Raw genomic sequence first — 144,179 nt, 5'->3', positions numbered from 1 at the left:
CTATAATTCTATTTATCTATTTTGATGCTATTGATGCCTGTCTACTTGTTTTGTTTTGTTGTCTGTCTCCCCCTTCTAGACCGTGAGCCCATTGGATAGGGAATGTCTCTGTTGCCGAATTGCACTTTCCAAGAGTTTAGTACAGTGCTCTGCACATGATGAGCGCTCAATAAATATGGTTGAGTGAATGAAAGAATGAATGTGTGTCTGGAGTTCAGAGGTCCAAGAAGAATATAATGAGTCAATTAATATATCATGAGAGTGAGAAATGGAGCAGGAGCAGTTTTGGGGGGTCCAAGGAGACGTGGCATAAAGGGGCTCCTTCAAAGATGGCTCTCACAGCTTTTCTGGGTTGGTCTTGGTCTTCCTCCTCGGAGCCAGGCTTGGAAATACCAGTTCCCACTAGGGTTCTTGCTTCTTCTCGCCTTTGGTCTTTTGATCAGCAGGCTTCGTCTGAGTACATTACTTCTTTTTCTTTTCTTCTATCTGTTGTTCCTCTTTTTGTGTTCCTCATCCTTTCTCCTTTCGCTCTCGCACTGATGATGGCAGCAGTCCGGCCGGGCTCCGGGCTCTCTGGTATCCAGAGCCTGGTCAGGGGGGTGTGGTCATCTCTCCAACTGTGATAGCCCACTCCAGTCTATTGACCCGGGGCCAGGGTCGAAATCTGGGGCCCATGTTGGCGGTGACACCTGGTGATGCGTCGAGCAGAAAGAGCGGGGAAGAACCAGTGATGGCAGGTAGGATGGGAACAATTTCCAAAGTCCTCCTAACATCTTTCCCTTTTTAAAAAAATGATACTTGTTAGGCACTTACTATGTGCCAGACACTGTACTAAGCACTGGAGTATATGCAAGCTATTCAGGTTGGACCCAGTCCATGCCCCACGTGGGACTCACAGCCTTAATCCCTATTTTCCATATGAGGCACAGAAAAGTGAAGCGACTTGCCCAAAGTCACATAACAGACATGTAGTGGAGCTGGGATTAGAATCCAGGTCCTTCTGACTCCCAGCCCTGTGCTTTATTCTCTACCCATTCTGCTTTTCTTGCCATTTCACTTCCTTTCAATATCATTCAATTCCCAAATGGACAGACTGGTGAGATCTGCTGGAAGGTAGAGTGAAGAACTACTTTAGAAGGTAATAGGGGAGAGGGCACTGCTCTCAGCCCCACATCCGACACACATGTCCTCAAGGAGGCTGGCAGAGCCACTGAAATTTTCTCTGCTAGAGCCAGTGAAGCCAGAGTTTTCCACAGCCAAGCAAAGTAGCATCTTAATTGAAATATTTGCTGGCCAAATCAGACCTTTCCATACCCCCAGTGGATGCACCACCATTACTCCTCTCCCTGCCCTCAACAAAAAAGAATTCCCTAATTCCTACTCTACTGCCAACACCACTGGGGATTTTTTATTCTTCATCTGCCTCAAACTGGATCTGGAGATGCTCAGTCATGGGCCTTTTTTTTTCTGGAAAGAAGTCCTGAAGCAAACAAAATCGCTATTTTATAATGAATTGTCATACTAATGTCAGAGGAATTAAGGCCTGCTATTTTCTTGTTCAGTTATGTAATCATTGAGCCCACTGTTGGGTAGGGACCATCTCTATATGTTGCCAACTTGTACTTCCCAAGCGCTAAGTACAGTGTTCTGCACACAGTAAGCGCTCAATAAATATGATTGAATGAATGAATGAATGAAAAAAATAAAATGCAGAGGAGTGGTGACTCTGCCCTGTAAAATGACTGGTGGCCATCCATTTCTTAAACGCCAGGCACAAAATGGAGGATGTAGCAGCTCATTTCTTGGGGAAGGAATATTAAGCTCTTGATATGGAGGAAAATTGTTTTATTGCATAATTAATTCTTTTTAATAGAAGAGTCATTATGTCTCTTCAGATTTAAAGGCTAATAATCTGATTTTCTCTGTCAACAATGACGATCAGTTGGGAAATAGCTTTATTGCCCGACAGACCAGGAGTCAGGGACTTTACAGCACCAATCATACAACATGAGGGATCTACAGAAAGAATTCAAATCACCTCGCGGGTGTGGTATAAGTCAATAAGCCCTATAAAACACTCAGGAGATGTAAACTGACGCAGCTCTGTCCAACATAAAAGCGTATTTTTCCACATTTCCGTTTTATGATTGCGGCTCTTTGGGTCATTGACCGTTTCAGGAAAATAATTAGCTCCCGGAGAAAGTGACCTATTGCCAATAATTCAGGTCTTTAATGAATGGTTCCATTTTGCCTTTAGGAGAGAAATCAATCAATCAATCAATTGTATTTATTGAGCGCTTACTGTGTGCAGAGCACTGTATTAAGCGCTTGGGAAGTACAAGTTGGCAACATATAGAGACGGTCCCTACCCAACAGTGGGCTCACAGTCTAGAAATGAATTAAGTTCATACAAAGTATTCTAGTAATTAGCTGAGCATCCTGACTATATGAGGTGAACATTGAAAAACAAATTTCTAAAGGAAATTGGTATAAACATGACAGCAAGGAGTCACCTGCGCTGCACTAAGCACTTAGTACAGTGCTCTGCACACAGTAAGCGCTCAAAAAATACGATTGAATGAATCTGAGTCAGCTAAAAGCTAAATTCCACCCCCGATTAGATCTAGACCAGACCCCCCGATCAGATGAATCTCCAGGTAGCAAATGACTTGGAGAATTCTAGCCCCCGGAATATGCACTGTCTTCAATCCCCTAGATATTTCATCCAAGAGCAATTATTTGGGCCTAATTTAGCTAGATAGTTCAGGTCAAAGAGTGTTCTCTGGCCTGAATTTTACAGATAAATGAATAAATCAACCAATCATATCTATTGAATACTTACTGTGTGCAGAGCACTGTATTAAGCATTTGGGAAAGTACAGTGTAACAGCATAACCGACACTTTCCCGGCCTATACAGTCTAGAGGGGGAGATAGAAGTAAATATAAATAAATGAATTGTAAAAACGTACACAAATGTTATGGGGCTGAGGGGTTGTGAATAAAGGGAGCGAATCAGGGTAATGCAGGGGAGAAAAGAGATTGAAGGAGTCCTCTTGGTGGAGATGTGCCTTCAATAAGGCTTTAAAGGTAGGGGGAGTAAGTGTCTGATATTCATTCATTCGTTCAATCGTATTTATTGAGCGCTTACTGTGTGCAGAGCACTGTACTAAGCGCTTGGGAAGTACAAGTTGGCAACATATAGAGATGGTCCCTACTCAACAGTGGGCTCACAGTCTAGAAAGTGGGCTCACAGTCTAGAAGACATGAAGAGGAAGGGCATTACAGGCCAGAGGCAGGACGTCAGCAGCAAGATGGATGAGATCAAAGTACAGGGAGTAGGTTGGCATTAGAGGAGCAAAGTGACTAGTCTGGGTTGTAGTAAGCGAGTAGCAAGGAGAGGTTAGAGGGGGCAAGATGACTGAGGGCTTTGAAGTCCATGGTAAGGGCTTTCTGTATGAGGCCCTACCTCCTTCCCCTCCCCACAGCACCTGTATTTAAATTTGTACAGATTTATTACTCTATTTTACTTGTACATATTTTCTATTCTATTCATTTTGTTAACGACGTGCATCTAGCTTTGTTTCTATTTATTCTGATGGCTTGACACCTGTCCACGTGGTTTGCTTTGTTGCCTGTCTCCCCCTTCTAGACTGTGAGCCCATTGAGGCTTCTCTATATGAGAAGCAGCGTGGCTCAGTGGAAAGAGCCCGGGCTTCGGAGTCAGAGGTCATGGGTTCAAATCCCAGCTCCGTCCCTTGTCAGCTGGGTGACTTTGGGCAAGTCACTTAATCAATCAATCAATCAATCAATCGTATTTATTGAGCGCTTACTATGTGCAGAGCACTGTACTAAGCGCTTGGGAAGTACAAATTGGCATCACATAGAGACAGTCCCTACCCGATAGTGGGCTCACAGTCTAAAAGGGGGAGACAGAGAACAGAACCAAACATACCAACAAAATAAAATAAGTAGGATAGAAATGTACAAGTAAAATAAATAAATAAATAAATAAACAGAGTAATAAATATGTACAACCATATATACATATATACAGGTGCTGTGGGGAGGGGAAGGCGGTAAGGCGGGGGGATGGAGAGGGGGACGAGGGGGAGAGGAAAGAAGGGGCTCAATCTGGGAAGGCCTCCTGGAGGAGGTGAGCTCTCAGGAGGGCCTTGAAGGGAGGAAGAGAGCTAGCTTGGCGGATGGGCAGAGGGAGGGCATTCCAGGCCCGGGGGATGACGTGGGCCGGGGGTCGATGGCGGGACAGGCGAGAGCGAGGTACAGTGAGGAGATTAGTGGTGGAGGAGCGGAGGGTGCGGGCTGGGCAGTAGAAGGAGAGAAGGGAGGTGAGGTAGGAGGGGGCGAGGTGATGGAGAGCCTTGAAGCCCAGGGTGAGGAGTTTCTGCCTGATGCGCAGATTGATCGGTAGCCATTGGAGGTTTTTGAGGAGGGGAGTGATATGTCCAGAGCGTTAACTTAACTTAACTCCACTTAACTTCTCTGAGCCTCAGTTACCTCATCTGTAAAATGGGGATGAAGATTGTGAGCCCCCCATGGGACAACCTGATCACCTTGTAACCTCCCCAGCGCTTAGAACAGTGCTTTGCACAGAGTAAGCACTTAATAAATGCCATCATTATTATTATATGTTGCCAACTTGTACTTCCCAAGCGCTTAGTACAGTGCTTTGCACACAGTAAGCGCTCAATAAATACGAATGAATGAATGAAGATGGGCAACTACTGAAAGTTCTTGAGGTTCTTTAGATAATAATAATAATAATAATGATGGTATTTATTAAGCGCTTACTATGTGCAAAGCACTGTTCTAAGCACTGGGGAGGTTACAAGGTGATCAGCTTGTCCCATGGGGGGCTCACAGTCTTAGTCCCCATTTTACAGATGAGGTAGCCGAGGCCCAGAGAAGTTAAATGACTTGCCCAAAGTCACACAGCTGACAGTTGGTGGAGCCAGGATTTGAACCCATGACCTCTGACTCCAAAGCCTGGGCTCTTTCCATTGAGCAGCACTGCTTCTCCTAGTGGATAGAGTACAGACCTGAGAATCCAAAGGGCCTGGGTTCTAATCCTGCCTCTGCCACTTGTCTGCTGTCTGCCAGTTGGGCAAGCCACTTCACTTCTCAGTTCCACCGTGACCTCATCTTTAAAGTGGGGATGAAGACTGTCAGCCCCACATGGGACATGGACTGTATCCAACCTGATTAGCATGTATCTGCCGAGCGCTTAGTACGGTGCCTGTCACATAGCAAATGCTTAACATATTACCGCCCTCAAAAAAAAAATATTTCTGACTGGCCGTACCCAGAGAAACTACAGGCAGGCCCTACTAGATAAAAATAGTAATGATGGCATTTGTTAAGCGCTTATTACGGCAAAGCACTGTTCTAAGAGCTGGGGAGGGGTTTACAAGGCACTGTTGATAGCAACAGTGGAAGTGCCAAGAAGGTAACTGGAAATTAGGTAAATTTTCTAGAGCCCCTCAAAAAAATCAAGTGATATCATACAGTAAGGGGAAAATGCAAAATGCTCATTGTCTAAAAATCACACTCGCCTCGGGTCAAATCTGCGGCAGGTTCCTTGGAGAAAGAAAACCAAACACACTGACAGGGAATAGAGAGAAGTAAACTTTCATTCGATTGAATTTGATATTCAATTGGGAAAACCAATGGATTACAGGGGAAATAATTGATTTGCAATTGGGACTAGCGTTAGATTCTGCATAACCAAGACCACTACTTTGGGGTCAATTAGGACTGCAACCTGAGGAATTTTTCTAGCGCTCAGAAGAGTCATGATGATGGAGATGGTGATGATGATGATGAAGATAGCAACGTACCTGATAGGAATCTCATCCCTTGCTTGATGATTTGATGAGAATAGTGGAGCTATTTGGAGTTTAAGGGGTCAATCAATCAATCAACCATTCATATTTATTGATGGTTTACCGTGTGCAGAGCACTGACAAACATCAATATAAATTAATAAATTACAGATACGTATGGAAGTACTTTGGGGCCGAGGGAGAGGTGAATAAAGGGAGCAAATCAAGGTGACAGAAGGGAGTGGGGCAAGAGAAAATGAGGGCTTAGTCAGGGAAATAATTACATATCTGAGGTCAAGGAAATTATTTCCAGGAAAAAAAGATTCTTCAGTGATTTTGTGAGAAGTAACATGGCCTAGCGGAAAAAACAGGAGCCTGGGATTCAGAAGAACCGAGTTCTAATTTCAGTTCTGCCAATTGCTTGCTGTGTCACCTTGGGGAAGTCATTTAAATTCTCTGGAGAAACCTGTGAAATGGAGAAACCTGTTCTCCCTCCCACTTTCATTCATTCAACCATATTTATTGAGTGCTTACTGTGTGCAGAGCACTGTACTAAGCGCTTGGGAAATACAAGTTGACAACATATAGAGACGGTCCCTACCCAACAGTGGGCTACTTAGACTGGGAGCCCCATGTGGGACAGTGACTATGTCCGACCTAATTAACTTGACCTTACCACACCATTTAGAATAGTGTTTCACACAGCGTGGCTCCGTGGAAAGAGCATGGCCTTGGGAGTCAGAGGTCATGGGTTCTAATCCCGGCTCCGCCAATTGTCAGCTGTGTGACTTTGGGCAAGTCACTTCATTTCTCTGTGCCTCAGTTACCTCATCTGTAAAATGGGGATTAAGACTGTGAGCCCCACGGGGGACAACCTGATCACCTTGTAACTTCCCCAGTGCTTAGAACAGTGCTTTGCACATAGTAAGCGCTTAATAAATGCCATTATTATTATTATTAAACCACTTAAGGGGATTTTGCCTTTGACCCTGATTGTAACCTCCCCAGCCCTTAGAACAGTGCTTCACACATAGTAAGCACTTAACAAATGCCGTTATTATTATTATTATTATCATAAGCTCTTAGCAAGCAAAGTGCTTACAAAAAAATATCTGTTAGGATACTTAAGGTGATGCCGAGTTGGTAGAAGGAAGAAACCCACCCGCTGTTGGGTAGGGACCGTCTCTATATGTTGCCAACTTGTACCTCCCAAGCGCTTAGTACAGTGCTCTGCACACAGTAAGCACTCAATAAACACGATTGAATGAATGAATGAAACCTCCTTCCATCATTCTAGGTAAAACTTGAAATTTCTTCCCAGGGGGAATTGTTCTTCGAAGGGGGAGTTGATCTTCATGGTTTTGCAAGATGTGAAATTGACACTGAGATTAGTAATTGGATAGAGTCACTGGATTCCTCAAGCTCCCTTGTGAATCATGTATGTTACGAAGCAACGTTCTTAGACGTAATTTTCAATTAGTGCAAATAAACGATGGAACAAGAGCAGGCATCACTGAACTTTGAGTCCAATGACGTAGGATAATAGTGTCCTCTTGTGGATAGAAAGATGTCTTTTCTACATTTTCTGTAATTCGCCAGGTATTGATCAAGTACCCAATGTATTCATTCATTCATTCAATCGTATTTATTGAGCGCTTACTGTGTGCAGAGCACTGTACTAAGCGCTCGGGAAGTACAAGTTGGCAACATAGAGAGATGGTCCCCACCCAACAACGGGCTCACAGTCTAGAAGAGGGAGACAGACAACGAAACAAAACATATTAACAAAATAAAATAAATAGAATAGTAAATATGTACTTGTCAGCTGAGTGACTTTGGGCAAGTCACTTAACTTCTCTGGGCCTCAGTAGGCCTTCCTTTCTTCCTTTCTTCCTTCAATCGTATTTATTGAGCGCTTACTGTGTGCAGAGCACTGTACTAAGCGCTTGGGAAGTACAAGTTGTCAACATATAGAGACGGTCCCTACCCAACAGTGGGCTCACAGTCTGGAAGGGGGAGACAGAGGACAAAACAAAACATATTAACAAAATAAAATAAATAGAATATGTACAAGTAAAATAAATAAATAAATAGAGTAATAAATACGTAAAAACATGTATACAAGACTGAGACCCCTCAGTCTGTTGTCTGTCCCATATCCCTCCTACCATTCCTTTCCAAACTCCTTGAACGAGTTGTCTACACGCGCTGCCTAGAATTCCTCAACAACAACTCTCTCCTCGACCCCCTCCAGTCTGGCTTCCGTCCCCTTCATTCCACGGAAACTGCGCTCTCAAAGGTCACCAATGACCTCCTGCTTGCCAAATCCAACGGCTCATACTCTGTCCTAATCCTCCTCGACCTCTCAGCTGCCTTTGACACTGTGGACCACCCCCCTTCTCCTCAACACGTTATCTGACCTTGGCTTCACAGACTCCGTCCTCTCCTGGTTCTCCTCTTATCTCTCCGGTCGTTCTTTCTCAGTCTCTTTTGCAGGCTCCTCCTCCCCCTCCCATCCTCTTACTGTGGGAGTTCCCCAAGGTTCAGTGCTTGGTCCCCTTCTGTTCTCAATCTACACTCACTCCCTTGGTGACCTCATTCGCTCCCATGGCTTCAACTATCACCTCTACGCTGATGACACCCAGATCTACATCTCTGCCCCTGCTCTCTCCCCCTCCCTCCAGGCTCGCATCTCCTCCTGCCTTCAGGACATCTCCATCTGGATGTCCGCCCGCCACCTAAAGCTCAACATGTCGAAGACTGAGCTCCTTGTCTTCCCTCCCAAACCTTGTCCTCTCCCTGACTTTCCCATCTCTGTTGACGGCACTACCATCCTTCCCGTCTCACAAGCCCGCAACCTTGGTGTCATCCTCGACTCCGCTCTCTCATTCACCCCTCACATCCAAGCCGTCACCAAAACCTGCCGGTCTCAGCTCCGCAACATTGCCAAGATCCGCCCTTTCCTCTCCATCCAAACCGCTACCCTGCTCATTCAAGCTCTCATCCTATCCCGTCTGGACTACTGCACTAGCCTTCTCTCTGATCTCCCATCCTCGTGTCTCTCTCCACTTCAATCCATACTTTATGCTGCTGCCCGGATTATCTTTGTCCAGAAACGCTCTGGACATATCACTCCCCTCCTCAAAAACCTCCAATGGCTACCGATCAATCTGCGCATCAGGCAGAAACTCCTCACCCTGGGCTTCAAGGCTCTCCATCACCTCGCCCCCTCCTACCTCACCTCCCTTCTCTCCTTCTACTGCCCAGCCCGCACCCTCCGCTCCTCCACCACTAATCTCCTCACTGTACCTCGCTCTCGCCTGTCCCGCCATCGACCCCCGGCCCACGTCATCCCCCAGGCCTGGAATGCCCTCCCTCTGCCCATCCGCCAAGCTAGCTCTCTTCCTCCCTTCAAGGCCCTGCTGAGAGCTCACCTCCTCCAGGAGGCCTTCCCAGATTGAGCCCCTTCTTTCCTCTCCCCCTCGTCCCCCTCTCCATCCCCCCGCCTTACCGCCTTCCCCTCCCCACAGCACCTGTATATATGTATATATGGTTGTACATATTTATTACTCTGTTTATTTATTTATTTATTTATTTTACTTGTACATTTCTATCCTACTTATTTTATTTTGTTGGTATGTTTGGTTCTGTTCTCTGTCTCCCCCTTTTAGACTGTGAGCCCACTATCGGGTAGGGACTGTCTCTATGTGATGCCAATTTGTACTTCCCAAGCGCTTAGTACAGTGCTCTGCACATAGTAAGCGCTCAATAAATACGATTGATTGATTGATTGATTGTTGTGTGCAGAGCACTATACTAAGTGCTTGCGAAGTACAAATCGGCAACATATAGAGACGGTCCCCACCCAACAACGGGCTCACAGTCTAGAAGGGGGAGACAGACAGCAAAACAAAACATTTGGACAGGTGTCAAGTCATCAGAATAAATAGAAGTAAAGCTAGATGCACATCATTAACAAAATAAATAGGATAGTAAATATGTACAAGCAAAATAAATAGAGTAATACATTAATGCAGTGTATAGTGGGTGCCATCAAACAATCAATCAGTGGTGTTTATTGAATGCTGCCTATGTGCCGAACACTTTAAAAAGTGTTTGGAAGAGTACAATGCAACAAAGTTAGCAGACATGTTCCCCACCCATAATGAATTCCAACTTTCATGGACGGCGATTCTCATGGTTAGTAAATTCACCAAGGATTGACTGATTCAGAAGGGGCTTTCCAGAGTGACTATTCCCTTTCCCAAGTCTACTAAAGCTCCATTTTGGCACTGATGGTGAAGAGAGGGAGGAGAGCTTGGGGGAAACAGTAAAACCGGTCAAACTGTGAGCCCGTTTCTAGACTGTGAGCCCGTTGTTGAGTAGGGACCGTCTCTATATGTTGCTGACTTGTACTTCCCAAGCGCTTAGTACAGTGCTCTGCACACGGTAAGTGCTCAATAAATGCGGTTGAATGAATGAATGAATCAGAGAAGGGGGTGGAAGGGGGAGATTATAAAACAATGCTTTAACTGGGAGAATCCGCACAGCAGAGGTGTTTGTGAAGGCTTCCATTTGTCCTTGAGAGTCGTAGATGGGCAGAGGGAGGGCATTCCAGGCCCGAGGGATGACGTGGGCTGGGGGTCGATGGCGGGATGGGCGAGAACGAGGCACGGTGAGGAGATTAGCGGCAGAGGAGCGGAGGGTGCGGGCTGGGCTGGAGAAGGAGAGAAGGGAGGTGAGGTAGGAGGGGGCAAGGGGATGGACAGCCTTGAAGCCCAGGGTGAGGAGTTTCTGCCTGATGCGCAGATTGATTGGGAGCCACTGGAGATTTTTGAGGAGGGGAGTAATATGCCCAGAGCGTTTCTGGACAAAGACAATCCACGCTGGTAGTCTCAATCAAGATGAAGTGTATGTAGCCCTCTATTCTGAGAGTCCAGGTACCTCAACTCTATTCTGCGTGAGCCTTCATGTCCATCCATCGGTCAATCACTAATATTTATTAAGTACTTACTGTATGCAGAAGATCGAACCTTGGGAGAATACAATCGAGCTATTAGACATGATCCCTGCCCCCAGAGATTCTAGAGGGGGAGACAAATATTAAAATAAATTACAGTTAGGGAAAATTACAGCATGGAAGGATGGTTACATACATAAATGCTGGGTGGCTAAAGTGGGGTCAATATCAAGTGCTTAAGAAATACAGATCTAAGTGCAGAGGTGATACAGAGGAGAGAGGGCAGGTAGGGGAAATGAGGGCTTAGTCAGGGAAGATCTCTTGGAGAAGATGTGATTTTAGGAAGACTTTGAAGGTGGGGAGAGTGGCAGGCTGTAGGATAAGGAGGGAGAGGGAGTTCCAGGCCAGAGGGAGGACTTGGGCAAGGAGTAGCTAGTGGGATAGATGAGATCAGGTACAGAGAGGAAATCATCTCGCTTTCCTCCTACCTCTCCAGCTATTCCCCAGTTTCATTCACTGATTCCTCTTCTACTTAGCCTCCCCTAAATGTGGATGTCCCACAAGATTCTGTTCTGGGTCTCCAACTTTAGGTGGATGACCCTCACATCTACTTCTCTGGCCTTGACCGCTCTCCTGCTATCTAATTTCTTTCTGCCTCCAGGACGTCTCCATTGGGATGTTCTGCCTGCAGCCCAAACTCACTGTGAGGGCCGAGGGGTTAAGGCGTTGGACTTGAAATCCAATGGGGTTTTCCCACGTGGGTTCGAATCCTGCCCAGAGCGAATTTCTTTCGACTGCGGAAGGGTCAGTATTGCCCTCAAGTGCTTAGGAGTGTCTGTACGCAGTAAGTGCTCAATAAATACGATTGAATGAATAATGGCTTGGGAGGGAAGATGAGAAGTCTAAATTGGACTTCTCGTCTTCCCTCTGAAACCTTTCCCTTCTCCTGACAACCCCATCTCTCTTGCTGACATCCTCACCTCCTAAAGCCAGGGGTTATCCTGCCGACACTTCCTCTGAAAGATTTCTGCATCCTCTTCCTCTCCACCCAAGCTTCCACCACCGTGGTTAACACTTTCATCATATTATGGTCAGATGACTACATTCTCAACCTCACTGGTCTCTCTGCCTCCAATCTCTACTGTTTCCAGTTCATGTTCGGCACTGCTGCACAGATCGTTTTCTTGTCTTCCCGAAGCCCTCATTCAGCACTTATCTCTCCAGTGTTTCAGCGGGTCCCCAACTCCCTCCACATGAAAGACTCCTTACCAATCACTTCAAGCTGTCCCCCAGTTTGATCACGTCATCTCTCTTCATCTGCTATTCCCGAGATCACCTCCTAATTGCCCTGTTCTTGCCTCTCCCACCTCCAGCTCTTTGCTCAGGCTGTCCCCCCAACCCACAGACTAAAACTGCCTTCCTCTTCCCCCAATTTTTCAGATCTATGTCCTTCCCACCTTTAGAGTTCTCCTGAAACCCTAATTTCTTCAGGAAGCCTAGCCAACTAGTTGCCAAAACCTCAACTTATATGAACCCAACAGTTACACTTATCACTTTTGAATTTCTACCTATATTCAACACACACACCTATGTTCAATTGTTCATTCAATTATTTGATACTTAGTCTATTATTTCACCCTGCTATATATAATGGTAATAGTTATGGCTCTTATTAAGCACTTTCTCTGTGCTGAGCACTGTGGTAGATACAAGAGCAGAAGCAGCATGGCTCAGTGGAAAGAGCAAGGGATTGGGAGTCAGAGGATGTGGGTTCTAACCCCGCCTCCACCACTTGTCTGCTGTGTAACCTTGGGCAAATCACTTAAATTCTCTGTGCCTCAGTTACCTCATCTGTAAAATGGGGATTAAGACTGTGAGCCCCACGTGACTACCCTGTATCTACCCCAGCGCTTCGAACAGTGCTTGGCACATAGTAAGTGCTTAACAAATATGATAATTATTATTAATTATTATACAAGTTAATCAGGTTGGACACAGTCCCGGTCCCAAATGGGACTCACGGTCTAAGTAGGAGGGAAAACAGGCATTGAATATCTGTTTTGATTGGTGTCATCCTTGACTCTGCTCTCTCATTCACCCCTCGACATCCAAGCCGTCACCAAAACCTGCCGGTCTCAGCTCTGCAACATTGCCAAGATCCGCCCTTTCCTCTCCATCCATACTGCTACCCTGCTCGTTCAAGCTCTCATCCTATTCCGTCTGGACTACTGCATCAGCCTTCTCTCTGATCTTCCATCCTCGTGTCTCTCCCCACTTCAATCCATACTTCATGCTGCTGCCCGGATTATCTTTGTTCAGAAACGTTTTGGGCATATTACTCCCCTCCTCAAAAATCTCCAGTGGCTACCAATCAATCTGCGCATCAGGCAGAAACTCCTCACCCTGGGCTTCAAAACTGTCCATCCCCTCGCCCCCTCCTACCTCACCTCCCTTCTCTCCTTCTACAGCCCACCCCGCACCCTCCGCTCCTCCGCCGCTGATCTCCTCACCGTTAGGCCTCGTTCTCGCCTATCCCGCCATCGACCCCCGGCCCACGTCCTCCCCCTGGCCTGGAATGCCCTCCCTCTGCCCCTCCGCCAAGCTAGCTCTCTTCCTCCCTTCAAGGCCCTACTGAGAGCTCACCTCCTCCAGGAGGCCTTCCCAGATTGTGCCCCTTCCTTCCTCTCCCCCTCGTCCCCCTCTCCATCCCCCATCTTACCTCCTTCCCTTCCCCACAGCACCTGTATATATGTATATATGTTTGTACATATTTATTACTCTATTTATTTATTTTACTTGTACATATCTATTCTATTTATTTTATTTTGTTAGTATGTTTGGTTTTGTCTCCCCCTTTTAGACTGTGAGCCCACTGTTGGGTAGGGACTGTCTCCATATGCTGCCAATTTGTACTTCCCAAGCACTTAGTACAGTGCTCTGCACACAGTAAGTGCTCAATAAATACGATTGATGATGATGATGATGATGATGATGTTTCACTAACGAGGAAACTGAAGCACAGGGAAGTTAAGTGAGTTGCCCAAGGTCACACAATCAATCGATCAATCAATCAATTGGCCCTTGGGAGAGTACACCACAACAATATAACAGACAAATTTGCTGCCCACAACACACAGACAAGAGGTGGTGATGGGATTAGAATCCAGGTCTTTCTTCTCTCAGGTCTGTGTTCTTTCTACTAGACCGTATTTCTTTTCCTTGTCCATCTCCCAAGTGATCCTCATCCTGCCACCTGCTCCCAACATGGGTAAATTCCTCATTGGTATTTATTGAGTTAAGTAACTTGCCCAAAGTCATCCAGCTGACCAGTGGCGAAGCCAGGATTAGAACCCACAACCTCTGCCTCCAAAGCCCGGGCTGTTTCTACTAAGCCATGCTGCTTTTCTGTAAACTACTTCTCAATTATTTAGTACAGTTACTTAAGGGAAGCAGCGGGGCTCAGTGGAAATAGCCCGGGCTTTGGTGTCAGAGGTCATGGGTTCAAATCCCGGCTCCGCCACTTGTCAGCTGGGTGACTTTGGGCAAGTCACTTCACTTCTCTGGGCCTCAGTTACCTCATCTGGAAAATGGGGATCAAGACTGTGAGCCCCCCGTGGGACAACCTGATCACCTTGTAACCTTCTCAGTGCTTAGAACAATGCTTTACACATAGTAAGCGCTTAATAAATGCCATTATTATTATTATAGTTTTTGTTTTTACTGAGTAGGTACCATAGATTGACTGAGGCAAAATGTGTCCAAGGCCAATTCCATTTTGGGGGAACCGTAATCTAGCTTCCGGGGATGTGGCCATGTCCCGGGGAGGTCTGAGGGAGAGTGACGAGGTCATTCTAGGGCCCACAGAAATCTGCTTCCAGCCTGGCTGCACTGAGCTACAAACTCCCATTTACCTGAGCCTCAGAATCCTGGTCCGTAAAGTGCAATCAGATTTGTGAAGCTGAATTAATATTTGAATGCCCTTTGGGATGAAAGAAACCAGATGAACGTAAACTATCATTAGTATTTATGGGATTAAGTAATCATAGGGCAATGCTGAGGGTAGCTTCTCCCCGCCCCACCCCCAACCTCCCTTATAATAATAATAATGATGATGGCATTTGTTAAGCGCTTACTATGTGCCAAGCACCGTTCTAAGCACTGGGGAGGTTAGCTTTCTGCAGGGATCCTGAGGGATAAATGAGAGGAGGAGGTGGAGAAGGAGGCTGAAAGCTGGAGGGGAGAATCAACTCATATCTAAGCTATAAATTCAAGTTCTTCAGGCATCTTGGCTGTCTCTGTTTCTTTCAGTTTAAAGAGCAACCTTCCCCATTCACATCTCTGCCAATATTTGGCTCTTCACTGGTGCCCTCGGTTTGGAGCGGGTGCTTTGCAAAAGTCCAAAATACAGTGTGCCATTGAAGTGAGATGAAAGCATTGCAGTGGTTTCTGACCTTTTTCTAATGGTATTTGTTAAGCGCTTACTATGTGCCAGGCGCTGTTCTAAGTGCTGACATAGATAAAAGATAATCAAGTTGGACACAGTCCCTGTTCCACGTGGGGCTCACACTCTTCATCCCCATTTTACAGATGATATTATTATAATAAACAGATCTGATCCTTGGCCACAGTGGGTCCAGAGACTGCTCTCCGTTGTAAACCGACTTGTAATACCCAGAACACTGGCAATCCTGCCATCCACTTCCTGCCAGTCCCCGGCCTGCATGGACCCTGTGCTGTGAGCCCGCTGTTGGGTAGTGACCGCCTCTATATGTTGCCAACTTGTACTTCCCAAGCGCTTAGTACAGTGCTCCGCACACAGTAAGCGCTCAATAAATGCGATTAAATGAATGAATGAATGGGCTCTGCTCTGAGACTCCCAGGCTGGCAGAGGTATGGAAAGACAGGACTGTTGTTGGTTTTTTTATGGTGTTTGTTAAGCACTTGTTATGTTTCAGGCACTGTACTAAGCCCTGGGGTAGATATAAATTAATCAGGTTGGACAGAGTCCATGTCCCACAGTCTCACTGGGGCTCACACTCTTAATGACCATTTTACAGATGAGGTAACTGAGTCACAGAGAATTCAAGTGACTTGCCCCTGGCCACACAGCAGAAAAGTGGCAGAGCCAGAATTAGAATCCAGGTCCTTCTGGATGCTTTATAATAATAACGTTGGCATTTGTTAAGCACTTACTATGTGCAAAGCACTGTTCTAAGCGCTGGGGGGGGGGGGGATACAAAGTGATCAGGTTGTCCCATGTGGGGTTCACAGTCTTAATCCCCATTTTACAGATGAGGTAACTGAGGCTCAGAGAAGTTAAGTGACTTGCCCAAGGTCACATAGCAGACATGTGGCGGAGCCGAGATTCGAACCCATGACCTCTGATTCCAAAGCCCGGGCTCTTTCCACTGAGCCACGCTGCTTCTCATAAATGAAGTGACTTGCCCAAAGTTACACAGCTGACAATTGGCAGAGCCGGGATTCGAACCCACCACCTCTGACTCCAAAGCCCGGGCTCTTTCCACTGAGCCACGCTGCTAGGCTATGCTGCTTCTCTTGAGGGGTTGACTCAGATCTTCCAGTCAGTTGGCCTGGCATCCTGTTTTGTTTTTTTTAATGGCGCTTATTAAGCGCTTACTATGTGCAAAGCACTGTTCTAAGCGAAGGGGAGGTTACAAGGTGATCAGGCGGGATTCCTGGGGCAGGTTTACAGTCAAGATTAAGGCATCTTCTGCAAGAAGCTTTGCCTGACAATCTTCCCATTTCCCCACCATTATCATTCTCCCAATCGCGTCGTCTATATGCACTTGGATATATTAGCCCTTAAGCACTTTGATACTCCCCAAACCCCCACAGCACTTATGCATGTATCCTTCTAGAGAATCAATCAATCAATCGTATTTATTGAGCGCTTACTGTGTGCAGAGCACTGTACTAAGTGCTTGGGAAGCACCGCTAGAGAAGCAGTGTGTCTCAATGGAAAGAGCACGGACTTTGGAGTCAGAGGTCACGGGGCTGCCACTTGTCAGCTATGTGACTTTGGGCAAGTCACTTCACTTCTCTGGGCCTCAGTTACCTCATCTGTAAAATGGGGATTCATTTATTCATTCATTCAATCGTATTTATTGAGTGCTTACTGTGTGCAGAGCACTGGACTAAGCGCTTGGGAAGTACAAGTTGGCAACATAGAGAGATGGTCCCTACCCAACAGTGGGCTCACAGTCTAGAAGGGGGAGACAGACAACAAAACAAAACATATTAACAAAATAAAATAAATAGAATTAACATGTACAAATAAAATAAATAGAGTAATAAATCCGTACAAACATATATACATATATACAGGTGCTGTGGGGAGGGGAAGGAGGTAAGGCGGGGGGGGATGGGGAGGGGGAGGAGGGGGAGAGGAAGGAGGGGATTAAGACTGTGAGGCCCCTTGGGACAACTTGATCACCTTGTAACCTCCCCAGTGCTTAGAACAGTGCTATGCACATAGTACATGCTTAAAAATGCCATTATTATTATTATTACTCTGACATTTAATCTATGTGTAATTTATTTTAATTTCTGTCTCCCCCCACTGGACTGTGAGTTCTTTGAAGGCAGGGATCCTGTCTACCCACTTCAGGGTATTATACTCTTCCAAGCACTTACATAGTGCTCAGCACATTGTAAGAGCTCAATAAATAATAATAATAATTATGGTTTTTGTTAACCGCTCATTTTGTGCCAGCCACTATAGTAAGCACTGAATACCACTCTCCCTTCTGCATCATCTATGCACTTCAATCTGTGACCTTTGGACACAGATATTTGCCCCACCCCTAGCCCCACAGCACTTATGTACAAATCTTTAAATTATATATTATAAATTATTTATTCATATTGCCAGTCTCCCCGCCTAGACTGTAAGTTGTTGGGTTTTTTTGATGGCATTTGTTAAGCGCTTACTATGTGCAGAGCACTGTTCTAAGCGCTGGGGGGGATACAAGGTGATCAAGTTGCCCCATGTGGGGCTCACAATCAATCCCCATTTTACAGATGAGGTAACTGAGGCTCAGAGAAGTTAAGTGACTTGCCCAAGGTCACACAGCCGTCATGCGGTGGAGTCGGGATTGGAACCCATGACCTCTGACTCCAAAGCCCATGCTCTTTTCACTGAGCCACGCTGCTTCTATGAGCAGTGTATGTGTCAGTTAATTTTGTTGTATTTTACTCTCCCAAGTACTTAGTACAGTGCTCTGTACATAAGTGCTCAATAAATTGATTGATTGATGGATCAGCATCATCCCCATCATCATCATCATCATCATCAATCGTATTTATTGAGCGCTTACTGTGTGCAGAGCACTGGACTAAGCGCTTGGGAAGTACAAGTTGGCAACATATAGAGACAGTCCCTACCCAACAGTGGGCTCACAGTCTAAAAGAGTCATCACCATTATCATCATCAGCACATATCGAGATGTACTGTGTGGAGACCCCCGCTCTGGGAATCTAGAGTTCTGGGTTTTAATTCTGGCTCTGCAAAATAAATAAACGCCTTATGGGGCAAGGCCGACGGTGGCCACGTTTTCTTACTGAAGAACCAACTGAAGTATTCCATAAGGTGGATAATCAACCAGTCAATCAATGGTATTTATTGAGCACTCACTGTATGCAGAGCACTGTACTAAGCGCTTGGGAGAGTACAATACAACAGAGCTGGTGGGCATGTTCCCTGCTCATAATGAGAAGCAGCGTGGCTCAGTGGAAGGAGCACGGGCTTTGGAGTCAGAGGTCATGTGTTCGAATCCCGCCTCCGCCACATGTCTGCTGTGTGACCTTGGGCAAGTCACTTAACTTCTCTGGGCCTCAGTTACCTCATCTGTGGAAGGAAGATTGAGACTGTGAGCCCCACGTGGGACAACCTGATCACCTTGTAACCCCCCAGCGCTTAGAACAGTGCTTTGCACATAGTAAGCGCTTAACAAATGCCATCATTATTATTATTATTATTATTGTTATAATGAGTTTACAATCTAGAGGGACACACCCATCAAGAATTCTGACAAATAGCTGGTTAGTGTGGCCTGTGAGCACTGCAGCAACTACAGAGGAAATCGCCCTCCCTTCCTCTGACACAACCCAAGTCCTGATGATGCCACCTGTCTGCTGAGTGACCTTGGGCAACTCATTTCATTCATTCAATCGTATTTATTGAGCGCTTTCTGTGTGCAGAGCACTGTACTAAGCACTTGGGAGTATAAGGCGGCAACTTCGCTTCTCTGTGCCTCAGTTACCTCATAGTAAGCACTTGACAAGCACCACAATTATTATTATTATTATTAGCGTACACCTTTGACACAACCTGTAGTCACCAGAGCCGTAGGTGTGTCCTGCATGTCAAAAAAGCAGCATGGCTTAGTGGCAGGAGCACAGGCTTGGGAGTCAGAGGATGTGGGTTCCAATCCTGCCTCTGCCACTTGTCTGCTGTGTGACCTTGGGTGAGCCACTTTACTTCTCTGTGCCTCAGTTCCCTCATCCGTAATATGGGGATTAAGATTGTGAGCCCCACGTGGGACAACGTGATTACCTTGTAGCTACCCCAGTGCTTAGAACAATGCTTGGCACATAGTAAGCGCTTAACAAATACCATAAAAAAACCCTTGGCATATGCTTTGCAACATGCCATACCCCTGCCCACCTCCTTGCCCATTGCACTCCGGCCCCAGTGGGAACACAACTGGCACAGACTCGAGAGCTTAAGCGGGCCCTCGCAAACCACGACCTCTGTAACCCTCCGGGTGCGTTCTCAGACCCGAGGCTTGTCCGTCAGGAGACTCCTCGATGGCAGTTTCAGACCCCCATCCCATCCTTGCTATCGCCGTCACTGTGTAGAAAGCACCATCCTGAAGACCAGAAGAATCTATTAAATACGGAAGGCAGGTCCCCTGCAGTTGCGGAGCTTGTAGTTTAGTGGATGAGCTCGTCCTGCTTCTCAGAATCCCTGCTGTTGTTGTTGTCACTGGGACTTAGCAGCAGAACTCTCCTCCTCTTAGGGCAGCCAGCCCGAAGGAGAGCCTGTTGCCACAGTTACCAGATCAGAGGGGAGGATACCAAAGACGTCAGGAGGAGCCAAGGGAGCCTTTTTCTACCTTCTGGGTCCCAATCACTAGGGACCCAACCGGCGGACTGTCAAAACCACCTGACAGACACTCTCCTTCTTGAACATGGAGTTGAAAAGTGGCATCTTGAAAGTCTTTGTTTCCTTGAAATGTAGGGTAACCACTTAAAAACTTAGCAGCAGAACTCTCCTCCTCTTAGGGCAGCCAGCCCGAAGGAGAGCCTGTTGCCACAGTTACCAGATCAGAGGGGAGGATACCAAAGACGTCAGGAGGAGCCAAGGGAGCCTTTTTCTACCTTCTGGGTCCCAATCACTAGGGACCCAACCGGCGGACTGTCAAAACCACCCGACAGACGCTCTCCTTCTTGAACATGGAGTTGAAAAGTGGCATCTTGAAAGTCTTTGTTTCCTTGAAATGTAGGGTAACCACTTAAAAACTTAGCAGCAGAACTCTCCTCCTCTTAGGGCAGCCAGCCCGAAGGACAGCCTGTTGCCACACTTACCAGATCAGAGGGGAGGATACCAAAAATGTCAGGAGGAGCCAAGGGAGCCTTTTTCTACCTTCTGGGTCCCAATCACTAAGGACCCAACCGGCGGACTGTCAAAACCACCCAACAGACGCTCTCCTTCTTGAACATGAAGTTGAAAAGTGACATCCTCAAAGTCTTTGTTTACTCTAAATGTAGGGTAACCACTTAAAAACTTAACAAACAACCAATGATAAGTGCTCGATTATTAAATACCAAAATATTGGTTGGAGAGAATTTTATATTGCACCATTAGAATTGAAAAATTAGACTATACTTTCATAAGAAATTCACGCCAAATCAAAACCCTTTTTTTCCTCCTGAATAGGCATTCATCTGTCCTGCTGGATTTTTGGTTTTTGCTTATGATGATGATGATGGCATTTATTAAACGCTTACTATGTGCAAAGCACTGTTCTTAGGGCTGGGGAGGATACAAGGTGATCAGGTTGTCCCATGGGGGGCTCACAGTCTTCACCCCCATTTTACAGATGAGGGAATTGAGGCACAGAGAAGTTCAGTGATTTGCCCAAAGTCACACAGCTGACAATTGGCGGAGCCGGGATTTGAACCCATGACCTCTGACTCCAAAGCCCGGGCTCTTTCCACTGAGCCACGCTGCTTCTTATCTGGATTCAGGGGGCTAAACTAAGTGATCTGTCAAGATTCCTTTCAGTTCTGCAACCATAGGAGTCTAGAATTCTAGGTTTTTGCAACTAGGATGGAGCTTTAAAATTTCCAGTCAACCTTGCTTACACTGGGATTGTTTTCATTGGGCCGTCTTTCGCCGCCCGTGGATTCTTCAGGGATAGGTCAACAGGATTGAAATATTTGCCTCTTGGACATTCACTCAATCTTGGAAGCAGTGTAGGGGATGACTCCTGTTTATGTGGCTGTTCACACAGAGTCAACGCAGGTCACTGTGTGGGCTAAGAAGCAGGTCTCTGCAGGTCTTCACTCCAGGGGCTTTCTCTGATGCACTTAATTACTCCTCTGAGTAATTACTAGTGGCGGGTCAAAGGTTGGGGTGTTTGGATATGTTCATCTGCACTCATAAAAGTTGAGATGGTAATGCCACCCCTAACCATCAGCTCTCATACAACAATGTCATCCAGTCCTTTTCTGCGCAAAAATATTTTCTCCCACATTCATTCATTCATTCATTCATATTTATTGAGCGCTTACTGTGTGCATAGCACTGTACTAAGCACTTAGGAAGTACAAGTTGGCAACAGAGATGGTCCCTGCCCAACAGTGGGCTCACAGTCTAGAAGGGGGAGACGGAGAAAAAAAACAAAACATATTAACAAAATAAAATAAATAGAATAAATATGTACAAATAAAATAAATAAAAAATAGAGTAATAAATATTAAGAGCTTACTATGAGCCAACCACTAGATACAAGCAAATCAGGTTGGACACAGGCTGTCATTCATTCCATTCATTCACATTCATTCCACAGTTCCCTCTATAATGTAAGCTCACTGTGGGCAGGGAATCCACCAACTCTGTCGTGCTGTACTCTCCAAGCACTCAGTTAACTACTCTGAACATAGTAGGTGCTCAGTAAATAAGTTTGATTGATGATTTCTATGCCTTGTCTAGACTGTGAGCCCACTGTTGGGTAGGGACCATCTCTATATGTTGTCAATTTGTACTTCCCAAGTGCTTAGTACGGTGCTCTGCACACAGTAAAGTGCTCAATAAATATGATTGATTGATTGTTTGACTCCCCCAATAAACACCCACATAGCACTCCTTGCGAAGACTTCTGCTTCTACATCTAGGCTGACCTAGAAATTCTGACCTAGAAAGAAAATCCACACTTTTGTTTCACTAATATGTTCTTTGGAAGCTCAGTGAAAAGAGAATCTGAAGATCATTCTGCTTTGCGAGTAGATGGGAGAAGCTTTTTTTTGTTCCTCCTGACTAATATTCTGGATCCTCATTAAGGACAGAAAAAAATCATTTAGCTTGATGGTCAAACCACTGGAAAGAAGAACCCACTGTTGGGTAGGGACCGTCTCTATATGTTGCCAACTTGTACTTCCCAAGCGCTTAGTACAGTGCTCTGCACACAGTAAGCACTTAATAAGTATGATTGAAAGAAGAAAATTCAAGGAGAAACTCCACCACCTCAAAACAAATCCACCCACAGGAAAATGATTTGGGAAACGGTGGAATGTTCAAATGTCCCTTTTAGTGGACGTTGCCGGGCCTTCAAAATTCTGTCGGTCTAAAGTGAGCATTTCAAAACATGAATTCATGACGATAATGATGTAAAAACAGAGAAGGCTTTATTGCCTGGACATGAAGAACGGAGGAGGTTTTAAGATGTTAGAATTATTTATGGGTCAGATCCGTAACACATCATTCCAGGGAACTTCAAAGAGAATTCCCCACCCACCCACCCACCCACAGGTGGAAGAAGGATTGGTTACTGCATCTCTCTTGCGGAAGGACTCGAAAGTCCACCGGGATGCCCTAGAAATGACAGTTGTCCAGATTGCTGGGCTTCTTTGAACCTCCAAACAGGCCTCTTCACCTCTTGAGTCGAAGAAGGGGTTTACACCCAAAAGAAGTGTCCTGAAGATTTTTTTTCCTCACCTGCCAAGTATTCCCTGCAAATTGCTCAGGAGAGTGTTGGCAACAGAAACCAGATGTCTCATCATGAAAGCGTCCTTAATGGAAAAACATACGGTTTCACAAAGAACCAAGAAGTGGCTGCTTGTCACGGTGGTGTATTTGTGCCTGGGACGTGCCTCCTCTGAACTGATACGGATCAAAGCTGTGGATCCTGAAGCATTCATGAATATTGTAAGTTTGACCTTCTTAAACAGCATTTCCACCAGATGAAATGGGTAACGTAGTTCAGGGTCCGAACACAAAATTTTCATGCTGCCGGAGACATAGCGAGTCTCCCGGGGCATAGTCTCCTAGCTAAGAATGCATTTACTAGATATGCTATTTTTCAATTTGGGCTCAAGCAATTAAGCTCGATTCTGTCCATTCTCTGGCAGCTTCAACCTCAGATTTTCTAATGGAATCTTCCTTCCTGCCTCTAATTTTTAAAAGAAAGATTGTACTGTGCTTAACCTTAGAACACAGCTATCTCCTCAGTTCAGAGCTGAACTAACAATGTTTACAACTGTCAGCTCAGTTCAGAGGTGAGCTAACAATATTCACCTCTATTAGACTGTGATCTCTGACTGTCTTTTTCCTTAGTTGTCTAAAGCTGAAATTAATTTTTCTTGCTATTTGGGCCGAAGGCCCTCAGGTGGACGTAAGTACCGATCCGTAATTTAATTTATTTATTTATATCAATGTCTGTCTCCCCTCTAGGCTGTAAGCTCGTTGTGAGCAGGGAATGTGTCTACCAATTTGTTATAGCGTACTCTCTCAAATGCTTAGTACAGTGCTGTGCACACAGTAAGCACTCAGTATATACAATCGGTTGGCTGATTGCTTGGCAAGTCAGAAGTAAAGGACCTGTTCGATGTTTGGAAACAACTGCAAGCATTATCATATTAGGAGTGAGCAGTTAGGTGAGTGAAATAGAGAGGAACAGTTGCTAGGCAGAGGCGAAGATCAAGGAAAACGAATCCACTGGAAAATCTGTGTTTACCAACTGACCTAAGCGCTTGGGCAAGTACGTGTTACTTGACCTCACGGAGTTTATAATCTAATGGAGGAGAAAGACAAATACCATTTACAGCTGTTGAAAGCCAGATGAACAAGAATGAAGTAGGAAGCAGAATAAACACTCGAGGCTGAAAGAGGATGAGGTTGAGAAGAAGACGGTTTATTGGAAAAAACACAGGCTTAGGGGTCAGAAGACCTAGCTTTTAATCCTAGCTCTGTCACTTGCCTTTTGGGAGACCTTGGAAAAGTCACTCCTCTCTACCTCACTTGCCTCATCTGTAAATTGAGGATAAAATACCTATTCTCCCTCCCATTTAGTTTGTGAGGCCCACGTAGGACAGGAACTATGTCTGATTTACTTATGTCGTATCAACCCCAGTGCTTAGAAGATTTCTTGGCACAAATACCCCAATTATTATGAGCAGCTGAGCAGGTAATTGAATGGTTGGTTAAATACTAAATATCATATTTACTCATCTAAGGGCCCCACTTTTTTGCAAGCCAGGGGAGGGGTTTTTACACTGGAAATGAAATCTATCAAGAAGAAGAGCAGGAGTCCTTCATATATAAGCAGCATAGCTCAGTGGAAAGAGCATGGGCTTGGGAGTTAGAGGTCATGAGTTCTAATCCTGGCTCCGCCACATGTCTGCCGTGTGACTCTGGGCAAGTCACTTAACTTCTCTGAGCCTCGGTTACCTCATCTGTAAAATGGGGAGCCCCACCTGGGACAACCTGATCACCTTGTATCCCCCCAGTGCTTAGAACAGTGCTTTGCACATAGTAAGTGCCTAACAAATGCCGTTATTATTATTATTACAAGCTCTCATTCTGTGATATTTATTGAGTCCGTGTTGTGTAAAGAACACTGTATCAGGTGCCTGGGAGAGTAAAATAGAGTAAGTATGCATGATCCCTGCCCTCAAAGAGCTAACAATCTAGTGGAAGAGACTGGCAATAAAATAAATTGCAAGCCGGGGAATTAATGGAATATAAGGATATGTACAAAAATCCGGTGGAGAAGCAATAAGTACCTAAGTGCTTAGGGAGCATGGACTGAGGTGAATAGGGGACAGAGAAGGGAGGGAGAATAAGGTGGAGAGATGAGAGACTAGCCAGGAAAGGTTTCCTGGAGGAGATGTGATGTGAGTAGGGTTTCTCTCATTCTTCCTGTATCATCTGTGTCCTCACTCCTACTTCTTTGTCCTTTTCTGAACTTTCTGCTCTTTTGGCTCTTTCTCTTTCCCCTGCAGGTGGCTATCATTCCTTACTGTTTTATGAAACAAAAACTAATCCTCCATTTCCTCCTCAAAAATTGGGTTGGGGCAATTATATGGTGGAGGCAATTCGGCAAGTAGAGAATATGAGTAGGCTATACGAATAGGAACATTTATATGTTCCAAGTGCTAAAGATAGAAATAAAGTATACAAATGTGGGAGTGGGGGTTGAGCTGAAGTGGTGAGGGTGTTGTGAATGGGTGAGGCAAGAACTCCTGAAGGTGGTGGACTTTAGGAGAGCTTTAAAGATGGGAAGACCTGTGATCTGGTAATAATGAATGATGATGGTACTTGTCAAGTGCTTAGTATGTGCCAAGCACTGGTGTAGATACAAGGTAATCAGGTTGTCCCACGTGGGGATCACAGTCTTAATCCCCATTTTACAGATGAAGTAACTGAGAGGCACGGAGAAGTTAAGTGAGTTGCCCGAAGTCACACAACAGACAAGTGGTGGAGCTGGGATATAGAACCCACGACTTCTGATTCCCAAGCCTGTGCTCTTCCCACTAGGCACCCTGCCTCTCTGGTGAATCCAATCAACCTACACATCAGGCAAAAACTCCTCACCCTCAGCTTCAAGGCCCTTCATCACCTCGCCCCCTCCTACCTCACCTCCCTTCTCTCCTTCTCCAGCCCAGCCTGCACCCTCCACTCCTCTGCCTCTAATCTCCTCACCGTGCCTCGTTCTCACCTGTCCCGCCGTCGTCGACCCCCAGCCCACATCCTCCCCCAGGCCTGGAAGGCCCTCCCTCCGCACATTCGCCAAGCTAGCTCTCTTCCTTTCTTCAAAGCCCTACTGAGAGCTCACCTCCTCCAAGAGGCCTTCTCAGACTGAGTCCCCTCCTTCCTCTCCCTCTCCTCCCCCTCCCCATCCCCCCACCTTACCTCCTTCCCCTCCCCACAGCACCTGTATATATGTTTATATGTTTGTACGCATTTATTACTCTATTTATTTATTTATTTATTTTATTTTTACATATTTATTCTATTTACTTTACTTTGTTAATATGTTTTGTTTTGTTCTCCGTCTCCCCCTTCTAGACTGTGAGTCCACTGTTGGGTAGGGACCGTCTCTATATGTTGCCAACTTGTACTTCCCAAGCGCTTAGTACAGTGCTCTGCACACAGTAAGTGCTCAATAAATACAATTGAATGAATGAATGAATGAATGAACTTGGGCTGGAGGAACAGCCTGATCTGGGAGAGTTGAGAATGAAACACATCATGAACTGAGAAGTAGTTGGTGAAAAGATCTGATACGGAAGAGAGAGAGCACTGCTGCTAAGCCTTGAAGTTGATGGTGAGGAGTTTCCGATTAATGTGGGAGATTAGAACAATAACTAGAGATGTGAGATAGGAACTAGAAGAAATGAGTACTGTTCCCAGTTTTTCTACTGAATCCCTGATGACAATAAATGAAATATTATCTGAGAGAAATAGCATGGTCATTGTGGTTCCTGGAAGCACATATTTTTGGCCAAACAGAAGCCGATCTGGACCTCCCTTGACCTCCCTACCTCCATTCTCTCCCCTCTCCAGTCCATATTTCACTCTGATGCCTGGATTAATTGTTCTGAAATGGTTGCCCATTCCTCTCATCAAGCAGAACCTCCTTACCATCAACTTTAAGGGACTCCATCAGCTCTTTCCCATTCTCCATAGCCACTCTTTTCCCCCACGTTACCTCATCTCCTACATTATTTCTCTCAAGTCAATACGCCCACTGCATCAGAGTGAAGTATGGACTGGTGGGGGAGAGAATGGAAGCCGGGTAGTCAAGGGAAATCCAGATTTGCCTCCACTTTGGCCAATAGTATGCACTTCCAGGAATCACAGTGACTGTGTTATTTCCACCAGAGAATTTTTCATTTATTGTCATGCTCTCATTTCTTCCACTTTTTGCTCATTCCCACCTCTGCGGAACTTCTTCCCCCTTCCCAGCATACAGACCACATCTCACACAATCTTCAGAGATCTTCTAATAAATCAGATTTCCTCAGGAGGCCTTCCCTGATTTATTTTCAACCTTACTTTTCTATTCCTTCCAGTGCCACTTCAGCGGTTCTGCACCACCAAAGTACTTGGTAGAATTGGTGTACCAATAATTGTATTTTATTACTTCCTTCTACTTGCATGTTTATGTCAGCATCTCTCACCTCTACTAGATTGTAAAGTTCTTGAGGGCAGGGATCAGGCCTATAAACCAGTGTTCTCTCCCAAGTGATTAGTACAGTGCTCTGCAATAATAATGATAATAATAATACTAATGGTATTTGTTAAACTCTTACCATGCGCCAAGCACTGTTTTAAGTGCTGGGGTAGATACAAGGAAATCAAGTTGTCTCACATGGGGCTTACAGTTCTTAATCCCCATTTTATAGAGGCACCAAGAAGTGAGGTGACTTGCCCGAGGTCAGACAACAGACAAGTGGCAGAGCCGGGATTAGAACCCACGTCCTCTGACTTCAAGCCCAGGCTCTTGCCACTAAAGTGCTCAATCGAAACCACTGGTGGTTTGATTGTATTTACTTATTCTATTGTATTTTCCCAAGGACTTTGCACAATGCTCTGTAGAGAGTAGGCATTAAATAAACCATTTTAATTGATTGACTAACACTGGATCTCTCTGTGTCAGAGAGGGTTTCACAGGGATACAGTTCTATCAATCAGTGGTATTAAGTTCTTACTGTGTGTACAGCACTGTACTAAAGGAATAATTCAATGCAATAGAGTTGTTAGACATGATTCCTGCCCTCAAGGACCTTTCAGTCTAGTGGCGAAGACAGATATTAAAATAAATCACAGACAGGAGAAGCAACAGAGCACAGGGATCTGTACGTAAGTGGCGTGGAGCTGCAGGCATTGGTGACATAAAGGAGGGCGAAGAGGGAGGGGAAATGAGTAGTTAATCAGGGAAGGCTTCTTGGAAGAGATGTGATTTTAGTAAGGTTTTGAAGGTGAGAAGAGTGGTCATCTATGGATATGAAGGGGGAAGGGGTTCAGATCCAGAGTCAGGATGTGGGCTCAAGGAGTCAGAAGGACCTGGGTTCTAATTCCCGTTCTGTCACTTTTATGGCCTTGGCTAAATCACTTCACTTCTGTGGGCCTCAGTTTCCTCACCTGTAAAATGGAGATGAAGACTGTTAGTTGCATCTAGACTGTGAGCCTGTTGATTCATTCATTCATTCAATCATATTTATTGAGCGCTTACTGTGTGCAGAGCACTGTAGTTGTTGGGTAGGGACCGTCTCTATATGTTGCCAACTTGTACTTTCCAAGTGCTTAGTACAGTGCTCTGCACAAAGTAAGCACTCAATAATTGAATGAATGAATGTAGGATAGAGACTGTATCCAACCCAACTAGCTTGTATCTATCTCAGGGCTTAAGTTCAGTGCCTGGCCACAGCAAGTGCTTAACGAATATCATTAGTAAATTAGTAGATGTCAGGGCAATTTTCAGGTTGATCCTTTTTGAGCTTTGCTATAATAATGATGGCATTTGTTAAGCACTTACTATGTGCAAAGCACTGTCTAAGTGCAGAAAGCAAATTGAGTTAGGCACAATCCCTGCTCCATGTGGGGCTCACAGTCTCAATCGCCATTTTACAGATGAGGTAACTGAGGCACAGAGAAGTGAAATAACTTGCCAAAGGTCACACAGCAGACAAGTGGCAGAGCTGGGATTAGAACCAATGACTTTCTGCCTCTCAGGCCCGTGCTCTGGCCACTAAACGATGTTGCTTCTGCTGTTAAGAACATCAATCCCTACGACTTTCTGCTTCATAATACCCGAGAGCACTGACCTATGGGGCAGCTACTCGCTTGAAATCCTCCCCGTTTCTTCCCGTAGAGTGAAATCATCGGATACCGAGGTTACCCTTGGGAGGAATATGAGGTCACGACTGATGACGGATACATCCTTACGATCAACAGGATTCCTCGGGGCATTGACAGTCCTGAGGCTGCAGGTATGATCTAGGTTGACGCCGAGTTAACTGGGGTTTGGATGTTGTTGTCCGAGAAGCGCCTTCCACTGGGACAGCAGCACAGACTGGAAATCCAGGACTTGACCAAACCCTCCCCTCTTCTGCCCCTGCTCTTCCGACTTGCACGCCGTTTGTCTTAAATAATGGTGTTGGACCACCGGACTGAGCCCCAGGCGAGGCCTGGGCTGATTTCCCAGCCCAGGATTGAGCAGTGCCAGGGTTGTGCCACAGCTGGGAATGTGAATTGCCACAAGTCATGGGTGGCTACACCCAGGCTGCAGTGGCCTCTTCCCCAGTCCCTTGACTGGCACGTGCCCAGCTCGATCTAATCACCAGATCAGTAATAAAGCAGAGAGCAGGGAATAAAGCAGAGAATAAACCTCAGGTCCCTGCTTATGAGGCCTCCTTCACCAGCCAAAGGAATTCCTTCCTGTGGACTCTCACTTTGAGCCACAGTTCAGGCAAAGTAGCTTGACAGCAAGGCAGTGTGGACTGGTGGAAAGAACACAAACCTGGGAGTTAGGGGACCCAGGTTTTTAATCCCGGCTCTGCCAGTTGCCTGCTGCGAGACCTTGGATAACTCACTTACTTCTCAGTGCTTCAGTTTTCTCATCTGTAAAATGAGGATGACACACCTGCTCTCCCTCCCATTAAGTTGTAAGCCCCATGTAGGACAAGGATTGTGTCTAATCTAATTATTTCACACCTACCCCAGCACTTAGCCTAGTGCTTGGCATACAGTAAATGCTGCTTATTAAAGGTCATAATAATTATTATTATTGTTATTACTATTTTCATTCAGCCCACTGTTGGGTAGGGACTGTCTCTATATGTTGCCAACTTGTACTTCCCAAGAGCTTAGCACAGTGCTCTGCACACAGTAAGCACTCAATAAATACGATTGATGATGATGATGATTCATTCAATCGTATTTATTGAGCGCTTACTAAATGATGCTTATTTAAGGCCACAATTATTATTATTATTGTTATTACTATTTTCATTCATTCATTCAATCGTATTTATTGAGCGCTTACTAAATGCTGCTTATTTAAGGCCACAATTATTATTATTATTGTTATTACTATTTTCATTCATTCATTCAATCGTATTTATTGAGCGCTTACTAAATGCTGCTTATTTAAGGCCACAATTATTATTATTATTGTTATTACTATTTTCATTCATTCATTCAATCGTATTTATTGAGCACTGTACTAAAGACTAAGGGCTGGGTTGCTCCTCCTCTCTAGGCTGTAAGCTCGTTGTGGGCAGGGAATGTGTCTGTTATATTGTTGTGTTGTACTCTCCCAAGCGCTTAGTACAGTGCCCCGCCGACAGTAAGTGCTCAGTAAATATGATTGATTGAGTCTCCATTCTAACTCCTTCCACTTTCTTCCTCCCCTCTACTCTCGTATCTCGGTCACCCCAGAATTCAGGGAGATGGGTGGCAGGGAATCAAACTATCAATCTATGGTACTAATTGAGCACTGCAGAACACTGTACTAGCCCGTTGTTGGGTAAGGACTATATGTTGCCAGCTTGTACTTCCCAAGCGCTTAGTCCAGTGCTCTGCACACAGGAAGCGCTCAATAAATATGATTGAATGAATGAAAGAGTACAATACAACAGTTAGTAGATTCGTTCCCTGACTTCAAGGAGTTTATGGTCTAGAGGGAAGACTGAAAAGAAGCAGCGTGTCCTAGTGGAAAGAGCACAGGCCTGGGAGCCAAAAGACTTGTAATGTGTCTGCTTATTGTTATAGTGTACTCTCCCAAGTGCTTAGTACAATGCTTTGCACACAGTGACCGCTCAGTAAATATGATTGAATGAATAAGTGAATGATCCTTGGTTCTAATCCCGGCTCTGCCACTTTCTGCTGAGTGACCTTGGGTGAACCAATTAACTTCTCTGTGACTCAGTTACTGGACCACCACCTGTCAAAGATGCATGCACCTAACACAAGGAAGCCTTCATAATGGATCTTTCATCTTGTTTCTATTTTTATCTTTATTAGTAGTACATATTTATTACTCTATTTATTTTACTTGTACATATCTATTCTATTTATTTTATTTTGTCAATATGTTTGGTTTTGTTCCCTGTCTCCCCCTTCTAGACTGTGAGCCCACTGTTGGGTAGGGACCGTCTCTATATGTTGCCAACTTGTACTTCCCAAGCGCTTAGTACAGTGCTCTGCACACAGTAAGCACTCAATAAATAAGATTGATTGATTGATTGATTGATAGTAATAGTAGTATCGTTATATTTGTTCAACGCTTACTACATGTCAAGCACAGCCTGAGACTCTGGGATAGATACAAGTCAATCGAGTTGTACACAGTCCCTGTCCCACATGGGACTTAAGATCTAAATAGGAGGGAGAACAGGTATTGAATCCCCATTTTAAAGTAAAGGAAACTGGGGCACAGTTAGGTTAAGTGACTTGCCCAAGACCACAGAGCAAGAAATTGGTTGAACGGGGATTAAGTCCCAAATCCTCTGATTCCCAGGCCCATGCTCTTCTCACTCGGCCTTGTTCTTTCCTCCAGCACAACTGCCCATTTCCAAGAGACCTGTGTAGGACTGGGTTACGTGACACCTTTTCAATCCCTTTTTCACTAAATTTAAACAATGGCTGGAACCCTATTTCATCGGATTAAACAAGACTGATGGTTTTCAGCAGCAGAAAGGATCAGTTCATTCACTTTAGTCACCCTGGGCTATCCACTCGAATTTGCCCTAATGGTTAAAGGCTTGGAATGAGGGAATTCTGTTTAAAGAAAGGAACCAAAAGCTTGGCAGGCCGATAATGCCACTCTGTGCCCTGATAATGCCGCTCTGCGATCCGACAATGCCACCAGGTGAGTACGATAGCTATTCATTGTTTCAATTTTTCACCAGGCAGGAGGGAAACAGGGATAAGGTAAGGCATTTTACAAATTGCAACTCCTTCATTTGCATTTCAGCGTCAAGGCCCGTTGTGTTTCTGCAGCACGGTCTGCTGGGGGATGCTAGCAACTGGGTCCTCAACCTGGCCAACAACAGCCTCGGTTTCATCCTGGCGGATGCTGGCTACGATGTGTGGTTGGGGAACAGTCGAGGGAACACCTGGTCTAGGAAGCACAGGACTCTTTCAGTCGACGAAGATGAATTCTGGGCTTTCAGGTCGGTGGAGATACTGAAATTGGTGATGTCGGGTGGCCGTGATTTGAAAATTTTGAGTTGAGCCCTCCTTCCAAGTTGGATGTGGTACTCTAATAATAATAGTAATAACTGTGGCATTTGTTAAACACTTACTACGTGCCAGGCACTGTACTAAACTCTGGGGTGGATACAAGCAAATCGAGTTGGGCCCAGTCCCTGTCCCATATGGGGCTCACAGTCTCATTCCCCGTTTTACAGATGAGGTAACTGAGGCGCAGAGAAGTGAAATGACTTGCCCAAGGTCACATACAGGCTAGTGGCCGAACAGGGATTGCAACCTGTGAGCCCGTCGTTGGGTAGGGACTGTCTTTATATGTTGCCGATTGGTACTTCCCAAGCTCTAAGTCCAGTGCTCTGCACACAGTAAGTGCTCAATAAATACAATTGAGTGAATAAATGACTTTTTGACACCCAGGCCCGTGCTGTATCCACTATGCCATGCTGCTTCTTGTTAATACTGAAACACGGCTACCTCAGTTAAAGCTGTGGAACCGATTGCTTGGATTATCCATCACGTAAAATGGGTAATCCCTCCTATTTAGGCTATCAGCCCCAGGAGAGACAGGGACCGTGTCCGACCTGATTAACCAGTCTATCTACCCCAGCACTTAGAATAGTGTTAGACACAGAGCAAGCACTTAACAAATAATATCATTATTCATTTTTTTTATTATTACCATTATGATGATGTTATGTTTCACTGTCTGGTTCAGGGTATAGGGGTTTTGAGGGGTGTGTGAAAAGATGGCCTGGTGAATGAAGTTCCAGTTGGAACTGGGATCCACTTGGATCAAGTTAGATCCCAGTTGGAAGGTGGTGGGGAAGTTGAATGTACTGGCCTTTTGTTCTGGTCCTAGCCTTGCTAGGTGGGCTGGGGTCCAGAACTGGCTTTCTGCATATGACCATGTCAACGTGCACTGAACGAACAGTTCATTCTGCTCAGGGCAACCACAACCCTAAATTCAATGCCCATGGCTGACATTTCTGGAAAAATCTATGGTTCATTATATATTTGCCTAAGGAATACTCTATCTCCAATGCAAGAAATATAATTTTCGCAAAAAACTTTGTCTTTTCCCCTTGTAGTTATGATGAGATGGCTAGGTTTGACCTTCCTGCAGTGATAAACTTTATTTTGCAGAAAACCGGCCAAGAGCAAATATATTACATCGGCTACTCTCAGGGCACCACAATGGGTAGGTTTAAAGGAAAGTAGGTTTGTATGATGGGTGCGCTACTAGAAAGTGCAAACTTCCCGTCCCAGTCATTTCCTCCTCTACATCTTCCCTTCCTCGGGGTTCTCCATGAGACAGGAGAGAGAGAAATCAAGCTTCTTGTGGGTGTGACATAGATATAGACCGAGGCAGAGGACAACGGAGATAAATATACTGAAGCAACGACTTAGAGACTGATGCAGTCAAAGATCCGGTCACAACGAGAGACCCGGACCCAAGAGACAGACACAGAGACGCAGAGAGAAAGGCACATGGGGGCAGAGATCAAGATGAAGAGATACTCAGGCAGAGACACAGAGACAAAGGACCAGGCAGAGACCCACAGTGGGAGGGAGAGACAGAGAGAAAGACTCAGAGGACGGGACAGTCCCGGAGGAATGGAAGAACAGAGCTAGGGAGACTGACTTCTGTAGCTTTTCTGGGCTGCCCGTGACAGTTGTCTCATTCATCCATTCATTCAATCGTATTTATTGAGCACTTACTGTGTCTCCTATTGAACGGCCAAGGCCTCGGAGAGCAACAGTCGCTGCTCAGGTCCGAAGCCTCAGGCGACAGAGCAGAAACTGCAGCAGCACTGGTGGTCTAGTGGGAGGAAGGGAAAGTGGGAGGTTCCTTTCTCCAGCCCCCGGCTATGGTGTCTCCCTTAGCCTGTTCCTGAAGGAGGCCGAAATTTAGTCAATCAATCAATCAATCAATCAATTGTATTTATTGAGCGTTTACTGTGTGCAGAGCACTGTACTAAGTGCTTGGGAAGTACAAGTTGGCAACATATAGAGACGGTCCCTACCCAATATTGGTCTCAGTAGGACCTGAATTCTAATCCCGGCTCCGTCACTTATCTACTGTGTGACCTTGGGGAAGTCACTTCACTTATCTGGGCCTCGGTTACCTCCTGTGTAAAATGGGGTTTAAGGCTGTGAGTCCCATTTACGACACGGACTGTATCCAACCTTGTAACTATCCCAGCACTTAGTACAGTGACTGGCACGTATCAATGCTTAAAAAATGCCATAAAAAAAGAAAAAGAAAGAAAAAAGCAAAGGTGGAAGGGAAGCACAATGGAACACCCACTGACCACAGTCCCTCAGCGCCTAGCTCTCCTGGTCCATCAGCCTCTGGGCGCTGTTTCCAGGCAATTGGAGAGTTTGAGGTGATGAACTGGTTTGGGGTTCACAGCCCATCACCGACATGGGCACATCTGGCTTGCAGTGTGGACCACATGTGTTTCATGTGGCTTGTTCTTTGTTGAGCCATCAGCAATTGGCAGGGGATTCCTCTGCAATGGTTGAACAGAATCCTCCCCCCCTCACTCTCCCTGACCCCCACACACCTCAAATGGCTACTCTTACCTCTGTGTGTCACTGCTCCGATTTAAGAATAACCCTAAGCAGGACCAGAAGCGAGGCCTCCAGGTGTCCCGGGTGACCGTGGCCCAGGCTTTGGGCAAGTCACTTCACTTCTCTGTGCCTCAGTTACCTCATCTGTAAATTGGGATTAAGACTGTAAGCCCCACGTGGGACAACCTTGAGTTCCTTGTATCCCCCCAGTGCTTAGAACAGTGCTTTGCACATAGTAAGCACTTAACAAATGCCATCATCATCATCATTATTGTTATTATTATTATTATTATTACTATGTGTCAGGCACTGTACTCAGCGAAGGGGAGATACAAGTTGGATCAGGTTGGACACAGTCCCTGTCCAAACATGGGATTCGCAGTCTTCATCCCCATTTTACAGATGAGATAACTGAGGCACAGAGAAGTGAAGTGATTTGCCCAAGATCACACAGCAGACAAGTGGTGGAGTCAGGATTAGAATGCATGACCTTCTGACTCCCAGGCTGGTGCTCTATCCACCACACCATGTTGCTTCTCAGTGGAAAGACCCTGGGCTTTGGAGTCAGAGGTCATGGGTTCAAATCCCGGCTCTGCCAATTGTCAGCTGTGTGACTTTGGGCAAGTCACTTCACTTCTCTGGGCCTCAGTTCCCTCATCTGTAAAATGGGGATTAAGACTGTGAGCCGCACGTGGGACAACCTGATCACCTTGTATTCCCCCAGCGCTTAGATCTATGCTTTGCACATAGTAAGCGCTTAACAAATACCATTATTATTATTATTATTATTATTCTCATGGGTAAGACTGAACCCTGGCTGTGGGAGCCATGCCTTGGAAGGCGAGTAACCACATTTTTTTCAGTCCTGCCTGTCATTTAGTTTAGGGCCTGTCTTCCCCACTAGGCTGCAAACACCTTTAGGGCAGGGATCATGTCTGCTAACTCTATCAAACTCTCCCAAGCGCTTTGTACAGTGCTCTGCACAAGCATTCAATAAATATTCTTTATCAATCGATTGCCTGGGTGAGCCACCAAAGTGGCAGTTTTGCCCAGAGAGCTGGGGAACTTTGCACTTTAAGGGGTAAATCGGCCCGATGAGCAGGTCTCTCCTCCCCTAGCTTGTACTCAGGACAGCCCAGCCACGTTCATGACACATTGGGTTGCACACTGTGGCAGAGGTTGGTCACCTGACCCTCCACTACCTTGGCCTCAGGCATCAGTCAATCCCAATCAATCAATCAATCAATCGATGGCATTTACTGAGCACCGACTGCGTGTCAAGCACGGTACTAGGCTCTTGGGATACTACTGCTTTTCTTCTAACTTTGTCCCCAAATTACAGATGATTCATTCCTTCATTCATTCATTCAATCATATTTATTGAGCTCTTACTGTGTGCAGAGCACTGTACTAAACACTTGGGAAGTACAAGTTGGCAACATATAGAGACGGTCCCTACCCCAAAACGGGCTCACAGTCTGGAAGGGGGAGATGGACAAATAAACAAAACATGTGGACAGGTGTCAAGTCATCAGAATAAATACAAATAAAGCTAGATGCACATCATTAACAAAATAAATAGAATAGTAAATATGTACACTTAAAATAGAGTAATATATCTGTACGAACGTATCTACAGGTGCTGTGGGGAGGGGAAGGAGGCAGGGTGAGGGGGATGGGGAGGAGGAGAGGAAGGAGGGAACTCAGTCTGGGAAGGCCTCCTGGAGGAGGTGAGCTCTCAGTAGGGCTTTGAAGGGAGATGATGGAAGATGATGATGGAAGATGATGACAATTTTCTCTCCTGTGTCTAAATAAACCCCAAGTAATCACTGGGTTTCAACAATCAATGAAATCCCTGGGCAAGAACAGAATTCACTAGAAAATTTGCGTTGCTGGGGAACAGGATGTACCTAATAAGGAGATGGATGACTTATCTTCTGTTTTCTTGCAGGCTTCATTGCGTTTTCTTCCATGCCACAGCTAGCTCAGAAAATCAAAATGTATTTTGCTTTAGCTCCTGTAGCAACTGTCAAATATGCCAAAAGCCCCGGGACAAAACTCTTATTGCTGCCTGACATAATGATTAAGGTATGGGATTCTTCATGTAATTAGTTGTTTGCTAGAACAGATTCAAATCATCAGCCAATTGAGGTATTATAATTAGTGTTTGCATATTGCTGGGTTTCTGTAATGGACCATTTCTCATTTGCCTGGTTACATTTATGAGCAAACCAGTACAATTGTCATTACCAATTGTGGTGTTTATTAAATGACAACTATGGGGCAAGCACTATACTAAGCACTGGGGTAGATACAAGATAATGGGGATTAAGACTGTGAGCCTCACGTGGGACAACCTGATAACCTTGTATTTATCCCAGCGCTAAGGACAGTGAGTGCTCAACAAATGCAATTTTTAAAAAGATATAATTTGCTTAATGACCTTATTTAAAGGGAAGAAAATAGATATATGTAGTAGACACAAGTGAATAAAAAATGGAAAAAAAAACAGGAGGAAATGCCACAGGATTTCAAAGATGCCACCATTATCACCAATATCAAAAAGAAAGGTGAGGATTCTAACCGGGGAAATTATATCTACTCCCTCACTGCTGTCCTTTGCTGGCATGAAACTATCTGAAATTTTCCTGGTTTTGGACTGCCTTGTAGTACTCCAGACATTATCTCTGTGACATGCCTCAATAGAGGACCATCGGAGCCAAAGAATGGCGTTATAAGTCTTTACAAAATCATTTGACATCATTGAATAGACCTGAGATCTGACTGTTTGACTGTCCTAAGAAGTTGATGAAGATCATCCAACTACACCAAGATGCCAAAACCAGCTTTGTCAGAGTTGAAAGTTCCCATTCTCCTCTTTCCCCATCCCCAGGGAGAGAAAACTGTGCTGTACAATAGGGTCAGACTAGTATATGCTAAATGAAACTTGGTAATTGTTTTCAAAAAGGGACTTCTATCAGGAAATCTGTGTTAAACTACAGTTGTGGTCCTTTGAGAAACTATTCCAGTTCTTCAGGCTCTGAGCATCACTGAAGGTCCTTCCTTAGGGCTTCATCTGATTGTTTTATACTGATGATGTCCTTGGAGGTTATTGTTGTTAATGGTATTTATTAAGTGCTTACTATGTGCCAAGCACCATACTAAGCACTGGGGTAGATGCAAGACAATCAGATTGGACACAGTTCCATGTCCCACCGGGGGCCCACAGTTTTAGTCCCTATTTTACAGATGAGGTAACTGAGGCGCAGAGAAGTTAGGTGTCTTTTCCAAGGTCACACAGCAGATAAGTGGAAGAGCCAGGATTAGAACCTAGGTCCTCTGACTCCCACACTGCTTCTTGTGGTCATAAACAAGAAGATGGCCATGGGATTATAAGCTCCCTTACAGAGTCAGGGTCAGTAAACTTGGAAAAAACAACGAGTTTACTACCAGACTACATCTAGGAATTCCTGCCCATCACCAAAGATTTCCATTTGTAGGAGATTTTAATGTGGCTACCTGCACGGTACATTATCCAGTGGGTTAAAAAGACCAATTTATCCCTTGGGAGTGTATAGACAGAGGTGGAGACAGCAGTAATCGATCTTCATAACAACGATGGCATTTATTAAGCGCTTACTATGTGCAAGGCACTGTTCTAAGCGCTGGGGAGGTTACAAGGTGATCAGGTTGTCCCACAGGGGGCTCACAGTCTTAATCCCCATTTTACCGATTAGTGAACTGAGGCCCAGAGAAGAGAAGTGACTTGCCCAAAGTCACACAGCTGACAAATGGCCGAGCCGGTATTTGAACCCATGACCTCCGACTCCAAAGCCCGTGCTCTTTCCACTGAGCCACGCTGCTTCTCGAGAAAAATACATATTAACCTAATTTTTAACAGGGCTTATTTGGCACTAAAGAATATCTTCAGCAACACAAATTTTTTGTTGAAGAACAGCCGGAGCTACGGCTGTGCCTTCCCAACAAACCCCCGGGGCCCTTCCCTGCTGTATCCCCGACAACAACAAAAATGATGGTATCTGTTAAGCGCTTACTATTTGCCAAGCACTGTTTGGTGTACAACAACATTGGCGGGGATATTTTCTTCTATAAGGCTATATGATAATAATAATAATAATAATAATGGTATTTGTTAAGAACTTACTATGTGCCAGGCACTGTACTAAGCGCTAGGGTGGATACAAGCAAATCGGGTGGACACCAGACCTACCACAGAGGGCACATCTGGCTTCTGAAGTAGGTTCAATCAATCAATCAATGATATCCATTGAATGCTTACTATGTGCAGAGCACTGTACTAAGCATTTGGGAGACTGCAATAGACAGGTTCCCTGCTCATAGTGAGTTTACAGTGTAGATAACTTCAAGTTCATCCACCTCATCTTCAAGTCAAGCATCAAATGGTTGGGTGTGATCACCACCAATAAAGTCTTGGAAAATAATCAGCTCACCAACATTGCTTATAATAACTGTGGTATTTGTTACCACTTCCTATGTGCCAAGCACCGTACTAAGTCGTATTTCCATTCCTACTTAGACTGTGAGCCCCATGTGTGACAGGGACTGTGTCCAACCTGATTAAATTATATTTACCCCAGCTCTAATAAGCACGTAATAAATATAAGAATAACAATAATAGTAATAATAACAATCCTGCACACAGAGATAGCGTTTCATCTGTTGGAGCTTCTTGATATGCTAAAGACAACTCCGTAAAAGGAAAGGTTGATTGAAGGGAGATCAAAATGTTAACCAAAACAGTGCTTGTTTCTCCTTGATTCTATAGTAATAAAATGACTTCACTTTACAGTATAGACTATTTAAAGTTCCCTCTTCTGGAAAATGGGGGTTAAGACTGTGAGCCCCATGTGGGATAACCTGATCACCTTGTAACCTCCCCAGCGCTTAGAACAGTGCTTTGCACATAGTAAGCACTTAATAAATGCCATTAAAAAAAAGGAATCGCCAATCTTTTATTATATTGTACAATCGAAGGGTGTACTTTTTTCTCAAGAAAAATAAATATGAACCTAATTTTTAACAGGGCTTATTTGGCACTAAAGAATTTCTTCAACAACACAAATTCCTCAGGCAGTTTTTCATCCATTTTTGTCGTCAAGCTGTCCTCGATAAACTCTGTAGCAATATCATCTTACTTCTTGGTGGATTTAATTTGAAAAACTTAAATATGGTATGTATGCCTCAATTTACTAATAATGTTATAATTAAAGAAGCCAAAAGATAGGAGGTGGGGAGGGGGCAGTAAGGAAGTAAGGGATTTCAGGGGGAGAGGACTGGAGGGTAAGCGAGACGGCCACCATTTGGGGTCATTTTAGCTCATTCGTTCATTCATTCAATCGTATTTATTGAGCACTTACTCTGTGCGGAGCTCTGTACTAAGTGCTTGGGAAGTGCAAGTTGGCAACATATGGAGACGGTCCCTTCCCAACAATGGGCTCACAGTCAGTTCTTGTCGGGGACATGGAATGATTGAGCCTGGGGGTCAGGGCTGAAAGTAGAGTGGAATGCTCTGGGTCAAAATAATAAGTCCTAGATCGTCCGTTCTGGTTTGCATGGTTTCAAAGCAACCCCAGGTCAAGCCGAATGGACTGGGGACTCTGGCAGTGAGGACTGGGCTACCCCAAACTGGGACTTGTACCAAGAAGAGGACTGGTCTCCACGAGGGGCCAGGCCTGAATTGAAGCCGTGGCCTGTTTACCAGGCAGCCAGCCTGCTGGGAAACTCACAGAGGGAAAATCGGAAACCCGAGAGGGAAATAATTTCCAAATAGGAAGAAGGAAAGTGGATATTATGAATAAGCTCCTACAAAAGAAGAAAATTGCATTTTCCAATGCATTATTCACCCCATCGCTAACATCCCAGTCCATATCCTTATACTCTGACATTTCCCCTATCTGTAATTTCTTTTAATTTCTGTCTCCCTCAACTAGACTGTCAGCTCCTTTTTCAAAATGGTGTTAATTAAGCACTTACTTTGTGCCAGGCACTGTACTAAGCTCTGGGGTAGATTCAAGCTAATCAGGTTGGACACAGTCCACGTGCCACAGCCTTAATTTTACAGACGAGGTAACCGAGGCACAGAGAAGTTAAGCCCAACGTAATACAGCAGACAAGTGGAGGAGGCAGAATTAGAACCCAAGCCTTTCTTACTTCTCAGTCTGTGCTCTCTCCACTTGTCTGCTGTATTACCTTGGGCTTAACTGGTGGCCCCTGCTCCTTGACCCAGCAGGACGTAGCCTCTGGCTCAGCTCAGGGACCACAACTGTGGCTTCTTTATACCCCTTACCCCCATTCCGCATCCTAGCATGAACCAGAGGCAGCACGGCCTAGTGGATAGAGCCCAGGCCTGGGAATCAGAAGGATCTGGGTTCCAATCCCGGCTCTGCCAATTGCTTGCTGTTTTACTGTGTGACATTGGGCAACTCACTCCACTTCCCTGTGCCTCAGTTACCTCATCTGTAAAAAATTGGGATTTAGACTGTGAGCCCCATGTGGGACATGGACCATGTCCAACCTGATTACCTTGTATCTACCTCTGTGCTTAGAACAATGCCTGGCACATTGTAAGCGCTTAACAAATACCATAAAAAAAATTCAAACTTTTACTTTCACCCAGGCTGGGAGCTCAGCTAAAAAAACTGTGGTTGCAGGCAGGGTGCGGAGGGGAAGGATATATCTCTCGCTCCTGGTATCTGATATTGTGTTTCCATAAGCACTGTTATCAGTTAAACTGGAAGTGTAGGAGTGTGCTATAACACAGCATGTCCTTAACCCAACCCTGTAACTCAGAATGTGTTTGGAGGAAGGTGAATCCCGGGTCTTATCAATCAGTTAACATATTTATTGAGTGCTTATTGTGGGCAGAGCACTGTACTAAGTGCTTGGGAGGGTACAGTATAACAGAGGTTAAAGAATGTGTCCATATCTCAGGTCACTCCACCACCTTGGTCTATTATGCTTTCTTCCAGAGTCGAGCAAATGTGTATGTAGCCCATGCCCCAGCTGGAACGTCGGTCCAAAATATAATACACTGGAGCCAGGTAAAGCTGGGTAAACCTAAAATCACCTCTAGGATTCATGGTGCATGTGGTAATGAACTACAGTAAGCACAGTGCGTGTGCACGCCATTTTAAAATGTGTCCTTTCCTTCAGTAAGTGGTATTATTGAGAGTTTACTAAGTGCAGAGCACTGTATTAAGTGTTTGGGAGAATACAATACAACAGGGGTAGTAGACACATTCCCTGCCCACTCACACAATAAGCTCACAGTCCATATCTCTCACTCCATTTCTCTCTCTCTCTCTATATTCATTCATTCATTCATTCAATCATATTAATTGAGCGCTTACTGAGTGCAGAGCACTGTACTAGGCACTTGGAAAGTACAATTCAGCAACCGAGACAATCTATAATAATAATAATAATGGCATTTGTTAAGCGCTTATTATGTGCAAAGCACTGTTCTAATCACTGGGGAAGTTACAAGGTGATTAGGTTGTCCCATGGGGGGCTCACAGTCTTCATCCCCATTTTACAGATGAGGTAACTGAGGCACAGAGAAGTTAAGTGACTTGCCCAAAGTCACACAGCTGACAATTGGCAGAGCTGGAATTCGAACCCATGACCTCTGACTCTAAAGCCCGGGCTCTTTCCACTGAACCATGCTGCTCTATCCAACAACGGGCTTACAGTCTAGAAGAGAAGAGAAAGACAACAAAACAAAACAAGTAGACAGGCATGTATACACACATATGTGTGTGTGTATGTATTTGTGCTTTTTAGTCTCTACCTCTGTCACTGTCTGCTAATGTTAGCTTAGTGTCTAAAATTATTTTTGCCTTGTGCCTGTCGGCACCCAAAGCACCATGGCTCAAACAGTTCCATCCTGCAGTCAAGTCAGTACAGGGCACATCATTGTCAGGGGGAAGAATACAAAAACAAATCTATGAAATCCGCTTTTGGGCCCAACCACAGAGGACCTTTCTAGCCAGTTCTCATCAAGGGAGCCATACTTGTGGGGTGATCCAGCATGGCGGGGCGAAGGGCAGTATGCCAAAGTTGGGTAGACAAACCTCTTATGGAACAAGGACTGTGTCCAATTTTATTATATTTTATCTTCACAACTTGGTACGGTGTTTGGCACATAGTAAATGGTGAACAAATACCCCAATTATTGTGATGATGATCATTATCACTATTAATAATAATAACATGGTTGTTGTTGTTATTAAGGTATATGTTTTCCCAAATTGTCCAGAGTCCACACTATGGACAGTTGCTTTGAAATATGTGTAAGGAGACCCAGGTCTCAACCAAACCACCCTTCTCTTCTTTGGATAAGAAGCAGAACAGAACTCAGAAGCTTTTTCTTTTGTGCACTCCGTGTGCAAAACAGAGCTTTTTGTCTCTGATCTCCTGACATTCATTCATTCAATTGTATTTATTGAGCGCTTACTGTGTGCACAGCACTGTACTAAGCTCTTGGGAAGTACAAGTCGGTAGCATATAGAGACGGTCCCTACCCAACAACGGGCTTACAGTCTAGGAGGGGGAGAAAGACAACAAAACAAAACACATGGACAAGTCAAAAAGGGGAGGGCCTAGAGGGGAGGGAAGATGAAATGAAGAAAAAGGGGAAAGGGAGAAAGGGAAAAGATGCTGAAGGAAAAATAAACGGGAGGTGGTAGGGAGACAAAAGGAGGAGAGAAAGAAGAATAAGGGGAGATAGAAAAGGTAAAGTTGGGAAAAAGTGGACTGAGTAGACTGTACGCTACAGCTGGGCAGGTATCATGTCTACTAACCGTACTGTACTCTCCCAAGTATATTGCACAGTGTTGGACACACAGTAAGAACTCGGTAAATACCACTGACTGAAAGAGGAGAACGGGTTCAAAAGAAAGAGAGAGGAGTGAGGGCTAGCTTGGCAAGAGAAAATATTCCTCTGCTCCCTCCACTGCTGCATCCTCTCCCAGGGCTGCCGGATTAACTTTGGAGTTTGGGCAGACTCAAGACACACTGACCCCCCTTTATATTGCACAGTCTCAGATTCCTCAACCCAGACATCCACAGTGACCCAGTGAGCTCCTCTGGAACCACATGGTGGCTCCTGTGATTCCATTCTTGAGAAAAGATGAGACAACCGTCCCACCCCCGGCCTGGGGATTGGCCTGCCCACCCTGAAGCCCTCTGGGGCCAGATCCATTTTTGCTTGACAGCATCCGTGGGGTAACTCAGTGAGCCAGTTCCCTAGTGCCACAGGCCTAATTTGCTCCCCAAGGAGGCTCTGAAGCTCCAGTTAACTAGTTTCTGAAAAGGAGGGGTCCCTGAGAGTTTCTCAGTTGTGGGAACTTACAGTACCCTAGAGCTTTTGATGTCCAGTGGCCTGGCAGACCCTTTAACTGGCTCCCAGGAGATGGAGAAAGAGCCAATTGGTATTGGAATTGGTGTCCCTTCCAGGGTACTAAAGTGATCCCTCATCACCGGGAAAGCTGACCAACTGACCGAATCATTGCTTTTGATCCACTTTCTCAGAACGGTTTTATCCCATGGCAGGATGTGGGCCAAAGTCACTGTTAGATCACAGTAACAACCAATAACCACCCACAGTAAAGAAGCAAGCAGTGGGGTTGGATACGTTGAAAAGCCAACTGAATTTGCCCATCGAGTTTTCCTGCTGGCTGAGCCTTGTGGTGTGTGAAGAGACACTGGGTCACCTTCACCTCAGAGCCTTGACTGCTCAACTTTCTGATTCCACTCCTCAGAGGGGAGACTTATGTTATGGATTTACCCCTAAGGAAGTCATGACCGGGACTACTTTTTATGAGATTTTCCTCCCTCCAAAAGTCAGGCTAGCAGTTGAAGTCATAGACGGTTTATTAGTTAAGGTCTGACGGCGGGCTGGCATCACTTTCAAAATGAAAGACCATGCCACTCACCAGTTGCAGCCTTCTTACTCTCTTCTTTCTGTCAGGCTATGAGCTCCGGGGAACTCCAAGCATTTGACTGGGGCAGTGAAACCAAAAATCTGCAGAAGAGCAACCAGGTAAAGTATTGACCTGTGACAACCCCAGAGACTGAAAGTGAATTAGGGAATTGGTGAATCAGGGGTCAGGAGGAGAGATTTACTTCCCAGGCCACACATCTGTTCGCAAAGGAACGGATTTAGAATATGATTTTGTCTTGTTGCCCGTAGGATGGGTAAGAGGGAGGGAGGAATGTTTACCAAAATATGTCAGGAAAGGGGAACAGTCCTTGGATCCGATCTTGGGGTAGAGGAAGGGCCTCTGGCCCTGAATCTCGTGCCTGGGTTGGGGTGCTTTCTCTTGAAACTCTGGGCTCCCAGAGGGTGAGAGGAATGAGGAAGTGAGTCAGATACACGGAGTCTAAGCTTAAGCTTTGAAAATTTAGAAGTGAGAAAGTTAAAATGACAAGAAGTTAAAATGTTGGGAGTGCAGTAAAAGTCTAAGTAGAGAAAAAAAGGGCATTTGGGGGGAACCAGGAGGACTTTAATATATTTCTTTATATACTGAAGCAATTTCCAGAGAAAATTGAAAAGGCAAGAGAGGAAGAGGGTGAATGAAAAGATATCTCAGAGCAAGCTGGAATCATCATCACTCTAATTGTTTCCATCAAGAGACAGTCTTTTTTCTGGCAAAGTCAATTTGTGAAATGTGGATTTTTCTCTCATCTCCCAAATTAGCCGTTGTCATGTTTTTTAGCATTTAATACGTGGGCCTTTCCTCTAGCCTACCCCTCTGAAGTACCGAATCAGAGACATGACCATCCCCACTGCCATATGGACTGGAGGACGAGACTGGCTGTCGGACCCGGAGGACGTCCGCCTGCTGCTAGCCCAAGTCACCAACCTAGTCTACCATAAGAACATCCCTGAATGGGCTCACATGGATTTCATTTGGGGTCTGGATGCTCCTCATCGTCTGTACAACGAGATCATAGATCTGATGCAGCGGCAGCAACAGCTATGAAGGGCCCTGGGCCAATTGGTGGCTTGCTACGTAAAGGGTGGGAGATTCCCCCGGCACACTGCTCCTGTGATTTGTCAACTTGGGAATCTGGCCTGGGGCATAAGGGTTGGAGTTGAGATGGGCTGGGGGGTTGGTTCACTTTCATTGAGTATTTTCCTGATTTGGTACAAGGGTTGCCTTTTCCTACTTTTCCCTTTAAAGAAAATTAATCTCTTGGAGCATATAGGATTCCTTCTACAACTGTCTAGTGTAACTGCTGGGGTTAGGGGGATAGTACAAGAATGAATTAATAAATCAATACACCAACCCGTAGTCCATTGACAGAAGCCGGAGACCTGGGTTCTAGTTCCCGGTTCTGTTTGTTGGGTCTATGCTGTCACTGACTCAGGAAACCAAAGAACAATGATAATAATAATAATAATAATGATAGTAGTACTTGTTAAGTTCTTACTTACTATGTGCCAGGCACTGTACTAAGTGCTGGGGTGGATACAAGCAAATCAAGTTGGACCCAATCCCTTGTCCCACGTGGGGCTCACAGTCTCAATCCCCATTTTACAGATGAGGTAACAGGCCCAGAGAAGTGAAGTGACTTGCCTAAGGTCACACAGCTGACATGTGACAGAGCCGGGATTAGGACCCATGACCTTCTTTCTCCCAGCACTGGCCCCACTCCATTATACCATGCTGCTTTTTCCAGGACAGACCTGGCAAAAATTCTAAACAGTAGTTGACTAATTCATTCAGTCATATTTATTGAGTGCTTACTGTGTGCAGAGCACTGTACTAAGCACTTGGGAAGCATAAATCGGTAACATATAGAGACAGTCCCTACCCAAAAATGGGTTCACAGTCTAGAGCGGGGGAGATACAGAGTCATCAGTTTGCCGCACCTGGGACTCACAGTCTTAATCCCCATTTTACAGATGAGGTAACTGAGGCACAGAGAAGTGAAGTGACTTGCCCAAAGTCACACAGTTAATGGAAGCAGTAAAGAAGCCAGCAGCACCCAAGGCTCATCTATGACTCTACTGGCCACTTAGTACAGTGCTCTGCACACAGTAAGCGCTCAATAAATATGAATGAATGAATGAATAAGCACACTGGACTCCACTCTCTACACCCCTATTCACTGAGCGCACTCTAGGAACAGGATTAGAAAATAAGCCAACTAGAGGCAGGCAAATCACTAGCACTATAATCAATTCCTCCATGCAGGTTCTCCGTCTTCAAGTCTTGAGACCAAGGCTTACCTATCATTCTCAGCAGGCAACTCCATCATCATCATCAGTATGTATTGAGCTCCTTCTGGGTGCAGAGCAGTGTATCAGGCCTGTAGGAGAGGAGAATTTGGAAGAGTACTCTAGTGACTGTCCTCAAGTTGCTTATAAACTGGGGAGTCTGAAGTTCTTCTTCAGAAAGCAAGGCTGATTTGAAATATTAATCACTCCTGTAGATCATGATGCCAATAATGCCAATATTAATATTAATATTAATGCCAATACTGGGCCAGACTCATGGTCCTGTTAGATCAATGTTTGGACGTTTTTAGGGACACTGGAGATTGCTTGGATGAGCAGGGTGATGGCTGTCTTCCCTGAATGCGTGGCTTGGGATGACTTTTTAATGGCGCATCTTTTCCGTTGACCTAGCCCATCATGGCCACGTATATATACAAACCCTTCTTGTGCCATTAATATTCTCTGCCATTGTCACCACTTGCCTGCTCTGTGAACTTGGGCAGGTGACTTGTCTCCTCTGTGCCTCAGTTTCCTGATCTATAAAATGGGGATTAAATACCTGTTCTCCCTCTCTAGAGTGGGCCAGGTACTGTGTCCGATCTGCTCATATTGTCTCTACCCCAGTAATTAGTACAGTCCTTAGCACTTGGTAAGAAATTCTAGACTGTGAGCCCACTGTTGGGTAGGGACCGTCTCTATATGTTGCCAACTTGTACTTCCCAAGTGCTTAGTACAGTGCTGTGCACACAGTAAGCACTCAATAAATACAATTGAATGAATGAATGAAATTCTAGAAAAGCAGCATGGCTCAGTGGAAAGAGCCTGGGCTTTGGATTCAGAGGTCATGGGTTCAAATCCTGGCTCCGCCAGTTGCCAACTGTGTGACTTTGGGCAAGTCGCTTCACTTCTCTGGGCCTCAGTTCCCTCATCTTTAAAGTGGGGGTGAAGACTGTGAGCCTCCCGTGGGACAACCTGATCACCTTGTAACTTCCTCAGCGCTTAGAACAGTGCTTTGCACATAATAAGCACTTAATAAATGCCATCATTATTATTACTATTAAATTAATGAATACCAAAATAATAATCATAATGATAATAATGATAATTGTTGTTAGCATTATTATTCCCCAGAAGTCCCTCTCAGTGCCAGACATAATAATAATAATAATAATAATAATAATAATAATTTTGGTATTTGTTAAGCGCTTACTATATGCAAAGTACTGTTCTAAGCCCTGGGGAGGATACAAGGTGATCAAGTTGTCCCATGTGAAAATCTACACAGCCTGCTTGGAGTTATTGGTCTGGCCCTGCTGTAGAGAGGGAATGAGAGGAGAGGGAGAAAAATTTGGAGGGTAAGAGGAAGCAGGAACTCAGATCAGCTTTCTTGGCATGCGAGAAAGTATGTTGGGGTGTTAATCATCTGAACTGCTCCCTGATGGACAAAGGTCAGACAACTTGACAGCTGCTGGAAAGAAATAGCACAGTAGTTTGATTTCAGTGAGCTGGGAAGATAGGATGGGAAGGTCTCTGCCAGGCACCATGCTACGCCCAGTAACCGTGGCCACCATAACATGGTTCCAGGTTCCCCCAACCTATATCCCTAGGCCATCTCCCTGCCCCTTTCCCACCCCCACCACTCCCTGTCCCTTCTGGGTGATTCAGCCTTGGGTTCCCTTGAGCAGAGGCGAAGGGGAAGGGATAGATGAAACGTTGTTGTTTGAAGTATCAGCCCACCGCTGGCTGGACGAGGAGGTCTCTGGCTAGTGTGAGGCCAGAGATTGCCGGCCCATTGCCTTCCGCATCCCGTCTGCCAGGTTGCATGTGGCTGTTGGCATTTTAGTCAAAGAGCCAGCCACCAGTTTCACAAATCCGCATTTATTTGTTTAGAAAACAGGAACAGGCTTGACAGTGAAACTGATACTGGGGAAAGCGAAGTGGTCGTGCGATTCGATTTTCCTCACGGAGTCGGACTAACAAATTAGCTAAGCTGCTAGGGGTGGGGGCACCTGTCAGCCAGAAAAGACCACTAAGGATCCCTAGGTGAGCATCAGAAGTGGGCACAGTGGCTTCCTCAGAGCCCCTGCCAGAGGCAAGAGCAATTCCCAATCTATACCCTCTTGTTAGGATAAGATTTTGCCTTCTGATGGAAGCGCCTCCCAGAACCCCTGCCAAACTGTTCCATCGACAAGACTTGCGGGCCTCAGTTCTGTGCTTGGAATGGCAGAGGCTGTCTGGAATAACCCATCCTAGATGATCTAAAGTCAATTTGTCATGAAAAATCAGTCCATCAGGATAAAGGTGGCCAGATACCCTTAATCTAAAGGCCAGAACTACAAGTGTCTCTTTTCAAATCGTGATTTTGAAAACCCAGTCAAATAACCATGTGCATTCCAACTTTGATTTGTAAAGGCTCTCTGCAGCACTGGTTCATAGTGAGATTTTTCTATAAATCAAGCGTGCGCACACACACACACACACACACACACACACACACAGAGCCTTTGCTCTGTTTCTTTCCAAGCAAACCGCTCTGCAGCTCCAGGCTGGTGCTCTTCTCTCCAGGAGGAGCTAGAAGCTCAGCTGAGGGCTAGAGGAGAAGCCAGGATGCCCCAGTGATGGGAAAAATGGATACATTCCCTTCCCCTTCCCTCGCCCTTTCCCATTCCCCTGGAGAATTGAGTCGCCCAAATATGAAAAGCAAAAAACCTAGATTAGTCCTTGTCTTGGTTGAGTTGCCAAATTGAGCCCTTTATGGTCCGCAAAATTGCTGTGGGTTGAGTTTCTGAAGGATCACAGTAACACTCTGCTCTTCACATCAGAAGACGTCACCACACGCTGCGTGCTACCAATACGGCCGTTGGCAACCACTGTCGTCCTATTTCACAGGTGAAAAAACTAAGGCAGAAGGAGAGCTGGGGACCTGCCCACAGTCAGACAGAAAACAAGAGGTGGAGCTGAGGCATCCAATTGATTGCCTACTGATTGCTCCGTGCATCCATCAGAAGAGTCAGGAGGCCTTTCTTAGCATCAGTTCGATCTGGGGGAAGTTCAGCCTGTGTGCAATGTCCAAGGGGCTCTCGCCTTTCTGTGGGAGAGACACATATTAATATCTCACTCTCACAAGGAATGAAAACCTGGAGACGCAGCAAGAGGGTAGAGCACTGAGCCCCCACAGAATATGCCGTTGGCTTCCTCTGGGCTCACCCTCTGCCCACCTCACCTTATTCTTCAGCAACGGGTCTGCGTGGGCATCAAGCAGTAACGGAACGATGTTCTGATTTTTCATTTCACAAGCATAATGAAGAGCCGTACAACCAGCCTGAAACCAAACAGACACCTCAGCTGGTCAGAACTTAACCGAAGTCAACGGGATTTATTTTGCGTTTCTGTCTTTTGCTCCACCCCTTAAAATAGTTGATGTTGCTTTTTCAAGGTGACATTTTGCAAGTTTCCTTTGCTTTTCTTTGCTGCTCTGATAACTGAAATCGTCTTTCTTGCCTCCACAGTGTCACCTTCCTCCTGACCCACTATGACCCAGAGAAACTCACTTCTTTCTTGATGTCAACCTAAAATCAAACAGGGATTTCTTAGTGGACCAGCGGAATAGGCTCCTGAAAGTTAGGAGAACCTCTGCTACAAGTTCTTTGTTCCCTGGAGTGCTTTCCTTTTTTTATGATATTTGTTAAGTGCTTGCTATGTGTCAAACACCGTTCTAAGCTCTGGGATAGGTAAAGGTTAATTTGATTGGACACAGTCCCTGTCCCGCACGGGGCTCACAAATTAAATAGGAGAGAGAACAAGTATTGCATCCCCATATTGTAGTTGAGGAAACTGAGGCGCAGAGAAGTTAAGTGACTTGCTCAAATTCACACAGCAAGTAATTGGCAGAGCAGGATTAGAACCCATGCTCAATCCGGGCCCCATACTGCCCGCAAGAGAACCACCATACAGTCCATCTTTTAAGGGAGTCCCCTGAAATGAACCAGCAGTGCCCTGTCCCAATCTGCTTTTCCCCCATCCCCAGACCGAGAGAGATCCCTCCTCCTCTAATACAGCTGATCCTGCATGAAGCAATTAGTGTCCATTTTGTAAAAAAATGCAGCGATCGATACTTTTCTTCATAGGCCTAATGAAATCTGCCTCATTAGCCTATGACAGGTGAATTTACTCCTTGTATTTTTTTCACTAGTTCAACAGAAAATGACTAAAAAGTATTAAGTTGAGGTTCCACACTGATGGATTGCAGACAGGAATTTTGCCCATGGGAATGAGAAGCAGTTGTAGCCTAGTGGAAAGAGCATGGGACTAGAATAAGAATAAGAATAATAATAGTTGTATTTGTTAAGCGCTTACTAGGTTTACTAGAAGCAGTATGGCTCAGTGGAAAGCGCTTAGTACAGTGCTCTGCACACAGTAAGTGCTCAATAACTATGAGCCCGCTGTTGGGTAAGGACCATCTCTATATGTTGCCAACTTGTACTTCCCAAGCGCTTAGTACAGCACACAATAAGTGCTCAATAAATACGATTGAATGAATGAATGAATAAATATGACTGAATGAATGAATGGAAAAGTGGAAAGAGCCCAGGCTTGGGAGTCAGAGGTCATGGGTTCTAATCCTGACTCCACCACTTGTCTGCTCTGTGACCTTGGGCAAGACACTTAACTTCTCTGTGCCTCAGTTACCTCATATGTAAAATGGGGAGGAAGACTGTGAGCTCCATGTGGGGTAACCTGCTTACCTTGTATCTACCCCAGCGCTTAGAACAGTGCTTGGCACATAGTAAGCACTTAACAAATACCATAATTATTATTATGTGCTAGGCACTTTTCTAAGCAATACCATAGGTACAAGATAATCGTGTTGGACACAGCCCCTGTCCCACATGGGGCTCACAGTCTCAATCCCCATTTAACAGATGAGGGAACCGAGGCCCAAAGAAGTGAAGTGACTTGCCCAAGGAGACACAGCAGAAAAGTGGTGGAGTTAGGATTAGAACCCATGGCCTTAAGACTCCCAAGATCATGCTTTACCCGCTACATCATGCCACCAGAAAACATAGGCTCTAATCCTGGCTCCACCACTTGCTTGCTGTGTGACCTGAGGCAAGCCATCAAATTCCTTGGGGCCTCAGTTTCCTCATCTGTAAAATGGGGATTCAATCTCTGAGCTCTTAAATCCTTATACTGTGAGCCCCATGTGGGACAGAGATTGTGCCCGAGTTTATTATCCTTTATAATCCTTTATTTATTTATTATCCCAGTGCTTATTACAATAGTTGACCCATAGTAAGTGCTTATTATAAGCACAAATACTGCAGTAATTATTATTATTATTGGCTTTTGAACCCTCTGATTGGCCCATGGCCACAGGTGACTGACAATGACTATCAGATAGTCTGATAGTGGAAAGTCCAACACTGCAAGCCACCAGACCCAGGAGCAGATATGGACAGGGAGGGGACCAAGGAGCAGAGCAGAGCAGAGCAGCTCTGCCAAGTTTGTTTGTTTGCTTGTTTGTTTTGTCATTTTATGGTATTTGTTAAATGCTTACTCAGCGATTAGAACAGTGCTTTGCACATAGTAAGTGCTTAATAAATGCCACCATTATTATTATTAAGTGTCAAGCACTGCACTAAGCCCTGGGGTTATAATGATAATAATAATAACAATGGCATTTGTTGAGCACTTACTATAATGATAATAATAATGATGGCATTTATTAAGCGCTTACTATGTGCCAAGCACTGTTCTAAGCACTGGGCGATACAAGGTAATCAGGTTGTCCCACGTGGGGCTCACAGTCTTCAGCCCCATTTTACGGATGAGGGAACTGAGGCCCAGAGAGGTGAAGTGACTTCCCAAAGTCACACAGCTGACAAGTGGCAGAGCCGGGATTTGAACCCATGACCTCCGACTCCCAAGCCCGGGCTCTTTCCACTGAGCCATGCGGCTCCTCTGCTCCTCTGGTAGATACAAGCTAATCAGTTTGGACACAGTCCACGTTCCATGTCCCACATGGGGCTCCCACTCTTAATCCCCATTTTACAGATGAGGTAACCGAGGCACGGAGAAGTGACGCGACTTGCCCAAGGTCACACAGAAGAGGAGTGGCAGAGCCAGGATTGGAACTTAGGTCCTTCTGATGCCCAGGCCTGTGCTCTATCCACTAGGCAGCACTGCTGAAGTTGGAACTTCCCACACTGGGGAAGGGATAGACCCAGCCAGAGGAACTAAGGAGAGGATTGGGGAGGACCAGGGCGGGTGAGGAGCTTCTTCAGCCTCTCTGAGCAGAACACATGGCCTTCATTTTAGGGCCCTGCCCTCTCACTCACTGTCTGACACATCCCACTGAGAGCAGCCGCTACAACTGCTGCTTCTCCCAGGGCCACAGAGGCGAGGCCTGGTGGGGGCTCGGCTCAGGGGCCTGGGTTTCCTTTCAACATATAATAATAATAATAATGTTGGTATTTATTAAGCGCTTACTATGTGCAAAGCACTGTTCTAAGCGCTGGGGTAGATACAAGGTAATCAGGTTGTCCCACGTGGGACTCCCAGTCTTCATCCCCATTTTACAGATGAGGGAACTGAGGCCCAGAGAAGTGAAGTGACTTGCCCAAAGTCGCACAGCTGACAAGTGGCAGAGCTGGGATTTGAACCCACGACCTCTGACTCCAAAGCCTGGGCTCTTTCCACTGAGCCATGCTGCTTCCCCGAAGGTGAGCCACAAAGCGTTAGAGATGCCTCAATTCATTCATTCAATCGTATTTATTGAGCGCTTACTGTACTAAGCACTGTACTAAGCGTTTGGGAAGTACAAGTCGGCAACATATAGAGACGGTCCCGACCCAACAGTGGGCTCACAGTCTAGAAGGGGGAGACAGACAACAAAACAAAACATGTGGACAGGTGTCAAGTCATCAGAATAAATAGAAATAAAGCTAGATGCACATCATTAACAAAGTAAATAGAATAGTAAATTTGTACAAGTAAAATAAATAGAGTAATAAATCTGTACAAACATATATACAGGTGCTGTGGAGAGGGGAAGGAGGTAGGGCTGGGGGGATGGGGAGGAGGAGAGAAAAAAGGGGGCTCAGTTTGGGAAGGTCTCCTCGAGGAGGTGAGCTCTCAGTAGGGCTTTGAAGGGAGGAAGAGAGCTAGCTTGGCAGATGCGCGGACTCAACAGCATAAGACAAAACGAGAGAAAGCATGGGTAGAGCCTGTTCCCTGGAAGATGTTACTGTGAGAACTCACCATCTCTAGGACCTGCTTCTAGGAAAAAAAAACAAAAAAACAAACACCATGCTTGGGGCTGATGATGCCTTCTCTTTCAGTGAAACGAGGCAGACAACTGTCCCTTCCAAAGTGCTGGAATGACAAATTTACTTACATAGTCCATAGTGTTGACATCTGCCCCAGCTCTCAGTAACAGCTTTACTAGGGTTTCATTCTGTTTGGTCTTGGACACCTTCACGAAAAAGGAAAATATATGACTCCTTTAATCTTTCCATCTCGGTTAGGGGAGACATGGAATTAAAGGAAAGTCAGTTATTGTCAATAAGCACCCGAGGAATGCCATTTCAGGATACACCCGGCCCCTTGCCAAACTTGCCCTTCTCCCTCCCCTTCTTCTACCCTCCTCCCTCTTCACACTGGATGCTCACAGATTTATAAAATGAAAACTAGGAATCTACTGCCTCTCAGAAAGACTTTTTCAGGGTACAGAAAGCCAGGATGGGCTCACTGAAGATACCAAATTCAACATTAATTTAATTTCAAATGGAAAGTCTGCCACCTCTACCTCTGAGGGGCTTACCCCAAGGGAGAAAATTTTTAAGCTGAATGAACTAGGTACAATATCAAATGAACTTACTTTCTGTCCAGACCCTAAAGGAAGAAGACAATTGAAACAGAGAAGGTGAGAAGGAGAGGATGATAGGTACTGTTAATATCATCATTATCACAGCCATCATCATCCTTACTTTCACCCTTGTCATTTGAAGCTATAGCAATATCAAAATCTACGAAGAATTCATCTAGTGGACATTGGCAATGAACTAAGCTCTGGGGAAGCTACAGAAAAGAGAGAACAAATGACTCCTACCCTCTTAAGGAAAATCTTTGTAAACAGGATCAGAAGGGTAAGAACCATATCTACTCTCTCTTCTTCATTCTTCCAAGCGCTTAGTACAGTGTTCTGCACAAAGTAGGGGCTCAATAAACACTATTTATTGAATTCTGCCAAATTCGGGGTGGGAACTTCATACCAACAGATTCTCTCTAAAAGCATCTTCTACTCACCACTCAGGTTATCAGACCTGATTGACAAATAGGAGGAAAAAGAAGATGTGGAAATGTATAGGAGTTCATTTTCAATAGAAGGGCAAGTCAGATAATTGAGATTGGTATAAGATTTTATTTTCTAAAATGCTTGAAAGAAAAGTTTGACCTTCAGAAGGGCTTCAGTTCGAATTTGTGCTACAAGTGAAACTGCTTGACCCAATTTTCCAGAATCGGAAGATATCTCACAAAGGTCAAATACATTCCAAATGTGGCCTAAGAACTAATTTTGCCCCCATGGTCAAAATAACGAGGTGTGTTTAGGATGTTTATCATGTACGCGAATTGGCTTCTTTATAATGACTGTCTAGGTCAATAATCAATCAGTCGTATTTATTGAGCACTTACTATAGGCAGACCACTGTACTAAGCACTTGGGAGCGTACAATATCATAGAGTTAGGAGACATATTCCCTGCCCAAAAGAAGCTTTCTGTCTAGAAGAAAAGGCGTAATAAATCACAATATACTCACAACGGCAGAGTTTTGAGGGCCAATTTCTACTGCTCCCTGTCATTCTACTCACCATGAGGAAATATCCAATAAGCAGAACTGGCATTAAGATGACGATGAGTAGATAATCAATGAATGTAAACCTCTTCCTCACAGCATAATGCAAACATGTTCTCTCTTTCTAAGGAAGAAGAAAAGCAATCTATCAATCAATCACATTTCTTAAGCTCTTCCTATGTGCAGAACACTGTATGAAGCACTTGGAAGAGCACAGTACAGCAGAGTTGGGAGACATGTTCCCTTGTCTCTAGAGGGGGAGACAACAGTGCCTGGCACATGGTAGAGCTTAACAAATATCACTTTTTAAAAAAAAAAAAAAGTCTGTCTCTTGCTATTACTGCTCTTGTATTTTTAACTTACCTGATTTTTGATGTTCACATCTGCATTCCTTCGCAAAAGGAAGCTAACTATCTTCAGATTTCCCCGCCGGCAGGCACAGATCAGGGGGGTGTCTCCGTTGAAGTTGTCTTGGATATTCACATAATTGTTGTCTTCTCGCACCCATCTCCAAACCTCACCAAAGTTGTTCTGGTAGGCCGCTTGACAGATAGGCTGAGGGGAGAAAACAAGTGGGCATTTGCGATGAGGGAGGATAGAAAACATGGAAAGAACCTGAGATCTGAGAGAGACCTCAAGGGTTTTTTTAGAATATAATATTTGTTAAGAGCTTACTACGTGCAGTCACTGTACTAAGCATGGGAGTAGATACAACCTAATCAGGTTGGACACGGTTCCTGTCCCAAACTGGGCTCAGAGTCTTAATTCCCATTTTACAGATGATGGAACCGAGGCATGGAGAAGTTAAGTGACTTGCTCAACGTCACACAGCAGTCACAGTCAAATGGCAGAGCTGGGATTCTCTCTAGTCTCTCAGAAGATCATATCCCAGCCATGTGTCACATCCAAGTTGCTCCTACAGAATGACATTCCCTCCCCAAAAGTCTGGGGAATGAGTAATAGTAGAAGTTACAATTAATAGTAGTAGTAGCAGAATAGTAATAGTAATAGTATTGACTGTCTGAGTGGAGCAATGCACCTTTTGAAGTGCTTGGGACATACAAAACAAAGGGACACATGTTTCACCCACAGAGAGTTTGCACTCTAACAGGAAGACAGACCTGTAGACAAGATAAATGCTGCATAAACAAATGTAGAAGTGGTGAGAATGAGCATAATTAAGTCCATATATGCTAGAGGTGGGTGATGAGCTTCTATGACTTTGGGCGTTGGGAATTGATGGGGAACATTTCCTGAAGGAGGTCAGATTTTTGGAGGGCCTTTTCATTCTTTCATTCATTCACTCAATCGTATTTATTGAGTGCTTATTGTGTGCAGAGCACCGTACTAAGCACTTGGAAAGTACAATTCAGCAACAGATAGAGACAATCTCAACCCAACAACGGGTTCACAGTCTAGAAGGGGGAGACAGACAACAAAACAAAACAAATGGACAGGCATCAATAGCATTGAAATAGATAAATAGAATTATAGATATATGCACATCATTAATAAAATAAATAGAATAATAAATATGTATAAATATACACAAGTGTTGTGGGGCGGGGAAAGGGGTAGAGCGGAGGGAGGGAATGGGGCGATGGGGAGGGGAGGAGGAGCAGAGGGAAAGGGGGCCTCAGTCTGGAGGAGGTGAGCTCTCAGTAGGGCTTTGAAGAGGGGAAGAGAGCTAGTGTGGTGGATTTGAGGAGGGAGGGCATTCCAGACCTTTTCTGTGAGGAGCTCTGTGATCTGTCAGATTTAGGGAGGAAGCTCCCAGCTGGAGAAAACAGCACAAGTGGGGAAAGTGACATTTCTCTGTGCCTCAGTTTCCTTCTCTGTAAAAAAAGTATTAAATCCTACTCCCACCTCCTTATATTATGAGTCCCATGTGGGACAGGGACTATATCCAACCTGTTTATATTCTATCCCTGTGGTTCATACAGTGCTTGGCATATAGTAAGTGCTTAACACATTCCATTTTTTTTTTAAAAAAAGGGAGATGGGAGATTCTAGAGTGAGGTACAGATAGGAACTACCTGGGAGGAACTAAGTGAGCAGGTTTAGGGAGGAGTGGGTGAAGGAAGCAGATCAGAGAGGTGCCTTAAATTGATGGAGAGGGGCTGGAACTGCTAGTGAGGAGTTTCTGCTTGACACGGAGTGACACGAGAAGTCTGCAGAGGGTTAAGGGGAGTTGATGTATGGAGAGTGACATCTCAAAAAGATGGACTGTACAGGAGACATGTGGTGGAGGGCCTGAAGACTGGCTAATACCAGCTCCAGCTCTGATATATGACATGGTAGGACACCAGAGCCTGGAATCTGAATCAGGCTGGGAACGGCAAGTTCTGGAGCTGGGCTGTCCAGGAAGTCCAGGCCCAGGATTTGGGGACTGTAAGCTCCTTGTGGGCAGGGAACAAGTCTACCAATTCTATGGTACTACAGTCTCCCAAGTGCTTCGTGCAGTGTTCTGCACACAGGAAGCACTCAATAAATACCATGGATTGATTGATGGTGCGAAGCTTCCACTTCCCAAAGTGTTTTACATCTAGCTCCAGACCCAGGACATTCAGTACAAGATGCTGGCTGCGTTTCAGAATATCATGAGACATCGATTAATGGATAAAAGTGAGAGAGTAGTCCAAGCAGGAAGATGGACATGCCTGCAGTTGTGAGGGTAGAGGAGGGAGAAATAGGCTGAAGAGTCAGTCTAAGGTCACATTGAGAAGGAATTTATGGGGTGACAGAAGGTAAAAAACTGAGACCTTGTACTTTGGAAAGGATTGCGGGGCTGGGGGAACTAAGAATGAGGAGGATCGAGGAGGGAGAGAGCTCTCCAGATTGGTCTCCAGTCATTCCTAGCCCCATACTGAGGACCTGGGAAGACAAGGAGGACAGCTTAGATTTTGTGTCTCCCTCATTCATTCAATTGTATTTATTGAGCACTTACTGTGTGCAGAGCACTGCACTAAGCACTTGGGAAGTAGAAGTCGGCAACATATAGAGACGGTCCCTACCCAACAACGGGCTCACAGTCTAGAAGAAATCCCCTCATGAAACCTCCATATTTTGCTTGCCTATTCACTTACTGCATTCGAGAAAAAGACTGGTAGAAATGGAGAGTGCAAAGGGGAACTGAATAATAATAATGATAACAATAAAAATTGTTAACCATTTACTTTGTACCAGTCACTGTACTAAGTGATGGGGTAGTCATAAGATAGGTTCAGCACAGTCCCTGTCCCACGTGAGGCTCACAGCTAGAGGAGAGGGAGAACAGTTATTGAAATCCCATTTTACAGACGAGGAAACCAACAGTGCTTTGCACATAGTAAGCGCTTAATAAATGCCATTAAAAAAAATTAAAGAGGCAGAGAAGTTAGGTGATTTTCCGAGGCAAGTGACGGAACTGAGACCAGATCCCAGGTTCACCGACGTGACTTCCTAAACCATTTGCACTAGATTGAATTCCTTCCTGCAAGTTCTCCCTCCCAAAGTCTTCGTGGTCAGACTGAGGCTCCTCCTCCCTTGACATTGGGAGACTCTAGGATAACCCAGCGCCCTCCAGATCCCAATCCCAATCCCAATCTCCTGCTCAGGGCCACGGACCGGTGTTGGTTCATCTGCTGCCCTGGTCTGCTGGAGGATGATTCTGACCCAAAAAGAAGAGCTCCTAACCTTCAACTCCTTTTTTCTCTTCCCAACACAGCACCGGGCTCTCCTCACAGGACCCAGAGATGAGCCGGGGTGGAACCTAGCTCAGGCCGAGACCGGTCATTACTCGAGGCTGGCCCCTTTGTTAGGAAATCTGCTTCACCTTAGGCTGGGACAACTGACCTTGTGGTGAAGCCCGCCACTTAAATTCCTACTGTGGGGCAAGGAAATCATCCTGGTCTAAAAACCAGAAAGCCAAATAGCCATGAGGGGGAACCTCAGCGGCGCAGCTCTGACTTCCTGTCGGTTGGAAGGCGAAGACCTATCAATTACACTGTTCCATGAATAACCTACACAAACAGCTGCAGGTGGGCGTTGAGGAAATAGTGGGAGTGGGCCCCATTGCTGTCCCCAGAGTCACCTATATTATAATAATAATAATAATAATCAGGGAATGTATCTGTTTATTGTTATATTGTACTCTTCCAAGGGCTTAGTACAGTGCTCTGCACACAGTAAGTGCTCAATAAATATGATTGAATGAATGAAGAGCTTTTTATGGTATTTATTAAATGCTTACTATGTAATAATAATAATAATGGCATTTTTTAAGTGCTTACTATGTGCAAAGCACTGTTCTAAGCTCTGGGGAGGTTACAAGGTGATCAGGTTGTCCCACGGGGGGCTCACAGCCTTAATCCCCGTTTTACAGATGAGGTAACTGAGGCCCAGAGAAGTTAAGTGACTTGCCCAAAGTCACACAGCTGACAATTGGCAGAGCCGTTACTACGTGCCTGGCACTGCTCTAAGTGCTAGGGTAAGTATAAGTCAATTAGGCCAGACACAATCCCTGTCCCACATGGGGTTTACAGTCTAAGTAGGTGCGAGTAGGATTTAATCCCCATTTTATAGATGAAGAAACTGAGGCACAGAGATGTGCAGTAACTTGCCCATTGTCAAACAGCAGATAAATGGCAGAGCTAGGATCAGAACCCAGGTCTTTCTGACTCTCATGCCCTCACTCTCTCTGCACGACCCCACTGGCTTACTCTGAGCCAGTTACTACGTTTACAGATGGGATGGATAGAATCATATCAGACTAACTCTCTGTCCCACATGGGCCTCACAATCTAAAAGGGAGGGAGAACACTTCACAGATGAGGAAACTGAGGCTCAAAAAAGTGAAATCAATCAATCAATCAATCATATTTATTGAGCGCTTACTGTGTGCAGAACACTGTACTAAGCGCTTGGGAAGTACAAGTTGGCAACACATAGAGACGGTCCCTACCCAACAGTGGGCTCACAGTCTAGAAGACTGATTGATTAATTAATTAATCCATCAATGGTATTTATTGAGCACTCATCATCTTCAGAGGACAGTACTAAGTGCTTGGAAGAGTACAATATTGGTAGACACATTCCCTGCCCACAACGAGCTTACAGTCTAGAGGGGGAGAGATTTGTCCATTATTATTCAGCAGGCAAGTGATGGAACTGGAATTAGAACCCAGGTCTCTTGACTCCCAGCTCTGTGTCCTGTCCTCTAGGCCTCATTCATTCATTTATTCAATCGGATTTATTGAGTGCTTACTGTGTGCAGAGCACTGTACTAAGCACTTGCCATGCCTCATTACCATGTTGGAACAGCAAAAACATGCAAGGAAACATTAGGAAGCTGTAACACTGAAGTGTACTGAGATTGACTCCAGCCAACTCACTAAGGAAAATGAGGTAGTCATTCTCCAAAGCAACTGCTCAGAGAAATCAATCAATCAGTCAATCAATAAATTGCATTTATTGAGCAATTACTGTGAGCAGAGCACTGTACTGAGTGCTTGAGAGAGTAATAATAATAATAATAATAATAATAAAGCGCTCAATAAATATGATTGATGATGATAATAATAATGATGGTATTTGTTAAGGGCTTACTATGTGCCAAGCACTGTCCTAAGCACTAGGGTAGATACAAGGTAATCAGGTTGTCCCACGTGGGGCTCACAGTCTTAATCCCCATTTTACAGTTGAGATAACTGAGGCACAGAGAAGTGAGTGACTTGCCCAAAGTCACATAGCTGACAAGTGGTTAACTGGGATTAGAACCCACGACCTCCGACTCAAGCCCGTGCTCTTTCCACTAAGCCTCACTGCTTCTCAATACAATATAAAAATAAAAAAGAGTTGGTAGACACATCTCTGCCCACAGAGAGTCTGCAGCCTAGAGGAGGAGACAGTAGCGAGAAGCAGTGTACCATAATGGATAGAGCATAAGACTGGGAGACAGAAGATCATGGGTTCTAATTCCGGCTCCGCTACTTGTCTGCTGTGTGACCTTGGACAAGTCACTTCACTTCTCTGTGCCTCAGTTATCTCATCTGTAAAATGGGGATTAAGGCTGGGAGCCCCAAATGGGACAGGGACTGTGTCCAACCTGATTACCTTGTAACTACCCCAGAGTTTGGAACAGTGCTTGGCACATAATAAGTGCTTAACAAAATACTATTATAATAGGAGTTTATATAAACTTCTCACTCTCGGCTTCAAGGCTGTCCATCACCTCACCCCCTCCTACCTCACCTCCCTTCTCTCCTTTTCCAGCCCAGCCCGCACCCTCCGCTCCTCTGCCGCTAACCTCCTCACTGTACCTCGTTCTCGCCTGTCCCACCGTCAGCCCCCGGCCCACATCTTCCCCCTGGCCTGGAATGCCCTCCCTCCGCACATCCGCCAAGCTAGCTCTCTTCCTCCCTTCAAAGCCCTACTGAGAGCTCACCTCCTCCAAGAGGCTTTCCCAGACTGAGCCCCCTTTTTCCTCTCCTCCTCCCTATCCTCCCCGCCCTACCTCCTTCCCCTCCCCACAGCACTTGTATATATATCTGTACAGATTTGTTACTCTATTTTACTTGTACCTATTTACTATTCTATTTATTTTGTTAATGATGTGCATATAGCTTTAAATCTATTTGTTCTGACAACCTTGACACCTGTCTACATGTTTTCTTTTGTTGTCTGTCTCCCCCTTCTAGACTGTGAGCCCTTTGTTGGGTAGGGACCGTCACTAAATGTTGCCAACTTGTACTTCCCAAGCGCTTACTACAGTGCTCTGCACACAGTAAGTGATCAATAAACATGATTGAATGAATGAATGAAATAAATAAATGATGGATCATTACATACATGCTATGGGGCTGAGGGAGGAGTGCAAATCTAAGTGCAAGGGTGACACAGAAGGGAATGGGAGAAAAGGAAATGAAGCCTTAGTTGGGGAAGACCTCTTGGAGGAGATGTGCTTTTAAATAAGGCTTTGATGACAGGGAAAGTAATTGTCTGTCAGATTTGAAAGGAGAGGGAGTTCCAAGTCAGAGGCAGGACAGGGGTGAGAGTGGCAGGAAGGTAGACAAAATCGAGGTACAATGAGTAGGTTGACATTTAGAGGAGCAGAGTGTGAGGGTTGGGTTGTAGTAGAAAACAGGGAGGTACAGTAAAGGGTAGGAGAAACCCTTTCTGCTGAGACTAAGTGGGGATGGATTTGGGGCCTCCATGGATTGCCAAATTCCTCTCAGAGTCCCTATGGAACTTGATGGAAAAAGAAAGGGGATCACCAGAAACTCCCTTTCCCAAGTGTCAATTTCCATTTGGCCAGACAGCAGGTTTCCATTGCAGGATTCCAAGGACACCCTGAATCTTGACCCTACTTTCATTCTGCCGTAGCCAACCTGAACAAACTATCTGTCCTTCTGCACAAACTCCATTTTCCTTTAAGGATTCAAAGCAAAAACATAAGTGCAACCCTAAGCTACTATACCCATGAGGAGAATGCCTGACGACTTGAACACAGTGTCCAGTTGACGCAAAGTTGTCAGAAGAGTTCCAAATCCAAATAGGCTGCCCATCCAGCTCACCCCATGTCCTACTGAGCCGTCCACCATGAGCCATTTTTGATTAAAGTGTTTTCCCCTTGAGAAGGGGAAAGAAGGAGACCTTGTGGAGCACCTCAAGTGCTGATTTAGGAAGTATTGTGGGAATGCTCAAGGGACAGATGCTGAATAATCAGCTTGGAGGACTCAGCAGGAGACGGGACCAGCTCAAGGGATTTGGCGCCATAAGGAATGGACAGAAAAAAGGAAGCCAGACTGCAAGGTGAGAAAGAGAGAGAGAAACGAGGTGCCTCTGGCTGAATTAGGGTGATTGCCTTATTTTTCTTCAGGGAAGAACAGGCACATAGGACCAGCAGACATCAACTTCCAGAACAAGAAAGGTGACGGCTAGAGGGAAGGGGAAAGAGGGGAGTGAGGTTGTGGGGCAGAAGTATCGAGGAGGAATGGAGGCCATTTCTCTGCCTCCTTGTTTCTCTTTCTCTCCTGAATTTGTCTCTGGCCTGCCTCTGCTCCTCCCTCACCCAATATATGCTGCTTAGATCATTAGCTCTAGTACCTGTAAGCCCCGATCCTCATCTGAAAATCTAGTCACTTAGTCTTAGATTTGTTCTTACTGGATAGGGAAGTTGAAACTGAGGAGAAATTCCCCCAAATCAGCAAGAGTAACTTGACTGTTTCCCCTCTCAGGGTCGCACATGGAGAGTTTCCAGTACTCTACCGGTCCCGACCGTGGGAGGGAGAGTCAAGCAGAGGTATACCCTTTCCATTCCTAGCTTGGGCAGTGGCTAACGAGTGGAAGACAATCTGCTATAAATTACAAATATGTACATAAGTTCTGTGGGTTTGGGATGGAGGAATAATAAAGGGAACAAGTCAGGGTGATGCAGAATGGAATGGCAGAAGAATATTGGAAGGCTCAGTCAGGGAAGGCCTCTTGAAGGAGATGTGCTTCATTAAGACTTTGAATGGGGAAGAATAATTGTCCATCCCCCTTTTACAGTTGAGGAAACTGAGGAAGTGAAGTGTCTTGCCTAAGGTCACATAGCAAACAACTGGCAGAACCCAGGTCCTCTGACACCCAGGCTTATGATCTTTCCACTAGACCACACTGCTTCTCTAACCTGTAATGAGCTTCTTGGCCACGACTGTTTGGACCAGAGAAACAGGTTCACAGCTCTGAGAGTTAAGGAATCAGCTGTGGGCAATCCACAGAGAGAATAGCCCAGTCAATCAACCTCTCAACGGTATTTATTAAGAGCATGCTTGGAAGATTTCAATAGAGTAAGTGGACATTGTCCTGGTCTTCAAGGAGTTCACATTCTTTTGAGAAGCAACGTGGCTTAGTGGAAAGGGCTTGGGAGTCAGAGGTCGTGGGTTCTAATCCTGGATCCGCCAGTTGTCAGCTGTGTGACTTTGGGTAAGTCACTTCACTTCTCTGTTCCTCTGTTACCTCAACTGTAAAATGGGGACTAAGACTGTGTACCCCACGTGGGACAACCTGATTACCTTGTATCTATCCCAGAGCTTAGAATAGTGCTTGGCACATAGTAAGCACTTAACAAATGCCATCATCATCATCAAGTCCACTGAAGGACACCAGTTGAATAGGATGTGCTGTCTTTGCAACACCAGAAAGCACTTGCCATAGTCCTGGCACTCTTAATTTACTTTATAAAATTGCAGTCTGGAAATCTCAAATAATAATAATGGCATTTATTAAGCACATACTAGTTCAAAGCACTGTTCTAAGCACTGGGGAGGTTACAAGGTGATCAGGTTGTCCCATGGGGGGCTCACAGTCTTAATCTCCATTTTACGGATGAGGTAACTGAGGCACAGAGAAGTTAAGTGCCTTGCCCCAAGTCACAAAGCTGGCAATTGGCAGAGCCGGGATTCGAACCCATGACCTCTGACTCCAAAGCCCGGGCTCTTTCCACTGAGCCAAGCTCAAATGAAACACCCAGGAACAGTCACAAGCCATTTTACACAAAAGATATGAGGTACCATGACGATTCTGGGAGATTTCCAAATTAATTTTTCCCACCTGCCTCAGGTTGGTAGAATTGTCAGGTGCTGTTAATCTAATCAAAGATAAACTCCTGACTCAACTGAGTTCTGAGAAACACATCCCATCCTTGTCACTCCAACACCTGGCCTGCTCTCCTGGCCTCAAGTCCAGAGTTCAATGGAAGTCCAATGGTACCGTCTCTGGAAATAAACATCCAGCTCCTTGGCTGACATGGTACCAATGGCAATGTTGAGTCAGGTAGGTCTTTCTTAGTAATTTCTGGCTTAAGGGGTCAGTCAGTGGTATTTATTGAGTGCTTGTACTAAGCGCTCTGGAGAGTACAATAGAACAATAAGCAGACACATTCCTTGCCCACAGTGAGCTTACAGTCTAGAGGGGGATACAGACTTTAATATAAGTAAATTACAGATATGTACATAAGTACGAGGGGCTGGAGTGATGGAGCCCTTCCAAATTAAGTTCCTAAACACATTCACTTTGGCAGAGATGTTCAGCAACTTGGATATTCTCCTCAAGACGTTCTCCTGAAGGGCAGGGATCATCCCTACCAACTTTATTGTTTGCTCCCAAGTGCTTAGCACAATGCTCTTCACACAGTAAGTACTCAATAAATGCCACTAAGTGATTGATTGATTGAAGTGTTTTCTCTGCATTGCCTCCAACTGATTGAGTGATAACCTGGCCCTATGTCAAGACCTCTCCTCTCCCTGCCTCACTTCCCAGGCTTTGTCTGCTGTGTGACTTTGGGGAAGTCACTTCACTTCTCCATGCCTCAGTTACCTCATCTGTAAAATGGGAATTGAGACTACATGGGACAGGGGCTTTGTCCTACCCGATTTGTTTTATCCACTCCAGTGTTTAGTACAGTGCCTGGCACATAGCAAGTGCTTAACAGATACAATAATTATTTATTATTTATCATTGGGAGCTTCAGCTTCTACTTAGAAGGGAAGTACTTTGGCCTACTGGAAATAGCTAGTGCTTGAGAGTGGTGGGAGGACCCTGGTTCTAACCCCTGCTCCACCACTTATCTGCTGTGTGACCTCCTTCTACATCCCAGCCCTCATACTCCACTCTTCTGGTGCTAACCTTCTCATTGTGCCTCAATCTCTCCTGTCCCACCGTCGACCCCTGGCCCATGTCCTACCTGTGTTCTGGAACACCCTCCCTCCTTAAATCCACCAAACAATCACTCTTCCCCAGTTCAAAGCCCTGCTGAAGGCTCACCTCCTCCAAGAGGCCTTCCCAGACTAAGGTCTCCTTTTCCTCAGCTCCCCCTCCCTTCCGCTTCACCTTGACTCACTCCCTTTGCTCTTCCCCCATCTTCCCACCCTACAGCACTTATGTATATATGTGTACATCTACAATTCTATTTATATTGATGCCTGTTTACTTGTTTTGATGTATCTATATCTATAATTCTATTCATTCATATTGATGCTTCTTTACTTGCTTTGATGTCTGTCTTCCCCCTTCTAGACTGTAAGGCCAATGTGGGCAGGAATTGTCTCTTTATTGTTGAGTTGTACTTTCCAAGCACTTAGTACAGTGTTCTGCATACAGTAAGTGCTCAATAAATATGATTGAGTGAACGAGTGACAAGTCACTAACTTTGTGCCCTAGTTTCCTGCTCTGTAAAATGAGGATTCAACACCTGTTGTCCCTTATTCAACACCTGTTGTCCCTTCATTCATTCATTCAATCGTATTTATTGAGCACTTACTGTGTGCAGAGCACTGTACTAAGCGCTTGGGAGGTACAAGTTGGCAACATATAGAGACAGTCCCTACCCAACAGTTTATAGATCTGTAGTTTATAGATGTTGAGGCTTTAATGGGACAGGGACTGGGACTGACCTAATTATCTTGAATCTTCTCCAGCCCTGAGAACAGTGTTTGACATACAGTAAAGTGCTCAATAAATATGATTGAATGAATGAATGAATAGGAAGCACTGAACAAATACGTAATTAATGAGAAGGACAGAGTGAAAGAAGAGAACAGGTTCAAGGTGTTTCTCAAGGTTTTCCCCATGGATTTTCCTTGGAGCAGTAGCTGCCTGGAATAAACCCCCAGGAAGCCGCTTAAAATTTTCAATAAAACCGTGGTCTCTCAGGGATAGAGTCACAGTGAGCCCCTACTATATGCAGTTCACCCCTCCCTGGGTGGTTGATTGGCAGGGATCCTACAGAGATCAAAGCAGTGACATCTGTATATTACTAAATGATCAGGAGAGAGATGGCTTATTCATTGAGCGTATCCCCTCCTATCTTTTAATCAGGGAAAGGACAGCTGCAGCTTGTGCTCTGTTCTTTATGATGTTCAATATTATTTTGGGGGAAAGTGTTATCTTTCCTCCAGTAGCTCTCTCAAGTGGAATCTCTTCCTTTTCATAGAATAGGCTAATGTCTGTCACTGAATCATCACTATGGACCTGTACACAAAGTTAAGAAGCTGGTTTATTCATTCATTCAATCATATTTATTGAGCGCTTACTGTGTGCAGAGCACTGTACTAAGCGCTTGGGAAGTACAAGTCTGCAACATACAGAGACGGTCCCTACCCAACAACGGGCTCACAGTCTAGAAGAGGGAGACAGACAAGAAGACAAAACACGTAGATAGGTGTCAAAACTATCAGAATAAATAGAATTATAGCTACCAGAGCTAGGCTAATAATGATACTTTTTAAGCAGTTTCTATGTGCCGAGCACTGGGTAGATATAACTTCAATGTGGCTCAGTGGAAAAGAACACAGGCTTTGGAGTCAGAGGTGATGGGTTCAAAGCCCGGCTTCGACACTTGTCTGCTGCGTGACCTTGAGGAAGACATTTCACTTCTCTGGGCCTCAGTTCCCTCATCTGTAAAATGGGGATTAACACTGCGAGCCCCCTGTGGGACAACCCGATCACCTTGTAACCTCCCCAGCACTTAGAACAGTGCTTTGCACATAGTAAGCACTTCATAAATGCCATTATATATAAAAAAGTTGATCAGGTTGGACACAGCCCCTGTCCCACATGGGGCTCCCAATCTTAATCCCCAGGTTATAGATGAGGTACAAGGAAGTGAAATGTCTTCCCCAAGGTCACGCAGCAGACAAGTGGCGGAGCCGGGGTTAGAATGAGGTCCTTCTATCTTCCGGGCCCATGCTCTTTCCACTAAGTCACACTCAACTTCTGACCCCATTCTTGGTTCCGCCCCTACCAGTCTCCATCCCGTTCTTTCTGGGCACAGCTCTAAGTACCCCTCCTCCTCCTCCTGATTACTCTCTGTATTGCTGTCTGCAACTTTCCCTTCCTCTCAGCTCCCCTTCCAGTCAAGTGACCTTACCAATTAGCAGTTGCTTCAGTTTTGAAAGTATCAAAAGTCCTCCTCATACAGTAGCGGGACGGGGACTGTGTCCAACCTGATTAGCTTCTACCTACCCCAGGACTTAGAAAAGTGCTTGACACATAGTAAGCACTTATCAAATACCGTCATCATCATCATCATCATCAGAGCAGTAGTAAGCTAAGGTGATTCTGTCTATATCTGGGCCTGCCAGATCTATTTTTCCTGGAGATGTTCTTATAGAATGCACTCTGTGACCTCGGAAGCCAAACCAAAGGAAGAAATTGAATATCCAGAGGTTAGGCGGCAATGGCAGATATCCAATATCTTGCTAAAGTGAGCCTAAGTGGTGGGTTGTCAAGTTAACTAATAATAATAATAATAATAATAATAATGGTATTTGTTAAGTGCTTACTGTGTGCCAAGCACTGTTCTAAGCGCTAAAGTAGATACAAGGTAATCAGGTTGTCCCACATGGGGCTCACAGTCTTAATCCCCATTTTCCAGATGAGGGAACTGAGGTGCAGAAAAGTTAAGTGACGTGCCCAAAGTCACACAGCTGACAAGTGGTGGAGTGGGATTAGAACCCATGACCTCAGACTCCCAAGCCCATGCTCTTTCCACTAAGCCATGCTGCTTCTTTATCACTGATGGGATAAGATCATGGGCTAGAGAGTATTTCTTGAGAACCCAGTGGGTGAGCTGCTGCTTACTAAGCATTAGTTGTTCTGCTATATCCCAGAACAGAGAATTTTAACTTGCTGGATTTCAGCTCCTCCTTGACTAGAAATTCACTGTTGTGTTTCGATGACCTTGTCTGAATGCTTCACCTTGATGAGAGGACATTTTTAGAGGATAGATGAGGTGTTCAGTTTTAGACATGCTCAGTTTAAGGAGATGATGAGACATCTATGAGGTAATGTCCCAGAGATGAGACTACAGAGCAAGAGAAAGGTTGGGTCGGGTGCTTGTTGTGGGCAGAGAATGTGTTGCTTCTTTGTTTTGCATTTCTCTAACACTTGCTTGTTTGTTGTTTGTTTTGTTTCATGGCATTTGTTAAGCGCTTACTATGTACGAAGCACTGTTCTAAGTGCTGGGGGGGATAAAAGGTGATCAAGGTTGTGCCATGTGGGGCTCACAGTCTTCATCCCTATTTTACAGATGAGGGAACTGAGGCTCAGAGAAGTTAAGTGACTTGCCCAAGACCACACAGCAGACAAGTGGCGGAGCTGGGATTAGAACCCATGACCTCTGATTCCCAAGCCCGGGTTCTTTCCGCTGAGCCTCACTGCTTCTCTAGTACTTAGTACAGGGCAGTTACCCACCAGCTTCTCAGAAAATGCTCATATTACTAGAAGTATTAAGCACTTTGATACTCTCCCTAGTCCCACAGTTGTCACATAAATACCCTTATACTCTAATGCTTCCCCACCTTTGATTTATTTTCACATCTGTCTCCCCTTGTAGACTACAAGCGCCTTGTGGGCAGGGAGCACATAATCATCATCTTCAGCATCAGTGATTTTTTTCTGAGCACTTACTATGGGCAGAACACTGTTAAGCACTTGGGAAAGACAACAGAGTTGGCAAACATATTCCCTGCCCATAGTAATCTTACAGTCCAAGGGGGAGGCAGATATTAATGTAAATAAATAATTTACAGCATGTAACATAGATAATGTACATGGTTATTGTAGGGTTGAGGGTGTGGTGATTATCAAATGTCCAGAGGTCACAGATCTAAGTGCATAGGCAACACAGAAGGGAGAGGGAACAGGGGAAAAGAGGGCTTAATTAGTGAAAGCCTCTTGGAGGAGTTGTTTTATGGTGTTCACTATGTGCTAGGCACTGTACGAAATGCTGGATTAGATGCAAGCTAATCAGGTTGGACACAGTACATGTCTCTGCTTCTAGACTGTGAACTAGTTTTGGTCAGGGAATGTCACTGTTGTATTGTATATTGTGTATTGTGTATTGTACTTTCCCAAGTACTTGCCATGGAGCTCTGCACGTATAAGTGCTTAATAAATACGATTGAATGAATGAATGAATAAGAGGGAAGGAGACTGATATTTTACCCCCATTTTAAAGATACAGAAACTGAGCACCATCACACAGCAGACAGACCCAGGACTAAAGCCTGGGTCTTCTGTTTGAAGCTGAGTGGGAAGAGGCTGAAGATTAGTGCTCTGCACACAGCAAGCGCTCAATAAGTATGATTGAATGAATGAATGAATGGCAGTGAAGGAGGAAAGGAGGATGGGAGCAAGTGTTTTTAAGAGATGGGAGGGTAAAGAGCCCAGGTCACAGGGGGAGGGTGGAAATTTTGAAATCAAGTGGAAGCCCTCCCCTGTAGAGGCAGCTGGAAAGGATGAGAAAGAGGATGTGGGAGCCTGAGGCTGTTGGGAAAGCGAGGGTTAGACTGAGAGAAGTTCATGTCTGACAGGAAGTCAATGGCAGGGTTATCATAAGTAGAGATGACGATGTGGTAGGAGTCTGGGCTTCAGGAGGGAGTTGGCAGCCTGGGGCAATACTTAGAGGCTGTGGGAATCGGAGTCAGTGAGGGAGGAAGACCACTTGTCTACTGTGTGACGTTGGGTAAGTCACTTCTCTTCTCTGTGCCTCAGTCACCTCATCTACAAAATGGGGATTGAGAACGTGAGTCCCCATGGGACAGAGACTGGGACCACCCCAGTGCTGTCTGGCACATAGTAAGTCCTTCACAAATGCCACAATTATTATTATTATTATTAGTGTGGCAAAGCTAAAGAGAACTGAATTGGCAGAATTGGCAGGCCAGAGAGAATCTGAAATGGAAGAAGCCGATCCGCATTCTGGACTTCCAAGAATAACACTAAGCGGCACAAGTGCAGAAGGAGCAGAAGAAGCAGACTTCTGGGGTGATAATAGTTAACAATAATTGTGGTGCTTGTGCCAAGAACTGTACTAAGCACTGGGGTAGACATAAGGTAATCAGGTTGGACACAGTCCCTGCCTCACATGGGTCTCACAGTCTAAGACAGGGGAGTAGGATTTAATTGCCAATTTACAGATAATAATAATAATAATGGTATTTGTTAAGCGCTTACTATGTGCCAAGCACTGTTCTACATACTGGCGATGAGGTAACTGAGGAACGGAGAAGTCAGGTGACTTGTCCAAGGTCACACAACAGATAAGTGACAGAGCCCTGATTAGAACCCAGATCCTTCAAGTCCCAGGCCCAGGCTCTTTCCACTAGGCCATGTTGCTCCTGGATTGGTTAATTCACCACTTCTCCTCTTGAAATTTGTAACTCTCTTTTCATGTCTCTATACCTCTAGACTTTAAGCTCACTGTAAGCAGGGAGTGTGTCTATTATATTGTTATATTGTATGCTCCCAGTTGCTTAGTACAGTGCTCCATACACAATAAATCACACTCCCCTCCACTTCAAAGCCCTACTGAAGGCTCACCTCCTCCAGGAGGCCTTCCCAGTCTAATCCCCCTTTTCCTCAGCTCCACTTCCCCTCCCCACCGCCCCGACATGCTCCATTTGCTCTACCCCCTCCCCCACCCGCAGCACTTGTGTATATAATAATAATAATAATAAAAATAATAATAATGGTATTCGTTAAGCACTTACTATGTGCCGAGCACTGTTCTAAGCGCTGGGGTAGATACAAGGTAATCAGGCTATCCCACATGGGGCTCACAGTCTTAATCCCCATTTTCCAGTTGAAGTCACGGAGGCCCAGAGAATTTAAGTGACTTGTCCAGAGTCACACAGCCAATAAGTGGCAGAGGCAGGATTAGATCCCACGACCTTTGCCTACTAAACCCATGCTCTTTCCAAAAAGCCACTCTGTTTCTCTATATGCTTCTCTATATATGTATGTATTTATAATCCTATTTATTTGTATTAATGAGGTATATATATATATATATATATATATACATATATATATAATTCTATTTATTTATATTGATGCTTTTGATGCCTGTTTACCTCTTTTGATACCTGTCTTCCCCCCTTCTAGACTGTGAGCCCATTGTGGGCAGGGATTGCCTCTATTTGTTGCTGAATTGTACTTTCCAAGCGCTCAATAAATACGAATGAATGAATGAATGCTCAATAAATGCGACTGACTGACGGAGTGACCTGGTCTTTTATAACCCTATGTCCTCTGGTGGACCAAGTGCTCTAAATAGGAATAGCCTATATCCTACTTTCACTGGGCCGCCTAAGATTTTTGCAGTTGCTCTGGACGCCCAGCAATTTTGCCAGGATTATTCAGCCAATATCCTGGAGGGGAAGGTTGGCTATTATTACTCCACCTTCTGTCTGAAATGCACGAGAGTAAGGAAGTTGGGGAACTCCTGGATTCAGTTTCTACTCCAGCAGTGGGGTCTGGGGAACTCACTTGAGGTTTTGCAAGCCCTTCCCATAATCCCAGTTTTGGGGAAAAAATTTATAGTCAGTCTAGCTACAAGTGAATTGGATGCTGGAAAGATGAGAAGCAGCATGGCTTAGTAGATAGAGCATGGGACTGGGAGTTAGAAGCACCTGGGTTCTAATGCCTACTTCACCACTTTTGTCTGCTGTGTAACCTTGGGCAAGTCACTTCACTTCCCTTGTACCTCTATCTAGAAAATGGAGATTAATACTGCAAACCCCCTTTGAGACATGGAATGTGTCCAACCTGACCATCTTGTCTCTACCCCAGCACTTAATACAGTGACTGGCACATAGCAAGCACTCAAAAAATATCATTAAAAAAAAAATCTGACCCTTGCCAAAACCCCTTATAGCCACAGTGTGAAGAGGAAAACCCAGAATGATGAAACAATCTTCTAGACTGTGAGCCTGCTGTTGGGTAGGGACTGTCTCTATATGTTGCCAACTTGCACTTCCCAAGCGCTTAGTACAGTGCTCTGCACACAGTAAATGCTCAATAAATACGACTGACTGACTGAATGAATGAATCAAAAAGCAGGTTTACTTGCTCTGCACACAGTAAGCGCTCAATAAATACGACTGAATGAATGAATGAATGAAAAAGACCATCTTGTCACTGGTTGTTGTGTCACCACGCTTCTAAGAAGCCTCGGGGGTTGGGGGGGGGTGCAAATGTCTTGCTGGTGTTGGGCTAAGCATCTCCAATGGTATGCCGTCTAACTGGTAAGGGATCAAAGAGGAGAGGGCATCAGGTATAGGTGGCTATTATGTGAGTGTCCCTCCCTCTTCCCTTTGAATCTGTCTTAAAAATTGGACATATTTGATCACAGCAATTAACTTTCAATCCCATTAGACAGTTGAACACTTCATATATGAGAGAGGTATTTAATGTTTCATTCGAAAGCCCAAGAATAAACATATTTTCTGATTACCTTCTGTTTCGCAATGGATCGCGAACTTAACAATAGCTGGAGCTGGCCCCTTTCAGTGAGTAAAGCTGAAAGCTCCACCCCACAGACTCAGAATCATTTGGGTCGACTAGGTAAAGAGACCGTAAGCTCCTGGAGAGTAGGGAACATGTATGTCTACCAACTCTGCCGGACCATATTCTCCCAAGTAATTAGTACAGTGCTCTGCACACAGGAAACACTCAATAAATACCAATGGTTGATTGAATGATTGCTCAGGAAATGTCCAGGGTCCAAGGTCCCAGTTACAGCCAGAAGTATTTTCAAGTCCCGACAGCGAATTAGATCTGCTTCGAGTCTTTACCAGAGGCAGAACAACTTCATCGATTACCCTGGGGCAGATAAACTGGCCAACATCCCCCCATTTCCTCCCCTCTCTACTGAATGTCTTTACCAGCAACTTAGTGACCCTCCAAAAACATGGAAAAATTTCCTTTTCCGTAACATCCCAGGAGACGAAAACATTTTTCTCGTCTACTCTAATCCTTATCATGGAAGTTCCAGCAGGAGGGGGAAGAGGTGAGCCCATTTTCCCAGGGCAGAGGGGGCTCGGAGGTGACACAGTGTCCCTAGAGTTGAACGATTAAGCAGTAGTGGCCAAAGAGGTCGGGGTGCAATCTCTAGAAGTTCTCACCTACCTCAGAGTAAAGAATCCCCATGCCTGCTCCTCAGGCAGTCCGAAGCTTCCCCGATCACCTGTCCAAACTGCTGGTCTCCCTCTAGGTTTCTTGGATCACTGTTGGAATTGAAGAGCAGACCCTGTCCAGCGTAGAGGCGAGAGGAGACAAGGAAGGAGGTAAGTCCTTCCCCCCCACACCTAATCCTTCTCTCCCGATCTGGAAACCCCAGACAGACCTGCCGTCTCCCAGCCCAACCCAGGAAGGAAAGGGCAAGTGTCAGTTTGCCAGAGAATGAAACAAGCAGTGCGTGTTTCGACAGAGGGAGGCAGCGATTTTCTGAGTCATCTTTCTGCAATGTCAACTGCAGTTTGCCTAAGAGGAAGAAGACCAAGTGGAGGGGGAACTAAAGCATTTGAGCAGGTGCTGAAGGACCAGGGAAGGAAGAGTTATCTGACAGGCTGACGACCTGAGGGACAGGCAGAATTTCAGGACCTTCTGCTCTCCTGGGGTCCAGCCCGGTTCCAACCTGAGGGCCTCAAGGGTGGGGAGAGCAGGGCAGAGCCCCCCACACCCCCTGAGAGCTGCTGTCAATCAAGCCGATGCCCACCTGAGCAAAAAATAAAAATAATAATGGTATTCGTTACGGTCTAACTATGCGTGGAGCACTGTTCTAAGCGCTGGGGTAGAAACAAGCAAATAGAGTTGGACACAGTCCCTAGACCCACATTCAATTGTATTCATTCAGTCGTATTTATTGAGTGCTTACTGTGTGCAGAGCACTGTACTAAGCGCTTGGGAAGTACAGGTTGGCGACATATAGAGATGGTCCCTACCCATCAACGGGCTCACAGCCTAGAAGGGGGAGACAGACAACAAAACAAAGCATGTGGACAGATGTCAAGTCGTCAGAATAAATAGAATTAAAGCTACATGCGTTAACAAAATAAATAGAATAGCAAATATGTACAAGTAAAATAAATAGAGTAATACATCTGTACAGACATATATACAGGTGTTGTGGGGAGGGGAAGGAGGTAGGGCGGGAGGAGATGGGGAGGAGGAGAGGAAAAAAGGGGTGTCACACGGGGAATCACAGTCCTAATCCCCATTTTACAGAGACCCAGAAAAGTGAAGTGACTTGTCCAAGGTCACACAGCATGCAAGGAGCGGAGGCAGGATTAGAACACAGGTCCTTCTGACTCTGAGGCCTGTGCTTTATCCACTAGGCCATGCTGCTTCTCTCCCCATATCTGCAGCCTCATAAACCCACTCCTGCATCAGCTCAGATGAACCAGTTTTAGCCATTGCTGAAATATCACAACAGAATGTACTGGTGGAACCAAAAATTAGGCCTGAAACATTTGCACCATTTTGCGTTATCGTCATTACCATTATTATTTGAAAAGGAGAGTTGCATTTACCCTTAGAGATTCTACCTAGGACGAAGGTGAGGGTTCATCCTTCCCAAAGGAAATAAATTGTGTTTACTTTTTCTGGGAGAAGGGATTCAGGAAGATCTTTTGTGCCGATTAAAGGACTCGGTGGGGTGGGATGGACTGGGGGAGTAAGACCCTGGTTTATATAAGGGAGTTGGAGCTGAGAGATCAATGTAAACTCCTGCCTGAGTCTATTAGATTCTAGACTTCCTTGCTAACGTTCTGCTGCTCCTCAAAGCTTGTTTAGAGGGTTTTGCTAATTGTAATAATCATAATAATCATGGTATTTGTCTAAGTGTTTACTATTTGCCAAGTGTGTTCTAAATGCTGAGGTAGAGACAAGATAACCAAGTTAGATGTAATCTCTACTCCACCTGGGCTTCACGGTCTAAGGGGAAAGGAGAACAGGTATTGAATCCCTGAAGAAACTGAGGCCTGGACAAGTTGAGAAGCTTGCCCCGGATCACACAGCAGGCAAGAAGCAGAGCTGGGATTAGAATCCAGCTCTCCTGGGCCTGTGCTCATTCCTCTAGGCCACAATGCTTTTCAGAGATATTCCTCCAGGCAACTCAAACTTTGCTTCCTACTTAGCCATATTCATACCCTTCCAGTGTCAGTAGGTTTCAGACAACCCAGGGGTCTCCACCTTCAACTGTGCCCACGTAGTTGTAATTGTGTATGTGTGTGTATAGGTTCTTCCCCTCCGCCTCAGGGCTGCTGGCTGTCTATTGGCTCAGATAATAATAATAATAATAATAATAATAATAATAATAATAATGGCATTTATTGAGTGCTTACTATGTGCAAAGCACTGTTCTAAGTGCTGGGGAGGTTACAAAGTGATCAGGTTGTCCCAGGGGGAGCTCACATTCTAATCCCCATTTTACAGATGAGGTAACTGAGGCCCAGAGAATCAATCAATCAATCGTATTTATTGAGCACTTATTGTGTGCAGAGCACTGTACTAAGCGCTTGGGAAGTACAAGTTGGCAACATTTAGAGACAGTCCCTAAGTGACTTGCCCAAAGTCACACAGCTGACAAGTGGGGAGCCAGGATTTGAACCCATGACTTCTGACTCCAAAGCCCGGGCTCTTTCCACTGAGCCATGCTGCTTCATGCCACATGATGGCCCTATGTGAATTACCTCTGCACCTACCATGATCTGGGGATCTCTAGGGTCCTAGGCCAGGAGAAGCTCAGGTGGCCTGCAGTGAGGGACGGGCAGCTGAATTAGCTGTCTTCCTCCCTTCAAAGCCCTACTGATAGCTCACCTCCTCCAAGAGGCCTTCCCAGACTGAGCCCCCCTTTTCCTCTCCTCCTCCCCATCCCCTTGGCCCTACCTCCTTCCCCTCCCGACAGCACTTGTATATATATTTGTACAGATTTATTACTCTATTTATTTTACTTGTACATATTTACTATTCCCTTTATTTTGCTAATGATGTGCATATAGCTTTAATTTTATTTGTTCTGACGACTTTGACCTGTCTACATGTTTTGTTTTGTTGTCTGTCTCCCTCTTCTAGACAGTGAGCCCGATGTTGGATAGGGACTGTCTCTATATATTGCCAACTTGTACTTCCCAAGCACTTAGTACAATGCGCTGCACACAGCGCTCAATAAATATAATTGAATGAATGAATGAATGAATGAATTCAGTCCTGGAGCCCCATATCGGACAGGGACTGTGTCCAATCTGATTATCTCATCTCTGCCCCAACATTTAGAACAGTTCTTGGTCCACTGTAACAATCATCCATCGTATTTATTGGGTGCTTACTGTGGGCAGAGCACTGTACCAAATGCTTGGGAGAGTACAATATGACAGAGTTGGTAGTTATTTTTCCTGCCCACAGGGACCTTTGTAAGTGCATAACAAGTATGTACCACAAGTATTAAGGATGTGGAGGAACCCTAACAACTGGAATTCAGGTTTGATTATCCTTGGTCCAAATTCTCAAAGGCAATTCTCATTGACAGATGTTGGACGTTCCCCTGAGCCATTCAGTGCTGCTGAAAATGTTTTTTGCTGGCTCTGGGGCCATTTTGGATAGGCCACCAGTGCTGACACAGAGGAATTTCCAACAGGGGAGGCCATACTGGATAGTCCTGACAAAAACTCAGGTGTCACCTGATGACCTGGCTCCATCCCCTCCCCAGTGGGGACGTTCCCGGGAATTAGGAAGGACAGGACTGGTAGTAAATGCCAAGCCCAGTCTTGTTTAAAAAGAAGAGTGTGCCCTCCCCTTCCCTTTGCTAACATCAGCATGTCCGCCTAAGACTGTGCCAGCTGCCCATCCCTCACTGTAGGCTGCCTGAGCTTCTCCTGGCCAATGACCTTAGAGATCCCCAGGCCATGGTAGGTGCAGAGGTAACCAATAAATGGTATTTATTGAATGCTTACTATGGGCAGAGCACTGTACCAAGTATTCATTCATTCAGTCATATTTATTGAGCGCTTACTGTGTGCAGCCTCTCTCAGGGTCACAACTGGAGAGTTCCCAGTATTCTGCCAGTCTCGACTACGGGAAGGGGAATCAGGCAGAGGCCTATCCATTCCATTCCTAGCTTGGCCAGTGGCTAGCGAGTGGAAGGTAATCTGCAACAAATCGAAACTCATCTGTGCTGGGCAGCAGCAGCATGGGAGATAATCAAGGACCAAGACTCAAGTTTACTGCGTGGAAGGAGGCAATGGTAAACCAATCCTATATTTTTACCAAGAAAACTCTATGGATACACTACCAGAACAATTGCAGATGGAAGTAGGACATTCTGGGAGAGATGTGTCCGTGGCGTAGCTATGGCTCGAAGATGGCTCGACGGCATAAGACAAGACAAGACTGTATGCAGAGTTCTGGACTAAGCGCTTCTGGGAGAGTACGATACAACAGGATCAGCAGACACTTTCCTTGCCCGTAACGAGCTTACAGTCTAGAGAGGGAGACAGAAATTAAGATGAAATGTTTGCGGGTTTCAGCCAGAGTCAATACTGGAGTGCACCAGACCTTTTCCAGAATTGGCTGGATTCTAACATCTTGGATCTATACCCTTTGGGCACTTGGTATCCATCCCATCCTCAGCCCCACAGCTCTTATGTACATATCCATAATTTATTTTTATTAATGTCTGTCTCCCCCTCTGGACTGTGAGCTCCTTTTTTTTTAAAAAAAAAATGGTATTTGTTAAGCACTTACTACATGCCAGACATTGTACTAAGCGCTGGGGCAGAAATAAGATAATCAGGTTGGACACAAGCCATGTCCCACATGGGGCCCACAATCTCAGTCCTCATTTTACAGATGGGGTAACTGAGGCAGAGCGAAGTGAAGTGACTTGCCCAAGGTCATACAACAGAAAAGTCTTCTAGACTGTAAGCCCACTGTTGGGTAGGGACTGTCTCTATATGTTGCCAATTTTTACTTCCCAAGCACTTAGTGCAGTGCTCTGCACTCAGTAAGCGCTCAGTAAATATGATTGATAGAAGTGGCAGAGCCAGGATTAGAACCCAGGTCCTTCTGACTCGCAGGCCCAAGCTCTAGCCATTAGGCCATGCTGCTTCTCATGTTCAGGGAATGTTTCCACCAATTCTGTTATATTGTACTCTTCCAAGGACTTAGTACAGTGTCTGCACGTACCAAGTGCTCTCAAATACCATTGATTGATTAACTGATTCTAAAAAGTTGGGATGGTTAAATAGGGAGAGAGAAAGAGACAGAGAAGGAGAAAAAGAGAGGGGGAAAAAGAGGGAGAAAGAATAGTAATTGTGGTATTTGTTAAGTACTTCCTAAGTGCCAGGCACTGTACTAAGCAATGGGGTAGATTCAAGTTTGGATGCAGTCCCTGTCCCACAAGGGCTCACAGTTTTAATCTCCATTTTCTAGATGAGGGAACTGAGGCACAGAGAAGTTAGGTGACTTCCCCAAAGTCACGCAGCAGACCAATGCAGCGTGGCTCAGTGGAAAGAGCCTGGGCTTTGGAGTCAGAGGTCATGGGTTCAAATCCCGGCTCCGCTACTCGTCAGCTGTGTGACTTTGGGCAAGTCACTTCACTTCTCCGGGCCTCAGTTCCCTCATCTGTAAAATGGGGATGAAGCCTGTGAGCCTCCCATGGAAAACCTGATTATTGTATCCCCCAGCACTTAGAACAGTGCTTTGCACAAAATAAGCACTTAATAAATGCCATTATTATTATTATTATTATATGGCAGAGTTGGGAATAGAACGCAGGTCCTTCTGACTCATAGACCTGTGCTCTATCCCCCTAAGCCACGCTCCTTCTCATAGAAGAAGAAATAGAGAGGCACAGGAAGGGGGGTAAAAAACTAGAAACATGGAAAGGACAGAACACCCCCACATAGCTTCTTCTGAGCTGGACTGGGCTTTTAAGAGCCACTGGACTGCAGGACAATCAATCAATCATATTTATTGAGCACTTACTGTGTGCAGAGCACTGTACTAAGCACTTGGGAAGTACAAGTTGGCAACATATAGAGACGGTCCCTACCCAACAGTGGGCTCACAGTCTAGAAGGGACAGTCCCTTTGGTTGAGATCTTACCCCTGCAGACTGGGGAGCATACCAGCTGTCTCTGCTGCGGTCCCCACTCCCGGGCTAGAGCCTGTCTGACACCGCTTTCTCCGCGCTTGCCCAGAGGAATGAGACTGTTTGCCATCTGTCACCTTGGTCCCCCTCCAGGGACAGAGTCTGTTTGCTACTTGGTGGAGATGGAGGTTCCCAGGAAGCTCTGAAGATGGTTTGGAGTAGGCGGTTCACTGGGGGAGAGCCAAAGCTAGGATTAGCTGAGGAAGGCAGAGCTGGAGGGGTGGGGTAGCCTTGTCAGAGGGATACAAAAGCTGGTTAAAGTTAATAATAATAATAATAATAGCATTTATTAAGTGCTTACTATGTGCCAAGCACTGTTCTAAGCGCTGGAGAGGTTACAAGGTGAACAGGTTGTCCCACGTGGGGCTCACAGTGTTAATCCCCATTTTACAGATGAGGTAACTGAGGCCCGGAGAAGTGAAGTGACTTGCCCAAAGTCACACAGCTGATACGTGGCGGAGCCTGGATTTGAACCCGTGACCTCTGACTCCAAAGCCCGTGCTCTTTCCACTGAACCACGCTGCTTCAAGTTGTGTTTCATGAAGCCCCACAAGGTGGGTCCTTTTGCAGGTTTCTGCCATTAATCGGACGTATAAGCTTACCTCCCCGGGGAACCGCAACCAGCTCCCCAAAGTCCTGAAAATTATTATTATTATTATTGTTATGGTATTTGTAAAGTGCTTACTGTGTTCCAGGAACTGTATTAAGCGCTGGGGTGGATATAAGCAAATCAGAATGGACACTGTGAGCCCCATATGGGGCTCATGGTCTCAAAGTACTTTCCAAGTGTTTAGTGCAATGCTCTGCACTCCTTAAGCACCCAATAAATATGATTGAATGAATGAATCCCCATTTTACGGATGAGGTAACTGAGGCAAAGAGGAGTGAAATGACTTCCTCAAGGTCACACTGCACACAGTAAGCACTCAATAAATATGATTGAATGAATGAATGAATGACCAGTGGCAGAGCTGGAATCTGCTCAGCCTGCTCAGAGAAGACCGTTGGCTCTTCCCCTGGATGGAAAATGAGACTCGATCACTTTCCTTTCAGTGCTTGCCTCTGGGCTTCCTCTGCCTCATCCCTCTTTTCCTCCTTTTCGGGATCAGGAAATGGTACTCAGCTAATGGCCGGTGCAGAGGGGCTACGAAGGGAGTGGCTGTGAGGAGAGCCCAGGGCAAGCTGGGGGAGACACTGGGAACCCTCACCTGCACAAAGGAAGCTTCACATTGCTGTGAGCCCACTGTTGGGTAGGGACTGTCTCTATATGTTGCCAACTTGTACTTCCCAAGCGCTTAGTACAGTGCTCTGCACACAGTAAGCGCTCAATAAATACAATTGATTCATTGATTGCTCTCCAGAGAGTTTAAAAAGCCATCAGCCCACAGCGTGGCTCTCTCTGGGGCCGCACTTCATGAAAATCTTCCAAGCCCAATCGCTTCACGGCAGGAGGCGTGCGCTCAGATTTATGTCGAAGGTGAGTCTTTTCAAATGGTTGCTCCAGTTAATCATAATAATAATAATAATGGCATTTATTAAGCGCTGACTATGTGCAAAGCACTGTTCTAAGTGCTGGGGAGGTTACAAGGTGATCAGGTTGTCCCAAGGAGGGCTCACAGTCTTAATCCCCATTCTACAGATGAGGTAACTGAGGCACAGAGAAGCTAAGTGACTTGCCCAAAGTCACACAGATGACAATTGGAGGAGCCGGGATTTGAACCCACGACCTCTGACTCCAAAGCTCAATTTAGATAATAATAATAATAATAGTATTAAGCACCTATTACGTGCCACGTTCTGCATTAAGTACAAGACCCTCGGATTGGACACAAGCCCTGTCCTAGACAGAGCTCACAGCCTAAGAGGTAGAAAGTGTATTCCCTATTTTAGGATGAGGAAATTGAGGCTCACAGTACTTAAGGGATTTCCCTAGGGTCAATCTATCCAGCAGTGGTAGTTATTTAGTGCTTACTGTGTGCAGAGCACTGTACTAAGTGCTTGGGAGATCACAGTGCGACAGAATTGGTCACAGAGCTAGCTTGTGCTAAAGCTGGGATTGGAACCTAGGTCTTCTGGATTGGAACCTAAAGAAGAAGCGTGGCTCAGTGGAAAAGAGCCCGGGCTTTGGAGTCAGAGGTCACGGGTTCAAATTCTGGCTCTGCCAATTGTCAGCTGTGTGACTTTGGGCAAGTCACTTAACTTCTCTGGGCCTCAGTTACCTCATCTGTAAAATGGGGATTATGACTGTGAGCCCCATGTGGGACAACCTAATCACCTTGTATCCGCCCCAGTGCTTAGAACAGTGCTTTACACATAGTTAGCGCTTAATAAATGCCATCATTATTATTATTATTCTGTCTCTCCTGTCCCACATTCTTTCCACTAGACCACACTGCCTCCCAACATTCTCTAAAATGTGTGGGATACTGTCTAATTCCAGTTTTCAGTTATTCTTTGCAGCATTCCTGGGATTCAGGTCACTATTCTTTTGGCTATTTCATGTGACCACTGAAACGCTATGGGGTAGGACACTTGTCAGCTGCGTGACCTTGGGCAAGCCACTTAACTTCTCCGTGCCTCAGTTACCTCATTTGTAAAATGGGGATTAAGGCTGTGAGCCCCATGTGGGACAACCTGATCACCTTGTATCCCCCCCAGTGCTTAGAACAGTGCTTCGCACATCGTAAGAGCTTAACAAATACCATTTTTATTATTATAAAGTGGTCAAAACATCTCATTGAAAATACCAGCATTTCTGAGTCCAGGTGATATATATGTTGAACTTGAGTTAATTAGTCATATCTGTCCTTCATTTCCGAATGCGATACTACTGAGATTTTATCCATGAGTATAGGTGTGGTTGAAGAGAAGAGAGAATAGTTGACATTAGAGTGTTAACTCTTTGTGGGCAGGGAATATGTTGCATTTATTCTGCGCTACCCATACAGTTTGTACAGTACAACCAATCAATCAATCAATAGCATTTATTGAGCACTTACTGTGTGCAGAGCACTGCACTAATTGCTTGGGAGAGTACACTACAACAGAGTTGGTAGACACAGTCCCTTCACAAAAGGAGCTTACTGTCTAGAGGGGGAGACAGACATTAAAATAAATGAATAAATTGTGGATATGTACACAGGTGCTGTGGGGCTGAGGGTGGGGTAAATTAAGTGTGCAAATCCAAATGCAAAAGTGACACAGAATGGAGCCAGAGAAGGGAAAATAAGGGGTTCAGTCGGGGAAGGCCTCTTGGAGGAGGTGTGACTTTAATAAGGCTTTGAAGGTGGGGAGAGTGGTCTGTCAGGTATGAAGGGGGAGAGAGTTCCCAGCCAGAAGAAGAAGAAGAAGCATGGAAAGAGCACAGCTTTGGAGTCAGAGGTCATGGGTTCAAATCCCAGAACCTCCAATTGCCAGCTGTGTGACTTTGGGCAAGTCACTTCACTTCTCTGTGCCTCAGTTACCTCACCTGTAAAATGGGGATTAAGACTGTGAGCCCCGCGTGGAGCAACCTGATCACCTTGTAACCTCCCCAGAGCTTAGAACAGTGCTTTGCACATAGTAAGCGCTCAATAAATGCCGTTATTATTATTATTATATGTTTTGTTTTGTTGTCTGTCTCCCCCTTCTAGACTGTGAGCCGGCTGTTGGGTAAAGACCGTCTCTATATGTTGCCAGCTTGTACTTCCCAAGAGCTTAGTACAGTGCCCTGCACACAGTAAGCGCTCAATAAATACCATTGAATGAATGAATGAATGAATGCTTTGCACATAGTAAGTGCTTAATAAAAAATGCCATTGTTATTATTATTATTAGAAGGATCTGGGAACGGGGTCAGCGGCAAGATAGTCAAGATCGAGGTTCAGTGAGTAGGTTGGCATTTGCGGAGTCACGCGTGCTAGCTAGGCTGTAGTAGAAAATTAGAGAGGTATGATAGGAAGGGGTACACTGTTCCAGGTGGTCATGCAATAAATACTACTATTACTTCTCCTGTTCTCCATGCTGTGCCTATATCTTGTGCTAGGTTTATACATATGCTACTGGCCATGTCCGGAGTTGCTTTTGATTTTATATGTTGCTATTCACTCATTCATTCAATCGTATTTATTGAAAACTTACTGTGTTCAGAGCACTGTGAGAGGACAACAATTGAGACATTCCCTGCCCACACGAAGTTATTCTATCGCAATCTCCCCAAAGTCTCAGCTGAAAAAGATGACTCTCACTCCTTAATGACAGCCTGAGTCTGAAGTCCAGGGTTGTGTACCAGCTGAATTGGGAATCCCAAGATACTGTCAGCTCCTAATTTTCATCAGCTCAGCAGAATCTTTTGAATCAATCAGTCTGCACATCAGGCAGAAACTCCTCACCCTGGGCTTCAAGGCTGTCCATCACCTCGCACCCTCCTCCCTCACTTCCCTTCTCTCCTTCTCCAGCCCAGCCCGCACCCTCCGCTCCTCTGCCGCTAATCTCCTCACCGTACCTCGTTCTCACCTGTCCCGCCATCGACCCTTGGCCCACGTCATCCCCTGGGCCTGGAATGTCCTCCCTCTGCCCATCCACCAAGCTAGCTCTCTTCCTCCCTTCAAGGCCCTACTGAGAGCTCACCTCCTCCAGGAGGCCTTCCCAGACTGAGCCCCTTCCTTCCTCTCCCCCTCGTCCCCCTCTCCATCCCCCCCACTTTACCTCCTTCCCTTCCCCATGGCACCTGTATATATGTATATATGTTTGTACTTATTTATTACTCTATTTATTTATTTATTTATTTTAATTGTACATATCTATTCTATTTATTTTATTTTGTTAGTATGTTTGGTTTTGTTCTCTATCTCCCTCTTTTAGACTGTGAGCCCACTGTTGGGTAGGGACTGTCTCTATATGTTGCCAACTTGTACTTCTCAAGCACTTAGTACAGTACTCTGCACACAGTAAGCGCTCAATAAATATGATTGATTGTTTGATTGATTGAAAGTTTGCCTTACTACATCTCCCATCCTCCTTGCTTGCAGTTCCATCCATTCTGGCTCATTATTTAGCAGTTGCTTGGATATCCTGATGTCATCTCCCCTCCTCTCAGGAAGTACACAACAAAATGGGATGCGATGAGCACTGCTTCCATGGGTGGTGGACTGGCTGTGAACCAGTACCTAATTTTAACATCCCGCCTTATTATGTGAAGTAAGAACAGCTCATTGGTGGAGTGGATGGACATACCCAAGAACTTGAACAAGGCAGCTGAAAGTTCAGGCCTAGTGGATAGAGCAGGTGCCTGCGAGTCAGGAAGACCTGGGTTCTAATCCTGGCTCTGCCACTAGTCTGCTGTGTGACCTTGGACAAGTCATTTCACTTCTCTGTGCTTCAGTTGCCTCGTCTGTAAAATGCGGCCGAATAATGTGAGCCCCTGGTGATATATGGACGATATCCAACCAGATTAGCTTGTGGCTCAGTGGAAAGAGCTCGGGCTTTGGAGTCAGAGGTCATGGGTTCAATTCCCAGCTCCACCAGTTGTCAGCTGTGTGACTTTGGGCAAGTCATTTAACGTCTCTGTGCCTCAGTTACCTCATCCGTAAAATGGGGATTAAGACTGTGAGCCCCCTGTGGGAAAACCTGATCACCTTGTAACCTCCCCAGTGCTTAGAACAGTGCTTTGCACATAGTAAGCGCTTAATAAATGTCATTATTATTATTATCTACACCAGCACTTACCCCAGAGCTTAGCCTACTCTGGCATAGTAAATGCTTAACAAATACCATTAAAAAGAAAAGAAGATTGGACACTGACTTGTTCTGTAGCTATCCAATTTGGTTGGCGCATTAGTGACACAATATCTACACACATTTATTCCAGTGATATGTTGATCTTCTTGATCCGCTCTTCTAACTACTTTATCCACTTGTGTCAATAGACGGTGGGCTGCCTAGGTAGCAGAACTCGGTGACCCTTCCCTCTTTCCTCCCCCAGCTTCCCACCCCTGCCCCGCAACCTGCATTCAGCTTTGGCTTGGGTTTCCCAAATGCAGCGGGTACAAGACCTTGGTCTTCAGATTCAGAAACAGTCAGTGATGCAGGTCTGATTCTTCATACAGATTTGGATCCTAATAATTTTTTTCTCAGTTTTACATAAAAGCAACCATTCTGGCTGCAAAATTCCTGTTCAGTTGAATACCTTTCTTTAAAATAGGAAAGGACCTTTTGATGGCTTTCTGCTGATCAGAAAGCCATCCTATCCCAACTGGATTACTGCATCAGCCTCCTCTCTGATCTCCCATCCTCCCGTCTCTCCCCACTTCAGCCTATACTTCACTCTGCTGCCCAGATCATCTCTGTGCAGAAACGTTCTGGGCATGTTACTCCCCTACTCAAAAATCTCCAGTGGCTGCCTGTCAACCCATGCATCAAGCAAAAACTCCTCACTCTCGGCTTCAAGGCTGTCCATCACCTCGCTCCCTCCTACCTCCCCTCCCTTCTCTCCTTTTACAGCCCAGCCCATGCCCTCCGCTCCTCTGCCACTAACCTCCTCACTGTACCTCGTTCTCGCCTGTCCCACCGTCGACCCCCGGCCCACGTCCTTCCCCTGGCCTGGATTGCCCTCCCTCCACATATCCGCCAAGCTAGCTCTCTTCCTCCCTTCAAAGACCTACTGAGAGCTCACCTCCTCCAAGAGGCCTTCTCAGACTGAGCCCCCTTTTTCCTCTCCTCCTCCCCAACCCCTCCGCCCTACCTCCTTCCCCTCCCCACAGCGCTTGTATGTATATTTGTACAGATTTATTTCTCTATTTATTTTACTTATTCATATTTACTATTCTATTTATTTTGTTAATGATGTGCATATTTTATTTGTACATATTTATTCTATTTATTTTATTTTGTTAATATGTTTTGTTTTGTTCTCTGTCTCCCCCTTCTAGACTGTGAGCCCACTGTTGGGTAGGGACCGTCTCTATATGTTGCCAACTTGTACTTCCCAAGCGCTTAGTACAGTGCTCTGCACACGGTAAGCACTCAGTAAATACGATTGAATGAATGAATGAATATAGCTTTAATTCTATTTGTTCTGACGACTTTGACACCAGTCTACATGTTTTGTTTTGTTGTCTGCCTCCCCCTTCTAGACTGTGAGCCTGTTGTTGAGTAGGGACTGTCTCTATATGTTGACAACTTGTACTTCCCAAGCGCTTAGTACAGTGCTCTGCACACAGTAAGTGCTCAATAAATACGATTGAATGAATGAATGAATCAGACAACTGCCTCTGAAAACTGACAGAACTTGAATCACCACCCAGTGACTTAAGAGTGCAAACGTGTTGCCATTTGGCTGTAAAACCAGTTTCTCAGCCTGGGGGTGAGCGTCATTGTTCAGGAGGTAAATAATTGTCCTAATACAAAGGGTGCAGCCTGTTTAAACCACAGACTAAAATTTGTATTACTGCCAGAGTTATTTAGAACTTCAGACGGGTTTAATCATGTCTCTACACTCTTTTTCGAATCTCTGTACTACCGTCCATTTCCCAGGGAGTGGGCATTTCAGAGCCGGGTAGCTTCATGAAGCATGTGTTACAGTTAGAGCTGCTTTCTACAGATCTCCCATTGATTCACTCATTCAATTGTAGTTATTGAGCACTTACTGTGTGCAGAGCACTGTTCTAAGCCTTTGGGAGAGAGAGCAATATAACAATAAGCCGACACATTCCCTGCCCACAGTGAGCTTACAATCTAGAGAGGGAGACAGTCATATGAATAAAAAAATTACAGATATAACAATAATAAGAGGCCTTCCCAGACTGGGCCCCCTCCTTCCTCTCCCCCTCTCCATCCCCCCCGCCTTGCCTCCTTCCCTTCCCCACAGTACCTGTATATATGTTTTTACGGATTTATTATTCTATTCATTTACTTATTTTACTTGTACATATCTATTCTATTTATTTTATTTTGTTAATATGTTTTGTTTTGTTCTCTGTCTCCCCCTTCTAGACTGTGAGCCCACTGATGGGTAGGGACCATCTCTATGTGTTGCCAACTTGTACTTCCCAAGTGCTTAGTACAGTGCTCTGCACACAGTAAGTGCTCAATAAATATGATTTATTGATTGATTGATTAATAATGATTATGGTACTTGCTGAGTGCTTACTATGTGCCAAGCACTGTTCTAAGCACTACGGTAGATACAAGTTACTCAGGTTGGACATAGTCCCTGTCCCACATGGGGTTTACATTCTTAATCCCAATTTTACAGATGAGGTAACTGAGGCCCAGAGAATAATATGTTCATTCTTTCATCCATTCATTCATTCAATCGTATTTGTTGAGCGCTTACTGTGTGCAGAACACTGTACTAAGCGCTTGGGAAGTACAAGTTGGCAACATTTAGAGATGGTCCCTACCCAATAGTGGGCTCACAGTCTAGAAGGGGGAGACAGAGAACAAAACATATTAACAAAATAAAATAAATAGGATAAAGATGTACAAATAAAATAAATAAATAAATAGAGTAAATAGAGTAATAGAGCAATAACTAGTAATAGTAATAAATAGTAAAAATAGTAAATAATTATAATAATAGTATTATTATAATATAATATATAAAACAATTATAATAATATTATAATAATAGTGAATAGTAATAAATGGAGTAATAAATGTGTACAAACATATATACATATATACAGGTCATGTTAAGCATGTTAGGCATACATGTTAAGCACTTACTATGTGCCAAGCAATGTTCTATGCACTCAGGTAGATACAAAGTAATCAGGGTGTCCCATGTGGGGCTCACAGGCTTCATCCCCCTTTTACAGATGAGGTAACTAAGGCACAGAGAAGTGAAGTGACTTGGCCAAAGTCACACAGCTAACAAGTGGCAGAGCCGGGATTCGAACCTAGGTCTTCGGACTTCCAGGCCCTGGCTCTATAGGCTAAGCCACAATTTTTCTTCAGGCACATAAGTGCTGTGGGGCTGGGAGTGGGGATGAATAAGGGGAGCAAGAGCTCTCTGATGTGACCTGTCTTTTCTCCTAGTCTCTGGGGATAGTCCTAATTAATAATATTTATTTATATATTAATTTTTAATGGTATTTGTTAAGCTCTTCCATTTGCCGGGCACCGTACTAAGCCCTGGGATAGATATAAGATCTTCAAATTGGACACAGTCCCAGTCCTACACTGGGCTCACGGTCTTCATTTCCGCTTTACAGATGAGGTAACTGAGGCCCAAAAAATTTAAGGGACTCACCCAAAGTCACACATCTAACAAATGGAAGAGCTGCTTTATTGTGCGCTCTTTCTGTGCATAACCCTGTATTAAACACTTGGAGTTTACAATACAGATAGAAGTTACGATCCCTGTCCTCAGGAACCTTCCAATCTAGCATGGGAGACAGACTTTAAAATAAATTAAAGGTAAGGGGAAACAATATAATATAAAAGTATGTACACCAATTAATTAATGGTATTTATTGAGCGTTTACTGCTTGAAGAGAAATAGTGGGGAAGAGGAGAGATTTAACAGGGAAGGCCTCCTGGAAGAGATGTGATTTCTAAAGGGCTTTGAAGATGGAGAGATCAGTGCTCTGCCAGATATCATCATCAATCGTATTTATTGAGCGCTTACTGTGTGCAGAGCACTGTATTAAGTGCTTGGGAAGTACAAATTGGCAACATATAGAGACAGTCCCTACCCAACAGTGGGCTCACAGTCTAAAAGTGAAGAGGGAGGGAGTTTCTTTGTTAAGTGCTTATTATGTACCAGGCACTGTACTAACCTCTGGGGTAGATACCGGATAATCAGGTATAACATAGTCCCACATAGCGCTCACAGTCTTAATTCCCATTTTCTAGAGGAGATAGCTGAGGCAAAGAGAAGTTAAGCGACTTGCCCAAGGTCACACAGCAGACAAGTGTCAGAGGCAGGATTAGAACCCAGGTCCTCTGACTCCTAGGGCCATGCTCTTTCTCCTAGACCACGCTACTACTCAGCATGCTTGACTAGAGGAGCAAAACTTGTGAATTGGAATGCAGTGGGAGAGGAGTGAAGCTAGGGACATGGGAAAGAGCTGGTTGAAGCCAGTGATAGAGAGCTTCTGCTTGATGCCAAGAGGAATGGGAAACCATTGGAAGTTTCTGAGAAGTGGGGAGATGAGCACAGTACAGTGTTTTAGAAAAATGATATGGCCATCAGATTGAAGTCTTGACAGGAGCAGGGGAAAGCTGGAAGAATGAAGATCTACAAGGAGACTGATGGAGGAGTCCAGTCAGGATCTGACCCGTACCTGAACCAGAGGGAGGGCGTGTAGATGGAGAATGGAAGGGGACCCAGAACTGAGCTTATAAATTGTAGAAACATTCAAAGAAGTCAGGTGATGCAGTGAATCGTTTCCAGTGGAAAGAAGAATCCTTCTTTTGATTCATTCAATTGTATTTATTGAGTGCTTACTGTGTGCAGAGCACTGTACTAAGTGCTTATTGTACTACCAGCTTTCCATTTATTTTCTATTGTGCCATGATATCAGTGTATCTTAACATAGGTTACAGTCTATGTTGACTTATTCCAGCATATTCCTGATACGTTTGAAGAGTTGAATCAGAAAACAGTCCAGCAACCTAAAGACCATCTGGATTTGATGACTAACTCAGGTTACTGTGGGCAGAAACTTACCTATCAGTTCTAACTACTCTCCCAAGCCCTTAGTACAGTGCATCACACCCAGTAAACACTCAATAAATACAATTGATTGACTGAAAGAGAGAGCAGAGTCAAGGATAATGCCATGGTTGTGGGTTTGAGACACAGGGAAGATGATGCCCTTTCTCCTGAATTACTCCAAATGCCTATCTCAGTTTAAAAGAAACAGAAAAACAGGATTTTGGTATCAGAATCCAACACCCCTATCATTCATTAACCCATAGAAACAAAGGAAAGGGGGCACCCATGTTTCTCTGGAATAGGTACCAGCTAACTCACTTTGTTTGCTTTTCTGTAGTACCAAGCCCTGGGAGATGGTTGTGGTGACATCAGAGCAATTGGCTTTGCTGAGCCAAGCAGGAAGAGGCGCGTCCAAAGCTCTGAATAAATACCATTGATAGCCGGTCAGTCAATCGTATTTATTGAGCATTTACTGTGTGCAGAGCACTGTACTAAGCACTTGGGAGAGTGCGATACAACAATCAACAGACACATTCCCTGCCCACAATAAGATTACAGCCTAGCGTCTACCACTGATTGATTGATTGGTTAATGCCCTTGGAAAACCCAGCTGCCACCTTCAAAACTCCAGATTCTATTTTGACCGCCCAAACCTCCCTCATGAGCCCAGACTCCGGAAAACAACTGGGAGGTTATGTGGAGGCAGCGCTTCGGACCGAAACCCTGCGGCTGGGCGCTGTTGAACATGGCGGGCTGTGGTTAAGACCTTCCTCTCCAGCCCTGCGGGCTCTTCACCCATTTAAGAATGATTTTCTTTGAGCCGGTCCCAGAGACTGACCCTTTGTGCTCTCACAGACTGACCCTTGGTAGTTTGGGGTGTATTTAGGATCACCCCTAAGTCACCTCACCCCCACACCACTTCCCTACGTAGCTTCATACACAGTTGCTTCCCGTACCTGTAATTTATTTTAGTGTTTGTCTCCCACACTAGATCACAAGCTCCTTGAGGACAGAGACTGTGGCTACTGATTCTACTGTACTGTCCCGAGTGCTTACTACAGTGTCTGTACTAACCATGGATAATGCCATGGTTATGGGTTTGAGACACAGGGAAGATGGTTGCCTCCAAAACCTACCTCAGTTTAAAAGAACCAGAAGGAGAAAGCCCAAATGCAGGGCTTTGGTTATAAGAATCCAACACCCCTAACGTTCGTTAACCCATGGAAACAAGAAAAGAGAGATCCTTCCAGTAAATTCCAATACATGTCAATAAGTGCCAATAAACACCATTCATTCATTCATTCAATCATATTTATTGAGCGCTTACTGTGTGCAGAGCACTGTATTAAGCACTTGGAAAGTACAATTTGGCAACAGATAGACAGTCCTTACCCAACAACAGGCTCACAGTCTAATAGGGGGAGAGACAGACAACAAAACAAGTAGACAGGCATCAATAACATCAAAATAGATCAGTAGAATTATAGATCTATACACATCACTAATAAAATACATACAGTAATAAATATGTACAAATATACTGAGAGGGAGGGGGTGTAGATGGAGAATAGAAGAGGACCCAGACTGAGCTTATAAATTGTATAAACATTCAAAGTCAGGGGATGCAATGAATCATTTCCAACAGAAAGAAGAATCCTTGTTTTCATTCACTCAATCGTATTTATTGAATGCTTACTGTGTGCAGAGCACTGAACTAAGCACTTGTTGTACAAACATTGGTTTTCCACTCATTTTCTATTGTGCCATGAGATCAATGTATATTAACATAGGTTACATTCTATGTTAACTTATTCTAGCATATTCCTGATACATTTGAAGAGTTAAATCAGAAAACAGTTCAGCAACCTAAAGAAAGTTAGTCATTCAAATGGTTATTGGAACAACTTTTGAGAACTATTTCACTATCAATTCATATTCCCAAGATGTACAAGTCAGGTAAGAAAGAAAATAAGAACCAAGTTAGCCCATTTGTCCTGTAAGTATTTCAAATGACTGAGTGACTGACTGACTAGTTATCCAGCTTTTATACTAGATAATCTGATTTTCAGCTAATCAGGCATCACACTTGCCAAGATTCCCCTGGACAAATACTAGGCTGAATTTGACACATTTTGCAAAGTGGCCATTGTGGCCTTAAAACATTTCACCACATGCCAGGGGAACCATATGTGATGATATATGCATCTCCCTGGCTGATGTTTTTTTGAGTACCATCAGTCAACAACCTAGGAATACTGATTTCAAAAATCACTTAGTGACAGAGGTGTTCCTGAAAGTTGTCTACCTCAAAACAATAATTTTCCCATTCTAAGGTTTACTTTCTGAGACACACCATGAAATGTGGGACCAGAGCTGCATTAAGGAGCTTGACAGGGCTGTGAATCTCCAAGGGATCCCTCCAAGGCACTGGGAAAAATCCAGAATAAGCAGCATAGTGGATAGAGCCTGGAAGTCAGAAGGTCCTGGGTTCTAATCCCTACTCTGCCACTTGTCTGCTGTGTAACCTTGAGCAGGTCACTTTACTTTTCTGGGCCTCAGTTACCTCATCTTTAAAATGAGGATTGAAACTGTGAGTCCCATGTGGGACAGGGACTGTGTCCAACCTCATATGCTTGTGTCTACCCCAGTGCTTAGTATAGTACCTTGCACATAGTAAGCACTTAACAAATACCATAGTATGTCCAAGACTGAACTCCTTATCTTCCCTCCCAAACCCTGCCCTCTCCCTGACTTTCCCATCACTGTAGATAGCACTACCATCCTTCCTGCCTCACAAGCCCGCAACCTTGTGTCATCCTCGACTCTGCTCTCTCATTCACCCCACACATCCAATCCATCACCAAAACCTGCCCATCTCACCTCCACAACATCGCCAAGATCTGCCCTTTCCTCTCCATCCAAACCACTACCTTGCTGGTTCAATCTCTGATCCTAGCCCGATTGAATTATTGCATCAGCCTCCTCTCTGATCTTCCATCCTCCTGTCTCTCCCTGCTTCACTCTATACTTCACTCTGCTGCCCGGATCATTTTTGTGCAGAAATACTCTGGGCATGTCACTCCCCTCCTCAAAAATCTCCAGTGGCTGCCTGCCAACCTATGAATCAAGCAAAACCTCCTCACTCTCGGCTTCAAGGCTGTCCATCACCTTGATCCCTTCCACCTCACCTCCTCACTGTGCCTCATTCTCGCCTGTCCTGCCATCTACCCCCGGCCCATGTCCTTCCCCTGTCCTGGAATGTCCTCCCTCCGCACATCCACCAAGCTAGCTCTCTTCCTCCCTTCAAAGCCCTACTGAAAGCTCACCTCCTCCAGGAGGCCTTCCCAGACTGAGTCCCCTTTTTCCTCTCCTCCTCCTCATCCCCTGACCCTACCTCCTTCACCTCCCTATAGCACTTGTATATATTTGTTCAGATTCATTACTCTATTTATTTTACTTGTACATAGTTACTATTCGATTCATTTTGTTAATGATGTGCATATAGCTATAATTGTATTTGTTCTGATGATTTTGACAACTGTCTACATGTTTTGTTTTGTTATCTGTCTCCCCCTTCTAGACTGTGAGCCTGTTGTTGGGTAGGGATCGTCTCTATATGTTGCCGACTTGGACTTCCCAAGTACATAGTACAGTGCTTTGCACACAGTAAGTGCTCAATAAATACGATTAAATGAATGAATGAATTATTATTATTTTTATTATTATTACCAGTGTCAAGCTGTGGAGGGCCGATTTGGCTGGGAAAAGGAGTTCCCTGCTGTGTCAGTAACTTTACCATCCTTTTCCCATCTTTGTGATGGGGAGAAAGGTGGGAGAGAAGAAAAGCCCATCCAACTTGGGTCCTCTGGATCAGACTTTACTCCCCTTTCTGGGCCTTCCTTTCCCAGGCTCCCTCTGTCACAGGGCTGCAGCCAGGAGGGCCTCAAGGCATGTTTCAAACCAGTTCCTAATAGCTCTCACTCAAATTTTTTCACACATTTTAAAAAGTTCCAGGGCAATCAACCTCTGATGGGGTCATAATAATAACTGTGGTATTCATTAGGTGCTTTCTAAGTGCCAAGCACTATACTAAACGTTGGGGTAGATATAACATAAGCAGATTGGACAGTCTGTATGAAGCTGGGTCATACGCTCTACAACTTGTTCTGCCCTGCCCCTCCATCACGCAGCCACAGGTGGGTATTTTGAAGCAGCATGGCCCAGTGGAAAGAGCACGGGCTTTGGAGTCAGAGGTCATGGGTTCAAATCCCGGCTCTACTATTGTCAGCTGTGTGACTTTGGGCAAGTCACTTAACTTCTCTGTGCCTCAGTTACCTCATCTGTAAAATGGGGATTAAGACTGTGAGCCCCCCGAGGGACAACCTGATCACCTTGTAACTTCCCCAGAGCTTGGAACAGTGCTTTGCACATAGTAAGCGCTTAATAAATGCCATCATCATCAACCACAGGGTGAAGGAATGGCAGTCCCTAGAATGCTGACTCCTTAGAGCACAGGCCTCAGGGGAATGTGGAGATTGAGCCCGGAAGATTTCTTTAAAATGGGAATTAAGACTGGGAGCCCCACATGGAACAGGGTCAGCATCAAACTTGATAACCTTATATCTACCCCAGCACTTAGAACGGTGCTGGGCATATAGTAAGCACTTAAAAAATGCCATCATTATCGTTCTACTGGCATGCTTGATTTGGTGCCAGATAACAGGCAGCCAGCCCGGTAGTCAGGAAAGGCACAAAGGAAGCAAGAGCCCGGTCACCCTGGCCTCCCTCTTCCTCTCATAAAGAGTACAGGTTTGCTCTGACTTGTCCACAGGCCGCGTTGCTCAAATTGAAAAAAATCTCTTCCCCATCCTGTTTCCAATTAGTTTGGGGAAAGTTAACCCCCAAACTAGGCCCTGCTTTTCCTCATTTCCCATTCCCTTCCATGTCACCTTGTCTCTCTCCCTTTGGTCTTCCCCCCCTTTCCCCACCCCACAGCATTTATGTCTATATCTGAAATTTTATTTATCTATATTCATTCATTCAATCGTATTTATTGAGCGCTTACTGTGTGCAGAATACTGTACTAAGCGCTTGGGACATAGAAGTTGGTAACATATAGACGGTACCTATCCAACAACGGGCTCACAGTTTACTTGTATTGATGTCTGTCTCCCCTCCCTCTAGACTGTGAGCTCGTTGTGGGCAGGGATTGTCTCTCTTTATTACTATAATGTGCTTTCCCAAGCGCTTAGTACAGCGCTCTGCACACAGTAAGCGCTCAATAAATGTCATTGAATGAATGAATGAAAGTCACTAGCTAGGCTCTCATGAGCGCTTAGTCTGCCACCTGGTGGTAGTGGAAGGAAAATGCAAGATCTCCAGACTTAAAAAATTTGTCTCAAACCAACATTTTCTTTAACTTTTCGGGAGGATTAAGCATCCCTTACCCCACCCCTAGTTGTGATAATAGAGTATTATGTTATGATTACTTATTAACGTTCAAGATGGACCTATAGTTTGATACTGAGAGCACCACGTAATAATAATAATGATGGTATTTGTTAAACGCTTACTATGCGCCAGGCACTGTATTAAGTGCTGGGGTGGGAACAAGCAAATCAAGTTGGACACAGTCCCTGTCCCATGTGGGGCTCACAGTGTGAATCCCCATTTTACAGACGAGGTGACAGGCACAGAGAAGTGAAGTGACTTGCCCAAGGTCACACAGCAGACACGTGGAGGAGGCGGGATTAGAACCCGTGACCTTCTGACCCGCAGGCCCATGCTCCATCTTCTACGTCATGCTGCTTCTCTAAGCCAAGCCAGCGAGGAGTCAAATTTGCGAAGTTTGGGTTTGTAGATAGACACATCATCCCACTGCACTATGGGCTCTTCTCCAAACAGAAGCTAGTGAGGAACTGGTCATTCATTCAGTCAGTTGTATTTACTGGGCACTCACTGTGTGCAGAGCACCGTACTAAGAGTTTGGGAGAGTATAATATGACAATAAACAGAAATATTCCCTGCCGCACTCCCGCTTTCAAAGCATTATTGAAAGCACAACTCCTCCAGGAGGCCTTCCCAGAATAAGCCGCACTTTTCCTCATCTCCAACTCCCTTCTGCGGTGCCCTTTGCTCTTCACCCCTCCCAGCCCCACAGCCCTTGTGTACATATCTGTAATTTTATTTATCTATATTGATGTCTGTCTCCCCCAATTCTAACCTGCAAGCTCACTGTGGGCAGGGAATTGTGTTGTACTTTCCCAAGTGCTTTGTACAGTGCTTTGCATATAGTAAGTGCTCAGTAAATATGATTGAATGACAATGAACATAGGGGGACTCACTGACAGCTAAGAATGGGGAACTGGGGCCATGGGGGCCAGGAGAGGAGGGGAACAGCGGAGAGGACCAAGGAGAGAAATAGAAGGAAAAGAAGAGAAAGGGGACAGAAAACATCCAGGGACCAGAAACCATGAAGCATGGGAAATAGGGAGGAAAAAGGAAAAAAAGATAGGAGGAAGACAAGGAAAAGCAATCCCGTTAATTTTTTTATGGGTCTCAAGTAGTTGAAACTTAATTGGTAGAGTTTTATTACTTTCAAAACAAACTGAGTAATAAAACTATGCTTCCAGGTGAGGGCTACGTGTTCTGCTGTACATGGCTACAAACAGGGTCCTTAGTTTTCTTTATTAAGTGCAGGGAATGAACATTGCGTGAGGGCATTATTGAAGGTGTGGGGCAGGGCTTTAGAGGGCAAATTCATTCATTCATTCATTCAGTTGTATTTATTGAGCGCTTACTGTGTACAGAGCACTGTACTAAGTGCTTGGGAAGTACAAATAAAAAATGAATAGGCAGAGAGAGAGAAAGAATTAAGGGTGAAGATAAACAAAAGGGGGAGAGAGAGGGAGAGGAGATGATTGATGGAGGTGGGGAATAGGGAGAAAAGGGAGAGTTGGAATGAAAAGCTGAGGAAAGGAAATGGGGAAAAGGAGAGGAAAATAGAGAGAGAGCATTTGAGACTGAGCTCCCTAGTTCTCCTGCAATCAGTTCCTCTGCCCTGGATCTCAGATCTGAAGCATTTTTCAGGATCGCAGCTCATCTGTTGATTTGCTTTAGACCACGCAGCTCATCTGTTGATTTGCTTTAGACCAGAGACTCCATCATGACTCTAACTCTCTAGAGTAGCTACAGCTCAGCCTCTCTGAACCTCTGTACCCAGTAGGTGTAGGTAATGTTAGATTCAGAAGGTTCTGCTTCGTGCGATTGACAGTGAGACCACTTACCTGTGGAACTCTGAACTAGGAGCCAAGTTAGCCATCCTGCATTCAGAGCAATCTAAGGAAGATGTATGATTAGAAGTTTCTGCCAGGAACCATTTGGTAACTCCTTATAGTAGTAGTAATTTAAGTGCTTATTGTGTGCAAAAAGCATGCACAGATGGGAATTAGACATAGTCCCTGTCCCTTGGTGGATTCACAATCTAAGAGGCCTCAGTAATCATGACAGGACCAGATTCCCAAATAGGATACTATGGCCAGAGTCCAGATTTAATCAAAACCACAAATTGGAAAGACCAGCAACAGAACACTAGAAATCCTGAGTTAGACAATAATATTTAAAGCCACTGAGGTTTAAAGCTGCAGGTGTCAAGCTTGATCATCTGATTACCGAAAGTTAGTCACCGTGCTTGGTTACCTTCAAGTTTTGCTTGGAGGCAGTAGCTGGAAAATGGTTTAGGCTAAAGTTAACCCTTAATAGTTCATCCTAGCTTCTTCTTACCCCAGATATAACAACCAAAAACAAATGCATTGCCATATGAAATTATCTACCATTTGCAGAAGAAAGATATTTTAAAAAAATTTCTGCGCACTCCATCAGTCTACTATGCCCTCGGGAACAGAGTAGAAACTACTGGGGGGGCCTCAGTAATTGCCTTTGTTTGCAAGTGGTTTCAGAGCTCTTGAACTAAAATTGCCTTCATTTCATATTCATCTTTATGAGTTGTGGTGATAGTGGCACGTGCTCAGATAAAATAAATAAGTCCTAAAGAGAAGTCCCCAGTCTGCCGCCATTGCCAATGGGAATGAATAGAGATTTCCGGAAATTGAGTAGCCACAAAACTCCCGGGCAGCACACTTCAAAAACAGATGCCTCTTTGGGGCATTGCCTTGTTCTGTTGCCTGACAAAGATCTCTGGGCCCCTAGCCTGTGTGGATTCAAGCCTCTCTTGATGTCTCAGAGCAGCAGGCTAGGAAAACTGCTTCCAACCTGAGGCATGTCCCTAGCATATGCTAGCAAAATAAAGACCGTCTTTGGCAAATAAAGACCATTTACCAGATCTTTCGAGTCAATCGAGCTTCCACACAGTTACGGAAGCTGAGTTTACTAGGCCACAAAAGAAATCAGTCCATGCCAAAATGCCTTTTCCGGCTCAAAGCAGGACATTGTTCCCATGGGAACAAAGCCAGATTTAGTGGCTCATTACTTCCTTGTCTCCTGCCAGGGTCAAATCTAGCTCTCTGAGGACATAAGAGCTGTATTTGGACTCCGATCTAGCTCCCCTTTCCCTGTGCCTAAGTTCTCATTTTATTTCCTCTGTCTACAAACACTTCAGCAGTTCCACAACACCCAAAGACTTGGGTGTCCATCCCTGAAGTATTTAGTCATATAACTTTAGAGTCTTTTGCTTCCCCGGTCTGTAATATTTTTTAATGTAAGTGTTCCCCACTAGATTGTAAGCTCTTTGAGAGCAGGGGTCCTGTCTACTACCTCTATTGTACTCTTCCATGGGTTTAGTATAGTATTCTGCCCTGAGTAAGTGTTCGATAAACGTTACTGATTAATTGATTAGTATCCTCATCCTTTCCCCAGAGTTTAGCATAGTGCTTTTCATATAGTAAGGGCTAATAAATGTCAATAACAATAATAATAATAACAAGTGAGCCTCTAGACTGGAAGCTCCTTGAGGACAGGGAACATGGCTACCAGATCTGTTGTATTGTACTTAATATTGTGCTCTGCAAACAGTAAACATTCAATAAATACGATTGATTGACATTCTTCTGACAGCCTGCCTTGTCCATCTAATGATAATAATGATAATAATGATAATTGTGGTATTTGTTAAGCATCTCCTATGAGAAGCAGCATGGCTTAGTGGAAAACGCAAGGGCTTGGGAGTCAGAGGTCTTGGGTTCTAGTCCCAGCTCCGCCACTTGTCTGCTGTGACTTTGGGTAAGTCACTTAACTTCTCTGTGCCTCAGTTACCTCATCTGTAAAATGGGGATTAAGACTGTGAGCCCCACGGGGGACAACCTGATTACCTTGTATCCACCCCCAGCGCTTAGAACAGTGCTCTGCACGTAGTAAGCGCTGAACAAAATGTCATTATTATTATTATTATTATTATTATTATTACTATTACCCCAGTGCTTAGAAAAGTTCTTGGCATATAGTAAACGCTTAACAAATACCATTATTCTTATTGTTGTTATTATTATTATCATTATTATTATGTGCTAAGCACTGTTCTAAGTGCTGGGATAGATGTAAAATAATCGGGACCCACATGGGGCTCACAGTCAAAGTAGGAAGGGGAACAGGTATTGAATCCCTATTATGCAACTGAGGAATTGAGGCACAGAAAAGTGATTTTCCCCAGATCACACAGCAGACCAGTGGCAGAGCAAGGATCAGGACCCAGTCCTCTGAGTCCCAGGCCCAAGCTCTTTCCATTAGGTCACATTCCTTGACACAATTTTTCTATCCTTTGGGTTTGCTCAACTTCCGTTCATTTTTGAACTGCCAGTGTAAGACCAGTTGTCGTCTCTGGTGAATTGGTTTGAATTTGGTGGATGACGGGGCAGTTTTTAGGGCCACCTTTCCTTGTCTTCCTCCACACATGGTGGACAGTGAGAACATCGTTAACTAGACCTGCTTGACCACCCAGGGCACCTCGAACACCGTGGCTGCCACTTCAGCACTGAGTGACTTCGAACAAGGGAAGGCCTGGCCCACCTGTTGGCACAGAACATTTGGTTGCCCACCATCAGTGGGATCCATCCTTAGGTTGTTTTCCAGGAGTGGTGACGAATCCCACTAAGCAACTCAAACTCTTCCTCCGCAACGGCTTCTCTTGCGACCCACGGCACATGTTGCAAGATGGTTGGTTGAGATAAAGGCAGGGTCTATAGGTGTCGAAGGGAATGTTTCCAACCACCCTTCTCAGCAGGTGGATTACTGAACCTCACTGTGGAGTGGAGCTCTAGATTATATACCAGTGTAGAGTGAATCTCTCACATCAGATGGGAAACTCTGCGGAAAATCCAATCACTGGGGAGAATCTTCAAACTGGAATGTTTTCTGAGCCATCTTAGACTTTTGATGATGCTCTGCCCCAGGGACCCAACAAAACCCAAGTTCTCCAAAGACACGATGCGTGCATTTTCTGCTTGCCAAAGGCTTTTTCAGTGAAAGAGACACTGATGTCACCCTGAGTGTTGGGAGATCACACAGCTGAGGGGAAGTGGCACGGCCCAGTGGGAAGAGCAAGGGACTGGAAGTCATCGGACCTGGGTTCTAACTCTAGTTCCACCAGGTACCTGCTGTGTGACCTTTGGCAAGTCACTTAACTTCTCTGTGCCAAGGTTCCCTCATCTGCAAAATGGGGATTCAATACCTGTTTTCCCGCATACTCATAGTGTGAGCCCCATGTAGGACTTGACTACCTCATATCTACCCCAGCTCTTAGAAAAGTGCTTGGCATATAGTAAGCACTTTGTAAATATTATTACTAATAATAATCGATCAACAAATCATATTTATTGAGCAGTCACCATATGCAGAGCACTGTACTACATGCTTGGGAGGGTAAAGTATGATAGAGTTGGTAGACATGCTCGCTGCCCACAGTGAGCTTACAGTGTAGGGGGGAAACAGAAATTAATCTAAATAAATAAATTGTGGCTATGTACATAAGTACTGTTGGGCTGAGGGAGGGTGAATAAAGGGTGCAAATCCAAGTGACACAGAGGGGAGTGGGCAAAGAGGAAAAGAGGGCTTAATTGGGCAAGGCTTATTGGCATTTGTTAAGCTCTTACTATGTGCAAAGCACTGTTCTAAGTGCTGGGGTAAATGCCAGGTAATCAGGGTGTCCCACTTAAGGCTCACGGGCTTCACCCCCATTTTGCAGATGAGGGAACTGAGGGCCAGAGAAGTGAAGTGACTTGCCCAAAGTCACACAGCTGACAAGTGGCAGAAGCGGGTTGAGAACCCATGACCTCTGACTCCCACGCCCAGACTCTTTCCACTAAGCCCTGCTGCTTCTCTAAATATATTATATATGATGATATTATCATCATCATTATTATTGGGTAGGGATTGTCTCTATTTGTTGATGAACTGTACTTTCCAAGTGCTTAGTACAGAGCTCTGCACATAGTAAGCATTCAATGAATATGATTGAATGAACTATTATTAGTGTTATTATTATTTCAATCCATCTAGCCAAGACTGTGAGCTCGTTGTGGACAGGAGATATGTCTGTTAATTGTTATATTGCACTCTCCCAAGTGTGTAGTATGGTACTTTGGACACAGTAAGCGTTCAATAAATACAACTGAATGAATGAGTGAATGAAACATGGACTCTCAGCACTAAGTGAAGCCAAGGGCCCTAATGAACAACAGCTAAGATAGAGAGAGGAACTCCAGATGCCTTCTTCTCTGGACTGTAAGGTCGTTACGGACAGGGAACGAGTTTGCTAATTCTCCCAAGCGCTTAGTACAGTGTTCTGCACGTAGAGGGTACTCAATAAATCCCATTGATTAATTGAGAGGTCATCTTTTTTCTGGAGCAGGTTAAGGTTCATGGACTTTACGATTAGACAGTCAAAGCTTTCAGCACCAAACCAGCGCTTGTGACCCATCTAATGTCCCCCCGCTTTCCTCTCAAACAGCAGCCCTGTTTATGCTACAGTCATCGCCGCCTGTGCTCTCACTATGATTGACCCCAGTCGATCAATTAATCAATCAACTGTGTCCGACCTGATTGGCTTGTATCTTATTACAATGCCTGGCACAGAGTAAATGCTTAACTCTGTTTTCTCTCTGCTGCTACTACTGCTGCTGCTCTGTCCTTCAAGAAGAAGACTTTCTGAGTGAATGAGTGTGTTCGTAGGCGATGGTGTTTACTTATTTCTGCCTCTTTGCATTTTATTGCTGCCCAGCTCCATCCGTCTCCTCAGAACCCGGGAGAGTATCTGTCTTGGCACAGGCCTGGAAATCTGAAGATTATGGTTTCTAATCCTGGCTCCGCCACTTGTCTGCTGCATGAACTTGGGTAAGTCACTTAGTTTTTCTATGCCTCGGTTCCCTCAACTGTAAAATGGGGATTAAGACCATGAACCTTATGTGGGGCAGGGATTGTGTCCAACCTGATTATCTTGCATAACAATAATAATAATAATGGCATTTATTAAGTGCTGGGGAGGTTACAAGGTGATCAGGTTGTCCCACACGGGGCTCACAGTCTTAATCCCCATTTTACAGATAAGGTATCTGAGGCACAGAGGAGTTAAGTCACTTGCCCAAGGTCACACAGCTGACAATTGGCAGAGCCGGTATTTGAACCCATGACCTCTGGCTCCAAAGCCCGGGCTCTTTCCACGGAGCCACGCTGCTTCTCTTGTATCTACCCCGAGTGCTTAGAACAGTGCCTGGCACATAGTAAGCACTTAACAAATTCCATCATCATTATTAGTATTGGTATCCTTCTCTGTTTTTCCTGACATCTTCTCTTTTTAATTTCGGGCCACTGTTGCCACTCCCTCAGAAGCCCCATTCACAAATACTCTATCAATCAATCAATCAGTCATATTTGTTGAGCGCGTACTGTGGGCAGAGCTCTGTACTAAGAGCTTGGGAGAGTACAATATAACAGAGTTGGTAGGCACGTTCCCTTCCCACAGTGAGCTTACAGTCCAGACAGCGAAGGCAGACATTGAGAAGCAACGTGGCTCAGTGGAAAGAGCCCGGGCTTTGGAGTCAGAGGTCATGGGTTCAAATCCCGGCTCTGCCAATTGTCAGCTGTGTGACCTTGGGCAAGTTACTTGACTTCTCTGTGCCTCAGTTACCTCACCTGTAAAATGGGGATTAAGACTGTGAACCCCCCCGTGGGACAACCTGATCACCTTGTAACCTTCCCAGTGCTTAGAACAGTGCTTTGCACATAGTAAGTGCTTAATAAATGTCATTATTATTATTATTATTATTATTATTATTGATATAAATAAAGAAATTATGGATATGTAGATAAGTGCTGTGGGCTGAGGGAGGGGTGAATAAGGATACAAATTTAAGTGTGAGGGCTATGCAGAGAGGAGTGGGAGAAGAGAAAATGGTGGCCTAGTCAGGGAAGCTCTTCTGGGGGAGATGTCAGAAGGCTTTGAAGGTGGGGAGAGTGATTGTCTGTCAAATGTGAAGAGGGAGGGCATTACAGAACAGAGGCGTTTCTTTTATGTGCAAGATATTACAGTATGATACAGTACAATACAGGTACAGATTCCAGAAATATTGTGGAGGAAGAATCGGGTAGGAGGTGTCTCTATACGTTGCCGACTTTTACTTCCCAAGCGCTTAGTACAGTGCTCTGCACACAGTAAGTGCCCAATAAATACGATTGAATGAATGAACAGGAAGTGGTGACAGAATGAATATGGGGATTGAAAGAACGGTGCACTGTTTATCATGGAAGATTCACTGCATGTGAATACAGGACTGTTAGAACTTGGAGAAAGATGATTAGACCAACATGGGTTTGGTAAATAGCACAGATCCACTCCCACTCAGTGAAGGTATTAAACACCAACTTGCAATCACCATGACAACATTCCACTTTCCAAATAGATGAAAGGCATCATGGAAGCTCTGCATCAATTATGTGGGCGCCAGCCTTTCATTTCGAGTACAAAGAGGAAAGGAGATTGGGCTTTGAGTGAGGGAGCAAGCAAGGGAGAGTGGCAGCAGAAATCCCAGGATGGGGAAACTCCCAGGGTCTTGTCGAGAAGGAATAAGCCGGGTTGAGAGTCCAAACCATAAAGCTACATGCTGAAACAATGGATTTGTGCTCGGAGTCGGAAAACTGGCACCCATGATTCACTTCATCATCATCTGAAAGCAAGACCCACAGAGAAGGCCCATATAGGGGAAGGGACTGTCTTAATGGAAAGAGCCCGGGCTTGGGAGTCAGAGGTCATGGGTTCAAATCCCAGCTCTGCCACGTGTCAGCTGTGTGGCTTTGGGCAAGTCACTTAACTTCTCTGTGCCTCAGTTGCCTCATCGGTGACATGGGGACTATGACTGTGAGCCCTCTGTGGGACAACCTGATTACCTTGTATCTCCCCCAGCACTTAGAACTGTGCTTGGCACATAGTAAGCACATAGCATATATCATTATTATTATTATTATTATTATTGTTATATTAATGCTGCCGCTTATTGTATGGAGTGCTGCTGGGCTGAGCATTGCTCAACAGGATCGGTCCAAATAGTCCCTAGATATTATTAATTATGGTACTTGCTAAGCATTTACTATGTGCCAAGCACTGTACTAAGCACTGGGATAAATACGAGATAATAAGACCGGTCAGAGTCCCTGGCCACCTGGGGCTCGCAGTCTAGGTAGGAGGGTGTAGGATTTAATCTCCATTCTACAGATGAGGAAACTGAGAGAAAGAGAAGTTAAGTGGCTTGCCCAGGGTCACACAGCAGAGAAATGGAAGCATGACCTGATGGATAGAAGATGGGCCTGAGAATCAGAAGGACCTGGGTTCTAATCCCGGCTCTACCACTTCTCTACAGTGTGAATTGAGGCATGTGTCTTAACCTCTGTGCTTTAGTTACCTCATCTGTAAAATGGGAATTAAGACTGCGAGTCCCATAAGGGTCAAGGACTGTGTCCAACCTAACAACCATTGCACTTAATACCTTGCCTGGCACATAGTAAGTCCTTAACATATACAATTCAAAAGGAAAAAACAAAGCAGTGGCAGAGCTGGGTTTAGAATCCAGGACCTCTACTTCCAGGCCCTTTCCACTAGACCATGCTGTTTTTCTGAATAAGTCACTATTTCCACTAACAGAGGTCCAAAGAACTCAATATTCGATTACTGGAGTACAAAAATATTCACCAAAAAAATTATCCATTGACCAATCAATCATATTTGTTGAGCACTTATTGTGTGCAGGGCACTGTACTAAGCACTTGGGAGAGTACAACACAACAATATAAACAGATACATTCTGGGCCCACAGTGAGCTTCACAGCCTAGATGCAGAGACAGACATTCATATAAATAAATAAATTATGGATGTGTACATAAGTGCTGTGAGGGTGGGAGAGAGCGGTGTTGAAATAAAGTGAGCAAGTCAGGACGACGCAGACTTCTTCAGGTTTTATCATCTTCAAGCACTTACTGTGTGCACAGTACTGTCCTAAACACTTGAGAACATTAAAGAGAAGTTGAAGACACCATTTTTGCTGCTCAGGGGAACTTAAGGGGGAAGGGACCCTACTGGTAATGAGAAGAGTGGGATGATATTTCTTCAAACTTCTATCAAGCAGTCATTTAAACTGTGGGAGCAGCTATGTTAAGATAAATGAATGCCTTCACTACCAATCTTGCAGCAAACCAAGCAATGTATCGACCTCTTAAAGAGTCTTACGATTCTGACAACAAAATAGAGTAGCAACATGAGAATGTGTTTACTTTATTGCACCCTGCCCAGAGCTTATTACTATGCTCTGCACACAGTAAGAGCTCAGTAAATACCATTATACAATATGGTATTGGTATATTGGTATGCAATATGTAATTGGTGTATAATATGGTATTGGTATGATTGATTATACAATATGGAGGAAGTGAGGGGGGCCTGAGGATGATAACAGCTGGGAGTAAATAATAATAACAATAATTATTATTATTGCATTTATTAAACACTTACTATGTGCCAGTCACTGAACAGATCCCTGGTGTGAATACAAGCAAATCCGGTTGGACACAGTCCCTGCCCCTCATGGGGCTCACTATCTCAATCCTCATTTTACAGATGAGGTAACTGAGGCACAGAGAAGTAAACTTACTTACCCAAGGTCACACAGCAGACAAGCGGCAGAGTCAAGAATAGAACCCATGACCTCTGGGTTGATTGATGCTGCTTCAATCGATCTATCAGTAGAAGGGGAAGAACATGGAGAGAGGTAGGGTTGTAGGTGAGGAGGAAGTTAAAAGCATATTTACACATTCCCTCTAGAGACAGGGAACTGTATATGTACCCTGTCCTGGTTGTAATGCCTGAGGCAGGTCTACTAGGCTACTACCAAGCTGAGAAGCAGCGTGGCTCAGTGGAAAGAGCCCGGGCTTTGGAGTCAGAGGTTATGGGTTCAAATTCTGGCTCCGCCAATTGTCAGTGTGACTTTGGGCAAGTCACTTCACTTCTCTGGGCCTCAGTTACCTCATCTGTAAAATGGGGATTAAGACTGTGAGCTCCCTGTGGGACAACCTGATCACCTTGTAACCTCCCCAGTACTTAGAACAATCAATCAATCAATCAATCAATCGTATTTATTGAGCGCTTACTATGTGCAGAGCACTGTACTAAGCGCTTGGGAAGTACAAATTGGCATCACATAGAGACAGTCCCTACCCAACAGTGGGCTCACAGTCTAAAAGGGGGAGACAGAGAACAGAACCAAACATACCAACAAAATAAAATAAGTAGGATAGAAATGTACAAGTAAAATAAATAAATAAATAAATAAATAGAGTAATAAATATGTACAACCATATATACATATATACAGGTGCTGTGGGGAAGGGAAGGAGGTAAGACGGGGGGATGGAGAGGGGGATGAGGGGGAGAGGAAAGAAGGGGGTCAGTCTGGGAAGGCCTCCTGGAGGAGGTGAGCTCTCAGCAGGGCCTTGAAGGGAGGAAGAGAGCTAGCTTGGCGGATGGGCAGAGGGAGGGCATTCCAGGCCCGGGGGATGACGTGGGCCGGGAGTCGATGGCGGGACAGGCGAGAGCGAGGTACAGTGAGGAGATTAGTGGTGGAGGAGCGGAGGGTGCTGGCTGGGCAGTAGAAGGAGAGAAGGGAGGTGAGGTAGAGCGTTTCTGGACAAAGATAATCCGGGCAGCAGCATGAAGTATGGATTGAAGTGGAGAGAGACACGAGGATGGGAGATCAGAGAGAAGGCTGGTGCAGTAGTCCAGACGGGATAGGATGAGAGCTTGAATGAGCAGAGAACAGTGCTTTGCACATAGTAAGTGATGGCGGCGGTTTTTCCGGTCGGCCACCAAGGTCGCCGGGTAACTAAAGAATTAGTCGGACAGCATGTGACTGCCGAAAGTTTTAATAAAGTTTTACTGGTAAGGCCGAAGACTGAATAGGGGGTAACACACCCGGCGGGCTCATTTCCTCAAGGGAAAAGGCCCCAAGTACCCAATGCTACAAATTTATATACTGCTGTTGCTGATCACAGTGATTGGTAGATTTAGAAACAGCGGGGACCAGATTTGATGCAGATTTGGTACAGATTTGGTGCAGAGCTGGATGGCGTCTATCTCCTTATTTGGTTTAATTCCCGGACCCAGCCAGCGGGCTGCAGGGTCTAAGGCCCATAATACATATGGCAACAGGACCACGTACATTCAAACAATATCTGCAACCTTTCCATGGTGCATGAGGGCCCCCATCAGTAAGCACTTAATAAATGCCATTATTATTATTACTATGTTCCAAATGGGGCCTACTAAGAAGCCCTTCCAGGAAAGCAAAACTGGCCCTGGGGTACTGTCAGTCAGTCAATCATATTTATTGAGTCCTTACTGTGTGCAGAGCATTGTACTAAGCATTCGGGAGCGTACAATACAACAATTAAAAGTCACATTCTTGCCCACAATGAGCTGTCATGTCTGCTGTAGCCGGGCAGGGCTTGGCATGTCTCAGTCAAGCCCGAAAACTCCCAGTCCATACAGTGCTTTAGCACCGGAGAGGTTTTATGACTCTGCCATGAAATTACATGAATAGACAATTACTCTTCCCCCTTCAAAGCTTTACTGAAGGCACATTTCCTCCAAGAGGCCTTCCCTAACTAAATCCTCCTTTCCTTTTCTCCCACACACTTCTGCGCCACTCTGCCTTTCACCCTTTATTTACCACCCTCACCCCCCTCCCCCAACCCCAGCCCCACAGCACTTATGCACGTATCCATAATTGATTGATTTATAATAATGTCGGTCTCCCCTTCTAGGCTGTAAACTCACTTTGGGCAGGGAATCAATCAATCAATCAATCAATCATATTTATTGAGCGCTTCCTGTGTGCAGAGCACTGTACTAAGCACTTGGGAAGTACAAGTTGGCAACATATAGAGACAGTCCCTACCCAACAGTGGGCTCACAGTCTAAAAGGGGGAGACAGAGAACAAAACCAAATATACTAACAAAATAAAATGTGTCTACTATGGGAATGTGTTTATTATGTGTCATAAGGGGGGCAGAGGGTGTGTATCAATCAATTAATTAAACATATTCATTGAGTTCTTATGTGTAGAGCACTGTTCTATGCTTGGGAGAGTACCACATAACAGCATTGGCAAATACTTTTCTTGTCCAAAAGGATCTCACCCACTAGAGGAGGAGTTCTGGCTGCTTATGTGACATAGAAATGAAGTGGCAGTAAGTGGGAAAATTGGTTAGGGGAGATGAGAGAATTCTTAGGGAAGGCTTTCTGAAGGTGATTTCAGAAGTGCTTTATAATAGGGCCAGTAGCTCTTTGCTAGATGTGAAGGGGGAGTGAGTTCCAGGTGGGATGGAGAGGGTGAGCAAGAGGTTGGTGGTGAGGGATGAGAATGAGAGGCACCCGAGTCTGTTGGAATGAAAGAGTGAAGTGTGCAAGTTGGGGTGTAGCAGGAGAGAAGCAAGGCTAACTTGGTGGGAGAGAGCTGACTGATTGCCCTAAAGCCATTGGTTACACCTGTGGAGATGTCTCTCAAATCTGTACCTCTTATTTAGATCCCTTGTTGCTCACCAACACCACTATTTATTTACCAACTATTTAGTATTACTATTTACTAATTTACTATTTTCCAACACTATTAAGAGGGCTCTCTTCCTCCCTTCAAAGCCCTACTGAGAGCTCACCTCCTCCAAGAGGCCTTCCCAGACTGAGCCCCCTTTTTTCCTCTCCTCCTCCCCATCCCCCCGCCCTACCTACCTCCCCTCCCCACAGCACCTGTATATATGTTTGTACAGATTTATTACTCTATTTTACTTGTACATATTTACTATTCTATTTATTTTGTTAATGATGCACATGTAGCTTTATTTTTATCTATTCTGATGACCTGACAGCTGTCCACATGTTTTGTTCTGTCGTCTGTCTCCCCCTTCTTGACTGTGAGCCTGTTGTTGGGTAGGGACAGTCTCTATATGTTGCCAACTTGTACTTCCCAAGCGCTTAGTATGGTGCTCTGTGCACAGTAAGTGCTCAATAAATACGACTGATTGATTGATTGATTGTTATACTGTGCTCTCCCAAGTGCTTAATACAGTGCTCTGCACATAGTAAAGGCTTAATAGATGTGATTGATTGATTGGCTGTTCTGACATTTAATAATAATAATAATTAATAATTATAGTATTCATTAAGTGCTTACTATGTTCCAAGCACTGTTCTAAGCGCTGGGTTAGATCCAAGGTAATCAGGTTGTCCCACGTGAAGCTCTCAGCTTACAGATTTTACATTTTACACATTTTACACATGAGGTAACTAAGGCACAGAGAAGTTAAGTGACTTGCCCAAGGTCACACAGCCAAAGTGGTGGAGCCGGGATTAGAACCCACTTCCTCTGACTCCCAAGCCCATGCTCTTACCACTAGGCCAAGCTGCTCGACTTTAGGTTTCGAATGGAGCCGGGAGATTCGGTGTCAGTGGAACAAAGAAACCGGGAGTCCTGCCCATCTGAGCTCAAAAAGATTGGCAAGGACCGTGGATTCTATCACCTGCAGCTACTCTAGCGTCAACCAGCTCAATGTATCTCGATCCCATCTATCTCGCCACCGACCCCTCATGCACATCCTGCCTTTGACCTGGAACTCCCCACATCTTCACCATGATTATGGTATTTGTTAAGCACCTACTATGTGTCAGGCACTGTTCCGAACACTAGAATAAAAAATCTCCAGTGGCTACCAATCAACCTACGCATCAGGCAAAAACTCCTCACCCTCGGCTTCAAGGCTGTCCATCACCTCACCCCCTCCTACCTCACGTCCCTTCTCTCCTTCTCCAGCCCAGCCCGCACCCTCCGCTCCTCTACCACCAACTTCCTCACTGTGCCTTGTTCTCACCTGTCCCGCCGTCGACCCCTGACCCACGTCCTCCCCGTGGCCTGGAATGCCCTCCCTCCGCACATCCGCCAAGCTAGCTCTCTTCCTCCCTTCAAAGCCCTACTGAGAGCTCACCTCCTCCAGGAGGCCTTCCCAGACTGAGCCCCCTACTTCCTCTGCCCCTCCTCCCCCTCTCCATCCCACCGCCTTACCTCCTTTCCCTCCCCACAGCACCTGTATATATATGTATATATGTTTGTACATATTTATTATTCTATTTATTTATTTTATTTGTACATATTTATTCTATTTATTTTATTTTGTTAATATGTTTTGTTCTCTGTCTCCCCCTTTTAGACTGTGAGCCCACTGTTGGGTAGGGACCGTCTCTATATGTTGCCAACTTGTACTTCCCAAGAGCTTAGTACAGTGCTCTGCACACAGTAAGCACTCAATAAATACGATTGAATGCATGAATGAATAGAATAGACACAAGTTAATCAGGTTGGATGCAGTCTCTGTCCCACATGGGACTCACAGTTTAAGTAGGAGGGAGGACAGGTATTGATATCCTTCATATCCAACAGAAAATCAACTCTCCCCACCTTCAAGCCTTATTAAAATCATACCTTCCCTGCTTAAGTCCTCTTTTCCCCTTGCACTAGGATTTGTGCCCTTTATTCCCCCACCCTCAGCTCACAACACTTTTGTACATATCCCTAGTTTAAGTCTGTCTCACCATCAAGACTGTGAGCTTCCTGTGGGCACGGAACATGTCTACCGACTCTGTTATATTACACTATCCCAATAAGGGCATTTATTAAGCATTTACTATGTGTAAAGCACTGTTCTAAGCGCTGGGAAGGTTACAAGGTGATCAGGTTGTCCCACGGGGGCTCACAGTCTTAATCCCCATTTTACAGATGAGGTAACTGAGGGCCAGAGAAGTTAAGTGACTTGCCCAAAGTCACACAGCTGACAATTAGCGGAGCCGGGATTTAAACCCATGACCTCTGGCTCCAAAGCCCGTGCTCTTTCCACAGAGCCACGCTGCTTCCCAAGAGCTTAGTATAGTACTCTGCACACAGTAAGCACTCAATAAATATGATTGATTGATTGATAGTTAGAGGGCTAAGCTGCACTTGGTTCTGGCTTGCAGCCCAAGGTCTCCCCAACACCTGAAAGACTTCAATTTACTTTTCTCCTTCCCAAACTACCCATCTTCTGGCCTGGCCTGGGCCCTGCCCGATGACTCCAGGAAGTTCCACCCTCTGTTCAACCGTGCTGCACTTCCAGGGTGGCAGCTAAACTTGGGTTGGGGCTTCCAGGGATGGAGGGATTTTACAGCTGGAACATTTAGGGGGAAGGTTTCCAGAAACGCCATCAAGTTTGCTAACACTTTGAAGATACGAAATTGTAAACTTTGGATGGGCAGATGACCTATGCAAACGATGTATCGATGTTGCAATAATGGCGGGGGAGTGACCTTATTGCTGAGAATTCTACACGCCAACAGATGCCAGCAAACCTGTCAAATCGGAGCCATGGTGATGACAGAGCCACCCTCTGGTCCGCACTAACCCCAGCCTTCAGCATCCATTTTCCCTGCCAGCTGCTTGCGACACGGGGAGACTGGATGAGAGTTTTGATGGTTCTGTGCAAGCTATCATCCTTCCTGTAACAACAACCCAAGGATAGGATAAGATGCAAAAGGGCAAACCTGCTCACCACCCTCCTCACTGTGTCTTGCTCTCCTCTCTCTCACCAATGAACCCTTGCTCACATCCTCCCTCCTGACAGGAACTGCCTCTCAATCAATCAATCAATCAATCGTATTTATTGAGCGCTTACTATGTGCAGAGCACTGTACTAAGCGCTTGGCTCTCACTTCTCAGGCATCAGACCGATGCTCTCCCCATCTTCAATGACTCGCTAACATTGTAGACTGTGAGCCCACTTTTAGACTGTGAGCCCACTGTTAGGTAGGGACTGTCTCTATATGTTGCCAACTTGTACTTCCCAAGCGCTTAGTACAGTGCTCTGCACACAGTAAGTGCTCAATAAATACGATTGATGATGATGATGATATCTCCCCAAGGAAGCCTTCCTGACTTAACTCTCATCTCCCATTATATTTTCCCTCCCTATTGCATCACCTAAGCACTTGAGTCCCTACTTACTAAGCACCAGATAATCACCTAAACCCCTCTGTTCGTGCAGGACTTATGAACATATCTTTATAACTTGGTTGCTTCCCTTACCTGTAATTTAATAACAATAATAATAATAACAATAATAATGCCCCCGCCATTATTGCAACATTGATACATCATTTGCATAGGTCATCTGCCCATTTAAAGTTTACAATTGCGTATCTTCAAAGTGTTAGCAAACTTGATGGCGTTTGTGCTCTGCACATAGTAAGCGCTCAGTAAATACGATTGATGATGGAAACCTTCCCTCTAAAGGTTCCAGCTGTAAAATCCCGCCATCCCTGAAAATAATAATGGTATTTGTTAAGCACTTACTATGTGCAAAGCACGGTTCTAAGTGCTGGGGAGGTTACAAGGTGATCAGGTTGCCCCTCGGGGGGCTCACAGTTTTAATCCTCATTTCAAAGATGAGGTAACTGAGGCACAGAGAAGTCAAGTGACTTGCCCAAAGTCACACAGCTGACAGTTGGCGGAGCCAGGACTTGAACCCATGACCTCTGTCTCCAAAGCCCGGGCTCTTTCCACTGAGCCATGCTGCTTCTCACGTCTATCTCCCTCTCCATAGTTGTAAGCTCTTTGAGGCCAGGGTTCATATCTACTTACTTGATTGTACTCTTCCAGGTATTTAGTGCTACATTCTGCACAGGATAAATGCACAATAAAAACCATTTCAATATCATATATCAAAATCAATCGATATCTTTTCCTTCTTAATTATTGGGCAGCAGCACGGCCTAGTGGAAAGAGCACAGGCCTGGAGGTCCGAATACCTGGATTCTAATCTCAGCTCTCCCATTGTCTGCTGTGTGACCTTAGACAAGTCACTTCACTTCTCTGTGCCTCAGTTACTTCATCTGCAAAATGGGGATTAAGACTATGACCCCCATGTGGGACATGGACTATGTCCAACCTGATTATCTTTTATTTACCCTAATGCTTGGAAAAGTGCCTAGTACATACTAAGCACTTAATAAATACCATTTAAAACAAAACAGAAAAACTATTGATGTTAGAATAATGCTTACTTAAATGTCATGGGTTCAGAAATGGTACACTACCATATTTTCCTCATAAAGTGTAAAATAAATTATCCTCTCAGAGGCACTCACGGTCATAGATGTAGTTTTACCACCACTGATTAGAGAAAATCAATCAGTGATATATGTTAAACACTTATGGTGTGCAGAATGCCGTACTAAGTGCTGGGAAAGCACAGTTCAACAGGAGGCCTTGGGAGACCTTCCCAGACTGAGCCCCCCATTTTTCTTCTCCTCCTCCTCCTCCTCCTCTCCCCATCACCACCCTCCTTCCCCCCTCCCTCCCCTCTTCCCCTCCCAACACTTGTGTATATTGGTACATATTTATTACTCTATTTATTTGATTAATGATGTGTATATAGCCATAATTCTATTTATTCTGGTGGTATTGACACCAGTCTACTAGTTTTGTTTTGTTATCTGCCCCCCCCCGCCCTTCTAGACTGTGAGCCCGTTGTTGAGTAGGGGCCTTCTCTATATGATGCCGATTTGTACTTCCCAAGCGCTTAGTACAGTGCTCTGCACACAGTAAGTGCTCAATAAATACGAACGAATGAATGAAAGTTGGTTGACATGCTCTCTGCCCACAGTGAGCTCACAGTGTATAGGGGGAGACAGGCAGCTTGTTAAAATACCCAATTCACGCACCTTTGAGAAATCAATCAATCAATCGTATTTATTGAGCACTTACTCTGTGCAGAGCACTGTACTAAGCGCTTGGGAAGTACAAGTCGGCAACACATAGAGACAGTCCCTACCCAACAGCGGACTCACAGTCTAGAAGGGGGAGACAGAGAACGAAACCAAACATGCTAATAAAATAAAATAAATAGAATAGATATGTACAAGTAAGATAAATAAATAAATAAATAAATAGAGTAATAAATATGTACAAACATATATACATATATATACATATATACAAGCAAAGAATGCAAGAGGAATAAAAGAGTTGTGGAACCTGGCCAGAACCCAAAAGGGGGCTCTGCCAGAGTTCTCTGAAGAAATATGAAATTCTGATTAACCAGATCTGCTAACAAATAATATTTTAATTGGAGATACAACTGAAAGAAGAATGCAAGAAAAGGAATTCAAACATAGATTTAGCACCACAAAGTAAGACTTAGCAACAGGAAATCTGAATCAGTCAATCAGTGGTATTCACTGAGTGCTTAACATTTGCAGAGCACTGTACTAAGAGCTTGGGAGAGTTCAATGCAAGACAGCTGGTGGACACTTCCCTGCCCACAAGGAGCTTACAGTTTAGATGGGGAGACGTGCATTAAAATAGATTATGGAGATGTACATAAGTGCTGTGTGGCTTTGGGTGGAGTGAAGATCAAATACTTAAAGGATAGATAGCCAAGTACCTTCTGTTGCCCTCAGATGCCCTAAAAAATGAGCAGAAAGCTGAGGGCTTTGTTTAGACTGTAGCCCATAATAATAATTGTGGTATTTGTTAAACATTTACTATATGCCGGGCACTTTACAAAGTGCTGGGTCAAATAGAAGGTAAGTGGGCCAGACACACTCCTGTCCCACATAGGGCTCATGGTCTTAATCCCCATTTTGCAGAGGTAACTTAGGCCCAGAGAAGTGAAGGGACTAGCCCTAGGTCACACAGCAGACAAGTGGCAGAGCCAGAATTAGAACCCAGGTCCTTTTGACTCCCACTCCCATGCTCTATCCACTAAGCCACACATCGCCCATGCAATCCTTACCCCAACTGCAGAGGCTGCTCTATTCAATGGAAGTCTACAAGGTCCCTGCTGACCATTCTCCTGGACCCGGTTTATTAAACACCCATCTTGTTCTGGGAGTCTGAGCAGTGCCACAGACATTCTGTTTATGGATAACGAAAGAGAAGCTCCGTTCACTTCCCCAATACCTGGCTGCCCACCAGGGAATGTGGGCAAGATTAATTCCCCTAGACCAGTCTTGGAGGCCTCTGCAAAATAATCAAGGTGATAGATTCATTCATTTGATCATATTTATTGAGCACTTACTGTGTGCAGAGCACTGTACTAAGCACTTGGAAAGTACAATTCGGCAACAGAGACGGTCCCTATCCAACAGCGGGCTCACAGTCTAGAAGGGGGAGACAGGCAATCACTGACCTGGCTATACTAATGTTGGGAATATTCCATGATAAACCAACACCTCTAGCTTTTCCCTCTAAATCTCCAATTTTCCCTCTAGCAGCCCATTATATGCTTCGTTTATGAATTTATCTGAACCTCTCTGGAATCTACAAATATTTTCTACCTCACAAGTTACTGTGATTGTAAATTCCGTTTGCCTACCATCGCTTATAAAGAAAGGCTTCCTTTTGTTTCAATCAATTGTATTTATTGAGCACCTATGTACAATATATCGGAATTGGTAGACATTTTCCGTGCCCACAAAGATCTTACAGTCTAGAGGGGAAGACAGACATTAAAAAAAAATTACAGAACTGTACTTAATGCCTGTGGGCCTCTGGGTTGGTTGAATAAAGGCTACTGATCCAACAGCAAGGGCAATGCAGAAGGGAGAGGGAGTAGGGAAAATGAGGGCTTAATTGGGGAAGGCCTCTTGGAGGAGGTGTGATTTTAATAAGGCTATGAAGTTGGGGAGAGCGGTGGTGTGTAGGACATGAACGTGGAGGGAGTTCCAAGCCAGAGGCGGGACATGGGCGAGGGGTCGGAGGCAAGATAGACAGAAGCAAGGTACATGCCCTCAAGATGGCTAAATGTGTTGCTCTTTGTGAAAAGGGAAGGTGCTTGGACCAGGCTTACAGCATTGAGGCGTGATGCTCAAAACAGACCATTGATTCTCTCTTCCCTGGCTGTTCTTCCCATCAGCTCAATTATGGGGTAGGGATTTACCCATGTGGAGTCCACTCTGAAGACAAAATTCACTAACTCAGGGTCATGTCTCTCCCCACTTCAGTCTATACTTCACGCTGCTGCCCGGATCATCTTTGTGTAGAAATGCTCTGGCCATGTTACTCCCCTCCTCAAAAATCTCCAGTGGCTACCAGTCAACCTATGCATCAAGCAAAAACTCCTCACTCTCGGCTTCAAGGCCGTCCATCCCCTCGCCCCCTCCTACCTCACCTTCCTTCTCTCCTTCTCCAGCCCAGCCCGCACCCTCCGCTCCTCTGCCACTAAACCTCCTCACTGTACCTCGTTCTCACCTGTCCCACCGCACCCTCCCCCTGTCCTGGAATGCCCTCCTTCCACATATCCGCCAAGCTAGCTCTCTTCCTCCCTTTAAAGCCCTACTGAGAGCTCACCTCTTCCAGGGGGCCTTCCCAAACTGAGCCCCCTTTTCCCTCTCCTCCTCTCCATCCCCCCGCTTACCTCTTTCCCCTCCCCACAGCACCTGTAAATATGTTTGTACAGATTTATTACTCTATTTATTTTACTTGTACATATTTATTAGCCTATTTATTTTGTTAATGATGTGCATCTAGCTTTAATTCTATTTGTTCTGATGACTTGACACCTGTCCATGTGTTTTGTTTTGTTGTCTGTCTCTCCCTTCTAGACTGTGAGCCCATTGTTGGGTAGGGACCGTCTCTATATGTTGCCAACTTGTAATTCCCAAGCGCTTAGTACAGTGCTCTGCACACAGTAACTGCTCAAAAAATATGATTGAAATGAATGAATGAATGAATGAATGAAAAAAGAGAACTGAGCTCTGTGCTTGTTAGAGCAACAGGGCATAGAAGATAGAGAATGGGCTTGGGAGTCAGAAGGTCACGGGTTCTAATCCTGACTCCACCACATGTCTGCTGGGTGACCATGGGAAAGTCAACTTCACTTCTCTGGGCCTCAGTTACCTCATCTGTTAAAGGGGGATTGAGACTGTGAACCCCCTGTGGGACAGGGATTGTGTCCAACCAGACTTGCTTGTTAAATTCAGTGCTTGGCACATAGTAAGTGCTTAACAAATACCACAATTATTATTATTACTACTCTCCCAAGTGCTTAGTGCAGTGCTCTGCTCACAGTAAGTGCTCAATAAATGTGACTGATTGACTGACTGACCTCCTTCTAGATCAGGCAGGGTTTTAGTTTCGCCCAGGACCATCACCTGCTGTGGTCCAAAGAGGTCGTGAGTCAGCCTCTTTGTTTTCCAGGATATGTAGTTTTTTTCCACAAACAGGTCACGAGTCGGCCCTCTTTGCTTTCTGGGAAATGTAGTTTTTTTCTTTATCCTCCCTACAATTCCCTTGCTAACCTTGAAGAGAATCTTTTAGGTGACCTGTTAGATGATCCATGACTGACCGTTCCCCGGCCTAGTCAACAGTTCCCATCTTGTGGTTTATGTGGCAACAAGCCAATGGCCACATCAACTCCTGCCCATCGGTGTGGTTACAGCCAAGAGCTGCCCTTGACTCTTATGGTCCTCAGTAGTTGACCACAAAGCAGGAAAATTTGTCCAACAGAGCAATTTACAGCCTCTGTTTCAGAAAAGAGCTGGCAGTGTGTTCTCCCAACCTAAAGACAAACTCGGCTACTTCATATACTTGTCCAGGAGCTCTTTGTCTCTTTATCGGAATCTGTCAAATCCTCTGAAACAACATCTCTTAGCCCAGGAGAGAATGAGGTTTTGTTTTCATAATTCCCTGAAAACAGACCTGAAGTGGTTTATGTTTTCCACCTCTAAAAAAGAGGGAAGCCTGAAAAAGACCAAGACACGTCAGTTCCCCATGGGACAGGGACTGTATCTGACTAACTCATAGAGCTTAGCACAGTGCTTGCTACACCCTAAGCGCTTGATAAATACTATTATGTGATTGGGTTTCGCTAAAAACAAATCTCAGCTCCCCGTATCTCAGAAAGTGATAATAATTTTTAAAAAAACCCACCAGGAGAGTTTTCGTTGCTTTTTTGTTTCTGTGACCATCATTGTTTTGGGATACAAATCATTAATTAAAATGTGTGCCTTAGATGTCTAGCAGCATTGTTGCGAGATGGAAATCACTTTTTTTTCTAATTCCAATTTAGTGACTTTGTCTAAGCAATCCCAAAATAATAGCTAAGTGGTTATTATGTGTTAAGCTCTAGTGTAAGAAACGAGATGATCAAGTCAGAGAAAATTCATATGCTAAATGGTGCTCAGCGTCTCAATAGGAGGGAGAACAGATGTTTAGTCTCCATTTTACAGAGGAGGAAATTGAGACACAAATAAATCAACTGACTTGCCCAAGGTCACACAACAGGTAAGTGGCAGAGTAGGGATTAGAACACAGATCCCGCAACTCCCACGCCCAAGCTTTTCCACCGGGCCGTAATGCTTCCCCAAACCATCTACTCCTACGTAGCCTAGCCCAGTCCATTCATACAGGTTTCCTAGACACTCTCCACATTTCAGCCTTGTCCACCTGGTTCCTCCATCTAGTCAGGATCTATTTTTGTGACTCATATTTTAATATTTTTTAGCTTCAACATGGTTGTGAATTCCTTGTGCTCAGGGAACATGGCTAACAACTCTACTGTAATGTACCCTGTAATCAATCAATCAACCAATCAATTGTATTTATTGAGTGCTTACTGTGTGCAGAGCACTGTACTAAGTGCTTGGGAAGTACAAAATGGCAACATTTAGAGACAGTCCCTACCCAACAGTGGGCTCACAGTCTAGAAGGGGGAGACAGAGAACAAAACCAAACATACTAGCAAAATAAAATAAATAGAATAGATATGTACAAGTAAAATAAATAAATAAATAAATAGAGTAATAAATATGTACAAACATATATACATATATACAGGTGCTGTGGGGAAGGGAATGTAATATATGTAATATAATGTACTGTAACGTAGTGTAATGAGAAGCAGCGTGGCTCGGTGGAAAGAGCACGGGCTTTGGAGTCAGAGGTCATGGGTTCAAATTCCGGCTCCGCCAATTGTCAGCTGGGTGACTTTGGGCAAGTCACTTAACTTCTCTGAGCCTCCGTTACCTCATCTGTAAAATGGGGATTAAGACTGTGAGCACTCCATGGGACAACCTGATAACCTTGTAACCTCCCCAGCACTTAGAACAGTGCTTTGCACATAGTAAGTGCTTAATAAATGCCATTATTATTATTATTATTATTATTATTATTATTATTATTATTATTATTATTACCCTACCAAGTGCCTAGTACAATGTTCTGCACAATCAATTGATCAATTGTATTTATTGAGCCCATATTATGTGCAGAGCACTGTACTATGCTTGGGAGAGTACAATATAACAATAAACGGACACATTCCCTGCCCATAACTGAGCTTACAGTCTAGGTGGGGAGACAGACATTAATATGACTCAATAAATTACGTATATGTTAATAAGTGCCGTGGGGCTGGGAGGGTGGATGAATAAAGGGAGAAAGTCAGGGTGATGTAGAGGGGAGTGGAAGAAAAGGAAAAAGAGGGCTTAGTCAGGGAAGGCCTCTTGGAGGAGATTTGCCCTATTGAAGGGGAAGAGAGTAATAATAATAATAATAATAATAATGGCATTTATTAAGCACTTACTAAGTGCAAAGCACTGTTCTAAGTAATTGTCTGTCAGATAGAGAAGCAGCATGGCTCAGTGGAAAGAGCATGGGATTTGGAGTCAGAGGTTATGGGTTCAAATCCCAGCTTCACCAATTGTCAGCTGTGTGACTTTGGGCAAGTCACTTCACTTCTCTGGGCCTCAGTTCCCTCATCTGTAAAATGGGGATTAAGACTGTGACCACCCCGTGGGACAACCTGATCACCTTGTAACTTCCCCAGTGCTTAGAACAGTGATTTGCACATAGTAAGCGCTTAATAAATGCTATTATTATTATAATATGAAGAGGGAGGGTGTTCCAGGCCAGAGGTAGGACATGGGTGAGATAGACAAGGTGGAGGTACAGTGATTAGGTTGGCTTTAGAGGAGTGAAGTGTGAGGGCTGGGTTGTGGTAGAAGAAGCGGGAGGAGAGGTAGGAGGGAGCCAGGTGATTGAATGCTTTAAAGCCGATGGGACGGAGTTTCTGTTTGAAGCGGGAGTGGCTGGGCAACCCCTGGAGGTTCTTGAGGACATCATTCATTCATTCAATCGTATTTAGTGAGCACTTACTGTGTGCAGAGCACTGTACTAAGCACTTGGAAAGTACAATTCGTCAGTAGAGACAATCCCTACCCAACAAAGGGGTCACAGTCTAGAAGACGGGCTCATGCCCAGTAAATACGACTGATTGATTGATTGACTGATTGATTGGTGGACTTTGGTACTGCTGCCACCACTCTCACTGCTGGGGCTGGCAGGTCTTATCCTTTGGGGTGGCATTCAGAGGTCAGAGTTGGACTGGATGGTCCAGGTGGTGAGCAGGGAGTGGTAGCAGTGAAGTGGTAGGAAGAAGTGGAGGAGAAGAAGGAGGAGAGGGAGGAAGAGGAGGCGAGGCAGAGATCTTACGCTCTTCCCTGCAAATGCCCCACTTCCTCCTCCTCCTCCCCTACCCAATCAGGCCCAGGGTGGCTTTTCTGACTTTGCAGCTGGGGAAAGCATGGGTAGCAAAGGGGTGACAGGCAGTTTAGCAGATTAGGGGTGAAGGGGGCATAGGGAGTAATAATGGCATTTATTAAGCGCTTACTATGTGCAAAGCCCTGTTCTAAGTGCTGGGGAGGTTATAAGGTGATCAGGCTGTCCCACGGGGGGGTGGGGGGCTCACAGTCTTAATCCCCATTTTCCAGATGAGGTAACTGAGGCACAGAGAAGTTTAGTGATTTGCCCAGGGTCACACAACAATGTCAGAGTTGGGATTAAAACACTCAAAAATCTCCATATCAAGGAAAAACTCCGCACTATTGGCTTTAAAGCTTTCCATCACTTCTGCCCTTCTTTCTTCACCTCACTTCTCTCCTCCTACACGCCAGCCCACACCTTCCACTCCTCTGGTGCTAACCTTCTCACTGGGCCTCATTCTCCTCTCTCCCACCGTCGACCCCTAGCCCACGTCCTACCTCTGGCCTGCAATGCCCTCCCTCCTCACATCTGCCAAACAATCACATTTCCCCGCTTCAAAGCCCTACTGAAGGCTCACTTCCTCCAAGAGGCCTTCCCAGACTAAACCCCCTTTTCCTCAGCTCCCCTTTTCCCCTCCTCATCATCCTGACTCTCTCCTCCCCTTCTCACAGCACATGTGTGCATATGTACATATCTATAATTCTATTTATTTATATTAAGGCCTGTTGCTTTAGTGTGTGTATATCTATTAATTTATGCATTTATATTGATGCCTGATTACTTGTTTTGATGTCTGTCTCCCCGCTTCTAGACCGTGAGCCCTGTGTGGGCAGGGATTGCCTCTCTTTATTGCTGAATTGTGCTTTCCAAACGCCTAGTCCAGTGCTCTGCACACAGTAAGTGTTCAATGAATGAATGAACGAATGAACCCAGGTCCTGTGAATCCCATGTCAGTGCTCTTTCCACTAGACCTTTTCTGCTTCTCAAAGAGTAACCTGGTCCGGGCCTTGGCCTCCAAGCCAGAGAAGAATTAAGCTATTCAGAACAGACGGGAACTGTTCTTTCCTTAAACATCCCCACAGATGAAGACTTCCCTTGGGACTTGGGAGCTTCGAGCATCTCTTTGGCCTGGCCTGGGCCGGATCAAAGTGATGATGGGAAATGGAGAGGGGGAGGAGGAAGGGAAGGAGGAGGAGGAGGAGAAGGGGCAAAAGAGCAAAGAAAGGAGGGATAAAAATCCCTTTCCTTTCTGCATCACCGAGTACTTCTATTTGTATTCATTCATTCATTCAGTCAATCGTATTTATTGAGCGCTTACTGTGTGCAGAGCACTGTACTAAGCGCTTGGGAAGTACAAGTTGGCAACATAGAGAGACGGTCCCTACCCAACAGTGGGCTCACAGTCTAGAAGGGGGAAACTGTACCCCTCAAACCAGTGATATCCAACCCACCCTCAGCACTCATGAACATGTCTGTGATTTATTTTAATGTCAGTCTCCCCCTCTAGACTGTAACTTCCTTGTGGGCAGGGAATGTGTCTACCAACTCTGCGGTCTCTCCCAAATGCTTAATAGAGTGCTCTGCACATAGTAAATGTTCAATAAATGCCATTGATTGAAAGAGAGAAAGGACCTTGGTCTAGTAGAAAGAGCAGAGGCCTGGAAATCAGAGGATCTGGGTTCTATTACCAGTTCCGCTACTTGCCTACTGGGTGACCTTGGGCAAGTCACGTAACTTCTCTGCATTCCAGTTTCCTTAACTGCAAAATGGGGATTCAATACCCGTTTTCCCTCCCTCTTAGACTGTGGGATAGGGCCTGGGGCTGGGTCCTACCTGATGAATGTGTATTCTTTCAATCCTAAGCGCTTGTACTTCCCAAGCGCTTAGTACAGTGCTCTGCACATAGTAAGCGCTCAATAAATGCGATTGATGATGATGATGATGATGATGATGATGATGATTTATCAAAGTTACTGTGTGCAGAACACTGTACTAAGCACTTGGGAGAGCACGATACAATAAACAGACACATTTTCTGCCCACAATGAGCTCACAGTCTAGAGGAGGAGACGGACGTTAATATAAATAAATAAATTAGAGATATGTACATAAGTGCTGTGGGGCTGGGAGTGGGGAATGAACCAAAGGGAGCAATAAAGGTGATGCGGGAGGAAGTGGGAGAAGAGGAAAGGGGGCTTATCCACCCCACTGTTTAGAACAGCAAAATGTGTGAGCCCACTGTTGGGTAGGGACTGTCTCTATATCATCAATTGTATTTATTGAGCGCTTACTACGTGCAGAGCACTGTACTAAGCGCTTGGGAAGTACAAATTGGCGACATATAGAGACAGTCCCTACCCAACAGTGGGCTCACAGTCTAAAATGTTGCCAACTTGTACTTCCCAAGCGCTTAGTACAGTGCTCTGCACACAGGAAGTGCTCAATAAATACGATTGATTGATTGATTAGTAAAAGTGCTTAACAAATATAACAACGATATTAATTTTTATTATCATCAACAGAGAGGGAGGAGGTTGAAAAGGGGAGGTTTCGGGGGCGGGGGGGGGGGGGAGCAGTGTGGCTCAATGGAAAGAGCCCGGGCTGTGGAGTCAGAGGTCATGGGTTCAAATCCCGGCTCTGCCAATTGTCAGCTGTGTGACTTTGGGCAAGTCACTTCCCTGTGCCTCAGTTCCCTCATCTGTAAAATGGGGATTAAGACTGTGGGCCCCCCAGGGGACAACCAGATCACCTTGTAACCTCCCCTGGGTTTAGAAGAGTGCTTTGCACATAGTAAGCGCTTAATAAATGCCATCATTACTATTACTATTATTACTGTGGATGGGATGGAGAGGACAATGTGGAAAGGGGAGCAGGGGGAACTGGGGGTGGGGCGGGCAGGGCAGTAGGGGGCGCTGTGGGCGGGGCGGGCAGGGCAGGGCAGTAGGGGGCGCTGCGGGCGGGGCGGGGCGGGCAGGGCAGTAGGGGGTAGCACAGGCAGGGCAGTAGGGGGCGCTGCGGGCGGGGCGGGCAGGGCAGTAGGGGGTAGCGCAGGCAGGGCAGTAGGGGGCGCTGCGGGCGGGGAGGGCAGGGCAGTAGGGGGCAGTGCAGAAGGGGGCGCTGCTGACAGGGCAGTAGAGGGCGCTGCGGGCGGTGCGGACAGGGCAGTAGGGGGCAGTGCAGGCAGGGCAGTAGGGGGCGCTGCGGGCGGGGGGCGGACAGGGCAGTAGGGGACGCTGCGGGTGGGGCAGGGGGGAAGGACAATAGGGGGCGCTGCGGGCGGGGCGGGCCGGGCGGGCAGGGCAGTAGTGGGTAGTGCAGGCAGGGCAGGAGGGGGCGCTGCGTCCGGGGCGGGCAGGGCAGTAGGGGGCGCTGCGGGCGGTGCGGGGCGGGGTGGGCAAGGGGAGAGGGGGTCGCTGCGGGAGGTGCGGACAGAACCGGGCAGTAGGGGTCGCTGCGGTGCGTGCCGGGCAGTAGGGGTCGCTGCGGTGCGGTGCGGTGCGGTGCGGTGCGGTGCGGTGCGGTGCGGTGCGGTGCGGTGCGGTGCGTGCCGGGCAGTAGGGGTCGCTGCGGGCGGGTCGGTCGGGAGAGCCGGGGAGCGGGGGCTCGGTCGGGGCGGAGCCTGGGGCGCGGCCCGGGGGAGGGAGCGGGGGAGCCGGGGAGCCGGGGAGGGAGCGGGGGAGCCGGAGCCTGTCCGCCCGCCCGCCCGCCCGCCAGCCCGCCGCGGGCAGCAGCCACGTTGTCCCGGCGGACCGCGCCGCCGCCGCCGCCGCCGCCGCCGCCGCCGCCAGCGCCGACCCGTAAGCCCCCCGCGCCCGGGCATATATACATGTAATATATAGATATAGATATATATGTATCTATATATATATAATGTAAATATAGGGGGTGTGTAGTGTGTAGCCGGGTGGGGGGGGGGTGGCCCCCTCCAGCGGGAGAGAACGCGCATTGCTGCTGCTCCTCCTCCTCCTCTTCTTCCTCCTCCCCCTCCTCATCCTTTCTCCTCTTCTTCCTCCCCCCTTCTTCCTCCTCCTACTTCTCATCTTCTTCCTCCTGCCCATCTTCTTCCTTTTTTCCTCCTCCTCTTCCTCCTCCTCCTCCTCCGTCCTCCTCATCTTCTTCCTCTTTTTCCTCTTCCTCCTCCTCCTCCTTTTCTTCCTCCTCCTCCTCATCCCTCCCCATCCCTCCTCCTCCTTCTCCTCATTTTCTTCTTCCTCCTCCTCTTCTTCTTCCTCTTTTTCCTCCTCCTCTTCTTCCTCCTCTTTTTCCTCCTCCTCATCCCTCATCTTCTTCCTCCTCATTTTCTTCTTCCTCCTCCTCCTCCTTTTCTTCCTTCTCCTTTTCCTCCTCCTCTTCTTCCTCCCCCGCCACCTCCCTCCTCATCTTCTTCCTCTTCATCCTCCTCCTCCTCCCCCCCCCCCAGGCCCTCCCTCCCCTCCTCCTGGTCCCTTGGTGCCCCCCTGTCCCCCCCCCGTGCCCGGGTCCCGCCTGCGGCTGCTGAGCCCGGACCAGGCCAAAACTCGGGGTCCCCCAACCCCACAGCCGGGCCCGGCCTGGGGGGGTGGGTGGTTTTGGGGGGTGGCAGGTGTGGGCCAGAGAGGGGGCTTCCCCCGGCCTGTGACCTGCACCTGGGGTGGGGGGTGTTGGCCTGGGGTGAGCCCGTCCTGGGGTGGGGGGCATAATAATCATAATGATGGCATTTGTTAAGCGCTTACTATGTACCGAGCACTGTTCTAAGCAATGGGGGAGATACAAGGTCATTAGGTTGTCCCACGTGGGGCTCCCAGTCTTCAATCTTCTAGACTGTGAGCCTGCTGTTGGGTAGGGATCGTCCCTATACGTTGCCAACTTGTACTTCCCAAGCGCTTAGTACAGCGCTCTGCACACAGTAAGCGCTCAATAAATACGACTGAATGAATGAACCCCAAAATCCCGGCTCCACCAATTGCCAGCTGTGTGACTTTGGGTAAGTCACTTAACTTCTCCGGGCCTCAATTCCCTCATCTGTAAAATGGGGATGAAGACTGTTAGCCCCCCCATGGGACAACCTGATCACCTTGTAACCTCCCCAGAGCTTAGAACAGTGTTTTGGACATAGTAAGCGCTTAATAAATGCCATCATTATGATTTTCCAGATGAGGTCACTGAGGCCCAGGGAAGTGACTGTGAGCCCGTTGTTGAGTAGGGACCGTCCCTATACGTTACCAACTTGTACTTCCCAAGCGCTTAGTACAGCGCTCTGCACACAGTAAGCGCTCAATAAATATGATTGAATGAATGATTACCCAAAGTCACCCAGCTGACAAGTGGCGAGGCCGGGATTAGAATCCACCACCTCTGACTCCCAATCCCGGGCTCTGGCCGCTGAGTCAGGTGTGGGCCGGAGCGGGGGCTGTGAGCTGGTCCTGGGGGGGGGGGGGGGACTTGTGGGGGCAGGCCGGGGCAGGTGCAGCAAGAAAAGGGGCAGACTAACAGCCCCCCAACACCCAGCCCCCCAAAACCCTCCCTTCTCAGGGGCTCCTTCCATCACCTCGAAAGCACTGGCACTGAGGCCCCCTTCCTTCCTCTCCCCCTCATCCCCCTCTCCATTCCCCCCCCATCTTACCTCCTTCCCTTCCCCACAGCACCTGTATATATGTTTGTACATATTTGTTACTCTATTTATTTATTTATTTATTTTAATTGTACATATCTATCCTATTTATTTTATTTTGTTAGTATGTTTGGTTTTGTTCTCTGGCTCCCCCTTTTAGACTGTGAGCCCACTGTTGGGTAGGGACTGTCTCTATATGTTGCCAACTTGGACTTACCAAGCGCTTAGTACAGTGCTCTGCACACAGTAAGCGCTCAATAGATATGATTCATGATGATGATGATGATGAGGCCCTGCCCAGAGCCCTGCCCTCACTGGGGGCATCTTCTGACCCCTCCGGCCCGGACTCCTGGGTGGGGAAAATCTGGAGCCTGGCAGGAGACCAGAGGGCAGAGGCCCGAACGGGATTTCCCACCAAAGCCGGCCCGTGCCTTCCTTTCATTCAATCATGTTTATTAAGCCCTGTCCTAAGCGCTTCCTCCACAGGGCTTCTCCAAGTCACTTTCCATCACCAGGAAAGTCGCACGCGGGCCAGGGGCCCGCCTCCTTGCCCCTCTCCAGGTCGCCCGTGACTACCAGCTGCACTCCAACCGAACCGTAATAATAATTACAGTAAGGATGGTATTTGTTAAGAGCTTACTATGGGCCACGCACTGTTCTAAGTGCCGGGGTAGATACGAGGTAATCAGGTTGTCCCACTTGGGGCTCACAGTCTTCTCCCCCTTTTTACAGGTGAGGCAACTGAGGGACAGAAAAGTGAAGTGACTTGCCCAAATTCACCCAGCTGACAAGCGGCAGAGGTGGGATTAGAACCCAAGACTGCTGACTCTTTCCACTAAGCCACACTGCCATGACTCACTCCCTCTTCGGGCCCATTTGGGACTTTTTTAATTTTTTGCCTCCGTTCATTAGCCAATTTTCGAGCTACTTTTTAAACTTAATTCATGACGAAACCTGTGGATAAGATCATTGCTTACCTCCCTTGGACCTTCCCTTTTTTTGTTTTCTGTTTCGTTTCACCCCATGCCGCTCAAAGTAGCAGACGTTTCATGACCCAGTTGATCTCAGGAGAATTTTCATATCAAAGCTTAGTTCAGTGCCCTTCACATAATAAGGGTTTAGTAAACTGATTGATGGGAGTCACTCTGTCCCAGAAGGAGTCTAACCGAAAATTACAGGAGAATTATTAGAATGGCTTGTATTGCCGGCTTCAGGCAATAAACTCTTTGGGCTGCTTGTGGATCAGTGGAGTAATAGTCGTTGAAGTGGTGTAAAAGTACCATGTCCTCTGAAGCATTCAAGGAGACATCATTTTCATTCACTCATTCAGTCGAATTTATTGAGCATTTAACATGTGAGAGGAACAGGACTAACGTTATCTTTTCACTACTCCCATGAATTTCACCCCTCTGATTGGAAAAATAGATCCCATGCTTGTTATTTTTAAAACTGGAAAATGTATAGACATTTGGACAAATCCTCTGGCTTAATTATCTTTTGTTCAGACACTCGTTTAAAATACCAGTTCCCCGCTGAGACGGGAAACTCACACGATACTCTTGTTGGCTTTATTAAAAGTCATTTGTCCTGCACATTTATTGGATGGAAACGGTCGTGGGCTTCTAAATGGATGTCGTTCCTGCCAGCTCCTGGGATAGGAAGTGGACTGGAAATAGGGGATGTGATGAGTTGAATAAGCCAGCCGCCCAGCGTAAAATGCTGATCTTGCTTGAACTCAGTACTTAAAATGGCCAGACACTAGAGACACAGAAAATTGAAATGCCGAGAACCATGAAGTCAGGCATATTGCCCCAGGAGTCTGAGAGAGGCCACTCCAATTAAGGTTACCAGGAGTGGCTAATGGAAATCCCTGAATATCTGCAGAAAATTGGGGTTTGTTCTTTTCGTGCCATGGCCCACGTTTTGCCTGCCAAAGTGTTGGGGACTCCGTGGATATGAACCTTTTCTTTCGAGGCTGATGTCTTTAGGATAGTGAAGTATTGCTGCAGTGGAAATGTGAGAGTTGGGTATGTTCTAAAAATAAGTTCAAGGTCTCTAAAAAATAATATCCCTAATCTTAGATTGTAAACTCTATGTAGGACAAGGACATGGTGAGATCTGCGTATCTTTTACCATCCCAGCAGCTCTGCCAATGTTTTAGCATATGGAAACCGCTTAATATATGTTATAAATAATACAAGAAATTTTTAAAAAACTTCAAAACTTAGTGTTGGTAATGCTTAACCCATAAATCTCAGCGGCAGAGACCAGAAACCTCTTTCTGTAGTATTCAAATTAGATTTAATTCCAAAGTTACTTATTTCACAAAAATAGCACCCTTACCAGGGAATGTTGACGGTTAGCAGTAGTAGAAATGGTACACATGGAGCATCTGCTGAGTCAAAACGCTGTACTCAGCTCTTGGGAGAGTGCATGAAAGTTAATAATGCAATCCCCATCCTCAAGGTCAGACACTAGCAGAGGAGACAGCTACTGAAATAATTTAAAGATAGGAAGAAGAAGTGAGTTATTGTGTGCAAATTCTGAGGGTGGGTGTAAATAGATCCCTCAGTGCAAGAAGTGGCTATTGGGGGTTGAAACAAGTCGGAGAAGGATTGGAGGCGGGGAAGACTGAGGACTGGTGATTTTGGAATGGGGAATTGAGGGGGTTCCTGGCTTCCAGCCCAGGTTGACCTATTGACTATCACCTTCCTATATGTTGCCAATTTGTACTTCCCAAGCGCTTAGTACAGTGCTCTGCAAATAGTAAGTGCTCAATAAATACGATTGATTGATTCCTAGGTAAATTGTAAGGATAGCTCCTATATTAGTTAAGTATTTTCTGCTCAGAGGGGAAAGGTGCTTTCAAAATTTGGAAAGTCTTAGCTTTAGACGTCACTTATTCCACCTAGCAATGTCACTGCGCTTTAGGGGATAGGGCAGGAGAGAGTGGATAGCTCATTGCATGTCATCACCATGAGCTGATATTTTTGTACATTACTGGGCAGTGCATAGAGACACTCGGAATTAGTTTTGAAGCTTTCTCGGTATATTAGGAGCTCTCCAGCAGACCCAATAGTTGGGATAAACACCAGCCCTGTTTGATTAGAGTAGACGTAATCAGGCCCTTCATTCCTTTCCCTTAAAAAGCAGTGGATGGGGTCATCATGGTTATCGAGTTTAATGCTCCACGTTTTTGTCATCCTTCCCTGCCATTTTGCGCCCTCTGTGATTTATTCCTGAAGAGTAGCAAGGAGCTGTTGAAAAATCCCATGTGGGTATCCAGTTGGCTAGACAAAAGGGAAGGCTACTCTCAGAAGTGCTGAGCTTTTCTTTTTAAGCTTAGGAAATAGAGAGCTCCTTGATAAGTAGTTTGCTTAGAAGCCTGGAGGGCTGAAAAGAGCAAACCGCTCTACCCATTTAGGTCTTCTTCCATGAATTCTCAATTATCTGGGCTAATGGAAGGGAGCGTTAGTGTGGATAATTGAATCAAAGCGATAATTGAATCTGCAAAAAAGCCTGCACACACAGCCAAATAATACATCAGTGCACACGCATCTGCTCCCTCTGGTCCTCTCTTTGACGCTTCAGCAGCAGCCGCTGCACGGTTCCTACGGGGTTTGGGCCAAGATGGGCAGCAGGCAGAGGGATAGCCTCGAGCAGTGGGACCCTTGGGAGAGCAGAGATCCTGGAACTGTGGGGAACAGGGAAAGGAAGACATCTGCCTCTTCATCCTTGCTTCTCACGAGCCCTGAAAGCAACCCTTCCTGATTCTCTTATTGAAGCAAGCCTGTACCTTTATACTCCCAATCAATCAACGGTATTTATTGAGAGCTTAGAGTTTGCAGAGTCCTGCACTGAGTGCTTGAGAGAGTACAGTACGAAAGAGTTGGCAGTCACTTCCCCTGCCCACAAAGAGCTTATAATAATAATAATAATAAATGATGGCATTTATAAAGTGCTTACTATGTGCAAAGCACTGTTCTAAGCACTGGGGGGGTTACAAGGTGAATGGGTTGTCCCACGGGGGGCTCACAATCTTCATCCCCATTTTACGGATGAGGTCACTGAGGCCCAGAGAAGTGAAGTGACTTGCCCAAAGTCACACAGCTGACAAGTGGTGGAGCTGGAATTTGAACCCACGACCTCTGACTCCAAAGCCCGGGCTCTTTCCACTGAGCCACGCTGCTTCCACAGCTTATGGTCTAGAGGGGGAGACGTGGCATGGCATAGTGGATAGAGCACAGGCCTGGGAGTTGGAAAGTCACGGGTTCTAATTCCAGCTCTTCCACTTGTCTGCTCTGTGCCCTCGGATAAATCACTTCACTTCTCCGGGCCTCAGTTACCTCATCTGTGAAATGGGGATTGAGACCATTCACCCCACGGGAGACAGGAACTGTGCCCAACCCTATTTGCTTGTATCCACCCCGACGCTTAGTACAGTGGCTTAGTGGAAAGAGCCCGGGTTTAGGAGTCAGAGATCGTGTTTTCTAATCCCACCTCCGCCACTTGTCAGCCGTGTGACTTTGGGCAAGTCACTTAACTTCTCTGTGCCTCAGTTACCTCATCTGTAAAATGGGGATTGAGACTGTGAGCCTTACGTGGGACAACATAGTATCTACCCCAGCACTTAGAACAGTGCTCGGCACATAGTAAGCGCTTAACAAATACCAACATTATTATTATTATTATTATTATTATTACAGTGCCTGGCACATAAAGCACGTAACAAAAGCTACAATTATAAACACCAGCTGCCCTGCTCCAGTCTCTAAGCGGTCCAGCATCCAGGCACGGGAGGGAGATGGATTCTTCCCATCCAGCATCAGCCTGTGTAGTTGCCCTGCTGCAGAAATGTGCCCTCTGTCTCATCCCAGGTCAGAGGGCAGGATCGGGCTGAGTAGCTGCAGTGAGGAGAGACTCTCAACTGGGAGCGTCTGCTGAACTTGTTATGAAAGAAGGTGTTTATATCTACATCAAATACAGATCAACCAATCAGTGGTATTTATAAAGAGCTTCCTATGTACACAGCACTGTGTAAAGGAGAGAAACCTGTTCTTCAGAGTTCAGAGAAGACACTACCGAGCGAGTGATTTTACCCAGGTGGTGATGATTCTGGTGTTTCATTCATTCATTCAATCATATTTATTAAGCGCTCACTGTGTGCAGAGCACCGTACTAAGCGTTTGGAAAGTACAATTTGGCAACAGAGTCAATCCGTACCCAACAGCGGGCTCACAGTCTAGAAAGGGGAGACAGACAACAAAACAAAACAAATAGACAGGCATCGGTAGCATCAAAATAGATAAGTTGATTTATAGATAGATACACATCATTAATAAAATAAATAGAATAAAAAATATGTATAAACATACACAAGTGCTGTGGAGCGGGGAAGAGGGTAGAACAGAGGGAGGGAGTGGGGCGATGGGAAGGGGAGGAGGAGCAGAGGAAAAAGGGGGCTCAGTCTGGGAAGCTTCCTGGAGGAGTTGAGCTCTCAGTAGGGCTTTGAAGGGGGGAAGAGAGCTAGTTTGGCGGATGTGAAGAGGGAGGGCATTCCAGGCCAGAGGTAGGATGTGGGCCAGAGGTCGACGGTGGGACAAGCGAGAACGAGGCACAGTGAGGAGGTTAGCGGCAGAGGAGCGAGTGTGTGGGCTTGGCTGAAGAAAGAAGGGACGTGAGGTAGAAGGGGGCGAGGTGATAGAGAGCCTTGAAGCCGAGAATGAGGAGTTTCTGCTTTATTCGAAGGTTGATAGGCAGGCACTGGAGATTTTTGAAGAGGGGAGCAACATGCCCAGAGCGTTTCTGTACAAAGATAATCTGGGCAGCAGAGTGAAGAATAGACTTAAGCAGGGAGAGACCGGAGGATGGGAGATCAGAGAGGAGGCTGATGCAGTAATCCAGTCGGGATATGTTGAGAGCCCATACCGACAAGGTAGCGGTTTGGATGGAGAGGAAAGGGCGGATCTTGGTGATGTTGTGAAAGTGAGACCGGCAGGTTTTGGTGACGGCTTGGATGTGCGGGATGAATGAGAGAGCGGAGGCAAGCACTTACTATGTGTCCAGCACTGTTCTAAGCCTCAGGGTAAATACAAATTAATCAGGTTGGACAAGGTCCCTTTCCCACTTGGGGCTCACAGGAGGAGGGAGAACGGGTATTTAATCCCCTTTTTACAGGTGAGGAAACTGAGGCACAAAGAAGGGCACGGTCGCGCAGCAGGCAAGGGGCAGAACTGGGATTAGAACCCAGATCCTCTGGCTCTCAGGCCAGTGTTCTTTCCTTCAGGCTGCTCCTGGAATATCACTCTCAACCGTGGCTCACCAAGGGTGAGGGTTCAGTTCATTCATTCATTCATTCGATCATATTTGTTGAGCGCTTACTGCGTGCAGAGCACTTACTAAGCGCTTGAGAAGTACAAGTCGGCAACATAGAGATATGGTCCCTACCCAACAACGGGCTCACATTCTAGAAGGGGGAGACAGACAACAAAACAAAACATGAGGACAGGTGGTCCACAATCAATTAATCAAAATGGGAGCGAATCAAGCAAAAACTGTTGAAGTGTCAGGGATATCCTGCACATGCTCTCCCTACCCTCCATCCTGTGGCAAGGGGGAAGCAGGTGAGATGGTTTGGCTGGCTCAGACCAAATGACCACAACTCCGTAAATAACCCTAGCACATGTCCTTTTGGCTGAAGATCCTACCTTTCTCCTCTTCACCTCTGGTGTCTGAGCAATGCTCACCTCACTGGCAAGGGCCAGGAAAGGTGCACTCGTGGGTTTTCATGAACAAAGTGCTCAGGCGGTTCTCTCTCAAAAACTCTCACCCTCTGGATGCAGTTTCACAGTCGGCAGCATCATCTTTGAACCGAAAAGGAGTTCTAACCTAACGGACAATCCCTTGTTCCCATTCTGTAAGATGGTCCCTTCATGCACCGTGGCCTTTTTTATTCTTGCCGCCTGCCTTGCCCCATTTGCCTTCCTTTCTCTTTGCGTTACGCTGTTTCCAGGCCTCTGAACCAAGACTGTCACCCCATTCTGATGGCAAAGGCTCGTCTGCTGCGGTCTCCTAGCTGACCACAGCCACACCACGGCATCTGAGCTCTGGCCTTCTGGTGTCCTTAAAACCTTTCTTCAGTCCTTGTGTGAGAGGGTACCTTTCCCTCTCCACCCCGCTCCCCGTGTTAGCTGAGGTCATGAATCCAAGACGTTTGCATTAGGTAGGACTGTCACCCCAGTGGGCGGAGGAGTCTTTTGGGCTTGATTTGTTTTACTTTGCCTGGATGCCTTGCGTCTCCACTGATTTTGAAAAATGACAGGAGAGTTAGTCATTTTGTTTAACCCTTCTTATTGGCTGCAGGAACCTCGTGGAAGCTTCCTGTTGGTCTTGGCAGCTGGGCACGCTCTCCGAGGGCCCTGGGCTATGGCTTCCGTGAGAGTGCTACAATGCCTGCCTTGCTGGCAAACACCCATCTTGTAATCAAAGGCAAAGGGTGAAATTCAGCGTGGAAGAATGATTTGTTTTTTTTCCAAAGAAGCTTTCTTTGAAATTAGTGGTGATTTTGTACGCTCTGGTTCACAGTCCCGGGAACGTCCACTTTAATGAAGGAGAAAATGCTCGAATAGGTACGTGGTTTCAGCCGCTGCTGTAATAATGAATAATTCCAGTATGGACAGGGTGATCCTTAACGGTAATAGTCACCTGAAGCCTCTGAGGTTTGCTTGTGATGCCATCAAATTTGGGCAATTTTAGCTGAGACGAAGGGGGCCATTAGCAATGCAGAATGAGAAACAAACTGAAATGTAAAATGGAGTGGGGGAAGATTTGAAAAATGCAGGCTGCAGCTATAGTGGAAGCAATGTGGCTGATCTTCGGCCTGGCCCCGAACCATTATTGAAACCTCCCCTCTTTGAGTGAAAAAGAAACTGGTGGAAAATAATAACAATAATAATAATAATAATAATAATAATAATGTTGGTATTTAAGCGCTTACTATATGCCAAGCACTGTTCCAAGTGCTGGGGTAGATACAACTTAATCAGTTTGTCACATGTAGGGCTCACAGTCTTCATCCCCATTTACAGAGGAGGTAACTGAGGCACAGAGAAATTAAGTGACTTTCCCAAGGTCACACAGCTGACAAGTGGTGGAGCCGGGATTAGAACCCACGACCTCTGACTCCCAAGCCCGTGTTCTTTCCACTAACCCATGGGAAAATGAGCGAGAGCCTGAGGTGGGGACACCTCCACTGTATTTTGAGGAATACAAAGGTCAGTGAAGCGAAACTCAAGTTGTTTGAACTCCAGGAGTCCTCCTGGAGTGCACAGTTCGACAATCAGTTTTTGGTTTTTTAATGATAATTGTTAAATGCTTTCTTATGTTCCAGGCACAGTACTAAGCAATCAGTCAATCAGTCAGTCGTATTTATTGAGTGCTTACTGTGTGCAGAGCACTGTACTAAGCGCTTGAGAAGTACAAGTCGCCAACACATAGAGACAGTCCCTACCCAACAGTGAGCTCACAGTCTAGAAGGGGGAGACAGAGAACAAAACCAAACATACTAACAAAATAAAATAAATAGAATAGATATGTACAAGTAAGATAAATAAAAAATAGAGTAATAAATATGTACAAACATATATACATATATACAAGTGCTGTTGGGGAAGGGAAGGAGGTAAGATGGGGGGATGGAGAAGGGGACGAGGGGGAGAGGAAGGAAGGGGCTCAGTCTGGGAAGGCCTCCTGGAGGAGGTGAGCTCTCAGTAGGGCCTTGAAGGGAGGAAGAGAGCTAGCTTGGCGGATGGGCAGAGGGAGGGCATTCCGGGCCCGGGGGATGACGTGGGCCGGGGTTCGATGGCGGGACAGGCGAGAATGAGGCACGGTGAGGAGATTAGCGGCAGAGGAGCGGAGGGTGCGGGCTGGGCTGGAGAAGGAGAGAAGGGAGGGGAGGTAGGAGGGGGCGAGGGGATGGACAGCCTTGAAGCCCAGGGTGAGGAGTTTCTGCCTGATGCGCAGATTGATTGGTAGCCACTGGAGATTTTTGAGAAGGGGAGTAACATGCCCAGAGCATTTCTGGACAAAGACAATCCGGGCAGCAGCATGAAGTATGGATTGAAGTGGGGAGAGACACGAGGATGGGAGATCAGAGAGAAGGCTGATGCAGTAGTCCAGACGGGATAGGATGAGAGCTTGAACGAGCAGGGTAGCGGTTTGGATGGAGAGGAAAGGGCGGATCTTGGCAATGTTGCGGAGCTGAGACCGGCAGGTTTTGGTGACGGCTTGGATGTGAGGGGTGAACGAGAGAGCGGAGTCGAGAATGACACCAAGGTTGTGGGCCTGTGAGATGGGAAGGATGGTAGTGCCGTCAACAGAGATGGGAAAGTCAGGGAGAGGGCAGGGTTTAGGAGGGAAGACAAGGAGTTCAGTCTTGGACATGTTGAGTTTTAGGTGGCGGGCAGACATCCAGATGGAGATGTCCTGAAGGCAGGAGGAGATGCGAGCCTGGAGAGAGGGGGAGAGAGGAGGGGCAGAGATGTAGATCTGGGTGTCATCAGCGTAGAGATGATTGTTGAAGCCATGGGAGCGAATGAGGTCACCAAGGGAGTGCGTGTAGATCGAGAACAGAAGGGGACCAAGCACTAAACCTTGGGGAACCCCCACAGTAAAGGGATGGGAGGGGGAGGAGGAGCCTGCAAAAGAGACTGAGAATGAATGACCAGAGAGATAAGAGGAAAACCAGGAGAGGACGGAGTCTGTGAAGCCAAGGTTGTGTAGCGTGTTGAGGAGAAGGGGGTGGTCCACAGTGTCGAAGGCAGCTGAGAGGTCGAGGAGGATTAGGATAGAGTATGAGCCATTGGATTTGGCAAGCAGGAGGTCATTGGTGACCTTTGAGAGAGCAATTTCCGTGGAATGTAGGGGACGGAAGCCAGACTGGAGGGGGTCGAGGAGAGAGTTGAGAGAGAGTTGAGAGCACTGGGGTAGCTACAATCTAATCACATTGAACATATTCTCTGCCCCACATGGGGCTCACAGTCTTAATCCCCATTTTACAGATGAGTTAACTGAGGCCCAGAGAAATGAAGTGACTTGCCCAAAATCACACAGACAAGTGGTAAAGCTGGGATTAGAATCCAGGCACTTCTGACTTCCAAGGCCGTGCTCCATCTACTAGATCTGTTGCTCTGTTCCACTCTAGAAATGAAATTGGGTGGAGAAAGACTAATGGCAGTGTGGGTGGACTATGTCCCTGTCCCATTCCTTCTCTGGTGATAAAATGCCCCAACTGAGAACCCATGCCTATTGTTTTAGAGATCACAATACCAGTTTGCCAAGCACTGTCACCAGGGAATCATGGGTCTGAACAGAAGGCACTGCCAAAGGAATCCAAACCATAGAATATTTTCCTTCCTCTGGGCAGCCCATCAACTCAACTGGCGTGATCGATTGGGCTTCCAAACTCTTTCGTAGAGCCCATCAGGGAAATAGGGGAAAATTTAGAGACCTTCAGAGAAAGGTCTCCTCCTCCTGGAGGAGGTGAGCTCTAAGTAGGGTTTTGAAGGGAGGAAGAGAGCTAGTTTGGTGGATGTGTGGAGGGAGGACATTCCAGGCCAGAGGTAGGACGTGGGCCAGGGGTTGACGGCGGGACAGGCAAGATTGAGGCACAGTGAGGTGGTTAGCGGCAGAGGAGTGGAGGGTGTGGGCTAGGGAAGGGGAGAAGGGAGGTGAGGTGGGGTGAGGGGGCGAGGTGATGGAGAGCCTTGAAGCCGAGAGTGAGGAGTTTTTGCTTGATTCGAAGCTTGATAGGCAACCACTGGAGATTTTTGAGGAGCGGAGTGACATGCCCAGAGCATTTCTGTATTAAGATAATCCAGGCAGCAGAGTGAAGTATAGACTGAAGTGGGGAGAGACAGGAGGATGGGAGATCAGAGAGGAGGCTGATGCAGTAATCTAGTCGGGATAGGATGAGAGACTGAACCAGCAATATAGCGGTTTGGATGGAGAGGAAAGGGCGGATGGAGGTGAGACTGGCAGGTTTTGGTGACGGATTGGATGTGTGGAGTGAATGAGAGAGTGGAGTCAAGGATGACACCAAGGTTGCAGGCTTGTGAGACGGGAAGGATGGTAGTGCCGAGCAGCATGGCTCAGTGGAAGGAGTGCGGGCTTGGGAGTCAGAGGTCATGGGTTCTAATCCCGGCTCCGCCACTTATCAGCTGTGTGACTTTGGGCAAGTCACTTAACTTCTCTGTGCCTCAGTGACCTCATCTGGAAAATGGGGATTAAGACTGTGAGCCCCACGTGGGACAACCTGATTACCTTGTATCTCCCCCAGCACTTAGAACAGTGCTTGGCACACAGTAAGCTCTTAACAAATACCAAAATTGTTATTAATTATTATTAAAGTCAGGGAGAGAACAGGGTTTGGGAGGGAAGATAAGGAGCTCAGTCTTGGACATGTTGAGTTTTAGATGGCGGGCAGACATCCAGATGGAGATGCACTAAAGGCAGGAGGAGATACGAGAAATGTTGGGAAGGCTGTGTAGCCCCTGCTGTGACTGCAGCTGTGACTCATGGACTTTGAACTGTGAAGAGCCTGGAGTTCTGCTTTAGCCATAGTACGCTTTTACTCTTCTTGTCAGTAGCTTTTATATTTATCTTCATCCTTGTCAGTTATGTTATTTAGGTGTGTTTCATCTTTTGTTAATATGTCCATCACCAGTCCCCTTCTGCCACCTTGCAATGATAAGAATAATTAATAATAATAATTGTGGTATTAAGCACCTACTATGTGCCAGACACTATACTAAGTGCTGGGGTAGGTACAAGATAATCGGGTCGGACAAAGTCCTTGTCCACATAGGGCTCTCAGTCTTAATCCCCATTTTCCAGATGAGGTAACTGAGACATAGAGAAATTAAGTGGCTTGCCCAAGGTCGCACAAAAGACAAGTTGAGGAGCAAGCATTAGAACCCAGGTCCTTCAGGCCGATGCTCTATGCACTAGGCCACGCTGCTTCTCTTGTTATCAATCGTATTTATTATTTGTTATGAGATTTTGAGCCCCTTTGGGGCCAGGGACCTTTCCATCTCATCTGCATATTTCTGCCCCATTACTTGGACTGTGAGCCCCATGTGGAATAGGAGCTATGTTGAACCTGAATAACTCCCTCTTAGTACAGTGTCTGGCACATAGTAAGTGCTTAACAAATCCCATTATTATTACTAGCAGTAACACTGTGATTTGCCCCCAGGAGACTCTCAATAAATACTCTTATTACTATGTCAAAGTGATAGGTTCAGCTCACACAATAGGAATCACTACCTAGTGAGACGTATCTGGAATTTGTTACCTTAGAAGTCGTGCAGGTGAAGACTCTAAGGCCATCAGAATCCAGATAAATCTGTTTATAAGAAACCCACATAAGATGTCAGAAGGAATAGTTAAAGTTCTTAGAATGATCAAGAAGGTTTTTAAATAGATTCAAGCCATTAAAGTCAATAGTGTGTTAAATTTTGGAAAAAGTTGGTACTTAACATGTGGGGAAGGAGTTCTGTTAATTAAATGCTTTTGATCGAGCACTAATTGTGTGTGAGCTCCGTACTTGGCACCTGGGAAAGTACAGTACAATGGAGTTGATAGGCACATTCCCTGTCAATCAATCAATCAATCAATCGTATTTATTGAGCGCTTACTATGTGCAGAGCACTGTACTAAGCGCTTGGGAAGTACAAATTGGCATCACATAGAGACAGTCCCTACCCAACAGTGGGCTCACAGTCTAAAAGGGGGAGACAGAGAACAGAACCAAACATACCAACAAAATAAAATAAGTAGGATAGAAATGTACAAGTAAAATAAATAAATAAATAAATAGAGTAATAAATATGTACAACCATATATACATATATACAGGTGCTGTGGGGAAGGGAAGGAGGTAAGACGGGGGGATGGAGAGGGGGACGAGGGGGAGAGGAAAGAAGGGGCTCAGTCTGGGAAGGCCTCCTGGAGGAGGTGAGCTCTCAGCAGGGCCTTGAAGGGAGGAAGAGAGCTAGCTTGGCGGATGGGCAGAGGGAGGGCATTCCAGGCTCACTGTCCACAGTGAGCTTACAGTCTAGAGGGGGAAACAGACTTTAAAATAAATTATTTTTGGATGTGAACGTGATTGCTCTGGGGCTGAGGGTGGGGTGAATAGCAGATGCCCAAAGGGTACCTATCCAAATGCACAGATGACGCAGAAAAGAGAGAGGAAGATGGAGAAAAGAGGGCTTAGTCAGGGAAGCCCTTCTGGAGGAAATGACTTTATCTGTGAGGGCCTGCAGGTTAGCCGTGAAGATCTGAGATCTTTTTCGGTCCACATTGTGGGTAGGTGCAGGTTCAAAATCTAGTAGGCTAAGTTCAGTTTTGGCTCTCATATACGCTCCACTCCTTAGCGTCTTCCTCAGTTAAAAATATTCACAGTAAACTCTTAAGGGGCACCTAGGTCTATACTAACACTAGTCAGAGTTTACCGGTCCCTGAGTCCAGTCATTTCTATGGCGTAATATAAATTCATGTAAAGGCGTGCCTTTTGGTCTTGCTTTTCCCATTATTTCATGGACTCTGGTTTTTAGGGTAACAGGAGAATAAGAAAGAAGCAAAGGTTGAGAAAGCAGAAAGAAAGGGCAGCATTCAAAGACTGTGAGCTTCTAGACTGTGAGCCGGCTGTTGGCTGGGGACCGTCTCTATATATTGCAAACTTGTACTTCCCAAGCGCTTAGTACAGTGCTCTAAACACAGTAAGTGCTCAATAAATACAATTGATTGATTGATTGAATAAATTCAAAGGAGGAGAGGTCAGGAGATCTTCTCTTACTTCATTCAGTCGTATTTATTGAGCACTTAATGTCTGCCAAGCACTGTACTAAATGCTTGGAAAGTACAGTTTGGCAAAAAGTAAGACAATCCCTATCCAACAACGGGCTCACAGTCTAGCTCTCCTCTAGGTATCCCCTCTTTGCCTCCCACCCTCTCACAGTTGTGGGGAGGGGATCCCTCACAGCTCAGTTCTGTGTCCTTTCTATTCTCAGTCTGTACCCTCTCCCTTGGAGAATTCATTGGCTCCCATGGCTTCCACTACCATCTCTATGCAGATTGTTTCCAAATTTCTCCCTCAGCCCCAACCTTTCCTTCTCTTCAGTCTTATATTTCCTCCGGCCTTCAAGATACCTCTACCTGGATGTAAGCATGTTTAGGCAAGGAGCATGTCTACCAACTCTGTTGTATTGTGTGCTCCCAAACACTTAGAACAGGGCTCTACACACAGTAAGGGCTCAATAAATACGATTATTGATCGATGTCCCACTGACACCTCAAACTTAGCGTGTCATCTTCCCATTCAAACCCAGTCCTTGCCCATCACGCTATCCTATCTTTCCCATCATGTAATAATAATAATAATTTTGATATTTGTTAAGCACTTACTATCTGCCAAGCACTTTCTAAGCACTGGGGGTGATACAAGGTAATCAGGTTGTCCCACATGGGGCACACAGTCTTAATCCCCATTTTCCAGATGAGGTAATTGAGGCACAGAGAAGTTAAGTGACTTGCCCAAAGTCACGCAGCTGATAAGTGGCGGAGCCAGGATTAGAACCCATGACCTCTGACTCCCAAGTCCGTTCTCTTTCTGCTGGGCCACACTGTTTCATCTGTCTATCTCACAAGCTCATTACCTTGATGTTGTCCTTGACTCACCTCTGTCATTCAACTCATATATTCAGTCTGTCACCAATTCCTGTTGGTTTTACCATGACAATACTGCTAAAATCCGCCCTGTCCTCTCCATCCAAACTGCTACAATGCTGAACCAAGTACTTAATCATATACTGCCTTGACTACTGCATTATTCATTCATTCATTCAATCATATTTATTCATTCATTCAATCGTATTTATTGAGCGCTTACTGTGTGCAGAGCACTGTACTAAGCGCTTGGGAAGTACAAGTTGGCAACATATAGAGATGGCCCCTATCCAACAGCGGGCTCACAGTCTAGAAGGGGGAGACAGACAACAGAACAAAACATGTGGACAGGTGTCAAGTCATCAGAATAAATAAAAGTAAAGCTAGATGCTCATCATTAACAAAATAAATAGAATAGTAAATATATACAAGTAAAATAAATAGAGTAATACATCTGTACAAACATACATACAAGTGCTGTTGGGAGGGGAAGGAGATAGGGCCAGGGAGAGGGCTTAGCTTCCTTGCTGCCTTCCTTCCCTCCCCCTAGTCCAATCCATACTTCACTCTGCTGCCTGGGTCATTTTTCTAGAAAAAGAAAACCATTCAGTCGATGTTTCCCCTCTCCTCAAGAACCTCCAGTGGTTGCCCATCCAATTCTGCATCAAACAGAAACTCCTTCCTGACCATTGGCCTTAAAACACTTAATCACCTTGCTCCCTCCTAACTTACATCACTGATTTCCTACCCAGCAAGCTCACTTTACTCCTCTAATGCCAACCTACTTATTGTATCTCAGTCTCATCTATCTCACCACCAAGCCCTCACCCATGTCCTGCCTCTGGACTGGATCGCCTTCCTCCTTCACATCCAACAGACCGTCACTCTCCCCACCTTCAAAGCCGTATTAAAAT

At 45.5% G+C, this 144,179-nt stretch overlaps 2 protein-coding genes and 2 non-coding genes across 4 annotated transcripts; 3 read left to right on the top strand and 1 right to left on the bottom strand.

The window, feature by feature from the left end:
• The first annotated feature begins 23,220 nt into the window (after positions 1-23,220).
• LIPM (lipase family member M) lies at positions 23,221-46,223 on the top strand. The gene is made up of 9 exons (XM_038744200.1): positions 23,221-23,253; positions 29,204-29,321; positions 32,309-32,507; positions 33,633-33,742; positions 37,070-37,206; positions 40,184-40,330; positions 42,129-42,200; positions 45,131-45,202; positions 45,906-46,223. Exons 1-9 carry the CDS (start codon positions 23,245-23,247, stop codon positions 46,143-46,145), a joined length of 1,104 nt encoding a protein of 367 aa, XP_038600128.1. The 5' UTR covers positions 23,221-23,244; the 3' UTR covers positions 46,146-46,223.
• A 4,011-nt stretch (positions 46,224-50,234) lies between these two features.
• Positions 50,235-75,369, bottom strand: ANKRD22 (ankyrin repeat domain 22). Its single transcript, XM_038744160.1, has 6 exons — positions 75,175-75,369; positions 56,605-56,796; positions 56,258-56,365; positions 54,783-54,860; positions 50,610-50,708; positions 50,235-50,474 (listed from the first exon to the last, which is right to left on the bottom strand). Exons 1-6 carry the CDS (start codon positions 75,193-75,195, stop codon positions 50,397-50,399), a joined length of 576 nt encoding a protein of 191 aa, XP_038600088.1. The 5' UTR covers positions 75,196-75,369; the 3' UTR covers positions 50,235-50,396.
• Positions 64,448-64,585, top strand: LOC119926295. The gene has a single exon (XR_005450183.1). It is a non-coding gene; the product is annotated as a small nucleolar RNA SNORA7 (small nucleolar RNA).
• Positions 75,370-79,066: 3,697 nt separating the features above from the next.
• LOC119926174 lies at positions 79,067-79,204 on the top strand. Its single transcript, XR_005450073.1, has one exon. It is a non-coding gene; the product is annotated as a small nucleolar RNA SNORA7 (small nucleolar RNA).
• The last annotated feature ends 64,975 nt before the right edge of the window (positions 79,205-144,179 follow it).

This window comes from Tachyglossus aculeatus, chromosome 3 (genome assembly GCF_015852505.1).
Source record: "Tachyglossus aculeatus isolate mTacAcu1 chromosome 3, mTacAcu1.pri, whole genome shotgun sequence".
In the NCBI taxonomy this organism is placed as follows: Eukaryota; Metazoa; Chordata; class Mammalia; order Monotremata; family Tachyglossidae; genus Tachyglossus; species Tachyglossus aculeatus.
This window is presented reverse-complemented; position numbering and strand designations above follow the sequence as displayed.

Coding starts and splice junctions, on each gene's coding strand:
- LIPM (XM_038744200.1), top strand. Junction 29,322..32,308: donor TGACAGTCCTGAGGCTGCAG/GTATGATCTAGG, acceptor TTTGCATTTCAG/CGTCAAGGCCCGTTGTGTTT. Junction 32,508..33,632: donor GATGAATTCTGGGCTTTCAG/GTCGGTGGAGAT, acceptor TTCCCCTTGTAG/TTATGATGAGATGGCTAGGT.
- ANKRD22 (XM_038744160.1), bottom strand. CDS start 75,195: ATGGGGATTCTTTACTCTGAG. Junction 54,861..56,257: donor TTATTGGATATTTCCTCATG/GTGAGTAGAATG, acceptor TTTTTCGTGAAG/GTGTCCAAGACCAAACAGAA. Junction 50,709..54,782: donor ATGTCAACACTATGGACTAT/GTAAGTAAATTT, acceptor GTTTGGTTTCAG/GCTGGTTGTACGGCTCTTCA.